Raw genomic sequence first — 114,770 nt, forward strand, 5'->3', positions numbered from 1 at the left:
TCAGTTAGAAGCGGGTGGATTGTGAGTCAGGTGCCTTTTGCTATCAGCCAAATGAACCAATGAGCGCGAGGCAGGAACAAGCTCGCCAGAGGCGCACAGAACGCGCGCACTAAACGCTTGGAGGGCGTTTAAAACTAATGCTGCCTTCACGTGCTATATTCCCACTTCTGAAGACGTTATTACGAGCTCATTGCATTCAACTTTCGAAATTTCGTTTATGTGCATTTTTTTTTTTTACCTAGGAAACTCGTAAGGCAGCATAAGTTACAGGTTGATTCTGACTGACACGATCTGTTTTTCAGGAGAAACTTGTATTTCTTCTAGTACCATGAATGTGGCACATCATTTTGGCTAACAGATTTCGGTAGTCTTCACATAGCCTATGCCTTTGACTTTTGTTTAACCTAAATGTTGCGTTACTAACAGGGAAAGAAATAGGCTATGAGTTTAAAGCCGACAATATCATATTTGATACGTTTTTCTAAGGCCAAATGATCGACATGATCAAAACTTAGCAGAAAAATCTGCTGTAGCCAACAAAATCCACTACATAATCCACTTTTTAACAAGTACAGTTTTTAGTATAATTCATGGTACACAGGTCGTGGTACACGTGCATTTTATGTATAAGTAGTTTGCTATATTGTTATAAAGATCTTGATTTACATTACAAGGTATCAGAATGTCATCGTACATTTTGGGCATATAAATAACAGCATATTTTTTGCTGTTTGGGCCTTTGTAGCTATTAAACTTTTTTTTTTTTTTCCTCGAGTGTGAGTGAGCTCCAAATTCATATCATACTATATGAGCCATAAGTATGGTGTCAAATATGAAACAAAACAAACCACATTTGCTAGCTTTTTTTATTTTATTTTTAAATATTTTCGTCTAAAAGTTCAATAAATAAATCAAAAATATATCTACTGACAGAAACCTCATCCAGAAGCCACAAGGTATTAAGACAAATAATAAATGCTATGCTACGTTGGCATTTTTTACTTTTTAGTACCTAAGAACAGCAATGTTTACTCAGAAATATTTCCTTGTGTCGGCGCAACTGGTAGGTCACGTGACCTGCCACGCCTGCCTCCAACTGGCAGCAGCTGTTGAATCCTGGCAAGATTTACCTCACTGCTGCATTTCAGTTTAAATTATTCTCATTTTAACTTTCAATTATTCAAATTTTAATACTTTATTAATATAAATAAAGAAAATGTTAATAAACAAACAATACTTTCGAATAAACTCTCACATTTACTGCCGCTATTTGAGGTAAATCAGACAGGATGGAAGGAGTATTTATGGGAAAACCCGGCACTAAAATTAAAGGGTTAGTTCGCTCAAAAATGAAAATTCTGTCATTTCTACTCACCCTCATGCCGTCACACACTTGTAAGACCTTCATTAGCCTAATCTTCGGTACACAAATTAAGATATTTTTGTTTAAATCCGATGCCTCAGTGAGGCCAATGACATTTCCTCTCTCAAGATCCATTAATGTACTAAAAAACATAGTTCATGCGAGTAAAGTGGTTCAATATTAATATTATAAAGCGACGAGAATATTTTAGTGATGGCCGATTTCAAAACACTGCTTCAGGAAGCTTCGGGGCGTTATGAGTCGCGCGTCGAATCATGATTCGGATCGCGCGCCAAACAGCTAACACGTGACTTTGGCGCTCCGAACAGCTGATTCGACACACTGATTCATAACGCTCTGAAACAGTGTTTTTAAATAGGCCATTACTATATAAGTCGTTTTTTTATTTATTTTTTTGGCGCACCAAAAATATTCTTGTCACTTTATAATATTAATATTGAACCACTGTACTCACATGAACTGATATAAATATGTTTCTAGTACCTTTATGGATCTTGAGAGAGGAAATGTCATTGCTGGCTATGCAGGCCTCACGGAGCTATCGGATTTCAACTAAAATATCTTAATTTGTGTTCCGAATGACAGAAATTTCATTTTTGGGTGAACTAACCCTTTAATAGTCAAATTACTGAATAAGTGTTTACAATTTTTCAAGAATAGGCCAAATGATTTTTGTTTCTTTTTGTTATTATTTGGAAAGTATAGGTCTACAACAAACAGCATCTCCAAGTGTATTTTTTTTACTAATCATCTTAATACAAGAAAAGTTTCAAAGACTTTTTTTTTATTATTTAACTGTAAAATAAAAGTAAATAAAGTACGATTATCCATTAGCATTCTCATGCCAGTGATGTGCATTTATCTCTGGACATTACTCTCTCATGACAACAGCACTAACAAATCTGAAAAACAAATAATGAGAACTTAAAATGATAATGTGAAATATTACAAACTACATTGAATACACAGAAAAATATACCGTTCTCTGGCACTTGTAGATCCTTCAGACAGAAACTCAGTGTGCGTGTACAGTACAATTGATACAAACAAGAATCAGTCACCTCATGGACAGAAAAAAAAAAAAGTGGGATTTTAAGGTTGAATTGCTTTTCAACATCAAGTTTTACTGCATAGGGGCTTAATAGTTCTTTCCATCTCACACTTAGATATCACTTTCAAAATTACAAAAGTGTTAAATATAAATAAATAAACATTTCAATTATCATTTACAGCATCATTTCAAAAACATCAAGAAAATAATGAACACCCAAAGTGAGGAAATGTAGAGAGCTCTGCAGTAAATACATTTAGTGACACACTAAAACCGCAAAAAAGGGGCTTTTGGTTTTTGTAACAACTGCGACATTCGCTTTGATATATTTAAACATTCAATTAATCTTGTTCTGTTGGCAACCAGTAGTGGGCGATAACTGCTGGACAGAAGGCACCATAGACAGATAGAGAGGAAACCATTTCTGTCTGCATTTACAAAGGGATTGTGGTGGAGAAAGGGAGCTGGAGGCTAAACGAAATATACAGCAGTTCCTAAATTCAGGAGGTGTACTCAAAAGTAGAAATATGTGAGCTGGGCTCATACGGCACGAGCTGAAAATCGTATATACACAAGGAGCAAACAGTCCTAACATGCACTGAATACTGAGATTATTACTGAATGCCCTGCAAAAGCACAGACACCCCCCTCCTAAAAGAGGCGATTATGGTACAGTCCATAGTCTGTGCGCAGACCACCGTTCAGACACCAGATGGCGTAGACTTAGGTCTAGCTAAAAGTATAGTTATCATAGTGTGCGTGCAGAAGCTTAGTGTGATATAATAGGCAGAGTTCACAGTATCCTTCTGAATAAGAGATGATCCACATTAATCGCCCCATGCGGCCACTACGTTCATCCGTATTTAAATAATAGACCAATTAACCAGTCTGTGTACTCTAAACCCCTTCTTTTGCCCTCCAACAGCACACATCTAGGTCAGGTTCCTTGGTTTCACTCTTTCATTCGGAGATGTGGCCCAAACTTGTTATCTCCGCTCCAGTCTGTGCCATCAACGTCACATGACTCAGCAATATCAGCACGCATCACTCCGTCTCTGCTTCGCTGTCCTTCCTGGTCATACCTGCAAAGGTAAGAGAGCAGATAATATGTAAACATAAGGTCTCTTTTTCGTTGCAGTACTGCTTATAACCACTAGTAGGCAGCTCATGACCATGCATCTTCAACCAGGGCTGCTCTGAGATCTGCCTTCCTGCCAAATTTACTTCCAACGTCCTTGATTTGCAGGTTCAGAGTGTTTTATATAAGTTGAAACTTGACTCTGCAGCAGGTTCAGAAATTAATTTTTCCATTAAAGGGATAGTTCACTCAAAAATGAAAATTCTGTCTTTAATTACTCGCTCTCATGTCGTTCCAAACCTACAGGAGTCATCTTCAAAACACAAATGAAGATTTATTTTGTCCCTCAACTGAACGTCTATTCACCCAAAACCGACGGGAAAAGAAATCAATATGAATTTAGCGGTTAAACCCAAGTCCTCTGAAGAGACATGATCTCTTTATACAATAAACATATTTAATTTAGGCTTTTATTCACATATAGCACTCAAATATGAGAATGAACCTCATTGGTTCTCATGCATCAAGCAAGCACGTATGAACTTCCGTTTACCATTCATGGTAGTTGTAATAAATTTAGTTAAATTGTTCGTTGCCCCCTTATCTTGAATTTAGGGAGCCTCAAGCTTCTGTTCATTTCCAACCCTTATTTGCAGGAAGGTCCATCTCCAGGAACAGGACTGTACCACTTTTGATCTATGCATACTATTTGCAATATTAGCAGCATCACATCTGCTACTTAGGATTCATAACACTTCACAGCAGCAATTAATATTCAGTGTTATAAATTCACAGCCAACAAGGCAGGCACCCAGCACAAAGTGACCTCTCAAAAGGAAATTCAGAAAGTTTTATCTTTCTGCCCAAATTGAGGGAAGCGTATTATATCCCACCATCTGATTTTGATTTAGAAGTCTGTCATACCTAGACTCCATTGGTTATACAGTTCTGCTCATAAGTTTACATACCCCTTGCAAATTATAAAATAAGAGGGATCATAAAAATGGTTAACTTTAAACACTGATCAGCGAATGTACAGTGGGCTGTTTACATTAATCTTGCATCATAAAAGCATTCTGAGGTGCAAGTACATTCTCAGATTCAGCCGAATGCACAGCCGCATTTCTTTGTGAGCATTTGAGCATGCAGTTAGACACTAGCCTGTAGCGCCATCTGCTGTTAAAAAAATAAGCTCAGAATCAATTTGAGAGAGAACTGCGATGCATTCGGAAACTCAGAATCGATCCACGAAATCGCGATGCATCGGTATATTGTCCCAGCCCTAATGAGGTTCATTTTCACATTGCACCAGCACGTTTGAGCTTCCTCAACAACCAATGAGGTTGGTTCTCACACATACTGGTTCTTTACCATATTTGAGTGATCTATGCATGTTCACTGATCAATTTTGATATGCGAAGAAAAGCCTAAATGAAATCTGTTCATCATATAAAGCGATCATGTCTTCAGAGGACTTGGATTAAACAGTTAAGATTCATGTGGATTTCTTTTACTATCCCTTTGTGAACATTTTGAAGCACCAGATTTTTGGGTGAATAGACTTTCAGTGGAGGGAAAGAAACCTCTCTCTCAAAATCTCTCATTAAAAATATCTTCGTTTTCCAATAATTAACGAATGTCTTATGGGTTTGGAACAACATGAGGGTGAGTAAATGATGACAGTATTTTCATTTTTGGGTGAACTATGTCATGCAGTCATGCAGAGAAGACCAACGGCCAAGGTCAAGAATTTTGTTAAATAATACATTACATTTCAGTTCGTTTTTCACCAAATCCTACTGTATACCCCCAGAACACTTGGAATATATGGCATTGGATCATTCTGTGATACTTTTTTAAAAAGGTTAATGCTGGTTGCTAGTCACTGCCATGTTTTTTTGTTCTTTTTTTATTCTCCTTTTGTGGCCCATAAAAGAAAGAAGGCTATACTTCATTAAAGCAACAAGGGTGAATTATCCCTTTAACATGTTGCGCATTCTTCAACGGGTATGTAAACTTATAAGCAGAACTATATAGTGATTGTACCGGAATGACCTACGACATTATGTGTGTGTGCATGTGCTGAAAGGACAGAGTGTGTGGTTGATATACTCCAGGACAATATCCATCAGCAGATGGGAGCCCTGCAGTGAGAGAGGCTCTGATGTACTGCATGTGTCATTAATCAAAATCATATGCGGTGAAATGTGGGCGTGCACACACACACAGGCCATCTTTTGCCATTTGCCCTCTGGAATCAAAGCCAATCATGTTCTGTGGTGAAAACAGAAAGTATAAGTTAGCACATGCCATTCTCGCACACATCACGAGCCAGGCAGCGGTCATGCATCGTTTTTGTGACCCCAGCAGCGGCAGCAGTGGCGGTGTGTCAGGCAACCTGTGTGTGTAGTACCTGTGGCTCGGGCGAGAGAGGTTGGGAGGAGGAAGGTCCTGGTGGAAATGAGCTTTAGGAATGCTGAGCATTTATACCTGCGGGGTTAAGAACGAGCGCCTGGAGGATGTCTGACAGAGAGACGATGCCCACGATGCTGCCGTTCTCATCCACCACCACCAGCCTGTGCACCTGATTGAGAAGAGAGAGACATGAGCATCTAGATCAGCCCTAGAGTATCTAGGACACCGAAAAGATCTAGAATATCCCATCTGTAGTAACCTAGAGTAGCTCTAAAATAAACTTATAAATGAACAATAAATTTGATTTGCCTATGAAGAGCTAGAGGAAATTTTGAAAATCTGCAAAAACTAGAGCATCTGCATATCTATTACCAAGATCTGCTCTAGAAAACATTACCAAGAGCAAGGGCAACTGTTGAATTTCTGTTTGCAAGAGAAGCTATATAATATCTTGTAACCAAGAGCGACTCTAGAACTAACTATTATAGAACTAACGATTTTTTGGTCATAATATCAATGTTGCAGATATATGAAGACTGTAGGAAAGCTCACCTCAGCCTTGACTATCCGATCCACTATAGTTTCCAGTGTCTCTAATCTGTTGCATTTCATGACCCCTTCAAAGTACTGTGACCTGTGCATCAGAGCCTGTGTCACACTAATGTCCAGGTTGTTGTACGTCTTTTCAGCAGCAAGATTCTACAAACACACAAAGATAATGAATGTCTGGTATATAGGTCAATCGTTTTTGCACAGTTAAGAAAATAAATACATTATATACTTACAATGACATCAAATTTGGAATAAATATCTACAACTTTTCCTGAAAGTAAAAAAAAAAAACAAAGAAAAAAGTCATTAAGTTTTAAATGAGTCAGTTTCATGAGTGTAAGAGTATAGAGTGCAACAGTTGGGTTCCTGAAGTAAAAACTTGATTCATTTTCTCCATAGGGAAACTGATTTATATATATTATATATATATATATATATATATATATATATTGAAACTTATAAACAATTTAAAATAATCATGCTTAACGGTGGAATTTGTGGTGAAAAACTGCATTATCCATGATGATGTATGAAAAATTACATAGTAGTTAAAGACACCTAATATAAAGAGGGACTAAAAAAATTCCTCTGCCTACTCCCATAAAACAATTCAAATTATGTAATTGAATTATGCAATCAAATTATGCAGTCTCCCTATGATCTTAAAATACGTAAATAATTGTATATGTATGCAGATTTTGCAAAAAAAACTAAAATATATTGTTTTTATATATATAACCAACATTTTTAAATGCATAGTTTTCTATTTCTCCATCGTTTTTAATTTGATTATGCTGTTCGCAATGCTTCATGGGATTGTAGTTCTTTCCCTCACTAAAGTACTTGTACCTTCACATTTTTGTCAATTTTCAAATACTTTTTTAAAATCTCTGTGGGAGAAATAAATGGAAAAGATACTTCCAGAACCAATGCTTTCACTGTTGCCATCTATTCAAATACACAATATCAGGCATTTTTCTTTTGAATTATACCTGACTCATCCACCACAGGCAGTGCTGACACTCTCCTCTCCACAAAGATGCTGAGTGCTTTGATGATTGGCGTGTCGGGGTGAATGAAGGCGATGTTGCTGTAGGTCCCGATGCTCAGCTCCTCCAGTGTCTGCTTCATAAAGGCGGGCTTTGGCATCTCACATACCTGAGACAAACAAATAAAAGCTACTGTGTCTGTTTTTGTATATTTCATAATTCACACTACATGAAAATGTATAGTAATTATATTGGCTGTCTGCACAGCCTTTGTCAATCAAAAAACAGAATTCTTAGTACATAAAGTGCATTTTATTTTTCCTTGCAGTGCAACATAAAAGCTGTATTGCTCAGACATCATAGTCTTTCTTTCAAAGGCTTTATGTGACATTTTCCTGAGAATGGAAGCAGTTTATTCTGTTGAGGTGTATAAAAGGCCATGGAATTGTGATTAGATAGATTACAAAAATTTAGAGACTGTTCTCTCTCCTCTTCATCTGTTCTACCCCTCCCTTCCTCTGCGCTTTTTCATCCTATTCATTCAGTTCCTTCCTCATTCACTCTAGAGGAAATGACTGGGCACTTTATTACAGCATCGGTTAAACCCCAAACACCACCAAAAAAAACAGCCAACAGAAATCTTACTAAATGCACAAAATATATACAAAGATATTGATAAACTTACAAACAGCTGAAGGAATTTCAGGATCCTTTTGTGCGTCAAAATGTAAAGTGCATTTCCACTGACGGGATCAATGACGGGCAACCGATGGATCTTGTTTTTGATCAGTGAATACACAGCATCAAATATGCTGAAAAACACATGATATAGAGACAGAGAAAGTCAATTTCACTGCAGTGACCTGAGGAACAGAAGGGCGACTTCAGAGAACCCTGATGAAATTCAGAATTTTGTTCTTCCAAGATGACGTGCGCTGAATAATTTATTACACTGAAAATATGAGCAAACAGCACAATTCTTACAGGAAAGGGCAATATATGAGAAGAAAAGGGTTTGTGGTTTACTAAAGGACCTCTAGCGGTTAACTACACTAATGTACTGTCAAAAGCTGCAGGGGAAAGATACAAATCCTCTACAGACTTCCCATTGAAAGGCAAAGAATAACATGCATGTTAACACAGAAATTAACTGCTCTTACCTTGCATCTGGAGATATGTTTACTAAAGGCTTAAATGTTTCTTGTAGATAAAGCTCTGTTGTAAACAAAAAATAAAAAATGTTAATAAAAAATAAATAAAACATTTAAAAAACAAACCAAAAAAAAAAACCCTCTGAAAATTTCTTACCTCTCCACGTCTCAATTTTATGCTCCTCAAGCTCATAGATTTGTACCTGAACCAAAAAAAAAAAGACTTATTACTCAAATTACATTCACATTATAATAAAATTCTCATAGTATAATAAAATCATAAATGTATCACAGTATAAAAAAATCATAAATGTATCAATTGAAAAATATGTATTATTGTATTTAAATATTTTTTATTACATAACATTATTATAATATGGTATACAATTATTAAAATGCATATATAAATTATAAGTTACATATAATAGCAACTGTTAATACATATTTATAAAAATAATAATAATAATAATAATAATAATATGACAGGAATCATATTTAAGTATTATTATTCCATAAAATTATTATAAATGATTAGTATACAATTATTAAATAGTATATATTTAAATTATATGTTAAATACAATAGCAATATGTAAATGTTAATACATATTATAACAATAATAGTAATTATTATCATTATTATTATTATATTTATCATTAATCATTTTATGTATTAATATTTAGTTATAATAATAATAATAATAATAATAACAACATTTATTTGAATTTTAATACATTTTATATCTATCTCAGGGGCGTTTCCAAGGGAGGCAAGGCCTCCTCAAAAAATAAATAAATAAATAAAATAAGATGAGAAAATAAGCCAAATAACAAATAAAACAACACAAATATTACAAATTATGACATTAAAAAGAGCACAAGTCACTAGTATTTCTTAAGGAACACTGCCCAACAGCGACACCTACAGGTAAAGTTACACAAAGGAGTCATGCCTCCCTTTGCTCTCATAGAAAACCATAGAAAATCATTAGACATAATCATAAACAGATATTACCACTTTATGTCACGCCAAAATCAAACTTGAAATGGACTGAAAGCGTGATGACTGCTGGGTTTTTTAGTGCAATCAGCTTGGTGAAATTAAAAATACATCTTCGTGTCAGTGACAGACGGTGTTTACGGAGCATAACTGATGATTCTAAATAGCCTAAGTTGACTATTAAAAAGAAAAACATCAATACACAAATAAAATATATTGTTTAAATTATTATTGCCTTTAGTTATTATTTTGGAATGAATGTAATTTAACATTTTGCTAAATGTAATAGCAAAATGTAACTTAATACGCATTTCTAATAGAAAATATTATCATTATGTAGATGAGCATGTTTTATAATAAATAATGGTAACACTACAATAAGGTCTCATTTGTTAACATTAGTAAAGTATTATCTAACAATGAGCAATACATTTGTATTTATTAGTATGTATCAGCATTAATTAATCTTTGTTAATTTTAGTTAAAAATACAGTTGTTCATTGTTTGATCTGGTTAGTTCACAGTGCATTAACTAATGTTAACAAATTCAACTTTTGATTTTAATAATGTATTAGTAAATGCTGAAATTATCATTAACTAAGATAATAAATGCTGTAGAAGTATTGTTCATTTTTAGTTCATGTTGACTAAACAAGTTAACTAATGTTATCTAAAGAAACCTCACTGTAAAGTGTTACCTAGGGCTGCACAACGATTAATCGTGATTAATCGTTTGCAAAATAAAAGTCTACGCTATGGAATATATGTGTGTGTTCTGTGAATAATAATTATGTATATATAAATACAAGCACATGCATGTATACATTTAAGAAATATATACATGTATAAATAAATATACATAGTTATATATATATATTTTATATTACATATAAATATAAATATTTTATATATAAATATAAAAAAAAAAATCATAGAGTCTATTTGAGATTATTGTCAGTATGTAGCATATGCACATGAAGATAAATAATTAAGCCACAGCTGTGCTTTCCCTCCAAGCGCAGGAAGAAGCTTTACAGCATTCTCAACTACTTCCTGTCTCTGTAGAATAGAACTGATGGGGCGTTTCGTTTCCGAATAATTGAGAGAGGATGTTGCTTTTATTCAAAGTGATTAGTGGTTTCTTTGCTGTTGAATAAATTCACAAGACTCTATATATGAATACTGATGAGCAGGAAGAGAGGTTGTACAGCGGCTGTGAATTATATTGTAAGCAACTCTTTGCATGAGCAATTATTGGCACAAAAGACAGCAACAAACACTGAGGTGTTTCTGGAATGACAGACTCTGCCATGTCTGTGTTCAGGATCACACTGAGCTCAGGAGTCAGCAAAATGTATAAAAAAATTAATTAATGAATGGTTGAATAACTAAAAATAATATGGTATTTCTTATCACAATGGAGTCTGAAATTGAGAGTATGTTTCAAGTCTAAGAGTTCAGCTTTTCTGCTAAAAACTAGAAATAAAGTAACATAAGAAAGAGTGCATTACGTACCATGGGTGATTTGTAGTATCTGTGAAGTATGTTGATGAAGTCTGTGATGGTTAGCATGCCTGCAAAGAAACAAGAAAGACATTAAAACACCCATAAACACTAAAAAGAGATTGTACGAGAGCATGGGGTCTCTGATATCAGTTTCACTTCACCAAGTATAATGGAGTTCAGTGAGAAGGGAAGTACTCCATGGGCATTATGCCAGCCATGAGCTAAAAAAAAAAATAAAAATAAAAAAAAAAATGTCATATAGCACCTAAACACTATTCATCCACACAGATGAACATGACACCGGAGGAGACAGTAGGTCAACATCAGTGTGCTGTGTCCTAGAGAAGAGTCACATATGAGGGATGACTGTTAACTGAGAGGACAGTATTTACATTACATAAACCCTGGCAGCAGACTGCTGGAGATTGTGGCTAAATCAGTGCCGGAGGAAAGCAGAGAGAGTTTCTGAGACGCTCACAACGCCAATGTAATCAGTCTGTTGATTAAAAGGTGATGAAGGGCGTATTTTTATCTGCTCATGTCAAGCCGACCCACATTGTGGCCTCAGTCTAAATCAGCAAGAGAAGAAATGAGGGATTGTGGCGCTTCAGGACTTGAGCAGTGGTAGAGACCCGGCGGAAGTAGAAGGTCATCCGGGGACATTTTTCCTACTGTTTTCGGACATACTACTTTGTTGGCATATTGTTCTTCGCATACTATATAGCAGTGAAGTATTCGATTTCGGACACAGTGCTGGTCTAGATGGTGTCAGTCCAATAAATGTACTTTATATTCTAATCCCTAGAGTTGGTAGATCTGATTTTATTTTTGTGAACTGGAGCGTTTAGACTGTTTGATTAAATACATAAGTTCACAGTACTGATTAACAGTACTGATTTGTTTCAGTCATCATTCAAGTGCTTGCAGAAAACCATATGCAGCATTGTTTGGTTTGTGAACAAATTGTTATTAATTTCTTTGAATGGGTCAAATCAATATGCAAAGCATTTGTTAAACACTTGTAAGATCTTTCAGAGTAAAAGTGTGAGGTAGTAAAAAAAAAAAAAAAAAGCTGGAATCAAATAAATAATATATTTATAAAAAAAATTCTATGTACATATATTAAGAACAATATTTAAAATATCTGAGTAAATATTTATTTACTTAGCTTTTTAAATATTGTTTATATATATATATATATATATATATATTAATTATATATATATATATATATATATATATATATATATATATATATATATATATATATATATATATATATATATTATATATATATATTATATATATTATATATATATAAAAAAAATTTTTTTTATAAATATATTATATTTTCATAGTTAGGTTTTATATATGAATATATAGATATTTAGTCTGCTAAATGATTAAATGTAAATGTAGTTAAATAAATATATATATATATATATATATATATATAATTTAAAAATTAAATCTGATTTAATTTATAGACTATAAAAACTGCATAAAATGAAGTTCCTAAATGATAGAATGTTTCAAATATTGTTTATGATTCACCCACCTTAATTTTATACAGTTCATAATGCATTTAAAAAAAAAATTGTGCAGAATTGAAAAGTGTTAAATAAATAATGTTTATTTATCTTATTTAATGTTATTATTTTTATTATTTTTGTATTATTATTTGAAAATAATGTAATTAATAAAACACATACGTTAATTTAATTATTTTATTGCATTTATAAAAAAAAGTTCAGTTAAGTTTCTATATAGGTTTCTATCCATCTTACAGTTTCATACTATTTTTATGAGTGATTCACAAACACTGCAAATCAGTTTGACTTAATAAAGAAATAATGTATATGTTATTTATCCATTTAACTCTCAAACAAACGTTTATACTGTCAAGTGATTCACAAACGTTTAGTGAATCAGTTCGACCGAATCAAAACCGGTTCACAAGAACAATCAGCACACAAATCTGACATCACTAGTTCATTAAGTCTCATAAAGGAAGTGCACAGTACTCAACTGACAGTGTAGATTTACAGAACAGCACTATATTCCATTGATTGTCATGCAAATTATTCATTTTTCAGCTGAAGAGGTTTTTATAAGCAGGTGCTGGACCCGTAGTGATGATTGAGTTAAGACAGAGAGTCCTAAAGGAGCTCTAAGAGGTGAGAGGTTTCAAAACCCGGCTAATTAATATCAGAGCGAGTAGATGGTGACAGAATTTCATTTTTATGTGAACTATCTCTTTAATAAATACTGTATTTGTGCCGGAGCCTGCAGTAAGGTAAGTGACTCAGCACTTCAGACACACTCAAACGGCCCTTTATCAACACTGAGGGGCTTATGGTAGACCAGCACAGATCAGCAGCCTGGGGAGAACAAGCAAATCTAGCGAAACAGCAACAGCTGGCCACATATAGCAGGAAGTATGAGGCTTTATGAGGTTGAGATTCAATTTATAAATGCATCATATTTATCAGATATCTGACACAGAGGCTTGTTATAGACTGTAGTACGGGGTTTTGGTGAGATGTATCCTGCAGGCTGTCTGTTATGATTGTATTATCTCTCTAGAGAGAACAGATACTGTCCCTAAATACCTCAGAGGACGTCTATTTACAGTTATATATTTGATATTCAGATGGAGACAGTCACATGGTATGCTGTGGATCAGTCTGAGTTTCCTCTCCGGTGACTCATTCATTCTCTGTGGTTGGTGTTCAGAGGGTATCCCAGCATGACTCCTTCATAATAAAAGGACAAAATTTATAAGGCAAAGGCACTTAAACTTATAGAGATTTTTTAGATCAGTACTAAATGATTTTACCACCCCTGCTGATGTAATCAAGGACTCGTCTCTCTCTTCTTTTTTTTTTTGATTTATTCAGTCTCTCTTAAAGGATTAGTTCACTTTAAAATGAAAATTACCCCAAGCTTTCCTCACCCTCAAGCCATCCTAGGTGACTTTCTTCTTTCTGATGAACACAATCGGAGAAACATTAATAAAAATCCTGATGCGTTCCAGCTTTACAATAGCAGAGAACGGGACCAAAGAGTATGAAGCTGAAGAAAGTGCATCCATCCATCATAAACGTACTCCACACAGCTCTGGGGGTTTATAAAGGCCTTCTGAAGTGAAGCGATGCATTTGTGTAAGAAAAATATCCATATTTAACAAGTTATAAAGTAAAATATCTAGCCTCCATTTTCCATATTTAACTTACTTTGCGTCAGTTTTTTCGTAAGTTGAATACGTAGTGTAAGTGTTTTAAACTGCGAGAGTCGTTACACTTTCTTCTTAAGTTGAATACGGAAGGCGGTCTGGCGGAAACTAGATATTTTAAGACAACAGGGCTGGGTTTCCCGATAACGTTGTCTCTTAGCGCGCTACGAAGACTCTAAAGGTAGACCTTAACTGAAGATGTACCGTTTCTAGGCATGATCCCCGGACTATACCTTATGAGGTTGCTTAAGTGTGCGTTCACACTTGTCATGTTTGGTTCGATTAAAACGAACCCTGGTGCGATTGCTCGGTTAACACGGTTCATTTGAACATATGTGAACGCTGCCATCCGAACCCTGGTGCGCACCAAACAAACAAGCGGACCGAGACCGCTGAAAAGATGGGTCTCGGTCCGCTTCCAAACGAACTCTGGTGCGGTTCGAATGATATATGAACGCAACACGGACCAAAGACATGTAAACGAACCAAAAACAGGAAGACGAGACGCTAAAAAGGACAGAATCCTCACGCATGTCAGTTTTTCTCGTCATAGTCGCAAGTTTGCTCATCGCAGGCATCAGACGCGAGTCTCCACGCAGCAGATCGTTTGTGTGTGTGACTGAGGGATTCCCGCCGGTATTTTGACTATTTTACACATTTTATAAGCTCTTCACAAGTTCCCAGCTGGCCAAAATACCATCACATACAGGCTACGCACACACAACGAGCGCATTTACCTCAGAAAACAGCATTGTTTTGGAAGTTCCATCTCAAAATAGGCAATACGTCATAAAATCCGACCAATCACATTGTGAATGTATCCCTATTCCTGAAGGTTCGGTATCTTTTGGTTCGGTGATAAAATTGCCAATCTGAACGCTAATCGGACCAGGACTAAATGTTTTTTTTTTTTTTTTCTTTGGTCTGGACCAAATGAACCAAACGAACCGAACTACAAGTGTGAACGCACCCTAAGGTATATCTTCTTAAGTGCGACGTTACCAGGTGCTGTCCATGGTGTTGGTGCTGAATTGGTTGATATCGATGGCTCGAGAATCGATAATTCCCTCTATACAGGGGATGCTTCACTACATTATGAGAGAAATCAGTGTTCTTTATAAAAAGAAGCACTTCAGAATTAGAAATTGCATTTATCAGGACTCAAGGGATGTTATAAAAAGTAATCCAAATTGCAAACTAAATCTGTATTGTAATTTATATATATTCTGCGTGAGTCCAGCGTGAGTTTAAGGTGACCGTTATTTAGAACAAAGTTTTAATTCCTTGGAGAAGCGTCATGCAGCTGACAGACAGGTAGGTTTCACGTTTATATCTTTTTATTTTTTATTTTATGATATATTCCGATTGTAAAATATGTGGAAGTAAATATGTTTTGTTGCGCGATGAGTTTGCACGGCAGTTAGAGCTGTTGGATATACGAAATCTTCCCCGAAATACATAAAAGTATGTGGCCGGTGAACTGGGAGAAGAATAGAGTAAACTTTATTGTTTCTTAAACAATGTGTATCTGATATGAATAAAACACTTCGTCAAATTATAATTGAAAGGGTTATTGTTGCAGCTTCCGTAGACATCAGTGTAATTTGAATTTAACAAACTATAAATGTCTTTTTTTATGCAGTAGCCTACTTAATTCAAATGTGTATTTAAATGTCTGAAACCTAAAATAAAGCACGATAGCGAATAGTTGTGATAACGTTACATGACAAGCGCAGAGCGTGCATCTGTCTCTGGTTCACATTTGAATTTAGCAGTGAATTTTTTGCATTTTATTCTTTGCCATAATCGTAATCGAACATTGGGTGTATTACAGCTTCAGAATTATATTCGTATAGACTGTCAACAGTGATAAATGTATAGCTTAAGAGTGCTCCAGACCAACCTTACGAAAGTATGACTTACAGAAGGTATACTTAACTAAGAACGTTTTGGGAAACACGTATTAACGTTAATGTACAGCTTAAGGTATAATTTAAGAATGACAGTGTTAAGAAGGTTTTTTTTTTTTTACATATTCTGCAAGGATGCAGTAAACCAAAAGTGACAGTAAAGACTATTATACATTATTTAAAAAAATTAAATAAATAAATTAAATTAAAATAATCCTAAAAAAAATTATCATCGTATCATAAAAGAATATGAAGCAGCACAACTGTTTTCAACATTAATAATAAGAAATATTTCTTGAGCAGCAAATCAGCATATTTGAATGATTTCTGAAGGATCATGTGACACTGAAGACTGGAGTAATGATGCTGAAAATTCAGCTTTGCATCACAGGAATAAATTACATTTTAAAATATACTAAAATAGAAATTAGCTACTTCAAATTGTAATAATATTTTGCAATATTACTGTTTTTACTGTATTTTTGATCAAATAAATGCAGCCTTGGTAAGCAGAAGAGACGTATTTCAAAAACATTAAAAAACCTTACCGACCCCAACATTTGCCGAACAGTATTTTTAAATTTAAGAAAATACCGAGTGTGTCATTTCCATCACGTTATTTCTTCGAAAGCTCTGAATGTTTCTTCCTGACTGCAAATTCTGCTTAACTCATAGAAACCATTATTTCACTTCTAGTGGAGCCGGAGGCAAATGCTGAGACTCTGGTCAGCACACGCTTCTATTTTGAGCGGGTTTTGTCATGGTAACAGATAAGACTCTAAATCAGAGGACTGCTGCGTGCTGTGGAGGGTGACAGAAAGGATCATCTCCAGTCTGAATCTCTTCTAGGGCCACAGAGATCTGGATGTATATGTTACACTACCTTAGAGAGTCTGCCAAAGAGCAGCTCCACTTACAACCCTCGTTTTAAGAAGCCATAGATAAGGAAAACGCTCTTGGAAACTGATAAGATGACAGTAACCAAAGGGTACTAAGAATTTCAATACCTTTAAGAGCATTTACCATCAAAGATCAGGAGCTTGTTCTTTCAAAAGCGGTCCCTGTCACTCTTATCTAAATGTGGCGGTTTTTGTACTCATTATCATAACATACTCACCCACAAAACTTTGTTTCTTGGTCTCCCACAGAGGGGCTGCTCGGACCCCATTGGCCACCAAGGCAAAAAAGGCCTTTTTAACCTAAACAGAAGAGGACAAAAACATATTTTATGTTACTTCTCAAATCAATTTTTTTCCACACCAATAAGCAGTGACAGGCAGAGGGCGCTCCAAGCTCCAAGCATAAATATTCTTTACCTCCAAAGGTGTGTCCAAGTATGCAGTATGCACACAAGTATGGAGTCTAATCACACCTTTGAAGACCCTTCACAGATACACAGTGGATTTCAACCAAGCATGTTCATTCCTGTCTAAGCATTCAGCCACAGGCAAAAAAAAAAAAAAAAAAAAGGGAAAGTTCACCCAAAAATGAAAATTCTGCCATCACTTGTTCACCCTCAAGTTGTTCCAAACATGAATGAATTTCTTTCTGCTGAACACAAAAGAATATATTTTGAAGATGAAGAATGTTGGTAACCAGTTTATGGGCCCCATTGACTTCCATAGTATTTTTTTTCCCCTCAAACGGTACTATGGAAGTCGATGGGGCCCATCAACTGTTTAGTTGCCAACATTATTTTAAATATCTTCTTTTGTGTTCAGCAGAAGAAAGAAATTCATAAAGTTTTGAAACATCTGGGTGAGTAAATGATGACAATTTTAAAATTTTTTTTTTTATTCATTTATTTCTACTTTTTGACACAATATCATCATATGCATTGTGAGTAGTTTAATAATAGTGTTAAATCAAAATACTACAAATAATAATACACAATAGCAATAGTAATAATACTACTATTAATTCTACTACCAATTGTTATTTTAACACATATAATAATTTCATATAATAATACACATACAATAATTTCATATAATAATAATAATAATAATAACCGTAAGGCCGTGTGTCCACCTAAACGTTTTTTCCAGCTGCTAGCGTACTTTTTCAATTGTTTTCAATGGGAACGCCGCGTTTTTAAAACGCCGAGAGCGAAACGAGGCGCTGAGCGTCTTTTTCACGCTCAAGCGCTGAGAGCTGGGCGTTTTTTACTGGTCGCCTCGAGTTGAAGAATGTTCAACTTTGAGTAAAACGCTGCGCTCATCACTGTCACTTTTTAGCCAGCCGTCCAATCAGAGTGGAGGAGGGGCGGTACAAATACAACTCCAACCAACTGTCACATTCTTGCTGTACAGCGACATCAACAAACAGAAACAAAATGGATGAGAAATTAATATTGCTGGTCTCCGAACATACATAGCAAGTAATTCCATCTTGTGTAAACATTTTTAGCCTGAAACAAATTACCTGCAAAATCAGTTATAAGTAACAGTGACGCGGATATTCCGTATCATAGCAACAAAGCGTCTCAACGGAAAAAAACGCTGCGCAGCAGAAGCGCTCGCAAGCGCTCAAAGACGGGCGTTTTAAGCAGAGCACCTAGCGTTTTCAGCTGGCTAAAAACGCTCTGGTGGACACACGGCCTAATGCATTTAACAATATTACTAGTAATAATTTGAATAATAGCAATAATATTAATACTATTAATATTACTACTACAGCAATTATTAATATTATTAAAATTCCAATAATACATATAATGATGATGATGATGAAATTATTATTATTATTATTATTAAGAAGAAGAATTTAAAATATCCACAATGCATTTAACAATATTACTACTACTATTAATAATAATAGCAATAATATTAATACTATTATTGATACTACTACTACAGCAATTATTAATATTATTAAAATGCCAATAATACATATAATTATGATGATGATGATATTATTATTATTATTATTATTAAGAAGAAGAATAAGAAGAAGAATTTAAAATATCCACAATGCATGTAACAATATTACTACTACTATTAATAATAATAATAATAATAATAATAATAATAATAATCTTTCACCACAAATTCACTTATTTTAATTTTTGTTTTGGGTTAATATTAATTGATATACCTATTATTTAAAAATGTAATTATCTAAATTAAATAAATTTACTTAATATACTAATATGAAAATCTAAAAAAAAAAAAAAAAAAAAAAAAAAAATTTTTACAGATATTCAATTAATTGTAAGTAAATTGTAAGTAAATTAATTTATTCGTTATTTAGATCATTACATTTTTTAATTTTTTAGATTTTGAATTATATATATATATATATATATATATATATATATAAAAATTCAAACCAATTATCTCAAAGCATCTAAATTCTGAAGCTATTTTTTAATGATATATACACAAGTCTTGGCACGCAAAGAAGGGGCCACATTTTGATGCATGAATTCTTCCCTTATCTTTAAGCATGCATATCTCCTCGCCATGGACGCTCCATTGCATGGTAAGATAACTTGCTCAACACAGGCGCATGACCTGAGGTGAGCGACCAGGCCTGTATGAACCTGTAGAGTGAATATTTCATTCCAAGCCCTTAACAAAACTCTGTTCTACACTTTGGCTGGCATGCCATTGATTACAACAGGCATACATCCAAATCCTAAATGACCAGAAACCACATGTAATCCTGTGGAATTCTTCTACCAAAAATGTTGTAATTATTAGTACCAGCTAAAGCATCTGCAAAGCCTTTCACGTCTTGGAATAAATTCCACCAAGGAGGATTTGGGCGGGCCGATCCGTTCAAACACTGTCGATACTGCCATGAAGCTAAACAAAGCATTAATCATGGCGTCTCACAGGCGTTCTTAAATAAATCATGTGAGCCTCTTTTCTCCCTCCTTGGGTGATGTTCCAGCCCAATCTGAGATTATTAAACATTAATCAAGTCATGGCAAGGAACATAATGAGCCGTTCCCCAAGGCTGGCCCTTCTGATGCGTGGAAACTGTTCTGAACTGGGTGGTAGGGGTTGATGGCTAGTATATCACTGCTATGAATCAATGATCAAGAACATAGGCTTGGATCTTCTGACCAAAACAATCCCACTGCTGCCGGCAGTGCGAAGACCATTCATCTAGGATTCATCATCAAATATTTACACATATTGACGTATTGACCTTGTGGGTCCCTGCACCTCTACTGAACATTACAAGCAGACCGCACTGATGCTGATGGAGGGGTTTATGACAGCATGTGCAATACTGGATAAGACTGGAAACATATGTGCTGATCACACAGTATGTGATTAGTGTAAAGCGCTGTGTGCACTCTACTGGGAGAACAGCAGACAAAAACATCAATATGGTATAACAAACCACTGGGGAAAGAAACAAGACAGATCAACATAGAAAGACAGACAGTTAGGCCCTGTTTACACCTGGTGTTACGATGTGTTTGGATGATCGGATCACAAGTGGACGAGAGAGACATGTGTTTACACCTGGTGTTTTAATCCATATCTTTTGTCCACTTTCAAGCACTTCTGTCCTGATTTCTTCGAGGAGGGTCTATGGACAGGTAAACGTATAGGTTTTTTCAGATCTTTTGATCTAATGGACAAAATAAGCTCACGCAATTTACATATGAACACCAAGAGACAACGGAAAAACATATGGAGAGCGTCAGCTTTCGTTTCTGCTCTGATAGCCACGAGACGACACTGAACGCTGGGTGTGTTAGAAATCAGGAATGCTGAGAGAACATTGTGCTTGGTACATTTTTTATCTTCAAACCAAACTTGGGTCTTCAGACGACAAAGTTTAAATCCTGTATGTCTAGTGCGCTTCCCATAATGCAAACACAAATGATCGCTTTGTACGTGCTTCCGCTTTCCGTATTCTTCAAAAAGCTTGCGCTGTATGTCCTACGCCTTTCCTATTCAACTTACGGAACGAACGCAGCGCCAGTTAATTTTTTTTCCATAAGTAGAATAGGGAAGGCGTAGGACATACAGCGTAAACTTTTTGAAGAATACGGAAATCGGAAGCACGTATAAGGCGATTATTTGTGTTTATAAAGCATTTACAGTTGTATTTTTTTCGAAAATGACTGATCGTTTCGCTAGATAAGACCCTTATTCCTTGTCTGGTATCATTTAGAGCACTTTGAAGCTGCACTGAAACTGTAATTTTGACCTTCAACTGTTTGTAGTCCATTGAAGTCCACTATAAGGAGAATAATCCTGGAATGTTTTCATCAAAAACCTTAATTTCTTTTCGACTGAAGAAAGAAAAACATGAACATCTTGGATGACATGGGGGTGAGTAAATTATCAGGAAAATTTTAGTTGAAAGTGGACTAATCCTTTAATACCAGGTGTAAACAAGTCCTTAGAGACAAACGGTGCTAAAAGTAATTCCTTTATTCAATCTAAACGAATGACTAAAGAATTATTTGACATGATTCTAATGAGTGTGTTTTTAACAAGAATAGTGAGATGAGGGAAAAAAATTGTGAAGATTATTTTGTAATGTTTTTCATCAACTTTGAGGAATGAGTATTCTGTAAGTCATGGATAACATATCTGACAAATTTCTTATTTGTAACAAACATCTAGAGCACTTACCTGCAGCGTTGTGTCAAAGACCACTAGCTTGGAGCTGGTTGGGACGATGTCATAGCACTTATGCAACTTCATAAAACGCATGTAAATGTCGCTCTCGGATTGTTCAACAGCTGTAAAGACACCAATAAATGAAAACACAGTCAATCTGAGAGCAAAGTGAGAAGTATGTATATGTCAATAAGTTGTTGTTAAGCACTAACATTCTCCTAGAAGGCTGAGTAATTGATGCATTCATAATGAAAGTGTTTTATTATTAAAATCAATTAATAAACATTAAGCTGCACAAACTTTGAAATACCAATATTCCTTATTCAGTGCACAAAGAGAAAAGATTGCTCAATATAGCTGTTGTGATAAAATGCATGAAATTAAACAACAATTTCCTACACATTTTAAAAGATCTCACATTCAAAGTTTTATCATCTGGCAATTTTCTGATCACTTTTACACTGCAGGTCTTGATGCCCAATTCTGATCTGTGGAATATATCTGGGGTTTTTTGATGACCATCTTCTTTTAAAAGTGACCCATATCCGATATCTGCATTTACACTTGGCAAAACAACCCAAGATAGACATATTGACCCGGAAAAGCATAGGCCGAAAAGGAAGTTAAAACAGCACAATCTGCAATGAACACAGACAAAATGATAATACAAGCTTTTGAGAGAAAAAAAGCAGAGAGCCCTTTGTTGCAGCCTGGGCATTGAAAAGAGTCATGTGATCGAGGTTGGTGTCCACATGAGTTGTCCAACATTACTTTTTCAATGGCGTACGACGCACATTGACGGGAATATCCAATCTGTCCTCTTACGTGGCAAACGCAAATGCGTGTATCTGATTCATATCAGATTTATTTCGGCCAATGAATGTGGCCTAAAGCCGATCTGAGAATATCGGAATTTACGTGCTTTTTTCCTGCTTACACGTTTGTGGGTCATATCCGATCTGTGCCACATGGGAGGAAGAAATTTCTAATTGGGTCACTTGAACCATGTAAGAGCCTTAGAACAGGGGTTTTTACTTTGTGATGTCAAGGGCCCAACAGGATCCACTTATTAGGGGCACCTTTCCTAAAATATAAATGGCTTCTATATAATTTAATGTAATTAAATGTAAAACTTTAATGCAAAATTTAATGTAAAACTCACTTATAATATATAGTGTCAATATTAAGTGTCATATTAAAAAGATAACATGTGCATTAAATATAATGTACAAAGAAATGTAATAATAATAGTAATAATAAAAATATATTATTGTTGTTATAAGTGTCATATAAAGACAACGTGTTTGTTAAATAAAATAATAATAAATAATATTAATATAATAATGCGAATAATAATCATTTATTACTATTATTGTTGTATTTAATGTAGCTATAAGTAATATAATACTTCATTTATACTATAAAGAAAATATTAAAGTTTCATTAAAAAGATAAAGTACATTAATTAGGGCATTAATTAAATTGCATACAAAATAAAAGTTTGAGTTTGCATAATATATGTGTGAGTACTGTGTGTAATATATATATATATATATATATATATATATATATATATATATATATATATATATATATATATATTACACACAGTACTCACACATATATTATGCAAACTCAAACTTTTATTTTATATATATATATATATATATATATATATTTAAGAGAAATATGTTATTTATGTACAAAATATATTTATATATAATATGAATTATATAAAAATATAAATAAATACATATTCTTGCAAATATTTCTTAAAAATATACATGAATGTGTTTGTATTTAATTACACACATATATTAGGCAAACTCAAACTTTTATTTTGTATGCGATTAATCACAATTAATTGTTTGACAGCCCTAACATTAATTAATAATAATAATTATTATTTAAATGTATTTATTTATTTTTATTTTGCTAAATTATTCAAATATTATCTGGAGAATCCCTAGCATACACCACACACACACACACACACACACAAGCACACAAAAGACTAGTAGATCTGGCGGGCATGGCACAAATGGGTGACATGAACTCACTGAACTGTGGACTCTGATGTCTCTCTCTTGTTGTTCCTTTTAGCAGCATCCGGCCTAATGTTGCCAGTTGCCATGGTAATTCTTACAGTAGTATTCTTAGACACTGAACTGTTTTCTTCAGCAGCTGTCTAGACTAAAAACAACACTGAAAGCTTTTGTCACAAGTCTGTAGTTTCAGTCTAAGATTTCTCAGGGCGTTTCAACAAACATTAATCAAAAAGCCTAGGAGAGAAAGCAGCTCTTATTGAGAGTAACGTCATCTGCTTTGTGTTCATAAACAATTAATTGACAGTTTCCACCTACAATCTGCTTTTAGAGAGTTAATATATGATCCACATCCCTGTCCAGCTATGGTGTATTTTCAGTAAGTGTTCGACCTCAACAGTTCTTTTACTATGCAGAGCCACAAAAAGCAGACAGTACAATGCATGTTGACTCACTCATGTGGTGAAGTTATAATAAAAGGTGTTTAAACTATTTCTCACCATCGCTTCAGCTCAGCGCAGTTTAACACTACTGGCTACTGTCAAAGAAGCTAGCATTAGCTCATGGAAACAATTAAAATAGAACAGACCAGCTGCTGCTGCTCTGGAGGAAACTTTACTGAGCGGATTTGAGAATATAGAAGATAAAAGCAGAAAAGGTTGCCGCTGAGAGAATGTGTACTTTTTGATATTTTTAATATTCTAAGACAACATGAAGTGAACTACGCAAAAAAAAAAAAAAAAAACCTCTTTGAGCATCCAGACCAGTCTGACATGTCTTTGTTAAAAGGTTAGGTTGGTGATCTGGGAAATGCTAATGTTAGCCAGCTAGCATTAAAGCGCATAATCCCACCCTCCCTTCAAATCGCTGTCCAAAGCCACGCCGCCTCCAAAACACATGAACGCGCACACACACAGCTGCTCTCGGGCAAAGCATCACAAGAGACGGCATAAAACTAACTCATGTCTCAAAGCACATAACAATACAATAATAATGAATGTAAACAACTTAGAGAGTTTGTAACTGACTGCTGCAGATTAATTTCTGTGTTGATACTGTTGACATGCATAAATCCGATTTTAAGGACATGAACAGCTCTGGTTAGAACGTCACGGGTTGCCGTTTCTTAATTACGGTAGTTATGGCGTGAACGCAGCTTAAGCTCATTGTTTTGATTTGGTAGGAACTGTAAAAGGTGGCTGCTATTTGTTTGCGGTGCTCCGTGACTGACGTCTGTCTACTCAGAAACTCTGCATAGCATGAAACATGCTGATGACGAATGATGTCTGCACAAGGGTATGTAAAAACATATTATATTATTTCGTATTATTTCATTCGGACCGAATATAATAATTGGATGAACATTTTATGGAACCTTCTGGAACCTGACTGTTGCACACTATTTGCCTGACCAATAGCAAGTATGGGCAATTATTTTTTCTTTATACTTCATTATGAGATCAGCAATACACCCATTTTAGTGCACCAATTTGTGATAATAATAATTTATACAAAAAAAAAAAAAAACCTTAAAAAAATTTAATTATCCACAAATAAGCCCAAACAAATGACAAAAGAAAAGCTACTCAGAAAGCCTGAGTGTTTGGTCTACCACAACCAGAGGCATGACACTTTGGCTGATGTCCACCGTGGCTATTCAACTGAATTACTGCAGAATGAATCTTTTGTTTGATGAAAACATTCTAGTTTTCACATGCTATTAGAGCAGCCACACTGGAACGCTCCATAACCGCATACTCCAAACCAATGCCTTCAGACATCATTTAATGAAGCCGCTTCGAAAACGAGCACATGCTATTAATACTTCAAAAAACATGCTGCTCTGTGCATGTCTTCACATGGCATTAGATAGGCTGCAAATTCTAGGATATTATTCATTATTACATTAGCCTGCAAAGCAGAGTTTTAAAACATGATTTTAAAGGACTATTTTTGTGTAATAGAGTGCGCATTGGTTGCGGAAGTAATTTTTCCATTCATTTCTCCCATAGAGATTTAAAAAGTCAGTGCCCCAGTACAGAATAGTGCACACCAACACATATTCATCTAGAAACTAATCTAAAAATCTAATCAACACAAACTAATCTAAAAACACCAGACTGAGGTTTTACAGTACTGAGATAGATATCTGTTTGCATGGTGACAAGAAGTTTTAAAGAACTTCATTGTCACCGGTGGTGCCTTGGTTAAAACCCTCAAACCTCAGCATGAGAGTGCAGATCTGCAGCTTGCCCAACCTGCTCTTCTGGAAGGAGTCTGCTCTGTTTTCACTAAAAGGTACAACAGCTGAAAGAACAGCAGCAAAAGCCTTTATAAATAATGGCAAGACCAATGCCAGATCAGTGTGGTATGCTCGCCTCATATCGGTGGGAAAACCTTGCCGGAGGCGAAAGCACTTCAGAGGAAAATGTCCGCTCTGAAAACAGTTTCAGGCCAGTTCATAGCCTTTGCACAGCATTCCTTGTTAAGTCTAGTTATGATTATGGGATTGATTCCTTATAAAAACTGCAGCCATAAGTGACTTAAAAAATGTTCCAATCAGGTATCACATTAATAAAAACATTTTTCATTAAGCAGCACAAAAATAATCATATATATATATATATATATATATTAGTGCTGTCAAATCAATTAATCACCCTCTAACATAAAAGTTTGTTTACATGATATGTATGTGTGTATATTATTAAATTTATATATTTGCATGGATGCGCGTGGATGTTATATACTAGGGGTCGACCGTTAAGTGTTTTTCAGGGCCTATGCGATACCAACTATTACAGATCAAGTAGACCGATAACCGATATTTTGAACCGAGATATATGTCTGGTGTAAAAATGAAAATTAATGTCAAAACTAAGAATAACAAGGGCTCTGACAAAAACTTTCTTTAAATGCTTTTAAATATATCTTTAATTCTGAGAACTGTTAATAGTAACATTAATATTAATAATAATAATAATAACATTAAAAAGTGCAGGGAGCATCCAGCAGCATTCCTAAACATTTTGTAAAACTTAAAGAAGTAAACAACAAGCAACAAATGAGTTCCGACAGAAGTGGCTGCATCAGAGCCACCATAAAAATGTTTAATATCAGCGCCGATATACGGCCAGGCCGATAATCGGTCTACCCCTAGTATACTGTATACACACAGACATTATATATATATATATATATATAAAAATTTAAACAAATTTTTATGTTAGATATAAATATTTACATTAAACTCTTACAAAACATTTCTATTTCAAATAAATGTTGTTCTTTTTAACTTTCAATTCATCAAATAATTCTGAAAAAAAAAAAAAAAAAAATGTCACGGTTTCCACAAAAATCTTTCTATTATTAACATTGAAAATAATAAGAAATTTTTTGAGCAGCAAATCAGCATATTAGAATGAGTATTGAAAGGTCATGTGACACTGAAGACTGGAGTAATGATGCTGAAAATTCAGCTTTGCCATCACAGGAATAAATTAAAATATATTCCAATAGAAAGCAATTATTTTAAACTGCAATAATATAAATTACTGTATTTTTGATAAAGCAATGCAGACTTGAGGTGAGCTTTCAAAAAAATAAAATAAATAAAAATGAAAACATACTTTATATAATTTTTTTTAATTAAAAATATAGTTTTTTATTTCAATATACATATAAAACTACAGAACTAATATATATATATATATATATATATATATATATATATATATGACCAGTGGCTGGTGAGCAAAAAAAGCATAATTTCTTCTCCTACATCAGATTAAAAGGTTGTGCTTGTGCATAATTAAAGACTGCCTGGGTTTCCCTACTTCAAACATTGACATGGTTTAAGTGATCAATATCTGTAACTGCAAAAGGAATAAACATAACTGGGCATTAGCCTCACCCCTGAGGGAGTCCTTGACGTGGGTGAGACGTCTCCAGCCAATAGCATCATCTGACGCATCTACACCCAACAGGTTAGAAATGACGAATGGGGATCCCGATACATTATTGGGATCTCCAGTGATTCCTACTACCAAGCAGCTGGACTTGAAATCGACACCTTGTATAAAAACACCATATTCCACTAATGCGCCATAAATGACCAGGTGGCGAAAGGCAAATCAGCATCGCTTGATTATACTAGATTAAAATAGACTATCCCTCTAAGTGCGAGGAATACATAAGTCAGCAAAGAACATCACAATGTCAAGACAAGCGAGGCTGCTGAGCCAGCCGGTTCTGAAAACGAAACAATCACGACGCGAGAGGCGTATATTTCCCAAAGAGGCTTACCTTCATCTTCGAGGTCGAGTTTCTCCAGCATGTCTTCAGATAAACCGTGGACCTGAGGACAGAGTGACAAAGTCAAGAACAGACGAGGCGATCTCAGGCTGCCCTCCCGTCGCGCCGTCCACACACACACACAAACACACACACTGGCAGACAGACGGTGAGGAGACCGGTGAGATCGGAAGTTGGCTATCAGAGTTTAATAGAGATACAGTAGATAATAAACGGCTGCAACGCAAACCGAACTGGTTCGGGGGGAACTACACTAGGTGCTCATGTTTTCGGATCCATCGGTCCTTGTAGGGACAGTCGGTGTTTGCAGGCGTGCTCCGATTGTGTACCCGTACATGCAATGTGAAGTCAGTGATGAGAGACCCTCCCCCTCCGGCTTTCTGCAAATGGACTGTTCCAGTTTGCGGCAGACTGCAGTCGCGAGCCGCCAACGGTCTGACATGGAGTGTTTTAATTCAACTATTACTCATTTCTATTACTCATTTCTTGTTGTGAGCAGTAGACAATGTGCGAATATAAATGGGAGTGGAGCCAGGCTGTCCAAACTGGCTGGTGGGTGGGGATTTTGATTCATCCAAGTGAATTGATTCGTTTGAATCTGTTCACCAAAAAGATTCATACCGTGATTCTTTCTGCAGGTTCATTTAAATGTTATGCCAAAGGTCTCAAAACACTGATTTGTTCAGGAAAGGAGGTGTATTTGTTCAGTATGTTCAACCAATGAAATGCTCCGCAACAGCCCACTCTTAAAAGCTATTTGTTCGTGATATGAATCAGTGCATAGAAGACGATTCACTGAACTAAAAGATACGTTTAAAAGGTTAGTTCACCCAAAAATGAAAATAATGTCATTTATTACTCACCCTCATGTCGTTCCACACTCGTAAGGCCTTCATTCATCTTCAGAATACAAATTAATATATTTTTTTATTAAATCCGATGGCCTGCATTCACAGCAATTCAGTTCATGCTTCGGAGCTTCACGAATCGTATCAGTGACTCGATCTCCTATCAAACGGCTAAACTGATGAAATCACGTGACTTTGGCGCTCGGAGTCACTGATTCGATTCGCAAAGCTCCGAAGCAGTGTTTTGAAATCGGCCCGTCACTATATTGTTGAAAAGTCGTTATTTTGTTTTTTTGGCACACAAAAAGTATTCTTGTCGCTTTATAATATTAAGGTAGAACTACTGGACTCGAATGAACTGTTTTAAATATGTTTTTAGTACCTTTATGGATCTTGAGAGAGGAAATGCCATTGCTTTAAATGCAGGTCTCACTGAGCCATCGGATTTAATCAAAAATATCTTAATTTGTGTTCTGAAAATGAACAAAGGCCTTACGACATGAGGGTGAGTAATAAATTACATTATTTTCATTTTTGGGTGAACTAACCCTTTAACAGCATTGATTTGTTCATGAACTAAACTCTAGTTGTTTAAAGGGTTAGTTCACCCAAAACTGAAATTTCTGTTATTAATTACTCAACATCATGTCATTCTACACCCGTAAGACCTTTGTTCATCTTTGGAACACAAATTAAGATATTTTTGATGAAATCCGAGAGGTATCTGACTCCTCCATTTATTAACAACAATTTAACCACCACTTTCAAAGTCCAGAAACAGGTACTAAAGTCATCGACAAAATAGTTGACATGACTACATGGTTCAACCTTAATGTTGAAGCCACGAGAATACTTTTTGTGTGCCAAAACAAAACAAAAATAACAACTTTATGCAACAATATCTTCTCTTCTGTGTCATTCTCATACGCGGACCTTGAAAGTAGCCTAGTGGTTAAATTGCTGTCAATGGAGGATTCCGATACCATCAAAAATATCTTAATTTGTGTTCCGAAGATGAACAAAGGTCTTATGGGTGTGAGGGTGAGTAATTAATGACAGATTTTTCATTTGAATCAAAACATTCAAATAATCTGTAAAAATACACAGTATGTTCATGAGGAAGGGAAGTAAATAATAACTTATTTTAAAGAAACATTAATATATTAAGTTTTCCTCACCACCACTTTCCACAAATCATATTAGGGAATTCCCCTTCTAATGGGCATGAAAAGGAACTTGTCTTGTCTATGTGACCAAATTGAAATTAGCACCATCTGCAATGCACAGAATGATTGTCCATGCAAATAATGCGTTTAGTGCAGGACTACTTGTGTCATGCCCATCTGGCCGTGACATTGTTCTTGACCTCTTGCATCTTTTTGTTACCTTAAAAGCCCTTCCTTGGATAAATAGAATGGAACCAATTTAACATACATACTATAAACCTATTGAGGAGGTCTAGCTCCATTACTAGATATTTTACACAACTGGTTTTGGCCTTTTCTAGAGCGACATCTGGCATGGAGGGTAATTAAACTGTGCCCAAATTCCTGCCAGATGAATCAGTGGGTGTGTCTGAATGAACTTAAGCCCTTGTGAGAAAAACAACCTCCCCATGAATATACAACAGAAGTAAACAAACACATAATGGCCATGAGAAAAATGTTAGTTCACAAATCTGGGGAATTACAAGTAATGGGAAAGTTTTCAAAAAAAAAAAAAAAAAAAAAGTAGCTTAAAGTGTTAGACCTTGACAGAGAGTGAGACGTTTATTTAACAGAACACTGAAGGTGTCTGACCAGCACTGATTACCTATATGAGACCCACACTCATCACATGGCAATGGATCAATGGTACGCAGTGTGAGAATCACTGAGAGTGGATCTTCATGGGTTGTTAAAAGATAAACAGACATTAATGCACTGTAATATACGTTTTTTTTTTTTAACTAATTCACAAAACTGTTGCGCCATTAAATTAAGTCATTATTATTTACTATCATCCATCTTTTCAGCTCAAACAAGCCTCCTTTCAATGTAAATTTGGCTCAAATCATTATATCTCCATGAAAACAGTGGTTTTACACACAGATACACATGTATGTACAGTAAGTGAATGTGACCCAAAGTGTGAGAGGAGTAAAGGCAACGCACATTCAAAGATACAGTTGATTTCACATCTGCGGAGTGCAGCCTTGGACCTCTGCTTAGATTAGCAGGCAGGAGGCAAGGACAACAGCATTGCAGATGGTGACTGTTGTATTGATTTTGGCTTGTGAACGTGATAAATGGTCAGTGGGTTGAGTCGTAAAAATCAGATTAGATCCATCGACAAGAACTGGTGAGTTGTGAAAGTGTTGTGCAGCTGCTATAAGGAATCTTGTAGATTCATAAATATTGACTATATACAGTGTATATATATATTTTTTAGTCAAGGTATTTGGTATTTGACAATTTTTTTAATAAATTTAATGGCTGTCCAAGCTGGCTGGTGGGTGAGGATTTTGATTTATCCCAGTGAATTGAATCTTTTGAATCTGTTCACCAAAAAGATTCATTCACTGATTAATACAGCAAATCTTTCTGTAGGTTAATTTAAAGTTTACACCAAAGGTCTCAAAACACTGATTTGTTCAATAAAGGAGCTGTATTTATTCAGTATGTTCAACCAATGAAATGCTCCGCCACAGCCCGCTCTAAAAAGCTATTTGTTCGTTATATGAATCAGTGCATAGATGACGATTCACCGAACTAAAAGATTTGTTCAACAGCATAGATTTTTTCATAAACGAAACACTAGTTGTTTAAACCTGCTGGGAATTTGTAAGTACTTCACATAATAGACAATAAATGATTCTCAAATGAGTCTTTAAAGGGTTAGTTCACCCAAAAATGAAAATAATGTAATTTATTACTCACCCTCATGTCGTTCCACACACTTAAGACCTTCGTTCATTTTCAGAATGAATATTACGATATTTTTGTTGAAATCCTATGCCTCAGTGAGGTCTGCATAGCCAGCAATAACACTTCCTCTCTCATGATCCATTAATGTACTAAAAACATATTTAAATCAGTTCATGTGAATACAGTGGTTCAATATTAATATTATAAAGCGACGAGAATATTTTTGGTGCACTATAAAATAACGACTTATATAGTGATGGGCGATTTCAAAGCACTGCTTCATTAAGCTTCGGAGCGTTATGAATCTTTTGTGTCGAATCATGATTCGGATCGCATGTCAAAGCGCAAAACTGTTGAAATCATGTGACTTTGGCGCTCCGAACCGCTGATTCATAACGCTCCGAAGCTTCATGAAGCAGTGTTTTGAAATCGGCCATCACTATATAAGTCATTTATTTTTTTTTTTTTTGGCGCACCCAAAATATTATCGTCGCTTTATAATATTAATATTGAACCACTGTACTCGCATGAACTGATTTAAATATGTTTTTAGTACATTTATGGATCTTGAGAGAGGAAATGTCATGGCCTCACTGAGTCATCGGATTTCATCAAAAATATCTTAATTTACATTCCGAAGATTAACGAAGGTCTTAAAGGTGTGGAATGGCATGAGGGTGAGTAATAAATTACATTATTTTCATCATTTTTGGGTGAACTAACCCTTTAATGTCTAATGACATTAAAGATTCATCAGGTTTTATAGTTCATTCATTTGCATAATCTGAATGCATTCTTTTAAATGCCATTTTCAAAGAGCAAGAGCTTTATATGATCCTATTCTTGTAAAAAAAAAAAATGTCAGGCAGAGTTAGGCTTTGCCTTTAATGTTATTTGTGCTTGTATTTGGGAATTAAAACATCTATATCCATGATCACTTAAAATGAATCACTCCACATTCTTATAATGAATGATGCAGAAAAGTACTCAGCATCAATGTCAGATCACTCACCGCGCGTGAGGTAGATATGTGTGCTGAGCACGGACTGGGCGGTGGTTTTGCAGTAGGCGGGCTGTGGTGCTGTCCGGTGTCGACGGGGGAGGAGGAGGAACGGTGCACGGTGTCATTCTGACTGACTTCCAGAAGAAACGCAGTCTGCTTGGTCAGTTGTGTTGGAGTGGTGGGTGATGAGGAGATCCCAGAGGCTGTACAAACAGAAGATAAGACATCAGAAATCTATCTGGAATTCAATTTGATGTTGCTATAATATCGCAGAAATTACACACTGCACCTTTAAGCTATTATGGCTGATACTATGTATTCTGCTACAGTGTGTCACTGTATCCCATTCCCTGCCTACGAACGATGATTTAGATCCACCTGTCACTTAAAGGTTAGGCTGTACCTGTCGTAAATTCTGCTCTGTGCCTGCAGAAACAGAAGGGGCTATAAGGTCTGAACCACAGGCAGTGTGGAGAGCAGAGTTTTATCACCTCATTTTACACTTCATCTGCTGTTGCAGACTGCAGATTTCATGCTGTGATTCTTTCAGGCTCTGCCCTCCATACTGCAGTCAGATCACAGAAAACGCTTCTCAAAGAAATGACCGGTATAAACAACACCACATGCGAGTCTGGATGTATTTATACATTTACTGTGGCTATACAATTATTCCAATACATGGCAAAGTCCTAAAACATGACACATTTGTCAAGTTTCCCACAAGTGTTTGTCAAGCCAATCGCCTGAGTAATTGGCTCGTCTGTTTTGGATACATGCCGTGCGTTCATTGGCCGTTAAATGATAAAATCAATCTCATTCTGAGCCCTGTAATTGCATTTTTGTGATTGCTTCAGCTCCCTGTTGTTTGAATGTGACCCAGTTCTGCATGCAACCCTCTCCCATGGTTGGATTCGGTTGCAGAGCCTTAAAAAAGAAGCTTGTCCTCACAGAGTGGTGTGTGGAGGAAACTTATTGAGTTTCTGCTTTGATGAGTTGATAAGAGGAGAGTGAAATGTAGCACTGCCTGCAGAGTCCAAGATACCATCAGCAAGCCAATGAGGTAAGAATATATTTCCCACCAGAGAACAGCCAAGATTACATCTATTTCTGTCTATCTATCTATCTATCTATCTATCTATCTATCTATCTATCTATCTATCTATCTATCTATCTATCTATCTATCTATCTATCTATCTATCTATCTATCTATCTATCTATCTATCTATCTATCTATCTTTACTGTCTGTCTATCTATACCTGTCTGTCTCTATCTGTCGATATATCTATAAATCTATCTTTACTGTCTGTCTCGCTACCTGTATGTCTGTCTGTCTGTCTATCCTGTCAGTCTGTCTATCTGTCTATCTATCTATCTTTACTCTTTCCATCTGTCTGTCTGTCTATCTATCTATCTTTACTGTCTGTCTTTCTACCTGTCTGTCTGTCTGTCTCTCTACCTATAAATCTATCTATCTATCTATCTATCTATCTATCTATCTATCTATCTATCTATCTATCTATCTATCTATCTATCTATCTATACATACCTGTCTGTCTCTGTATCTGTCGTACTATCTAAAAAACTATCTAGTTCAGTCTATCTAGTTCAGTCTATCTATACCTGTCTGTCTCTCTATCTGTCTATCTATCTATCTATCTATACATGTCTCTATCTATCTATCTATACATACCTGTCTGTCTCTGTATCTGTTGAACTATCTATAAATTTATCTAGTTCTGTCTGTCTGTCTATCTATCTTTACTGTCTGTCTTTCTACCTGTTTATCTATCTTTTTTCTATATTTCTATCTTTACTGTCTGTCTGTCTGTCTGTCTATCTATTTATCTGTACCTGTCTGTCTGTCTCTATCTGTCGATCTATCTATAAATCTATCTAGTTATCTATCTTTACTGTCTGTCTCTTTACCTGTCTGTCTGTCTATCTATCTATCTATTTATCTATACCTGTCTGTCTCTATCTATCTATCTATCTATCTATCTATCTATCTATCTATCTATCTATCTATCTATCTATCTATCTATCTATCTATCTATCTTTACTGTCTGTCTATCTATACCTGTCTGTCTCTATCTGTCGATATATCTATAAATCTATCTTTACTGTCTGTCTCGCTACCTGTATGTCTGTCTGTCTGTCTGTCTGTCTGTCTGTCTATCTATCTATCTATCTATCTATCTATCTATCTATCTATCTATCTATCTATCTATCTATCTATCTATCTATCTATCTATCTATCTATCTATCTATCTATCTATCCTGTCAGTCTGTCTATCTGTCTATCTATCTATCTTTACTCTTTCCATCTGTCTGTCTGTCTATCTATCTATCTTTACTGTCTGTCTTTCTACCTGTCTGTCTGTCTGTCTGTCTGTCTCTCTACCTATAAATCTATCTAGTTCTGTCTATCTATCTGTCTATCTATACCTGTATCTATCTATCTATCTATCTATACATACCTGTCTGTCTCTGTATCTGTCGTACTATCTATAAATCTATCTAGTTCAGTCTATCTATACCTGTCTGTCTCTCTATCTGTCTCTCTATCTGTTGATCTATCTATCTATCTGTCTCTCTATCTGTTGATCTATCTGTCTCTCTATCTGTTGATCTATCTATCTATCTATCTTTCTATACATGTCTCTATCTATCTATCTATCTATCTATCTATCTATCTATCTATCTATCTATCTATCTATCTATCTATCTATCTATCTATCTATCTATCTATACATACCTGTCTGTCTCTGTATCTGTTGAACTATCTATACATTTATCTAGTTCTGTCTGTCTATCTATCTTTACTGTCTGTCTTTCTACCTGTTTATCTATCTTTATCTATTTCTATATTTCTATCTATCTTTACTGTCTGTCTGTCTGTCTATCTATTTATCTGTACCTGTCTGTCTGTCTCTATCTGTCGATCTATCTATAAATCTATCTAGTTATCTATCTTTACTGTCTGTCTCTTTACCTGTCTGTCTGTCTATCTATCTATCTATCTATTTATCTATACCTGTCTGTCTCTGTCTATCTATCTATCTATCTATCTATCTATCTATCTATCTATCTATCTATCTATCAATCTATCTATATATATATATATATATATATATATATATATATATATATATATATATATATATACCTGTCTGTCTCTGTATCTGTCGAACTATCTATAAATTTATCAAGTTCTAGCTATCTCTCCTGTCTGCATCTACCTGTTGATCTATATATCTAAATATCTATCTAGTTCTGTCTGTCTGTCTCTCTACCTGTCGCTCTATCTATCAATCTATCTATTGTGGGTGCAAAAGTGCCAAACAAAGTTGACTGATGAGCATATTTGGAAAAAAAAGATATGCATTTATTAAGCGTGAAAGAACGATCAAGGAATCCATTATAGATGTGCAATGAGAAATGATTAACAAGCCACCCTGACTACCTCAAGTCACTGCACCAAGCCATTATCTTCCCTCAGCCGAGACCACATGGCCATGGCTGTTGAATGAGTAAAGAGCTTATTTTATAGCAGTCAGGCATCAGCCCAGTAAACACATAATACACATAATAGGAAATAGACAGAAGGGGTGGGGGAACGTAGAGGGAGCTAAAAAGCAAGTCTCTGCAATGATGTCATAAGGATAGCAATAGCCCCTCGCCCCACCCAAATGCATCCACAGGGATTTAATATTCCCATTTTCTACACAAATTCACAGAGATCATTTACCATCAGGACCACAGAGTCACATGATCACTGCAGCAGAAAGTGTGCTTGATGTGAATGATGGGTGTTGCACAGCCAACGTAGATCCAGAGCTGAACAGAACACACCCAAAGGCCATACTTACAGGGCTAATCCAATTAAGCTCTCCTCATGAGCAATACAAGTGGCATATTTATGAAGCCATACTGCTATCAAATCATTTTAATATAATTATGGATAATAATCAAATCAAAATAAGGCTGGAGACAGGCCTAGTACAAAGGTTCCTTGATATTGTGTTATGCAAGATATACAAAACCTTGTTGTGTTCAATTCAAATGCATTTTAAGCAGATAAATACCAAGGTGATTTACCTCAAACATAATTGCTCATTCTAGAAGCATTGTCTCCATTGCATCATTAAGCTGACGTGCGCTTTTCATAAATTACCTTGACTGCGAATCACATTTAAAGCCTCTGAGGCCAATTTAATGGCTGAACTGAGGAAGAAATTTGAGCTTATTTAGCAGAATCTCAACCATTTATCACCCTACAAATCATGTTTCTGTTCATCTTATCAAATATGACATTATATTACAAGTCCACAGATAAAAATACGAAGAAAAAGGGACAATTGCATGCAGATGTTGAGAGAAACTTTTAGATACAGAGACACCAGAGGTCTTTTTTCTTTTTAAAGTTTTTTTATTTTTTATTATTTGGAATAATGTGCACTGATGAATGATTAGACTCAGAATGTCTATTAAAAAAGTAAACTGTCCATTTTGATTTGACTATAGGATGTGAACTTCACTCTGTAAAGATGGCACAATCCTGCACACACACTGCTATCTGCTATTTGATGTTTACCCTGCAGACAGAGGGTAACAACATTCACCCTCGGTGACCCGATGACCCTTGACCCAGTGTCAGATAAGTTAACCCAGCATTGCATACTTATAACCCCGCTCACGGGCAGAACACTTATTCAGTGAGCCATGACAAGTAAATCAATATTCCCGACACAAATCTTAAACTGCACTTGACCCTTTTTATTTTTTAGCATAATGTACCTGCGTTTAGATTTTGTCATATACTAAGCTTCAGACAAGTATTATATAGTATATAATATTTAAAACATGCTATATATTAATAATATTATATTATTAATTCACACAGCATTGGTTTTTAACAGGTGATACAAGTAATACAACACTCACTACACACTCACAAAGGCCTGATCACAGTCAGATCAACCAGCACTGACCTCTTCATTTGCCTTTTCTGCCTGACTGTCTTTCTCTTGCTTGGAATGAACTAGAACCAAAGTCTTTTACATATATCAGCTGAGTCAACACATGTGCATTATGTGCTTTTTGGAATTGATGTGCTTCTAATGTCACACAACTAGATGAAAGGTTTCATAGCTAGGTCATGCTAAGCATTTTCCATTGTTGAGTTCACATGTGGGTAAAGATTGTAAGATATCATCAGACATGCATGGGAACAAGCACATTTTCTCAAGATAAAAACAGTTTTAAGTCCTGTGCAGAAATGATAGCAAAGATGTCTTGAAGACATAATACAGACAAAGATGTGGATCTTATCAAATTTTCAAGGGCAGTTCTGGATCAATAAGGACTCAGTAAGCCGAGCAGCGCCCCCTAAAGCTATTTATGCAGAACTGCACATGGTAAAAACTGGGACAGCTGAACGGCTAGATATGAATATAACAGCAGTCTGTTTTCTAACCCTTTTAGCAAGCCATTAAGTTTTTTTTTTTCTGCCTTTAGAGCTGTGTTACTATGCTATATTTTGATGTTCTCTTTCCAGTGTGACATTTACAAGAATCAATATCACATGTGATTATTTGATTAGAATGCATTTTACATTAAAAAAAAAATAAAAAAGGTAAAATTTTATTATTTTATTAATTTATTATTTTAATTAATTTTTATTAAATCTAAAAAAATTTAAAATAAAATTTTACTTAATGAATTAAAATTTTTATTAGTATTAATGAAATAAATGAGAATTAATGCACATGAGATAGTTTGAAACTATGTAAAAACATTATATCAAAGATTATTCATTAAAATATATTAAAAATAAATAAATATAAAACAGAATCCATATATACTACAGTATCCAGTACACATGCAGTACTCTAGTATTTGCTTCCGAACATAGCTAGTGTGTCCTGTGAATCAAAGTGCGTGTTCAGAGTTAAAATACGACGATGAGGATGCAGCTGAAAGCTGCTGGGATTGTCTCTCGGCCTGATGACATTCATCCATGTGTCACAAAGTCCGGCTGTTCTCCCAGCAGGCACCATCTACATGTCATAGTGACGCCTGTCAAAATCCATTAAACTGACCAATAGGATTGCAATTTCTCATGCGGTGTGTGACATTCACAACACGTGAGAGTTAGCGCTTGCTGTTCTCATTTTCAGCACACGGCCGCTTTTAAAGCAAAACTCAGATTTATTTTTAGAGCCTAGTCTTTATATTTGGATTCTAGTCCAGAAGCTGCAATTTAAAGGGTGCAGAGGTGATTCACAGTTCCTTCATCACACTCGCAAAGGGGCAGTTTTTTTATAGCAGTACCATGTAGGTTAAAAGAAAAATAAATGAAAGAAACCAGACTTGCTCTAAATAAAATATGATTGCCAGGGTGTTACAGGTGTTTGGATTGTACAAACCAGATTCCAAGAAAGTTGGGACACTGTACAAATTCTGAATAAAAAACAGAATACAATGATGTGGAAGTTTCAAATTTCAATATTTTATTCAGAATACAACATAGATGACATATCAAATGTTTAAACTGAGAAAATGTATCATTTTAAGGGAAAAATAAGTTTATTTTAAATTTCATCTCAAAAAAGTTGGGACAAGGCCATGTTTACCACTGTGTGGCGTCGCCTCTTCTTTTTATAACAGTCTGCAAACGTCTGGGGACTGAGGAGACAAGTTGCTCAAGTTCAGGAATAGGAATGTTGTCCCATTCTTGTCTAATACAGGCTTCTAGTTGCTCAACTGTCTTAGGTCATCTTGGTCGCATCTTCCTCTTTATGATGCACCAAATGTTTTCTATGGGTGAAAGATCTGGACTGCAGGCTGGCCATTTCAGTACCCGGATCCTTCTTCTACGCAGCCATGATGTTGTAATTGATGCAGTATGTGGTCTGGCATTGTCATGTTGGAAAATGCAAGGTCTTCCCTGAAAGAGATGATGTCTGCATGGGAGCATATGTTGTTCTAGAACTTGGATATACCTTTCAGCATTGATGGTGCCTTTCCAGATGTGTAAGCTGCCCATGCCACACGCACTCATGCAACCCCATACCATCAGAGATGCAGGCTTCTGAACTGAGCGCTGATAACAACTTGGGTTGTCCTTGTCCTCTTTAGTCTGGATGACATGACGTCCCAGTTTTCCAAAAAGAACTTCAAATTTTGATTCGTCTGACCACAGAACAGTTTTCCACTTTGCCACAGTCCATTTTAAATGAGCCTTGGCCCAGAGAAAACGCCTGCGCTTCTGGATCATGTTTAGATATGGCTTCTTTTTTGACCTATATAGTTTTAGCCGGCAACGTCGAATGGCATGGTGGATTGTGTTCACTGACAATGTTATCTGGAAGTATTCCTGAGCCCATGTTGTGATTTCCATTACAGTAGCATTCCTGTATGTGATGCAGTGCCGTCTAAGGGCCTGAAGATCACGGGCATCCAGTATGGTTTTCCGGCCTTGACCCTTACGCACAGAGATTGTTCCAGATTCTCTGAATCTTTGGATGATATTATGCACTGTAGATGATGATAACTTCAAACTCTTTGCAATTTTTCTCTGAGAAACTCCTTTCTGATATTGCTCCACTATTTTTCGCTGCAGCATTGGGGGAATTGGTGATCTTCTGCCCATCTTGACTTCTGAGAGACACTGCCACTCTGAGAGGCTCTTTTTATACCCAATAATGTTGCCAATTGACCTAATAAGTTGCAAATTGGTCCTTCAGCTGTTCCTTATATGTACATTTAACTTTTCCGGCCTCTTATTGCTACCTGTCCCAACTTTTTTGGAATGTGTAGCTCTCATGAGCTCTCAATGAGCCAATATTTGGCATGACATTTCAAAATGTCTCATTTTCAACATTTGATATGTTATCTATATTCTATTGTGAATAAAATATAAGTTTATGAGATTTGTAAATTATTGCATTCCTTTTTTATTCACAATTTGTACAGTGTCCCAACTTTTTTGGAATCGGTTTGTATTTGCCATGTTGCTGTGTGGTTGCTATGTCATTACTAGGGTGTTGCTGTGCTGTTTTACCGAAAAAAATAGAATGATAATGCGATGCCATTATTCATGAGATGACAAAGTTGAATTTTCAGCATCATTACTCCAGTCCTCAGGGTCACATAATCCTTCAGAAATCAATCTAATATGCTGATTTGCTGCTTAAGAGACATTTATTATTATTATCAGTGTTGAAAACAGTTGAGTGGCCTAACACTTTTGTTGTGACTGCGATACATATTTTATGAATAGAAAGAATTTATTTGAAATAGAATTTTTTTGTAACATTATAAATGTCTTTACTGTCGCTTTTGACCCATTTAATGCATCCTTGCTGAATAAAAATATTAATTTCTTTAAAAAAAAAAAGACTGACCCCCAAGTTTTTGAAAGTAAGTGTAATTCTTGTCTTAAAATCCCCCTGTAGTCATTCATTTTATTCCTTAAAATACCAAAATGACATATTTAAACATTTTTTCCTATGAAAAATGTTTCTTCATGCCTGCTTGAATGTAACTCTACACCCTTGCCTCATTTAATATACACGGATTAATGAATATGCAAATTAGCCCCACCTCAGAGATCCACTCGGTCAACTTACTGAGGTAAACGCTGCTCAATGGTATCACTCTTTACAACATCAAACACATAACGGTAATAATATGATTAGCTTTTTGCTTGACTACGTTATCAAACAGCTAATAATGTGTTGCTAATGCTACACAAACCATGTTCCCTTTCGCCGTTTCAGAGTCAGACAGCTGCCTTCTAACAATCAGTATCCTTACAAACGCTTTAAAAAACTCAGAACGTCAGTGGAGAAAGGCTTATAGTTAGTTCATCATAACATCGTAACATACATCATACACCCACCATTTAGCTAAATCTACACGATTTTTCATATCAACAGAATGTTAATGTTAATGATATGCTAAAGCCCTCCGGCATGTTGACGTGATTGGTTACAAGGTAGATTGTGACGTCACAGACACCATTTTTTTGTTTGAGACTGTCCTTTTTCACTGCAGTTTTAAGAAGAAAATACTCAGCAATGGTGTACACATATGCATTTGCACATGGTTTGTCCTAAAGCATATTAAAAAAAACACATAGGCATACAAACAACATTAAAAACTTGACTTTCACCACAGGGGGTCTTTAAACATGCACCATATTGTTATGCTGTAACTGTCTGTCAAGTGATGTGTGAGTGTATTGTTTTTCTCACCATTTTTTAACACTTATTTATTATGGACATTGAAATAGGAAAAAAAAAAGAATGAATGGGTGTGTAACATGTCTCAGATCAGTGAGGGACATCCTCCAATTGGCATTTGCACTACGTCCTGACATTTTCAGCCGCTAACTGCTAATTTGTGTCTCTCTATCATCCATCAGTCTGTCAGCTTTTCAATATCACTCCAACATCCAGCCCTGCTCACAGAGGGCAAGTATGATCCACTCTTCCCCTTCTTTTGCTCTCTCCCTTTCCTTTCTGTCAATTGTTTTTCCATCCCCTGACTGTTAGATAAAGAGTGAAACGTGATCTGTTGGTTAATGTAGATAAGTGGCTGGTTGTAGTGGATACACTCGGATACAGCAGCATCTGTCTCACTAAGAAGCAAAAAGGCTGCATTTCTATGCTATACACTGCCATTCAAACGTTAAAAATGTTTTTGAAATAGGTCTCTTATGTGTAGAAGCTTGTTTCTGCAATGGAATAAAACAATTTAAAAGATAATAGTGACTTTTTGTCTCACGATTGTGAGTTTATATCTCGCAATTCTGATTTTTTCCCAGAATTGCAAGATGTAAACTTGCAATTGCAAGAAATAAAGTCAGAATTGTAAGATATAAACTCAAAAGTCTGGCTTTTTTCTCGCAATTCTCACTTTCTCGCTTTTCTGACAATTCTGTCAGAATTTCATGATATAATTGCAATTGTGTTATAAAGTCAGAATTGCGAGATGTAAACTCACAATTGTGAGAAAAAAGTCAGAATTGTGAGATAAAAAGTTGCAATTACCTTTTTTATGTTTTATTCAGCAGCTGATTATTTTTTCAGTATCATTACTCCAGTCTTTAGTCACATGATCCTTTTAAAATCATGCTAATTTGGTGCTCAAGAAACATTTATTATTATCAATTTTAAAAACAGTTGTGCTGCTTAATTATAATTTTAAATGTCTTTACTGTCACTTTTCATCAGTTTAATGCATCCTTGCTAAATAAAAGTATACTTTCTTTAAAAAAAAAAAGAAAAAAAAAAAAAAACTTTCTTCAAACTTGAAATTACGGAAGAGGATTAGGGCCAAGCAATAATAAAAAAATAAAACCATCTCAAGATTAAAGTTGTAAAATTTCAAGAAAAAAAGTCGAGATAAAATGTTGAGAATAAACTCGTTAAATTACGAGAAAAAAACTTGTTAAATTTCGAGAAAAAAGTCGAGATAAAATGTTGAGAATAAAGTCATTAAATTACGAGAAAAAAGTCGTTAAATTACGAGAACAAATTTGTTAAATTATGAGAAAAATGTCGTTAAATTTCGAGAAAAAAGTCGAGATAAAATGTTGAGAATAAAGTCATTAAATTACAAGAAAAAAGTCGTTAAATTACGAGAACAAATTTGTTAAATTATGAGAAAAATGTCATTAAATTTGGAGAAAAAAGTCAAGATAAAATGTTGAAAATAAAGTCATTAAATTACGAGAAAAAAGTCGTTAAATTACAAGAACAAATTCGTTAAATTATGAGAAAAATGTTGTTAAATTTGGAGAAAAAAGTCGAGATAAAATGTTGAGAATAAAGTCATTAAATTACGAGAAAAAAGTCGCTAAATTACGAGAACAAATTCGTTAAATTATGAGAAAAATTTCGTTAAATTTTGAGAAAAAAGTCGAGAAAATGTTGAGAATAAAGTCATTAAATTATGAGAAAAAAGTTCTTAAATTTAATGACTTTTTTCTCGTAATTTAACGAGTTTATTCTCAACATTTTATCTCGACTTTTTTCTTGAAATTTAACAACTTTAATCTCGAGATGGTTTTATTTTTTTATTATTGCTTGGCCCTAATCCTCTTCCGTATGAAATGGTAGTGTATAATGTGAGACAGTATAAATGCGTGAATCGATTCATACAATAGTAGTTGTATTTGTATAAAACATACTGTTATATAAGAATGTGGTCATACCACCCACTAACACCAGCCTTCCTCACTAACAGGTAACAACACAATTTCATTAAGTCTCTATAATTAGGTATAATTAAATGTGGGTGGCCCAACGTTTTATCGTTTTGACATCCCTTAATTATTTCCTCTAAAGCAGAGATGGGATAATGCATGTCATGCTCTCATAAAACACAGGAAGTAAACAAAGTCACACACATATTAAAGTGAATATGATGAAAAGACTAAAGGAAGCCAGTTTCCACCTATATAAAAATGTCATTTCAACATTATATGTCACAATATCTCCCTGTGTGACTTTATATCCCACAATTTGACTAACAGTTTCTTATTTTAAACTCTTTTAAACTCATAATTACCTTTTTTCTCAGGGGATGAAATAGGCTTCATATATACTGGTCTGTGACGCACATTGACATTCCCAAACACCGTATATAAACAAAACACAACACCACATGGCAGATGTTCATTCTAGCAAACACCGCTTAGACAGGCTGTTTGAGGTAAAAACGCAAATAAAGAATAAATGTCATTTAATGTGTATGTTTTGTGTGTGTGAGACCCAATTTGCAGTGGCAAACCGCTGTTAGCCCTTGTTATTTCCTCTCAGCACCATGTCATTTTTATATTTTAATGAGTCCCACTGAAACTCACTCTCAGCAGACTGTAAATAACAACTCCCATTATTAATATCAGGATTAGCCCTTCACAATCATTAAACCTGAAGAAGACAGAACATCCGATTTAGAAAAGTCACACAAATCTTAACAGCTTTAATGGCTTTGTTGATCCACATTGCAGACATGCTTAATTTTTGGAACTTGGCACATTCTGAATGAATTCACCCTATTTTGAAACATTACAAAATACATATTTTAAGAAAGTCTAGGGCTCTGGTAATCATCTTGCAAGAGGTTTAATTGACAGATTGCACTGAGAGATGAGGTCTAGAGGCTTCTTGACATAAAATTCACAGGTAAAGGCTTCTGCTCGCTCTTATTGTGCAAATCCATCGACACACAAGGGAAATGAGACTCTTCAAGTTCTGAGATCTGAATTGGCCTACTTATGGTGTAGCGTGAATATAAGACTGAAAGTTCAAGAAAGGTTTTTGTAATTTCATACAGACTTTTCGCTTTTCACTTCTCAAAAAGAAAGAAGATTTGAAATGCAGTGGCCTTAGACACCTAAAAAAAATTGTTGCATTAGATAACAAAATATCAAACTAAGTGTTTATGCAAAAAAAAAAAAAAAAAAACATTTCTCATCCATTTTTGTAACTATTTTTTAACTTAGTGGTGATTTTTAGTGGACATATGAAGTCAGTTTTCCTCAAGTTCCTAGTTCATCATACCAACTATGAACATGTTCCACTAATGTTTGACAACCATATCCAAATACTTTTTGTCTTCCCTTCGAGAATTATTTGTTTTACAATAAGCATTTCAATGTCAAACCTGATTTAATGTTTTGTTCACTGTTCATTGTATCAATATTTTATATATATATATATATATATGTATATATATATATATATTCAAACGTTTTAGATTGCTAAGATTTTTAAAATGTTTTTTAATGCCTTTTCTGCTCTTAAAGCTGCATTTATTGGATTAAAAAGTAATATTGTGAAATATTTTTACAATAAAAATAAGCTGTTTTCTATTTGAATATATTTTAAAATGTAATTTATTCCTGTGATGCAAAGCTGAATTTTCAGCATCATTACTCCAGTCTTCAGTGTCACATGATCCTTCACAAATCATTCATATGCTGATTTGCTCCTCAATGAACATTTATTATTATTATCAATGTTGAAAACATTGATAATTTTTATTGTTATGAACAATAGAAAGTTCAAAAGAACAGCATTTATCTGAAAGACAAAACTTTTGTAACATTATAAATGTCTTTTTAATCAATTTATTGCATCCTTGCTGAATAAAATTATTAACAGTCTATGGAAGCCCATTTCCACCTTCATAAAAAAGTAATTGCAAACTTGTATTTCACAATCTGAAAATGTAACTTATTTTGTGTCTTGTATATATTACATTTTAATATTTTTCTTTACAAAAAATAGTCACATGGAAAAATGCATGTAAAAATAATTAAAAACTATGCAGCAAAATAAGTCTTAACTGCCATCTTACTGGTTCCCAGAAGGCCGTGGGGCTCTGACTGCCGTCTCCCTGTCCGCCCCTCTTGGTCCTTGCGCTTTTTGATCCCTCTCAGGCTGCTAAATCGTTTCATGGATGGTGAGGGAGTGAGGAGAGACTGTGGACAGTGCAATAGGTCATGCCGTACTCATAGACAGCGCTGGATCTCTTCAGTTACCTCCGGGCCTTGGATCAGTATCACCCAATCTTCGTGCCAGTGACAGGTGCTCTTCAAGGATTATTCCATACTCTTCATCCAAAGTCCTTCCTTCAGAGTTCTTCAACTTCTTTTTCTTTCCGCTTTCTCTCTGACAGACTCTTGCTTCTGTTTCAGTTCTGAATCAGTGGTCGGGCGGCTGCAGATTGTCAAGTGCAGCTGTGTGTATGCCAGCATGTGCGTGCGTGTGTGTGTGTGTGTGTGTGTGTGTGTGTGTGTGTGTGTGTGAATGCATGCCTTCAAAACAGCATGTGTAACAAGGAGACTGTAAAACGAAACCGACCCATGCTTGGTTAGGAATTGCTGGTGATTGGCCAAACAGTGGTAAACCACACCCACTCATGAATATTTAATTTCCTTTCATTTATATTAAGTGTTGTGGATCTGCATGAGTGAACTGTTCTGTGTTTTAATGGATTTATATTATAAGACTAAGAAAATGAGAATGAAAATGACCATCCAGTGAGGCAACTTAACTTTCTTAAAATGAAAGAAGCTTTTACTTTAATGTGGTCGCTGACTTCCTCTGATTTGGGGTCAGTTGATTTTAATAAAATCACATTAAGGTGAAAACAAAAGTCAGGGGACCATAAAATAGGATTTAACCTTTCCAAATACTTTGCCAAACTGAAATTAATTCAGCACCGTGGGAGAACATTCCTGTTTAATGCAAGGTCAAGTCTTATTTCTTTGCTCATTAGTGCTGCAACCTAAGGTTTAAGGTAGTACAGAGTAATACATAGATTTATACAGAAAATAAGTCAATATTATATTATATATATATATATATATATATATATATATATATATATATATATATATATATATATATATATATATATATTAGAAATTAGAATGATTTCTGATGGATTATGTATTTATATATGTGACCCGTGCTGACGAAACAAGTCGAAATGCGTACAGGCTAATTTCAAGCTATACGCAAAACCAGTCAAAAATTTTGTGCGAATTTGAGGTTTTCACAAAAATGAGTTCATAAAGCTCTCATCTAGCAATCCCAATGCTTCAAATAGTAATTAAACATCTAAAAGTATCCTTATTTATGAGTACTTTTCCTTTGTCCATGAAAAATGCCATTTTTCTCTGCTCGCTTCACTCGCGCTTCCCCTCAGCAACTTCCTCATTAGTCCAAGTTTGGTATTGTTTTAAATCACAGCATTCCAACTTTGAGAATATTCTTAGAGAATTCTTGATAGCATGAGTCTGAACCAATGAAATGTGATTTTTAAACTCATGCTGATGTAAACAAATCCATTTTAATCGTTCCGAAGTGCGCGCACAAAGACGCCTCAGACAGCGTGCAATCCCAATATACACATATAAATAGAATTACAGTACTTAATATTGAAGTAAAATATTGAAAAAAAAAAAAAAAAAAGTGATATTAACAGGGATTTTAAGGTATGGTTGCTTGGTGATTTTGTTTTGGAACCTTCAGAAAACTTTAACTCAAATTTTTCTCAAAATTGACTTTGCTGACTCTATTGACTTCAAACAAGTGTAGCTCAGTCATTTATTATCGGATTCCAACAAATCATACAGTACACTCCCCCTCAAAAGGTTGGAAACGCCCTAGAAAAGTGGGGTTTTGGACAATATTGGCATGAATCCTTTTTAATTTGTGATAATTTTGCACTGATAAGGGACAACACAAACTACAAAAACATATTTTATCACATAAACAGTTTATACACAGAAAAAACTTAAATTTTTGATTCATCAAAATATCCACCATTAGCAGCTATCTGACCTAAAGTGGGTTCAAATTGGTTCATTGTATTCTAAACTTAATTGGCAATCGATTGTTGAAGCTATTAAGGTTTGCTGACCCAAAAATCTTTTACAAACCTGGGCCAAGTTAACAGTAACCAGGCATCACAGCTGGCAAAGGGGCATGTCTGACTTTGACATGTATATATTGCCATTATTATGTAATCAAAATGAAAATTATTATTGCTGGTCTTCAATGATAATGTCAAGTTACTTTAATCTATTTGCACCAAAAATTGATACAGATTTATGCTGATATTGTCCAAAAACACACTTTGCTAGGGGTGTTTTCCCTAAAAAAAAAAATTGTATTTTTGCTAATTGCGACTCATTTTGCCAGCACGGGTCATATATATATTTATATATACATGCAAATCTTTTTAATCATTAATGGCACACTGTTGCTGGCACTTACACTTGTAAGTAATGAAACTTCATTAAGCTTTAAAAGTGTTCCTGTATTATTTATTGGTACCGTACACTTGTCTGCTCTACTCTGACTGTAATGTAAACTGACCTTTACTTAAAATAGGTGCAGAAAATAACAGAGCAAATCTGTATCTTGCCCTGTAAAATAGCAAATCTGGAAGTCTCCAAAATAATACCCTGGTGAAATCCAATATCTGGGTCAAGAAGGGTGTCCCATTCAAGGAGGAAAAACAATCTCAGTGACAGTCACTTTAGCTAATGAATTCATGTCCCCGGTGATAATTGCCGTCAACATCTGATCACCCCCTTCTTCCTGTACCATCATAAACAAATCATTCTCTGTCAGTGCACTCAAGACACCAAATTAATCATCTAATAGTGGGTAAAGTCACACTGCCAGGCTTGATGCCAAGAGATACTTGCGTAAGCAGAATTAGATGGGCTTTGAGTAATCACCTCTCATTTTCCAAACTCTCTGCTGGTGTTTCTTGTCAGGGGCACTTAGGGGACTGCTAAGCACTTCTAAAGATGCTCATTTGGGCCCAAAAAGTGACTTTGGTGAGAACTGAACAGCTAATTCCTTCAAAATCCACTGTGTTTTGACGTCTTCAAAGTCCCAGGGTCAACAGGACACTAGAAAGAACAGGGTAAAAAATGCAGTCAGTATTTTAAAAGCTGCATCTCCTGTGCACTCTAGACCCACTACAGACAGCAGATCTGTTCATAATCTAGTGAGGTGCCTATGTGACTGGTCCTACTTGCACCAAGCAGGATTCGAACCAGCCATACCAGCATGGGAGGTTGGCACGTTAACAAGAATGCCAAAGACTGCAGCCTCTATCATTAGTCACTAGTGCCAAAGACTTTATATACAGAATGACTTTTCACTCCTATTACTTATGAATGGGATGAATTTCAACGCACAATATAGCGGAATAATCCCGTCTTCAAAAGAAATGAGCCAATTGCCAACTGGTAAATTCATCGCATCACTGCAGCTGCCGTTAGAAGCTCCAGTTCCTATAGAAACGGTCAGTGTTTTGAGATGAGCGTTTAGGACTGTGTAGCTTGGTCCAGCCTGAAAAATGCAGTTTGTGTCATGATTCAAGCGTTTAGAAACAAAATTTATGAGACAGTTGTTTACAGATTTCACTGGTGATTTCAAATATGAAATTAATTCGTAAGCTTGGCTATCAGCTTTGGAGAATTTGATGTTCCCTTTCCAAAGAGATAGGAGCTGCACTTGCATGCTGAGAGACGTTTCAAAGATGGCCGCCGAGTGAAATGACTTGTCTTAAAGGGACTTTGCTAGTGCGCCTCTTGAGGCCAGGGGAGTGAGGTTTACATACACAGCTCTTTACTAGCTGGCCTCTGTTACACCTACTTAGACAACATTATAAGGCTGTTCCAAAAGGTAGCTGGCAACATTATGTTGGTTGGGGCTCCTTTTGTCTGAATTACTGCAGCAATGCGACGTGGCATGGGGTCAATCAGTCTGTGGCACTGCTCAGGTGTTATGAGAGCCCAGGTTGCTCTGATAGTGGCCTTCAGCTCTTCTGCATTGTTGGGTCTGGCATATCGCATCTTCCTCTTCACAATACCCCATAGATGTTCTATGGGGTTAAGGTCAGGCGAGTTTGCTGGCCAATTAAGAACAGGGATACCATGGTCCTTAAACCAGGTACTGGTAGCTTTGGCACTGTGTGCAGGTGCCAAGTCCTGTTGGAAAATGAAATCTGCATCTCCATAAAGTTGGTCAGCAGCAGGAAGCATGACGTGCTCTAAAACTTCCTGGTATACGGCTGCGTTGACCTTGGACCTCAGAAAACACAGTGGACCATCACCAGCAGATGACATGGCACCCCAAACCATCACTGACTGTGGAAATTCTACACTGGACCTCAAGCAACGTGGATTGTGTGCCTCTCCTCTCTTCCTCCAGACTCTGGGACCCTGATTTCCAAAGGAAATGCAAAATTTACTTTCATCAGAGAACATAACTTTGGACCACTTAGCAGCAGTCCAGTCCTTTTTGTTTTTAGCCCAGGCGAGACGCTTCTGACGCTGTCTGTTGTTCAAGAGTGGCTTGACACAAGGAATGCGACAGCTGAAACCCATGTCTTGCATACGTCTGTGCGTAGTGGTTCTTGAAGCACTGACTCCAGCTGCAGTCCACTCTTTGTGAATCTCCCCCACATTTTTGAATGGGTTTTGTTTCACAATCCTCTCCAGGGTGCAGTTATCACTATTGCTTGTACACTTTTTTTCTACCACATCTTTTCCTTCCCTTCGCCTCTCTATTAATGTGCTTGGACACAGAGCTCTGTGAACAGCCAGCCTCTTTTGCAATGACATTTTGTGTCTTGCCCTCCTTGTGCAAGGTGTGCAAGGTCGTCTTTTGGATAACTGTCAAGTCAGCAGTCTTCCCCATGATTGTGTAGCCTACAGAACTAGACTGAGAGACCATTTAAAGGCTTTTGCAGGTGTTTTGAGTTAATTAGCTGATTAGAGTGTGGCACCAGGTGACTTCGATATTGAACCTTTTCAAAATATTCTAATTTTCTGAGATACTGAATTTGGGATTTTCCTTAGTTGTCAGTTATAATCATCAAAATGAAAAGAAATAAACATTTGAAATATATCAGTCTGTGTGTAATGAATGAATATAATATACAAGTTTCACTTTTTGAATGGAATTAGTGAAATAAATCAACTTTTTGATGATATTCTAATTATATGACCAGCACCTGTACAATACTCTTCAAAAGTTTGGAGGCAGTTTTTTTTTTCTTTTTTTTTTTCTCGGTTGAAGAATCTTTTATTCTCACCTAGGCTGGATTTATTTGATCAATATTTTCCTGTGATGGAAAATCAGAATTTTCTTTGAGTAGAAAGTTCTAAAGAACAGTTTATTTGAAATAGAAATCTGTAACATTATAAATGTCTTCCGTTACTTTTGATCAATTTGACCTGTTCTTGCTGAACAAAATGATTAACTTCTTTTTTAAAAAAAATTGTACTGATTCCAAACTGTAATGTTAGCATGTTTGAACCTACAGTATAGAAATTTGTATTTGCTTTACATATTTCATTATATTTAATAAATTAACTTTTGTGGACTTTGAGGGGATTTGAATGACTTCGGTAACTCCTCCTCCTATCATTCCAGTTCAACTTCCTGTGGAGTGTGGCTAATTCTATTTCACACTCATGAACTGAAAGGGAGCCAGTTCTTCAGTTCGGAACTCTGCCCATTGTAGCTTAGCAACACGCTAACATCAAACTCCAATCCACTCTCAGTTGTATCTCTCGGGTGGTGTGGATTGCGGGCCAGTATGTAAAGCGTTCCAAATCAGTCACTTATGAGGTTCTGTTTCAGTTGGCACAGGCTGCCTGTGCAGACAACAAGACTGTTCACAAGAGCGACTGTGTCCACAACCAAGTACTGACCTGCTCTTATATGGTGTCAGTGCTGGAAAAGCCTTCCTATTCCATTTGCCTGATTTAATAAGCTTTCATGTGAGAGTGAGCGATGCCAAGTCACTGGAAATATAAGAATGGAGCTGTTTTCTACTGTAGGTCACCTTGTACTTCTGGAGTCAAGCCAGATTAACTTTTCCAGTCAGTTTCTTAAGGCCGTGAAACACCAAGCCAATGTCAAAGAACCAGCGGCGGTGAAAGCTGACTGTGTCCAAAAAGCTGTGCTTGAGCACACCAAAAGGACTAAAGGCGACTGTCAATGAGCAAGTGCGTTCTGCGCCTGCGTGTAAGGAAATAACTGTTTATATTAGCAGGTAGCAAGTCTATATTTGTCATTCAAAAAGGGAAACTGAAATTGCAGATATACAAATGTAAATAAAGCAGCTTGCTTACCAATTTGAATCTTAATCATGCTGATCACTTTCTTCATTCGAGGTGGCTCATGTTGTTATGAAAATATTCACGCATTGGAATGATGTCGCCAAGGCCGACGGACACCGATTCAACAGTCGGCCAAAAACCCCAGCGGGGTCCAACTACCACAAAAGGGCCGGTCGACACTCAACGATGGCCAACCATCAGCTTGGTTTGAAGGTCATACAGGTTTGGAATGACATGTCAGTGAGGTATTGATGGCAGAATGAACAACATTTTTTTGCTGAACTGTTCCTTTAAGTTCTCAGAGGTCAGAGGTGCATGTTTCTGTCAGTGAGAAACATTCTAGAAAGATCACCACAACAGAAAAGCCATGTGAACAGCCAGTCTGTGGACTCTTCCCTAATAAGGACATGCCCACGCTATATCTTTTGACAGGAAATTATGTGCAAACATGGCTGTTTTCTGTAAATACACAGGGGCTCTTTGCATCCTCTGATCCAGGGATGAACAGTATTCCCAGATAAGGCCTGAATGAGGGTGAGGAATTCACTGGCACAATGACAGCACTGACACATTCCTCAAACATTATCTAGATGTTATCCAGATGTTTGGTTACATGTTAGTAGTTGAAAATGGCACAATAATGAAAACATTGTGGAGTTATTTTGACCACAATAATTAGACTTTTTTTATCAGCCTTTAATTTAAAATGTATGTAATGTAGTACTTTTTATTTAATTAAATACAGTTGTAAGTTTTTTTTATTAATTAAGGCTATAAATAAATTAATTTCTATGCCATATATATATATATATATATATATATATATATATATATATATATATATATATATATATATATATATATATATATCAGTCAAACCACAGTCAAACCAAAATTTATTCAGACACCTTGAACATTTCATTCATTAATAAAGTTTAATAAACTATTATTATAGTTTTAAAAACATAGTAACAAAATATGACAAGATCTCAGAGTTAAACTGTGTCAGAAAAAATTAATCTTAATTATGTCAAATGCCACTTAAGCAAAACATGGTCAGGTCAAAGTGTCTGAATAGTTTTTGGGTATAATATGTCACAGTTTACTTTATTACTTTATTTATATGTAAAACATGTCAGAATAATTTTTGGTTTATATATATTTCTTTTTTTTGTGATTTATTAAAATTAATTTACATTTGACAGAGTGAAAAAAGTGATTTCTACTTTTAATAATTTCATAAAGAATTAGTTTAGTGAGAAATAATTCTAAAATAATGAAATTAATAAAAATATGAAAAATCTTAAATTATGTCAAATACCACTTAAGCAAAACATGGTCAGGTCAAAGTGTCTGAATAATTTTTGGGTATAATATGTCACAGTTTACTTTATTTTACTTTATCTATATATATAAAATGTCAGAATATTTTTTGGTATATATTATATATATATATATATATATATATATATATATATATATATATATATATATATATATATATATATATATATATATATTATTATTATTTTTTTTTAATGATTGATTTATTAAAATTTATTTACATTTGAAAAAGTGAAAAAAAGTGATTTCTACTTTTAATAATTTCATAAAGAATTTGTTTAGTGAGAAATAATTCTAAAATAATGAAATTAATAAAAATAAAATTAATTAAATCTATTTTAAAGTCTTAATTAAATTAAATTAATTTGCATGTGAATAAAAAAGTGATTAATTATTTCAGGACACATTTACTTAGCTAGAAAGAAATCTAAAATATATAATAAAATAAAATATAAAATTCTAAAACCACACACATACATATTATATATATATATATATATATATATATATATAGATATATATATATATATATATATATAATATAGAAGACCTGCGTGACAATTGGCAGGTCAAGCTCTCACTAATACTACCCGCACCTCTCAAAAACAAATATGCATTTTCCCAGGGAGATTGTCTGTGTGTGTAGATGGAAAAAAGAGACGCAAAGGCAAGAGCCTGAATATTTCATCAGGGTCAGATGATTCGTAAAGGGTTCTTATCACTCTCTCTGCACTGACAGGAACAAACCCAACACTCTACACATCCCGGCCTAAAATTAACTCTTGTCTCTTGCAGACCGGATTACTGCAGCGCCGGCATCAGCTCACTGCATTCATATCATCATAGGACTGTGCTGCTGAAATCTTTGGGTTATGCTCCCTAAAGGCCCATTCACACCAAGGACAATAACTATAATGATAAAGATATAGTTATAAAAATCATTCTAAATATAGAGCCACAGCTATAATGACAACGGCGCAGAGAAACTATATAGATTTTTAACATTAAAACAATTGACAGCCAATCAGAGTAGGGTGAATTCAGGGTGATTGGGACACTTTTTGCCATTGAGATGACTTGGAAAAAGTGTCCCAGTCAACCACTACCATGGTATATGTCCAAAAAAAAAAAAAATCAGGCCATGGTGGAATAAGTGTCCTGTCTATTTTCCATTAGTATACCAATTGAAACCAATTATAACTTCACCAATTATAATTATAACATGTAGGCTACTCCCTCTTTTTACCCATAGATGGTGGTAAAAGAGGAAAAAATGCCTTATTTGGTCAGTACAGAGGGCATCGTGTCACACAGATGAACTCGGACAAGTGTGTGACAGTCCACTGCTGAGATAAGGCTGCTGCGACTCGGTTCATCGCAGTCATCTGTCAGCTGCTCCTCGCCACACGCTGTTTATTTAACTGTTGCCTGGCGACAAGTGCTGTGAGTCATTGTGAATAAGCGCTCCAGGGACTCAGAGCTCCCGCAGTCAACTGAGTGAGGATGTGTGACAGGTAGAAAAGAGCCCACCGACTCGCTTTAGCTCTTCTCTCATGTGCTTGAATGCCAGATATCGTTCTCTCTCTCTCTTTTGCTCATTGTCTTAATCCTTTTTCTCACTCTCACTCTTCTGGGAACACATGGGTGTCTGTGGCCCTGATGCTGAGCACACACATATACATGTGTGTGTGTGTGTGTGTGTGTGTGTGTGTGTGTGTGTGTGTGTGTGTGTGTGTGTGTGTGTGTGTGATTTAAATTTATGTGATGATCAAGGTAATAGCAATATTTTTATATATATATTTAATAATTTGTTTGTGAAACATTTCTAATACTGTTCTGGGTCGCAATCTGCTGCAAAGAGATCCACTGGAAATTGAAGAAAGACTACGATCTTGCAATAATTGTGTTTACTTTGTCTCCATCTAGTGGTCGCACAGGTACATGACATAAAAAGCCACTAACCCTTTCTATTCATTTTATATATACACTAACGTTGAAAAGTCTGGAGACAGTAAGAATTTAGTTTAATTTTCATTTTTCATTTTGGAAATTAAGACTACTATACAGAAAGGATACATTAAATTGATCAAAAGCAACAGTAAAGACATTTATCATGTTACCAAAGATTTCTACTTCAAATAAACGCTGTTTTTTTGAACTTTCTATTCATCAATCATGACCAAAAAAAGTATCACGGTTTCCAAAAAAAAAAAAAAAAAAAAAAGCAGCACAACTGTTTTCGTGAGAAATGTTACTTGAGCACCAGATCAGCATATTACAATGATTTCTGAAGGATCATGTGACTGAAGACTGGAGTAATGATGCTGAAAATTCAGCTTTGCATCACAGGAATAAACTGCATTATTAAATAATTAAAACAGAAAACCGTTATTGTAAAATGCAATAATATAATATAATATAATATAATTAATATAATATAATATAATATAATATAATATAATATAATATAATATAATATAATATAATATAATATAATATAATATAATATAATATAATATAATATAATATAATATAATCTTGACTAAAGGCATACCAAGAATGCAACATTTACATTTTGTCCAGTAGGTGGCGATACAACCAATCAATCAGATTGTGGCACACACCAGCATCAGTGTTTTGAGGATGACACAGCATCACAGTCCTTCCTAATCATGTTTCATTTAGGTAAAATCTGAATTGTTATCATATTAGAGAAATCAATTAGGACATCCTCATCTCCAACTGTCTGTAATAAGGCGCTCTGAGAACGTCTTAGAGACCAGGATTAATTTCACTTAATATAATTTGTATGAAAGCAACCGTGATTGAATTATGGGCTTTCTGCATTCTGATGTCACTGTCTGGGTGCAACCCAATTCCCGGATATAATAGGATTTTGAATTTCTCTGGAAAGAGTGTCATTTCCTGAATGGCAAACACTGCTTGATCAGAAGCTGCTGTCCATCGGTGTTCACCGGCACATACACATCCTTCTCAGCTTAAAACACACCTGTCCAGAAAGACACAACTAGCCCTGAGATAACCAGGATTTTATATTATTCATATTCCATATCTGGATGCACTTCTAGAGAAACATGTGTTTGTGTAAATGCAGCAGATGCACTTAGCAGATAAAAACCTCATTATACAGATCAATATAATCAAGTAATAAAAACGTAGCGCAGAAACACATCTTCCTTTTCTATCTCGAGTGCCTCTAATGTTTTAATACTCTCCCTTGATGTGTTTTAATCTGGCCAGCTCTGCCTCACAATCAGACAGAGGCATCCAGCATCGCTCCAACTCAGTATTGAATTATAAATCAATACTGTTGTTTTCGGCCGACAGGAAAGTCTGCCAGCCAGAGAAACTAATGGCTCGACGGAGAAGCATAGTAATGCTGTTATATAAATGTGTATGTGTAGAAAGAAAATACTCCCATTTCCCAACTGTGTGTGTTGACCTGTGTGTGTTTCATCTACACACATACTCGCCCACACACTGCAAAATACACATTTGCACTGTATCACTGTATTTTGTTTCCACTACATTAATATTTGAACTTTTTTCCAATCTTAAATCACTTGTTACTATAAAGCTGCATGAAAGAGTGTCCTGATATTTAATTTTTATGTTAATTAAACAATTTACAATTAAGATTTTTATAATATGAACCAAAATATATTTTTTATATATTTATAAATTAATTATTTCAAAAAATATTATATATATATATATATATATATATATATATATATATATATATATATATATATATATATATATATATAAAAAAAATATTTTTGAAAGAAAATATATATCATGTAAACTTAAATATATGATATATATATATATATATATATATATATATATATATATATATATATATATATATATATACAGCTATGGAAAAAATTAAGAAACCACTTCAAGTTCAGAAATCAATGTTAAGTGGTCTCTTAATTTTTTCCATAGCTGTATATATATATATATATATATATATATATATATATATATATATTATTAAATTATTATTTCAAAAAATATTTTATATATATATATATATATATATATATATATATATAGAAAATACTTTTTGAAAGAAAATATATATATAAACTTCTATATTTTAAAATGATTTATATATATATATATATATATATATATATATATATATATATATAAATCATTTTAAAATATATAATATACATATTTATGTATATATTTCAAAATTATATTTCAAAAATTATTTTCAATATCATGTAAACTTAAATATTATATATATATATATATATATATATATATATATATATATATATATATATATATATATATATATATAAAATCTAAACTAAAATTAATATACATATATATATATATATATATATATATATATATATATATATTTTATAAATTAAATAATTATTTCAAACATTATTTTCAATATCATGTAAACTTAAATATATTATATATAAATTATATATATATATATATATATATATATATATATATATATATACACACACACACATAAAATACATATACAGTACATATAATACAATTTAAAAATTAAAAACAAATAAATTACATTATGCATTTTATTTTTAAATATAAGACCCATGGCGTAACCTACTTTAACTACTTTACCGCAGTACTACAGACCAGTTCTACCTAACATTCAAACTCAGAAAATCACTTAATCACTCTTAATCATCTAATTATAGGTCACTCCATTCTCATACTTCTTCCAAGACAAGCTTTAATTTTATAATTACTGATTACACTTTCAGTTTGTGGGAACGAAGTAAATTTCGGCTGATTAATCTTCTCCTTGTTAAACAGACTACCCAAAGACAACAGCAAAATACTACGTACCAACAATGTTTTTGTGTGCTTTTAAATAACAGTCATTTGAAATGTCACCTCACATGGATAGTTTAAAGCACAGTTGCAGTGAAATAACTGCATGCTTTCTAAAAATGATCTTCACTACACTTCAACATATTCGTCTCTTGATGCCATTTTAACCACAACCAACAATATAAACATTGTCAGGAGCCCAGAAAACACAGTCTTTAGTCACCAAGGATAACACACCTGCATTTGAGTAACACATCATTTAATCTAGAGCTTTGACCACAAACGGACAGCAACTTAACTTTATATCATAACCGTATATATCATAATACAATTACTAACAAATGTTAAGTAAGCTCTTCAAATAGTATAAACTAAACTACTGAAAAACAGCCATTTATGTATTATGCTCTCCCTCCTCTTGGTTGTGATCATTAAATCAGACTCACGTGGATAACATATGTGACAGCTGAATTCATTATCGGGGTCTTATGCATTTAGAAACACCCACGCCTCCATTAAATCAGCACACAGCGCAATTATCTGAATCATTGCACACCCCGGGCTGAGCTGGACCCAGACAACCTGTGAAAGGTTTCACTAAATGCTGACTCACACCACACACTGATGTGATAATGGCATTCATAGCATCTCATTTCACCAATCCCAATAAATATTTGGATCTTTTATTACATATTTTATCTATATTTCTATATATCTTAATTATTGTTAAAGGTGCCATCGAATTGAAAATTGAATTTACCTCGGCATAGTTAAATAACAAGAGTTCAGTACATGGAAATGACATACAGTGAGTCTCAAACTCAATTGTTTCCTCCTCCTTATATAAATCTCATTTGTTTAAAAGACCTCCGAAAAACAGGCGAATCTCAACATAACACCGACTGTTACGTAACAGTCGGGATCATTAATATGTATGACTCCAATATTTTCATATGCCAGCCCATGTTCAAGGCATTAGACAAGAGCAGCCAGTATTAACGTCTGGATCTGTGCACAGCTGAATCATCAGACTAGGTAAGCAAGCAAGAACAATAGCGAAAAATGGCAGATGGAGCAATAATAACTGACATGATCCATGATAACATGATTGTTACATGTACGGTGTCCTGTGACCTAGTCTTTCCCCAGTCTGTCTTATTAGTTCATTTGATCCACCTGTGTGTCGTTCATTATCCCATCACCTTGTTTAGTTCCTTTGTTAGTCTCTTGTATTTATATCCTGTGTTTGCCCTCACTCATTGTCCGTTCTCGTTTGTATCAACACGTGTGTATGCTGTCTCACTCTGTTTGGAATTAAAGTATTGTTATATTTGTCATCTTCATCGTCGTTGTGCTTGTCCCTACAACCACACGTAACAGAAGAACGGACCAAAACATTTTTTTTTGCTGCGTTTTGCTCCAGTTTTTATTTTTGTTTATCCTTCATGGCTCTACCCGCAGTCCAGCTCCTCTGCCTGGAGCAGGGAGACCGCTCGCTGGAACAGCACAGCAGTGACTTTCTCCAGCTTGCGTGCCTGACTCACTTCCCGGACCGCTCGCTCTGTATTTACTATCGTACCGGCCTGAGCGAGCGGTCCAAGGCACGCATTCCAGCGGGCGGTCCAACGGAAGACTTCGCCGCATACATGGAGTGGGTGCTGGTGAACAACAACTCCCAGTTCACCATCGGCCCCGCTGAGGACGACACCAGCACCACTCCACATCCAGAGACCAACCATCCGCCATCGACTACGTGCACGATGGAGAAACGAGAGCCCACCGCAGACCGCGGAGATCAACCTGCCGGGACGATTGAGACCGAACCTGAAGAGAGGACGGAAGGAGTCGTCACCCCGGGATGTGAACCGCTAGGTGTGTCTGACCAGGTGCGTGAGTCCGCTACATCGTGTGCTGTCGAGGGAGTGTTAGTGGAGTTCGAGGGCTGGGAAGAGAGCCCCGACCACAACATCAACACGGCGGATGGCATCGTCATGTCTACAGAAACTTTTCTGGATTTATTGGATGTGTTTGAGGAGGTAAATTTCCCTTGTCTTGTGTCCCCGCTGGTCCCGTCCAGCTCAGAACTGTCTGTCTCCCCGCTGGTCCCGTCCAGCTCAGAACTGTCTGTCTCCCCGCTGGTCCCGTCCAGCTCAGAACTGTTTGTGTCCCCGCTGGTCCCGTCCAGCTCAGAACTGTCCGTGCCCCTGCTGGTTCTGTCCAGCCCTGTGTTCCCTCCCAACCTCCCTCTCCCGCCTCCTCAAACCATCTCATCTCTGCTTCCCCTGGTACCCTTCAGCCTCTCATCAACTCCATCACGTAAACGCATGGATCCGACTCGACGCTTCAGGCCACCAGTGTCACCGTGGACTGTTCTCCTGGCTCCGCCTCCAGCCTTCGAGTCCAACACTCCACCGCGGCCTGTCGACGCTTAGCCTTCGCCGTGGCTCCTCCCTCCCTTGGCTCCACCGGATACCCTCAGCCTCAAGACTCCACCGGGCTCCCTCGTCCCACAGGCTCCGACTTGGTCAGACATCGTCCAGCCTACACCTACGGTTTCGCCTGGCTCCTCCTTCCCCCCGTCTCCTCCTTCGTCCTCGGTCGCACCGCCTCCATTTCAGTCTTCAGGTTCCCAGATTCCACCTCGGATGCTCGTCGTCCCGGCTCCAGCTTGGTCTCCAGATCCAGCAGTGTCGGTTGGGCTCTCCGGCATTCCAACTCCACCTGGATCACCATCATCGGTGGCTTCTCCATCGGCCGTCCCCAGGGTGGCGCCTCTCATCTCCCCACGATGGTTCTTCCTGTCCTCGACTCCACCCTGGGGCCTCATCATGGTTGGTCTCTGGACCAACATCTGGCTCCTCCTGCTCCAGGCTTCCCCTTGGCTCCTCCCACCCTCCACTCCCCCTTGGACTATTTTTGTTTTCTGTGGACTTGTTTTTTTTTCATCTGCCCTTCGCCCTCCTCCAGAGCCCCCACCCTTCCCTCCTCTGAACTCCATACGGCGCGAGGCCGCGCCTACCCGGAGGGGGGCGATATGTTACATGTACGGTGTCCTGTGACCTAGTCTTTCCCCAGTCTGTCTTATTAGTTCATTTGATCCACCTGTGTCTTGTTAATTATCCCATCACCTTGTTTAGTTCCTTTGTTAGTCTCTTGTATTTATATCCTGTGTTTGCCCTCACTCATCGTCCGTTCTCGTTTGTATCAACACGTGTGTATGCTGTCTCACTCTGTTTGGAATTAAAGTATTGTTATATTTGTCATCTTCATCGTCGTTGTGCTTGTCCCTACAACCACACGTAACAATGATATTTTTAGTGATATTTGTAAATTGTCTTTCTAAATGTTTTGTTAGCATGTTGCTAATGTAGTGTTAAATGTGGTTAAAGTTACCATCATTTCTTACTGTATTCATGGAGACAAGACTGTTGTTATTCTCATTTTTAAACACTTGCAGTCTGTATAATTCATAAACACAACTTCATTCTTTATAAATCTCTCCAACAGTGTGTAATGTTAGCTTTAGCTACGGAGCACCATCAAACTCATTCAGAATCAAAAGTAAACATCCAAATAAATACTATACTTACGCGATTAGACATGTTGCATGACGAACACTTTGTAAAGATCCATTTTGAGGGTTATATTAGCTGTGTGAACTTTGTTTATGCAATGATAGAGTCGAGGGCTATTTTGAGCTGAAACTTCATAGACACATTCAGGGGACACCTTAGACTTATATTACATCTTGTAAAAAAACGTTCGATGGCACCTTTAATATGTAATTCATTATTTCCAGGAGCTCATTGTTTCTTCCTTCAATTAAACTGCTAATAGTTATTGTAAATTAAATTGCCTAAATTATTACATTGTTTGCTAACTGCATTCTCTAAATTGAAATGTTGACATGCATTCTCTGTAAAGCTGCTTTGAAACGATATGTATCGTGAAAAGCGCTATACAAATAAATGTGAATTGAATGGATATGGATGCTGGTATCTGGATACTGGTATAATAATTCACATTAAACAATCGTTTTGTCTGGATGAATGTTACATTCATAATCCAATTAGGGGTTAAATGTGAGTCAAGTCAGCTCATAGAATTATCAGCTGAATTTTCAGTATCATTACTCCAGTCTTCAGTGTCACATGATCCTTCAGAAATCATTCTAATATGCTGATTTGCTGCATATTTTTGAACGGTAGTGTGATTCCAATGGTCTTGGTGGACTATTTTCAAGCTACAAAAGTCAGACTGTTTACATGTTACAACAAAAGTATATTTTTACAAAGAGGAAGGGATGTGTGATTTGTCATCATACGACCATTTTAAATGTTGAGTTTTTCTGCTTTTTCAGATCTTAAGCATTCTGCCTGCTGTTTTAGGGTCATTGATGAATACAATTTTTAAAAGTGTAAAAAAAACATAACTGAGATATAATTAATTTTGAAGTTTTATTAAGTGTTATCAATGAGATTATGTGTTTTTTTATAATCAGTTAACACTGCTTTTGTCATGTATTACAAGATGGACAAAATTTGTCACCAAAAAACTCCAAAATTATGGTTTTACCGAATGATAGTTTTGGTTATACCGAATGACGATATTTTCAAACAATGCTAGCGGGCTGATATCTAGCTAGCTAACAAAAGGACAATCAAACATTTTATATTTAGTACAAGTTTTTAAAAAATTAAAACATTTTCGGGACAAGTGTACGAGCAAGTGAAAACATGACATTTTCAAATGTTCGTTTTTCAAAAGTTAGTTGTCAGAATAAAAAATATAAACATTTATTACATTTTAAGATATTTTAATCACAAATTAACTGGCTGTATTGGCCTTTGGATGGTTAAACCAAATGACCTTTTGACACTTCAAAATCTTTAAAATACCTTTATATGTAGCAAAATATAATTAAAACATTTTGGATTCAATAAAAGAGATCTAGTTGTGCTACCTTACATACTTTGGATGTCATATCTTTGTTTTTTATTATTATTAAGGTCTTTGGACACAAAAAAAAAAAGTGACCCATCACGTCATTGACCCTTTAAGAGATGGACAAGACATGTGTCTTACCTTTTCTGGCCCGAGAGAAGAGTTTGATGCTGACAGGAGATGTAGAGGGATTTGTGGACTCTTTAGAGGACGAACGGAAGATTCCGGTGAAGCTGCGGCGACGTGAACACTTGGGCGAGGAGTCGTTGTTGGAGGAGTAGGGAAAGATGGTTTTGGGAGATCCAGGGCTGTTTCTGGACCGGGGTGGTGCAGACATGGGGCTAGAGGGCCGGCTAAAAGGACCCCGACTGAAGAAGGTTTTGGTCGGGCTGGCTGAACGGCAGCTAGGCTCCCCCTGGAGAATAAATGAAAATACAATCACACACAATATTATGACAGGATAATCCAGATAACGTAGATTCCCAGCTAACAAAAGTTCTAAAAACGTTTTGCAAATGTTCCCATTCAGTTATGATTTCTAAGTTTTTTCTAGTTTTTTCTTGGAAAACATTCCATTTTATCGTTTTGCAAACATTACGGAAACATTACTTTTGAATGTTCTCTATTGTAGTGACAAACATCCAACAGTCCATGAATGATGCATAAATAATGTTTTTGTGCTAACATTTTGACCAGATAACTTTGAATGAACGTTTTATTAACCTTACTGGAAAAAAGTTTGTTCATAATTTTGAGAGAACCTTGCCAGAATGTTATCTAAAATTCTCAGAACATTCCCTGTTAGCTGGGTTTTTACATTAGCTGAAGAAAATATGTCATATGCACAATTTTATGATGAAACAATACACTTTTAAACCTTGAGATTGACTTGTGAGTTTTTTTTTCATCAAAAAACAATGACACAAATGTTCAATTATTAGTTTTATGCATTCAGGGATAGACAAAAAATCGACAACTAATGGCATTCTCTTACAGACTTAGCATATTTCCTGTTTAAAGTCATACTGTGACGTTAAGCTGACCATTGACAGCACGTTTGAAGGACAGACATTGAAATACTTAATGAAGAGACGTCATAACATTCATATACATTGTGAGTCCTTGATGTTTCCACCGATCATTCACATGGGAATTTCACACAGCAAAACAGCCAGACAAAGCCAGTGAAAACTGTTTAGACAGCCAAAAGAACAAATGGCCTTGTTTTGTCAAGAGGCTTTTGTTAAATCAGAGAGGCTCACACAGTGGCATAAATACCTCACTGTAGTGTATGGGTCACCTAAACGCACTACATAACTACACCCCCCACACACACTCACTCTAAGAATACTACAAAGTGGGATTTGTAATTGACATCTGCAAAGTTAAAGGGACAGTCCACTCAAAATGAACATTCTGTCGCCATTTAATTGCACTCATGCAGTATTGTTGTCATTACCGAAAACTATTAAATAAAACTGAAATAAAATAAAATCTAAATATTAGATGAAAAACTTGGCAGCTAACTGAAATAGGTTTAAAATGAAGTACTAAAATTACTAACTGAAATAAAAGTAAAACAAAAATAATAAAATGATTTAGAAATATGCTTTAAAAAAACACAAAAATTACTAAAAATATAACTAGAATTTTATGTTTTTCCAAACCTGTATGACTTTATTTCTTCTATGAAACACAAAAGGAGAATTTCTTTTTTCTTTAGAAAGCTAACGAGGACTGGTGGTGTCAAGCAAAAAAAAAAAAAAAAAAAAAAAAAACACAATTTAAGTATCATAAAAGTATCATCTTGAACTATTCGAACACTGCAGCCAAAATCGTGTACTGAGTAGGTACCGTACTACAGTCAAATTTGAATTTACTTTGCGACTGTTAAAAAAAGAACACTCTAAATAGTATGAATATGGGAAGTATGAATGAAATTCAGACATACTACATCCGCCATTTTGTGACTGTCACGTGACCTACCAGCGTCAGTTGCGTCACTTCACTGGCATTCATAAATCCTCTCCTGTGACCTGAGTTAAGTGTCCATCGATTCCACACTTCAGAATCTCGCTGGAAGTAGTAGGTCATCCAGGGACTTTTCACCTTCTTTACAAATATACTGTATGTATTCAGACATACTACTCTTTTGGCGTACTGTTTTTCGCATACTATATAGCAAAGTCCCTTTAAGACAAGTCATTTCACTCGGCGGCCATCTTTGAAACGCCTCTCGGGCATCCTGGGCATCATGCAATCTCTTTGAATGGGGAAACATCAAATTCTCCAAAACTGTTCGCCAACCTTACAATTACATTTCATATTTGAAATCACCAATGAAATCTAACAACAACCGGCTCATAAATTTAGTTTCTAAACGCTCGAATCATGACAGAAAACTGTATTTTTCAGGCTGGATCAAGCTAATGCGCATGCGCAGACCTAAATGCGCGTCTCTTCGGAGGCGCGCGTCTGACTGTTTCTATAGAAACCGGTGATTCTAACGGCTGCTGCAGTGACTCGATGACTTTACCAGTCGGCGATTGGCTCTTATTTAGAAGGCGGGACTTATTCCGCCATATTGCGCGTTACAGTTTCTCCCATTCAAAACTATGCGAGTGACACATCTTGTGTTATTCTATAGTCTTTGTATATAGTAGGGAAGTATTCAATTTTGGACACAGCGCAAGTCTTCTGAAATCATACAATATCTTTCTGAAAGGAAAAAAAATAAAACTGAAGTTGTTTTTCACTGAAAACCTTGAGATCCGCACTAGTCATTCATGAGAAAAAGTAGCAATGTGAATGAATCATTCTTTTGAGTCAGATCATTTCAATGAATCGTTTAGTCAGTTCACAACTCTGGTATAAATTATTCATTTGTGAATCAGACTGATCTGGTTCCTGAGTTCAACTCACTGACTCAATGATTCACAGAAGGAATGATTATCAGTGAATAACAACTTAATATAGAACACAATTCAAAACATATAGTTCATTATTTAAAATGTCTTGTTTTGTGTTCCACACACATCAGTTTGGAATTATATGAAGGTGAGAAAAACGAAATCATTTTTATTTGAACTATCCCTTTAAAAGTCTGTTACTGAAGACCATGAAAGACTAAGATGAAAGAAAAACTTTGCTTTGTACACTTAACAAAAGATGACAATTTTTTTGTATTATTCAGAGACCCTCGGTTGTCATGGAAACATTTGACTGCCGATGGAAAAAAAGTCTTCACTGACATTGAGTTTTCATGGTCCTGAACCTTTGATCATGAGATAAGTGAAACATACTGACGCAGCAATTTACTACCTTTCAATTCGCACTACTCTTATTTTGGCTCTGATCCAGATTCTAAGGCATTCTTGTGGCAAACGTTTGAAATACACTATGCATTTCATTTGCACACAAATGTTCGACCACACCGGCAATTCTGCATTGACCTTGCCGAGGGTTAAACAAACATCTGTTCAACAAGGAGAAATATTAGCTAATGTCCTGAGTGCTTACAACAAAAAACATTGTTGAAGCAGTGAAGTGGAGCAGATTATATTCGATTACAAAATGTGTACTTCAAACCCTCCTAAAGCTTCAAAAGAGCCCTTCAGATTCAGTGACTCCAACTCACCTTCAACAACAGAGCGGAGAGAATGAACAAAAAAAAAAAACACGCTGAGATCTGTCAGGTGATTTATCTCCTCTCGCTGGCCTCTATGGGTGATTGACTGTCAGATATGATGATTTCCCAGAATTTCTTGGGAATGTTTACAAATGTAACAGCTGAAGGGCAGATCCGGAGTTACTCACCAAAATGAGTTAAGCTTAATGACTACAATTACCAAAACGTATTTGGATTATAAGCTACACACTTAAACTACAGACAGTAAGCTAGTTTTAATTTCTGAATGTCTTTGTATGATAGAACAACATATCCATTCATATAGCATCTGCAAACAATTATGCTAGGGTTTTGGGTGATTTTTTTTTTTCAAAGAAATGTAAACTTTTATTCAACAAGGAGGATGCATTAAATAGATCAAAAGTGTCAGTAAAGACATTTACAATGTTGCAAAATATTTCTTTTTCAAAAAAATATCAAGGTTTCCACAAAAATATTAAGCAGTACAACTAATACCAAATGTTTCTTGAGCACCAAATCAGAATATTAATGATTTGTGAAGGATCATGTGACACTGGAGACCGGAGTACTGATTCTGAAAATTCAGCTTTGCATCACAGGAATAAATTGCTTTTTAAAGGTGCCATCAAACTTTTTTTTTTACAAGATGTAATATAAGTCTAAGGTGTCCCCTGAATGTGTCTGTGAAGTTTCAGTTCAAAATACCCATAGATTTTTTTTTTTAATACATTTTTTTAACTGCCTATTTTGGGGCATAATTAGAAATGCGCCGATTCAGGCTGCGGCCCCTTTAATTGCTCACGCTCTCCGCCCCCTCCCGAGCTCTTGACTCTCTCATTGCATAAACAAAGTTCACACAGTTCATTTAACCCTCAAAATGGATCTTTACAAAGTGTTCGTCATTCATGCTGCATGCATACATCAGATTATGTGAGTATAGTATTTATTTGGATGATTACATTTGATTCTGAATGAGTTTGAGGCTGTGATCCGTGGCTAACGGCTAATGCTACACTGTTGGAGAGATTTATAAAGAATGAAGTTGTGTTTATGCATTATACAGACTGCAAGTGTTTAAAAATGAGAATAACAACAGTCTTGTCTCCGATGGTGAAACAATGGTAACTTTAACCACATTTAACAGTACATTAGCAACATGCTAATGAAACATTTATAAAGACAATTTACAATTATCACTAAAAATATCATGTTATCATGGATCATGTCAGTTATTATTGCTCCATCTGCCATTTTTCGCTATTGTTCTTGCTTGCTTACCTAGTCTGATGATTCAGCTGTGCACAGATCCAGATGTTAATATTGGCTGCCCTTGTCTAATGCCTTGAACATGAGCTGGCATATGCAAATATTGCAGGCGTACATATTAATGATCCCGACTGTTACGTAACAGTCGGTGTTATGTTGAGATTCGCCTGTTCTTCGGAGGTCTTTTAAACAACTGAGATTTATATAAGAAGGAGGAAACAATGGAGTTTGAGACTCACTGTATGTCATTTCCATGTACTGAACTCTTGTTATTTAACTATGCTAAGGTAAATTAAATTTTTAATTCTAGGGCACCTTTAAAATATAATAAAATAGTAAACAGTTATTTTAAATTGTAATAATATTCATAATATTACAGTTTTTTACTGTATAAGCCTTGGTGAGCATAAGGGACTTCTAAATACTTTCTGGGGCTTGTAAACTTACATTGTGGTTGCTTATTTATTCAAATCAAGCATCCAGTAAATGCTCCATGTACATTGCTAGATTGTGAATTCAATGAGAGGTCACTACAGGCAAAAGTACCATGGTAGACATAATTACAAATCAGGTTATCAGAGCAGACTCATATCCCATCAGAGTGACAGCAGAGATTGAGGACACTGAGGATACAGCGGCTTTCAGACAGCCAACACAAATGGAATGAATCATCATTTTTAATCACGTTGCATTTCAACAACCTTTCCACTTTGAATTACCAGATCATACACAGCTCACTACAATACTGATCTACAAAGGCAAAAGATGAAAACTTTGATTTGATATCAGTTTTCACACTACACTTTCTCTGAATTGAAGCAGTTGAGCCAAAGTTCCCTGTTATAGGAAAGATTATAGTCTAAGAGACCGGATTTCAGTCATAACTAAATTTTAACTATGTGTAGCATTTTGCCTTTGAGGGGCAGAATACACAGGGCATCAGTGATGACTAAGTAAATTGCATAATTAAAACAAAGCAAATGTGCGATACACGTGTGTGCAATATGTCAACAGTCTTTTAAATGACTTTGGAATAATTTCTTGCTCGTTTAAATCATAACACAATATTGGAGAACTCAGTCTCTGGGATAACGCATTACAATGCATGCACGATTACTTTTTTGATGTAAAGTTACGTCTTACTTTATACATGTACACATTAGTATTTGAGTTACTTTATATAGTAATGCACATTAGTGTTGCAAAAAAGTACTTAAGTACCAAGTCGGTTCTTAAATTTAAAAAAATTTGATGTTTTGAGCACTGTTGAGCGGATTCGTAAACACCTCTGATTGGCCATTGTGTTCACATGCTCATCAGATATATCTGTGATTGGCTACAATGATCAACGCTTTAAAAACATGTTGTAAATGGACATAAGTCTTCACCGAGCACTTACACAGATACACACGGCATAAAGTGATGCACATTAGTGTTGCAAAAAAGTACTTAAGTACCAAGTCGGTACTTAAATTTAAAAAATTTGTTATGTTTTGAGCACTGTTGAGCGTATTCGTAAACACCTCTGATTGGCCATTGTGTTCACGCTCATCAGATATATCTGTGATTGGCTACAATGATCAACGCTTTAAAAACATGTTGTACATGGACATAATTCTTCACCGAGCACTTGCACAGATACACACGGGCGCGTTTGAAAGCAGCTCCCGCTTTCAAACACTTCCGCGTGCTTTCAAACGCTCCCATGCGTTGATCATTGGAACCAATCACAGATATATCTGATGAGCACGTGAACACAATGGCCAATCGGAGGTGTTTACGAATCCGCTCAACAGCGCTCAAAACATCACATTTTTAAAAAGTCGGTGCTTTTGACAACACTAATGCACATTACTTTTCAGTTTAATTACTTTGCTTAAACATTTATTAAACTACTAAAGTAAAAGTCTCTCTTCTCAAGAACGTATAGTGACTTAGACATTCGCACTCATGCATGGGCGGAACAAGACAAAAAGTACAAATGTAACAAAACATTACTTTCAACTTTCAGTTGTACAGCAGGTAATATAACCTGTAACATTAAAAGGTTGGTGATGGCATATCTTTGATAAACACTAGGAAAAAAGAAACAAAAGGCCTGGAAGAGAGTGAGCCTCAGCTAGGTGAGAAAAAGTCATGCAAAATTAACGTAGCATATTAGTTTCCGTAAAAAATAATGGTTACACTTTATTTTAAGCTGACATTGTTACATTGAATTTACACAAATAAGTAATACTAATTAACTACATGTACTTACTATTGAGTTATGGTTAGGGTTTGGTTTAGGGGTTAGTTACTTGTAATTATGCATAATTTATTGTTATTACTATAGTAAGTACATGTAGTAACTACGTCACCTTAAAATAAAGTGTTAAAGTAACTAAGTGACGTAATTAGTTATTTTTTTAGGGAGTAACGCATTGTAACGTAATTGTAACGCATTACTTTTATTTATTTATTTTTATTTTTATTTTTTTTTATTGACAGACAGACAGATGTACAGACTATAATAGTGCAGTGACCAACAATCTAATAATTCCATAATTCCAGAAGTGTAATAAAAATGTGTAAATGTATAAGTGTGTGCGTGTGTGTGTGTGTATATGCCCATTTATTACTATTGTCATCACCACTACCACCACTCACCCACCATCACCTATGTTGCATTAGTTCTTTTTTTTTTTTTTTTTTACGCATTACTTTTAAAAGAATATTTCCCCAACTCTGCTGAAACCAATAATTTAGCTATAATACTAATAAACACACACACACACACACACATACATTAAAAAACGCTTTTCACAATAGTGATTGATTTCAAAACTGAACAAAACTGTGTTGACTGTTGGCTCAGCCTTGTGAGTGTTTTGGTTGTGTTACCTTGCGCACGCCGTCCTTCACATGTTCCGCATCTCCTTCCAGGAACGGCATGGCAAAGGAGCTCAAGTCCTGAGGAGTACAAACAAACATAATGATTGAGCTCTTTAAAAATCGCTTTCATGACTGTGGCATCTCTCATTCACTCCATAAAAATAGACATAATGAACAAATCACTAATCTACTGTTGCTTACTAACTAGATCAAAGGTTAAGCTCTGCAGTACCCAAAAATCACAAGGAATTATACAAATAACAGGCCGAGAGGAAAGAGAATAAACAGTTTAGACAGTTTAACAGAAGCACATCATATGACAGATGGACACTCGGTGGGTGATCCATCTAACCTGTACAAAACCCCACATGCCCAACCAGAAATACAAGAACAGTTTGGAAGAAGAACTCACAGCGGATCCAAAACGTCTCCACTGTCCTCCTTCTCAAAAATCCACCGACTTTTATAATCAACATCAATCAATGTAGCATTGTGCGTACTTCTTTCGGACATCACCGCTATGTAATGACAGCAGTGGTGGAAAACATCTACACAGCCTCTGTCATTTAAACCGGTTTTTAAAGTAACATGATCTCATGTGACCGCCCTGCAATTTTTTCCCGGTCTGTGCGAATGTATGTGTAACCTGTAATGCACAGATTAAATCAGGTATCACTTAACCCTGGAGATCGGACAGTGTTTTCCAAGAAACTCCAATGGGATCAACAAATTTTTGTTCTATGAAACAAATAGTTTTACCAGGCCAGCTATAAGAACAAAGTTAAAATAAGATAATTGTGGTCTACAACCAGAATAATTCTAGAACAACATTTGCACAGCTAAACGAAGAAATTAAGCACAGCAGTTTGCAAACTTACACACGGGTTCTTCAGTTCTTCGTCCATTTCGCAGCTGTAGAATCTTGCACCTAGTACCTAAAACTCACTTTGGCAGTAACCTAAAGCTTATTAAATTCTCAGAATTCTCTGTAAATGCAACGCAGTGACATTTCAAACAACAGCAGAGGCCTTACACAAACCACAGAGTCACTGAAGTGCATTAACTTCATCCTCATTACACAAGCCGCTATTGTACTGTAGCCACACAGAAGACGCAATTGTTTGGCAGCCACTCTGTATATTTGAGGTACCATGCAGTTTTAAATCCCTTCACTAGCCTGACTTGTAACCCATTACACACAGAATTACTGTAACTGATCACACATTTTTTTTTTTTTTTAAAGTTAGTGAAATTTTTATAATGCACTTTTCTTACAGTACATCCATTTACTTACAGAAAACAATACTGTTATAAAGCATTAGTGGTTGACTGATATGGTGTTTTCTATGGTTAATTACCTAAAAAGAAGGCAAATAAAGGGCAATTAATGACTTTTTTGCTATCTAGGGATAGTTCGACCAAAAATTAAAATTCTGTCATCATTTACTCACCCTCAAGTTGTTCCAAACCTGTATGAATTTCTTTCTTCTGCTGACCACAAAACATATTTTGAAGAATATGGGTAACCAAATAGTTGACGGGCCTCACTGACTTCCATAGTACTGGAAAAAATACTACGGAAGTCAATGGAGCCCATCAACGGTTTGATTACCGATATTCTTCAAAATATCTTCTCTTGTGTTCAGCAGAAGAAAGAAACTCATACAGGTTTGGAACAACAAATAATGACAGAATTTTAATTTTTGGGTGAACTATCCCTTTAAATATAATCGACATTATAATGTTACGATGCATAAATTCACATGTAGCATTTAGGTCAAAATCAGCCAACGACACCTTGAACCTTTCATGTTTCTCAGTACAAGTTCTACTTTTAATCTCATTGTTATTTAATTTTTTCCTCAAAATTTTAAAATGTCAAAACTGGCTAATCCTTCCCCCGTCTCCTTCATTAAAACCATCCATTACGGCTTGAGTCATGTTTCTCCTCAACATGCAAATCTTCTCTTGTCTCACAACGGGTCAGTCATATCCATGGTAACAAGACTGACTTTCAAAGCCTGAGACAGCATTTCCACTCCCAGCTGATAGAAATGTGAGTGAAAGCCAAGAAAAAAAATCAAACCCATGAGTTAGAATTCACATGAACGTCCTAGAAAATGTTTCACAATTACTTGAATGGTTTGATTTCAACTTCTGATGAAGTTGGCCAGATGTATTGTTAAATGCCACATGTCATTTACCTTATCTCCCAATGTGCAAACCAATCAACACTAAAAACACATCATCCTTCTTACAGATAGATCCGAGTCAGTTTCCTTCTAGAAAAGAAGGACCACAGCCAAAGTAGAAAAGCCATCTGTCCTGTAGACGGGGAGCTCAAGGCACCCCGCCTCCATATCCTTGGAGCCCAAGACCCGATTACAAGCCCATATTTGCAGGCTAAAGATCAGGACAAAATATTACCTCTGCAAACAAGCACTGGAAAGTGATCAAATAAATCACACCCCCTCAGATTCACAGAGTTACAGCTGTAGCGATCTTGTATCGAGATGCAAGCACTCGGAAATCCCGTTAGGCGAATGCAGGATTACTCCAAGGAGCAAGGACAGTCATAACTCACTGATATGATACAGCACCTCCCCTCAGTTACATGGAGGTCAGTGGGACAGGTCTGGGGATGTGTGTGTTTATACCTAAATATACTTAAATACAGGAAGGTAACAAGGCTGGCTTGCAACTCAGTCTGTTTGTGTATGGATAAACAGAGAAAAATACAGCGCAGGTAATGACTAAGGGAGAGCTGCAGAAAACCATTTTAAAACATGACAAATCATAAAAAGTGCATCAGGCAAGTCCAAGGCTGCATCTCACGGTTGCCATGAGTCAAAAATGACAAATATTTAACACCATATGTGAATATAGAAATTATCATAGATACAAAATACAAGCGCTTGTGATGCCTCTTTTAGTTTGTTAGTGTTTAAAGAACAATATTTGAGACTTGTCACTTCCGAAAAACACTCATTTTAATTTTGTGGGGTTTTTTTTGCTTGTTTGTTTGTTTGTTTTTTAGATCTGGGGCCCTGCAAATGTCAAAAGGTATAGCATAAAATCATAAAAATCACAAAAATGGTCTCAGAAGACATCAAAAACATGGGAACCCTTATGAAAAAGAAGTACACCTTTTAAAAGAGCACTTATTATGGAAATAATATACTTTCTTATAATATGTATAAAGGGTTAGTTCAGCCAAAAATGAAAATTATGTCATTAATTACACAGCAAAATCCCCAGAGTTAAATCAACTCTGCTCAGATTACATATGGTCCCTCTTTAAATAGTGTTAAAATAACACTCAAGCAGAGTTAAATTTAGTTAGATAATTATGCAATTAATTAAGTAATGATTGCGCAGTAGTGATGAACAGCTGCTGTTAACAAGCAGAATCACTGAAGAAATAAAAAACACAAGAACTACAAGTGACTTAAGTCACAGCCTTATTCATTTCTTAATTATCTCCATAACTTTAACTCTGCTTCAGTGTTACTTTAACACTATTTAGAGAGGGACCATATGCACTCTGAGCAGAGTTGATTTAACTCTGGGGATTTTGCTGTGTACTCACCCTCATGTCATTCCAAACCTGTAAGACTTTCGTTCATCTTCGGAACACAAATAAAGATCTTTTTGATGAAATCTTAGAGTTTTCTCTCCCTCCATAGCAGATACTGAAATTTTGACGCTTCATAAAGTTCATAAAAAGATCGTAAAACTAATCCATATGAATTTGAGTTTAGTCCAGATTTTCTGAAGAGACACTGATCGCTTTATATGATGAACAGATTTAATTTATGCTTTTATTCACATATAAACGTTCATCAATGCACGCATCAGTTGTGGTAAACGGAAGCTCAAGCATGTTTGTTTGACATGCGAGAACCAATGAGGTTCATTTTCGTGTGTGTTTGTTCTCACGCATCAAGCAGGTTCGGCTGAGCTTCTGTTTATGTTCGCTGATCAATATTTATATCTGGATAAAAGCCTAAATTAAATATTTTCATCATTATAAAGCGATCGTGTCTCTTCAATAAATTTGGACTAAACCGCTCAATTCATATGGATTAGATTTATAATCTCTTTATGAACATCAAAGTTTCAGTAGCTGTATGGAGGGACAGAAAGCTCTTAGATTTCATCAAAAAGATCTTCATTTGCATTCCAAAGATGAACGAAAGTCTTACAGTTTGGAACGACATAAGGGTGAGTAATTAATGACATAATTTTAATTTTTGGATGAACTAACCCTTTAAGTTTGAACTGAATGTAATGTTTTCAGACACTTAATTGCATGTTATTTACAATTAAATAAAAATGTGTGATAGTTTAAATTGATATTAAATGCAATTAGAGATTAAGAGTTTTTTGACCCACTTAAGTAGGACTATGTCTTTATAAGTAATTTCATAATTACTTTTATTGTCTTTGAAATATGAAGTGAACTGTGGAATATTTCGACAAGCATTTATAGTAAACTAAAACATACTTTAATGTACTTTAATTTTTTTTAATATATCTAGTTCAGTCATGAAACTATAGAGGGCGCATGCTGATAGGTCCTTTACATGCAATCTGCAAGCAATCACATCATTACCACATGGCACACTCTGATTTGCATCTGCTGATCCTGCAGCCAATGAGATAGCTTTCTTAACATTTGAATAATCAGGTTCATTGTTTGCTATAAGCTAGTCCTGCAGCACGCCATCTGAGTTCCTCTGAACCCCTCCACCTTCCCCAGCTCCACCTGCCTAGATCTGCTATAGGATTTATGCATGTCTATTTATGCAGCAGCAGCATACCTTACATGCTCACAGCAGTGTGTCTGTGGATCTATTAGCATTAACAAGTCCGTACTTGCTCTGCAGCAGCAATAATCAACAGCAGCGTAGCAGATCTAGTCCACCAAGACCAAATACATCGCTATATTCAATAACATGCTAAAACTATATACCCTTTTCACAGACTATATTGTAAATCCTGCAAAGTATTTTACATTTTCATTTTTTTTTTAAAAACGTATGTACATTTATAAAACACTATACTTAGTATTATATTACATTTGCATCAAAAACTAGTCAACTACATCATGAACTACATTTACAAAAAAACGCTGCTGTGAGGGTGTTTCTAATACAGCAGCAATGGAAGTGATGGTAAAAATTACATCTTTCTCTCTTCTGACTGCCATTATTAATCGCTCTCTATTTTTTTTCCTCTTTTTGAAAGTTGTGAAAACACTATTGTGGAGTTTTTCTTTTGCTATTTGAACAAATGGAAACACAAAAAATATATTTAATGTATTCGCTCATTCACCGCTATAGAATTTTACCCAACTATGACGACTTCCGCTTCTGAGAAACCCGGAAATGTGAAAAGGGTCTATTCTAAGTTGTCATGATTAAAATACTTTTAAGATTTGAAGTACGCCACAAGTGCACATTCAATACAAATAAGTGCACTTCTTTTTCACATAGTAGTATGACATTTTAAGAATCTCATTACTACACTATTGCTAAGGAACACTGAAAAAGCAAACATAAACAGCAATCAGAAAGACATATGTGTCTATTTTTGTGTTAATTCAGAATGTAGGGAAATCACTGAACCTATTCCTTATGTACACAAAAGTGCATGCGGGTTTATCCGGGTTGATTACGTCCAAAAGTATGCGTGTACGTAATAACAATGCTGGCTTTGTGACCTTTAGTTCAGTCATTTATTTACAGACATTTATTAAGAGTAGTAAATGTGGTTAAATATACCCTAATAGTTCACCAATTCAAACTTGAATGACTATAAATGTCATATTTCAATATTTCAGGGTTTATATTGGACATTTTATGAGTAATAAGAACAGTCTCAGCCCAGATTTTCATATTAAACCTTGATACAAAATAGATAAAAACCTTACAAAAAGTCACTATAAAGAGGTTTATCAGCATATTACATCTCTACATCACACGGCTCAAGATTGTGTACTTAATAAAATATGGCTGCAGCGGAAACCATGGCACATATTTCACATATACCTGTTACAAGGTCAGGAAACTGACAAAAATGCCACGATGCAACAAATTATGCAGTGATGACAGAACCTGCTGATAAATATTGTTTATATATTCATGGGATTATTCAGTAATGACACTGATCTGATAATGACACTAAACAGCTAATTAGCAGGTGATTACTGTTAGTGGCTCCAGCAGTGACTTACGGTTTCATCACAGCTTGAGCTGACTAAACCAAAACACTGATTATTGTGCAGGGATTTCTTTTTAATCTAATAATTACACTTACTTCTTATGCTATGCTATTATTTTATTTGCAAAATAATACACTGGAACCCTGACATAGTGTAAACTTTCACACCTGTCATCTGTTTCTATACAGGATCAACACTGATCAGTATTAGTTCATAAAAAGCCTGTGTATTTCCATGAACATTTGTTCAGAAAAACCACAACTTGTGGTTCTTTAAGCCATTAGAAATGACGACTCCATGTTTAACTCAGTCAGGTGTGGTCAATTGAAATATGGTCGACCTGGTCAAAACATATTCAGTGCTATTTATGTGAATGTGGTTGATTTGAATATGAGTATGCTGTTTAGGACAGATAGCATGATATTAATTCTCAGCCATCTCAGATATGTCAGATATGTACAGACAAATACTGTCAAAAATAAATAAAAATGGTATACTATATAACAGAAAAGACAAACAGCCTGTTTAAATATGAATATATTCAGTAAACACTTTTGAAATAACCTTTTGAAAAGTCAAATCAATGTTGCAGCTCATTTCACAATGTCATTGCAAAACCTTTGCGAGTAGAGAGAATATGAATTAAATTTATATTGTGTTTGTATCATGCTCCACAACTTTTGGCTTTAAATCTGTGGTAGAAGAAAATCAGTATCGTCAGATAAGAACTTACAGGCATGTGTATCCGAAGCGATCTTCTTTTTCTGGTATCTTTCTTCTCATCTTTCTTAGAATCCATTGCGGTGCTGCCCATTTCCCAAAATAACGTTTTTGTTCTTTGGCAAAGGCTTATTTAACTCTGGCAAGGATAATAAAATCCATCGCTCCTTCTTATGAGAGCAACAAAATAATAATTATCAGTAATTATTAAAATTTCGATTTTATCAGCATCTCGTACGAAATGACACTAGGGTCATTTCTTTCGGTTTCTGAAAACTAACACTTGCACCTTCGTTGAAAAAAAAAAAAAAACTTGCACGCGAGAGATCTGAAAAGGTGAAGAGGATAAGATGCTCCCGGTTCTCTGTGTGGAAGCATCAGTGCGCGTGTGTATCAAGCATGATGAAAACCGCGCCGCATCTACCTGTCAGTCAAATGACGTAGCGCACAGGGGGCTGGGCTACAACGCATATTTATTTAGTTACTACGGTTACAAGCGCGGATGCTGCAGTGAGAAGTAGGTTTATTTCGAAGGTAGGGAGAAACAAGACAGGTTTATTTTTGAGTCTTTGCTACAAAAAAATAGTGACTGAACATATTCGCTGGAAAAATATATGTAGCGAGGCATAGGGGCAAATTGTAAATTGTCACATTGTAGGCTAATAATAGAACCTGCAATTAAAGGGTTAACATTAGTTCACGCAAAAATGAAAATTATGTCGTTAATTACTCACCCTCATGTCATTCCACACCCATAAGACCTTTGTTCATCTTCAGAACTAAAAAAAATTGATATTTTTTGATCAAATCCGATGGCTCAGTGAGGCCTCCATTGCCAGCAAGATAATTAACACTTTCAGACACCCGGAAAGCTACTAAAGACATATTTAAAACAGTTCATGTGACGACAGTGGTTCAATCTTAATGTTATGAAGCGACAAGAATACTTTTTGTGTGCCAAAAAAACAAAATAACGACTTTATTCAACAATATCTAGTGACTGGCGATTTCAAAACACTGCTTCATGACGCTTTGAAGCTTTACGAATCTTTTGTTTCGAATCAGTGGTTCGGAGAGTGTATCAAAATGCCAAAGTCACATGAACCATTTAAATTTCTTAACACTTATGATGTAACACGTTTACTGAAATCACGTGACTTTGGCAGTTTGATACACACTCCGAACCCTGAAAACAAAAACTTTAAAGGGATAGTTCACCCAAAAATTGAAATTTGATGTTTATCTGCTTACCCCCAGGGCATCCAAGATGTAGGTGACTTTGTTTCTTCAGTAGAACACAAATGATGATTTTTAACTCCAACCGTTGCAGTCTGTCATTCGTATAATGCATGGCAATGGGAACTTCATCTATAAGAGTAAAAAAAAAAAACACATGCACAGACAAATCCAAATGAAACCCTGCGGCTCGTGACGACACATTGATGTCCTAAGACATGAAACGTTCGGTTTGTGCGAGAAACCGAACAGTATTTATATAATGTTTTACCTCTAAAACACCACTATGTCCAACTGCCTTCCACATCCGGTTGGTGAGGTCAGAAAACGCGCTCTGGTGACGGAAGTGATCTCTCTCGCTTTGCTTCAATGAGTACTAGACATCACTTCCGGCGTCAGGGTGCATTCAGACCTCACTAACCGGATGCTGAATGCAGTAGGACCAAAGTCCCTTTAAGACAAGTCATTTCACTCTGCGGCCATCTTTGAAACGCCTTTCGGGCATCCTGGGCATCATGCAATCTCTTTGAATGGGGAAACATCAAATTCTGCAAAGCTGTTCGCCAACCTTACGATTAAATTTCATATTTGAAATCACCAATGAAATCTAACAACAACCGGATCATAAATTTAGTTTCTAAACGCTCGAATCATGACAACAAACTGTATTTTTCAGGCTGGCTCAAGCTAATGCGCATGCGCAGACCTGAATGCACCCTCTTCGGAGGCGCGCGTCTGACTGTTTCTGCATTATACGACTGACAGACGGCAACGGTTGGAGTTAAAAATCATCATTTGTGTTCTACTGTAGAAACAAAGTCACCTACATCTTGGATGCCCTGGGGGTAAGCAGATAAACATCAAATTTTCATTTTTGGGTGAACTATCCCTTTAAGTCAAAATGTACCTTCATGTGTGATAACTAGCCCCAGTCACATAAAATATATCTTTCTATATTTATCAATATAGATATAATAAAAGATCTGAAACACCTTAAACAACAAATGTTGGGTTGAATATTAACATCTATAAATAAATTCGAAATTTAATAAGACATGATTTATTTTATTTGAAGTATGCAAAAGTCAAAACACTCCATGATCTATCTATCTCTCCTCTACTATTAAAGTCTTATCTAAATAACAAGCAGGTGAGCAGAACTCAAACATAGTACACTACTGATGTTACACTGCCATCTAGTGATGATAACTAGTTATGCAATGAAAGAAAATTACTCCAGAAGAATTTTTTCTATTCACACTGAACTAAAGTTATTTAAAGGCCAAGTATTAGCACATATAGCCTCTCATTTTTACCATTCAACACCTGTCTAGACAGACAGACAAGACAGATAGATAGATAGATAGATAGATAGATAGATAGATAGATAGATAGATAGATAGATAGATAGATAGATAGATAGATAGATAGATAGACAGACAGACAGTAAAGATAGATAGAACTAGATACATTTATAGATAGATCAACAGATAGATAGATAGATAGATAGATAGATAGATAGATAGATAGATAGATAGATAGATAGATAGATAGATAGATAGATAGATAGATAGACAGACAGACAGTAAAGATAGATAGAACTAGATAAATTTATAGATAGATCAACAGATAGATAGATAGATAGATAGATAGATAGATAGATAGATAGATAGATAGATAGATAGATAGATAGATAGATAGATAGAGACAGAGAACTAGTTAGATTTATAGATAGACAGGTAGACAGACAGTAAAGATAGATAGATAGATAGATAGATAGATAGATAGATAGATAGATAGATAGATAGATAGATAGATAGATAGATAGATAGATAGACAGACAGTAAAGATAGATAGAAATAGATAAATTTATAGATAGATAGATAGATAGATAGATAGATAGATAGATAGATAGACAGACAGAGAACTAGTTAGATTTATAGATAGACAGGTAGACAGACAGTAAAGATAGATAGATAGATAGATAGATAGATAGATAGATAGATAGATAGATAGATAGATAGATAGATAGATAGATAGATAGATAGATAGATAGATAGATAGATAGATAGACAGACAGTAAAGATAGATAGAACTAGATAAATTTATAGATAGATAGATAGATAGATAGATAGATAGATAGATAGATAGATAGACAGACAGAGAACTAGTTAGATTTATAGATAGACAGGTAGACAGACAGTAAAGATAGATAGATAGATAGATAGATAGATAGATAGATAGATAGATAGATAGATAGATAGATAGATAGATAGATAGATAGATAGATAGATAGATAGATAGATAGATAGATAGATAGATAGATAGATAGATAGAGACAGAGAACTAGTTAGATTTATAGATAGACAGGTAGACAGACAGTAAAGATAGATAGAACTAGATAAATTTATAGATAGATCAACAGATAGATAGATAGATAGATAGATAGATAGATAGATAGATAGATAGATAGATAGATAGATAGATAGATAGATAGAGACAGAGAACTAGTTAGATTTATAGATAGACAGGTAGACAGACAGTAAAGATAGATAGATAGATAGATAGATAGATAGATAGATAGATAGATAGATAGATAGATAGATAGATAGATAGATAGATAGATAGATAGATAGATAGATAGATAGATAGATAGACAGACAGTAAAGATAGATAGAACTAGATAAATTTATAGATAGATCAACAGATAGATAGATAGATAGATAGATAGATAGATAGATAGATAGATAGATAGATAGATAGATAGATAGATAGATAGATAGATAGATAGATAGATAGATAGATAGATAGATAGATAGATAGAGACAGAGAACTAGTTAGATTTATAGATAGACAGGTAGACAGACAGTAAAGATAGATAGATAGATAGATAGATAGATAGATAGATAGATAGATAGATAGATAGATAGATAGATAGATAGATAGATAGATAGATAGACAGACAGTAAAGATAGATAGAACTAGATAAATTTATAGATAGATCAACAGATAGATAGATAGATAGATAGATAGATAGATAGATAGATAGATAGATAGATAGATAGATAGATAGATAGATAGATAGATAGAGACAGAGAACTAGTTAGATTTATAGATAGACAGGTAGACAGACAGTAAAGATAGATAGATAGATAGATAGATAGATAGATAGATAGATAGATAGATAGATAGATAGATAGATAGATAGATAGATAGATAGATAGATAGATAGAAAGACAGACAGTAAAGATAGATAGAACTAGATAAATTTATAGATAGATCAACAGATAGATAGATAGATAGATAGATAGATAGATAGATAGATAGATAGATAGATAGATAGATAGATAGATAGATAGATAGATAGATAGATAGATAGAGACAGAGAACTAGTTAGATTTATAGATAGACAGGTAGACAGACAGTAAAGATAGATAGATAGATAGATAGATAGATAGATAGATAGATAGATAGATAGATAGATAGATAGATAGATAGATAGATAGATAGATAGATAGATAGATAGACAGACAGTAAAGATAGATAGAACTAGATAAATTTATAGATAGATAGATAGATAGATAGATAGATAGATAGATAGATAGATAGATAGATAGATAGATAGATAGATAGATAGATAGATAGACAGACAGAGAACTAGTTAGATTTATAGATAGACAGGTAGACAGACAGTAAAGATAGATAGATAGATAGATAGATAGATAGATATATAGATAGATAGATAGATAGATAGATAGATAGATAGATAGATAGATAGATAGATAGATAGATAGATAGACAGACAGTAAAGATAGATAGAACTAGATAAATTTATAGATAGATCAACAGATAGATAGATAGATAGATAGATAGATAGATAGATAGATAGATAGATAGATAGATAGATAGATAGATAGATAGACAGACAGACAGTAAAGATAGATAGAACTAGATACATTTATAGATAGATCAACAGATAGATAGATAGATAGATAGATAGATAGATAGATAGATAGATAGATAGATAGATAGATAGATAGATAGATAGAGACAGAGAACTAGTTAGATTTATAGATAGACAGGTAGACAGACAGTAAAGATAGATAGATAGATAGATAGATAGATAGATAGATAGATAGATAGATAGATAGATAGATAGATAGATAGATAGATAGATAGATAGATAGATAGATAGAAAGACAGACAGTAAAGATAGATAGAACTAGATAAATTTATAGATAGATCAACAGATAGATAGATAGATAGATAGATAGATAGATAGATAGATAGATAGATAGATAGATAGATAGATAGATAGATAGATAGATAGATAGATAGATAGATAGATAGATAGATAGATAGATAGAGACAGAGAACTAGTTAGATTTATAGATAGACAGGTAGACAGACAGTAAAGATAGATAGATAGATAGACAGACAGTAAAGATAGATAGAACTAGATAAATTTATAGATAGATCAACAGATAGATAGATAGATAGATAGATAGATAGATAGATAGATAGATAGATAGATAGATAGATAGATAGATAGATAGATAGACAGACAGTAAAGATAGATAGAACTAGATAAATTTATAGATAGATCAACAGATAGATAGATAGATAGATAGATAGATAGATAGATAGATAGATAGATAGATAGATAGAGACAGAGAACTAGTTAGATTTATAGATAGACAGGTAGACAGACAGTAAAGATAGATAGATAGATAGATAGATAGATAGATTGAGAGATAGATAGATAGATAGATAGATAGATAGATAGATAGATAGATAGATACAGAGAACTAGTTAGATTTATAGATAGACAGGTAGACAGACAGTAAAGATAGATAGATAGATAGATAGATAGATAGATAGATAGATAGATAGATAGATAGATAGATAGATAGATAGATAGATAGATAGATAGATAGATAGATAGATAGATAGACAGACAGTAAAGATAGATAGAACTAGATAGATAGATAGATAGATAGATAGATAGATAGATAGATAGATAGATAGATAGATAGATAGATAGATAGATAGATAGAGACAGAGAACTAGTTAGATTTATAGATAGACAGGTAGACAGACAGTAAAGATAGATAGATAGATAGACAGACAGTAAAGATAGATAGAACTAGATAAATTTATAGATAGATCAACAGATAGATAGATAGATAGATAGATAGATAGATAGATAGATAGATAGATAGATAGATAGATAGACAGACAGTAAAGATAGATAGAACTAGATAAATTTATAGATAGATCAACAGATAGATAGATAGATAGATAGATAGATAGATAGATAGATAGATAGATAGATAGATAGATAGATAGATAGATAGATAGAGACAGAGAACTAGTTAGATTTATAGATAGACAGGTAGACAGACAGTAAAGATAGATAGATAGATAGATAGATAGATAGATAGATAGATAGATAGATAGATAGATAGATAGATAGATAGATAGATAGATAGATAGATAGATAGATAGATAGAGACAGAGAACTAGTTAGATTTATAGATAGACAGGTAGACAGACAGTAAAGATAGATAGATAGATAGATAGATAGATAGATAGATAGATAGATAGATAGATAGATAGACAGACAGACAGTAAAGATAGATAGAACTAGATAGATAGATAGATAGATAGATAGATAGATAGATAGATAGATAGATAGATAGATAGATAGATAGATAGATAGATAGATAGATAGATAGATAGATAGATAGATACTAACCTCTTGGTCTCAACTTTTTTTGTCCCGTAGAGGGCGCTATACACACATAAATACATTGAGTTACACACATCCTGATTAAAGTTTAACTAACTAGAGAAGAGTAAAGAGCACAGCATGACAGATTCACATGTGAAAACACTAAAGTCCCAAACATGGTCCAAACCTGAAGCAACAAAGACTGGCCCAGTATGACTGGGCCTTAAAACAAAAATATCACAATCTCTGAGCTACGCGACACAATATATATTGCTGAAAATGCTTCTGTTAAAGTCTATAACGCGTTCTGGAGTGTATGATGAAGGTGGTGTACCCACACGGTTATACCGGTTATATCTGGAGGTCCAGGTCCGGTTCTGTGCTCTCAGTAATCAGATCTGTGGGTGGTTCTTCCTCTTCTCCGGCTGTTGCTTCAGTCATACTTTCACAAAAATCCGGCCGTTGTAATAAAGACTAACATTGATGTCAAAACGTTTATTTACACCTTCTCTCTTTTAATAAATAGTTTTATATTGAAAAGTTAAAGATGGATTTTAACGTGAAAAGACTGGCAGCGGACGCTGGTACTTTATTCAGTCGGGCGGTGCAAGTAAGTGAAGATTCAGATTCGCTGTAAAGATGCTAAAAGTTTTTATTTAAGTTTTATTTCAACACTTTAATCCTAAACATGTGCATTTTGGGCATTAAAGTGCTTTCCAATATTTATCACGCTGCATTTCTGTGTCTTTCTTTCTCTTTCTCACTTATTGGGCCTCTCTTTCTCTCTCTGTCGTGCTGTAAATCGGGTTTGTTAATATACAATGTCGTCGTTAATGTCTTAGTTCTTGATTTAACTGCAAAAGCAGACATTAAAGGCTCTGTTTTGTCGATTAGATATGCATACTTTAATATATGGCCAAAATACACACTGACATTTTACATTTTGTCCAGATTCAGTTTGTGAGGCTAACGCTAACGGGCTAAAGTAGAGTTTAATCCGGCAGAGCTCAGCATTTACACACAAAGGCTGTGTCTTAAAATCTACTGAGCTGTCTAGACACACAGTATTTTTATCCTTCATCATAGAGACGGTCATATATGCTGATGATGCGGAAAAATACTCTTCAATGATGTCCCAAAACGCTGCCTTGGTCGGCTTATACTTACTAGGATGTGAGAAAGTTTGTTTGAGCATAAGCTTAGAAACAGAAAATATAATTGGCATTTTCGCGAATGTCAAACTTATTACAAGTATAAAACTAAGTTAGCCGCTGAAATACAGCTGCTCTGCATAAACAAATACCTAAGTGTGTTTATCAAGTGTCAAACACTATCTGCCTGTTATTAGAATTATAATTTTTAATTAGATAAACGTTTAGACATTTCCTTTGATTTAAATCTGTCATGAATACTTTTATGTATTTTAGATACTTTAATTTTGTTTTTATACACACACACATTCATATTTGATGTATTTTTAGAAATATATTATATATACACACACACCTGATGTATTTTTATATGTTGAACATTAGAAGGTGTTACACGTGTTTAACCCCTGGTTTCACAGACCAGGCTTAAACTAGTCTCAGACTAAAAATGCATGTTTGAGCTGTTTTAACTGAACGCTACTTGTACTGACATATCAAATATGTCAGTGCCATTGTTTTGTCTCAAGATGCACACCAGTAATGTTTTTTCCTTAGTGAACGTTTATAAAATCTACTTGAATGTCCTAATTGATCTAAGGCCTAATCCTGGCTTAAGCTAAGCCCTGTCTGTGAAACCAGGCCTATATTTGTTTGAATTTACCTAGTTTTAAATATTTGTGGCAGTGATATGGGCAAATGTTTGATCCTCTCTCTCTCTCTCTCTCTCTCTCTCTCTTTCTTCTTCTTCTTCTTTTTTAAAATATTGTCTTCTCATGCAGTTCACGGAAGAAAAATTTGGCCAGGCTGAGAAGACCGAGTTGGATGCACATTTGGAGAATCTCCTCACCAGAGCTGAGTGCACTAAACACTGGACAGAGAAGATTCTGAAGCAGACCGAAGTGTTACTGCAACCAAACCCAAGTAAAATCCGTTCAGTGATTAGATGATTCATTAGCTTTGACATGTGCATCTAATTAGCTGTTAAATATTTTAGCCCATGTAAAATTTTTGAGGACCTACTAGTGTTTGTTATATGTATGTGTTATGACCTTTACATCCTTCTGTACATCATCCTCATCTTAGAAGATTCCTCTTCTCTGGAAACCATCCATTTTTATTCTTTCCTCAAAGTGTTCAAATCGCACAGAAACGTCAGAAAGTCTGTTTAACTACAGCTGTTTAGAGCCTCACTATGGTGCTACACCACTTTCAAAAATCAGCAAGACAGAAAAACACTTGCAAAACAGGAAGAATAAACAGCTGATCAAAACAGATCTAGCATGCACACCTGTCTACTCAATCACATCTAAAAAACCACATTCATTTAATCTTCTTTTTTTGTATTTAGAGATTGCTTTGCAAGGATGCAACCAAGATGCTGTAGTATTTAATTATGAAATGATTTTAATTTTTACTTTTTAAATGTAATTTATTATTATTAGTCATGTCATACCCTGGAAAAAACTGGTAAAACATTACAATAAGGTCCCATTAGTTACAGTATTTATTAATCTTTGTTAATGTTAGTTATTAAAAATACAACTGTTCATTGTTCATGTTAGCTCAGGTCCATTAAATAGTTTTGATTTTAGTAAAACCTTTGATTTTAATAATGTTGAAAAAGGTTAATAAATGCTTTAGAAGGATTTTTCATTGTTAGGTCATGCTAACCAGGGTTGTTAGATTTTCACAACAAAACTTTCCCAATTGCTACTCACAACTAGCCCAAAACTAGCCCAGTCGCATTTCACGGGTGTCCCTCAGTAAAAAATCACATCCCGTGGAGTAAAATCCACGTTTTTTGGTGGGATTCCTGTGGTAAAATTAGCATTACAGGGGATAAATATCATGTTATTGGGGTCGCTTCAACCCGCGGACATGAAAAACAACCTACAGCAATAGTGTCAAAGTAGCCGCAAAAACACAGACTTGGCAACACTGATGTTAAAGGTGATAGAGAGGATTTTTTCGTCGACTGAGAATCCAAAGACTGTTACATAGTTTTTGAAAGGAACGCCTCCCAAAACTCCTGCACGAGTATTGGAACACGAGTGTTTACCACCGGCATCTAAATGAAGGCAAAATATTATTGAGCGGCACTTAATCTACCTAAATACATTAGGTTACATCAATAAAATTAAATTTCTGTTTGAACAGGTAATAGATCCATAAGGTAACAGTTTACCACATTTTTTCCATGTACTCTTAAGTTTTTAAATGAGTCTTCATATATAAACAAAATTTATGAATTATAGAATTTTATGTGGCATTGATGCATAGTATGGATTTAATATGTAACAAAGGTTTTTGTATTGTAATGTTATTGATCTGCATTTTCAGATGTCAGAATAGAAGAATTCTTTTATGAAAAACTAGACAAGAAGGCCCCAACACGGTTGAACAACCATGAGCTTCTGGGTCAATCCATGATCGACTCTGGGACTGAATTCGGGCCTGGAACAGCCTACGGTAATCACCAAACACAAAGGCTGCATAGTGCCCTAATTACCCATAGTACCTCATTCAATAATAGTAGCCCATTGATAGTACCCCATTTCCCCTAGCTTAAATGTAAATGCCTACTAAAATGCTTGTAGACTGTAAGCTAGTTGAGAATGGCCTCTAGACATCCCACAATATTGATAAAATATTTCCTCTTTTGATTGAATTGATCTTGATGATATTCAATGAGAAAAATGTACAGTTGATTTGGTCCGTTTCTGTCCTCAGGAAACGCTTTGATAAAGTGCGGCGAGACTGAGAAGCAGATCGGAGGAGCGGAGCGAGAGTTCATCCAGAGCTCAGCCATCAATTTCCTCACGCCTTTCCGCAACTTTCTAGAAGGGGACTTCAAGACTATATTGGTAAGATTAGGCAACTATTACAACTGAAACACGGATTTCTGAAACATATCCACCTTATTTTTCACATAAGAGCAGGTGCGGCCATTTGTAAATTGAATGTGTCTGGCTTCCGGTTTAATCCGCTTCCGGTTATTTTTAGCTGTGCAAAACAGCTCGTTATACTGATTGATATTGCAAACTGGGATTTCTTACCATATTATTTTAAAGGGGTCCTTGATTATGATTTCACTTTTGTAGCTTTAGTTAGTGTTGCTGTTTGATCTTAAACAACGTCTGCAAAGTTGCGATGCTCAAAGTTCAATGCAAAGGGAGATATTTTCTTTTACAGAAATTGTTTTTTAAGGACTACAACAAATGTCTGGTAGGGACTACAGCAAACTTCTTCCCGGGTTGGTGTCATCACAAACCCCAAAATTTACATAAATCCTGCTCGTAACAAAGTATGTTGGGCTGCTTTAGAGAAGAGGAACAGTTGTTGTAGTAGAGTGTTGTTACCATGCCGTCATTTTATGCCAGACTGCTTCAGAAACAAGGGTCAGTTCAACACTGGATTTGCACTAAAGATTAACATGACGCCAAATGAATTGATTTAACTCCACAAATTTATCCATTAAACATTCAGAAACGTCCATTTTCATTCTAAAAGTTGTAACTTCTTCCTGAGCACCTTTTTTTTTTTTTTTTTTTTGGCCATTTACTGCACTTTGTTACTCTTGTTATTTCCCCATAGCAGTGAATGAATTGGTAGTCTCGCACATTCACAGAAAATGGCTTACTTCAGCCTTGAACATTGCTACATATTTCTCCATTCAAAAGTTTGAAAATCCTGAAAAAAACGTGTAATGTTTTCACCAAAATATTAAGCAACAGTTTCGAACAGTTTTCAACAGTTTTCAACAGTGATGATAATTAGAAATGTTTATTAAGCACCAAATCAGTATATTAGAATGATTTCTGAGATTATGTGACACTGAAGACTGGAGTAATGATCTTTTTTTTTTTCCCTGTTTGAGAAGTCATTTCTTTCAGATATATACACTACCATTCAAAAGTTTGGGATCACTAAGATTTTTAAAGTTTTTAAAAGAAGTTTCGTCTGCTCACCAAGGCTGCATTTATTGAATACAGTAAAAACAGGAATATTGTGAAATATTATTACAATTCAAAATAACTGTTTTCAATTTGAATATATTTTACAAAGTAAATCATTCTTATGTTGGCAAAGCTGAATTTTCAGCATCATTACTCCAGTCTTCAGTGTCACATGATCCTTCAGAAATCATTCTAATATGCTGATCTGCTGCTCAAGAAACATTTATTGTGCACAGATGTACAAAATATTTGTGTACAATATTTTTTTTTCAGGATTATTTGATGAATAGAAAGTTCAAAAGAACAGTGTTTATTTGAAATCTAATCTTTTGTAACCTTATAAATGTCTTTACTGCCACTTTTGATCGATTTAATGCATCCTTGCTGAATAAAAGTATTAATTTCTTTAATTTCTTTAAAAAAAAATAAAAATAAAAATTCTTACTGACCCCAAACTTTTGAACGGTAGTGTATAATGCTACACAAGCTTTGTATTTCAGATAAATGCTGTTCTTTTGAACTTTCTATTCATCAAGGAATCCTGAAAAAAAAAAAAAAAAAAAAAAAGTACTGTTTTCAACATTGATAATAATCGTAAATGTTTCTTGAGCAGCAAATCAGCATATTAGAATGATTTCTGAAGGATCATGTGACACTGAAGACTGGAGTAATGATGCTGAAAATTCAGCTTTGCCATCACAGGAATAAATTACTTTGTAAAATGTATTCAAATTGAAAACAGTTATTTTAAATTGTAATAATTTCACAATATTCCTGTATTTACTGTATTTTTAATTAAATAAATGTGGCCTTGGTGAGCAGACGAAACTTCTTTTAAAGACATTAAAAATCTTACAGATCCCAAACTTTTGAACGGTAGTGTACATCACAAAAGGGAAAAAAAGACGATCCCAATTTTCGTTTCATGCCGACTTTAACAAAACAAACTCTTCTGCTCCTTTACAGAAAGAGCGTAAACTGCTTCAGACCAAACGACTGGACCTTGATGCTGCAAAGACCAAGCTAAAGAAAGCCAAAATGGCTGATGCCAGAGCTTTGGTAAGTTATTATTGCTTCTACATGAGTTAAAATGGAATTTCCATCAAATATGATGTAATTTCCTACTGGAAACTCTTTACAAATATAAGCTACAGCCTAGAAACTAGTAATCAGAGATGGCACTTGCCATCTTTCCTAAATGGAGCTCTTTACTGTCTCTTGTTTTTGTGTCACACACGGAAGCCTCTCAGCTCTACCCCTCCACCAGGGGACGCTGGCTATGTTGCCAATGTCTCCTTCATGGTGAATTTTCTCCATGTGAAGTGGCTGAAGGTTGGTCTGCGTGTTTCACTCCAGTGCCGAGTTCCACTCTGCTTTAGAAGAGCCACCTTTAAGACATACCAGTTCCTCTTTAAGCTGTTGATTAAGCTCTTTTGTCCCGGATATTAGCAGCATGTGTGTTTCCAGGTTCCTTTTTTGTTGTGTATATAGAGATGGAAAGAGGATATCCACGTTTGCTCAACATCGTGATGACATTTCAAAACTGCTCTTGGCCCTTGGCCTCAGTTTCACAAGAGAAGTAAAGAAGTGCTTCAAGATTGTCTCCTCATGACCAGCACTCAACCTACACAAATATATATATATATATATCTATATACACCCACATACACACGTTAGGACCCAAACAAACAGCTGCCCTGTTCCAAAATGGGACGTGCTTAGTTTGCATCGATACAGTGAAGTGAGCAAGTAATTCTTACTCAATTGCTGCAAATAGTCCATGTTCCCTTGCAACTGCAGTGATTTGTGTTGAATCCTTAATCATGCTAACCATAGTTTTTGACAAAATACCATATTATGATTGTTACTACAATAAAACTTAACTTTGGTATTAGCATCACTTTAATCAAAATTAAAAATTAAAATTACTCTGAAATTGTCTATTTGAAATATATGACATTATTTATGTATGTATGTATGTATTTTGTTTTAGTCACAATAACATGGTTACTATGGTATTTTGGTGGAAACTTGGGTTACCATGTTAAATTTTCCTCAGTGATGCTAGCTGCTACTGTTGTGGCTGTAGTCTATGTAGATGTTTAAGTGTTAATCAGTGTCAGTTTTATCTCTAAATATATTATCACTGTTTTCAAATGCTGTGCAGATGTGGGCAGAGGAAGTGACAAAGGTAAGGAGAATGTTCTGCCATTTTGGATAATCTGTGAATCTTGGCGCTAATGTGAGAACTGCAATCTGTGTCATGATGAGTTTCTCTCTTCAGTGAAAAACTGGAAATTTTTGACCAGTTAGACAGCATGTTTACAAAGCTTTTTCTGCGCCTGTAATTTCCAACATATTTTTATTATGATTATTGCAAGATTTCTCAATGCTTGATCAAAAACAAATCAAAATATCCTGTTCTGGCTAATCAAAAGAGCTTTTCTTAAAAGTTAGCAATATGCTAAGCTAGTCGGCTAACCTGTTAGCTTGCTAACTGAAAACACAGTAGATACCACACACAGGATTTTGGCTGAAACTATATTTAATTATTTATATACTGTTATATTATTTATTCATATTTTGAATTAGCTTTTATTTGTATATTTCAAGTTTTAATTTTAAGATCACATTATCAACACACAGGTGTGAAGCACTATTTTTGTAATTTTTTTTTGCCATTTACTGCACTTTGTTACTCTTGTTATTTCCCCATAGCAGTGAATGAATTGGTAGTCTCGCACATTTACAGAAAATAGCTTACTTAAACCTTGAACATTGCTACATATTTCTCCATTCAAAAGTTTGAAAATCCTGAAAAAAACGTATAATGTTTCCACCAAAATATTAAGCAACAGTTTCGAACAGTTTAACAGTGATGATAATTAGAAACGTTTATTAAGCACCAAATCAGTATATTAGAATGATTTCTGAATAATTATGTGACACTGAAGACTGCAGTAATGATCATTTTTTTCCCTGTTCGAGAAGTCATTTCTCTCAGATATATACAAAAGGGAAAAAAGACGATCCCAATTTCCGTTTCATGCCGACTTTAATGTGATATATATGAAACTATAATTAATTTGTACTATTATTTATATACTGTTATATTATTTATTCATATTTTCAATTAGCTTTTATTTGTATATTTCAAGTTTTAATTTTAAGATCATTTTGTGCTTTTGTCATGTTTATTTATTTACTTACTTTATGTACCATTTCAGTTTTAGTCTTTTTAGTACTTAAACCTAAACATTTTAACTTAAAATCTTTGATTTCCATATAATGTCAGCTTTTTTTCAAATACTAAACTATTTTAATAACTGGGCAATAGTGCATCTAAATTCACTTATTATTAGAATGCCATCCAGGTATTTTGCACCTACTGTTTTATATATTTTTAAAAAAATCATATGTGTACAATACTCATTTTCACAGTGCTTTTCACATACTAAAGAAGTACACGTTTGGACACAAGGTTAGCAATACAATTTCTCTAAGTGGGTTTTATTTATTATACGTATGTGTGTGTGTGTGTGTGTGTACATATATATAAACCTGTCAACAATATCTATGTATGAAAATGCACTGGCTATGTTTTCAGCTTTGTTCCCTTTGAATAATGTGATTCTGATTAATCTTATTTTTTATGGAATATTGCAGTATTTATTATAAATGGATTATCTGTGTGCACATCTTTTTTTTTTTTTTTTTTTTTTTTTTTTAATCCATGTACCCTCATAGTCTTTCATTTAAAAATAACTTCCCTCCCTCTTGCAGCAACATCTCTTCTGTTTACTATTTTTTATTTTATTTTTTTTGGCGTGAGGGAGGTACAACCTGTCACTCACATGAGATTACAGCAAAAGCAAACCACTATGATCCAAGATTTCCTACTGGACAAAATCAAGTCGCGTCCTACTTTTTTTTTTTTTTGTTCGAGAAGCCACTCGTACGGAAGAGGATTAGGGCCAAGCAATAATAAAAAAATAAAGCCATCTCGAGATTAAAGTTGTTAAATTTAGAGAAAAAAAGTCCAAATAAAATGTTGAGAAAAAACTTGTTAAATTACGAGAAAGTCGAGATAAAATGTTTGTTCTCGTAATTTAACGACTTTTTTCTCATAATTTAATGACTTTATTCTCAACATTTTATCTCGACTTTTTTCTCGAAATTTAACGAGTTTTCTCATAATTTAACGAATTTGTTCTCGTAATTGAATGACTTTTTTCTCATAATTTAACGAGTTTATTCTCAACATTTTATCTCGACTTTTTTCTCGAAATTTAACACGTTTTTTCTCGTAATTTAATGAGTTTATTCTCACCATTTAATCTCGACTTTTTTCTCGAAATTTAACAACTTTAATCTCAAGATGGTTTTATTTTTTTATTATTGCTTGGCCCTAATCCTCTTCTGTACACTCGGATATATGTCACAATAGGGAAGAAAAGACTATCACAACTTCCGTTTCAGGCCAACTTTAAGCTGTGTAAGTGAAACATTCCTATTTCTATCTCTCTCTCTCTCTTTCAGGCCGAGCAGGATCTAAAGATGACACAGAGTGAGTTTGACAGACAGGCAGAAATCACCAGGCTTCTTCTAGAAGGAATCAGCAGTACACATGTGAGCTCTCATCTGAAAACCTGCCGCCCACTGGGCCGCCTGCCAATCCACATCTCACAACCCTTCAGTTTTACTCAACGTCTGACCTGTAACAAACCATATCATCTCTCTCCCAACCTTCTCACTATCCCAGGCCCATCATCTCCGCTGTCTAAATGACTTTGTGGAGGCACAGATGACGTATTACGCCCAGTGTTACCAGTACATGGTCGACCTCCAAAAGCAGCTGGGAAAGTAAGTCATAATCAGTATATATTTAGATTATTTTAATCATTATTGAACTAATCTGAACTTTTTTTTCCCCCCTCCAGCTTCCCTTCGGCTTTCTCTTCCAACAACAACCAGTCGACGGCCAGCGGTGGGGCCAGTGTCTCCGTACCCATCCTGCCACTATCAGCCCCTCTTACTTCCACCACAGGAAATGCGTCTTCAGGTTTCACCGAGTTGCAAAACTTCAGCGGGAGCCGTAAAGCGCGAGTGCTGTACGATTACGACGCCGCAGGCAGCAACGAGCTCTCCTTATTGGCCGATGAGGTAGGCGGGCCATTTGTGTGTCGCTGATTTTGAATAACACTTTCTTGGTTTGAATTCTTAGGAGCATAGCATGTCCCCTTTTCTTATAGGTGATCATGGTAAGCAGCGTCCCAGGCATGGACTCTGATTGGCTGATGGGGGAACGTGGGAATCAGAAGGGAAAAGTGCCTATTACCTACTTGGAGCTGCTAAATTAAAAGAAAACGAGTGTTGTTGGAACCAAAACAGTGTAATCCAGCTGTGCTGTGTAACGTATATGCAAACTTGACGTCTTTTGCTGCTCACATGCAACAGTATTTAATTGGATGTGACGTCTTGCATTCCCAGTATGGGAAGAGGTTCTAACCGGAAGACTGTTTACAAATTAATTAATGCAGAATATTTTTTTTTTTTAAATGCTTTTGATGTGACATGATTACTGCCAACATGCCTTGTTATACAAAAACTGCAAGAGTGAGTATTTACATGCGTTTACAACAAGAGAGTATTAAGACTGATTGTCATTTTTATGAATTTTAAAGTGGCTTCCATTATGTACATGAACTCAAATTAGGTTCTAGAACTTTTCAAAGCAATTCCTGTAGAGGTGGAGTGAATGTGAATATGCCATAATTTATTTTCAGGGTTATACAGCCCCTTCGTAGCTGACATGTGCCTCAACTATTATCTTCTGCGGTTTACATTTCTCTTTATTGTGTTAAAAATTTGAGCACACAAAGAAAATGCTTTATTTGCACGCAACAGCCTTTCCTGTTATGTATTATGAAACAGTGTCCTTTTTATATACATGCCGTTTTTAAAAAACGCATGGTAAGGATACATCCAGTTATGATCCAGCTATGATAAAAACAAAATCTCTTTACTGATAACTGTACTTTTTTTATACCCATGTGCCTTACATTCATCTTGAGGTTGATGTTTTTAAATTGTTTAAAGCAAAAAAGGAAAAAGATGAGTGCTAATTTTACACATTTATGCCACCCTATCTAATAAAAGCACAATTTATTTTGTTGTTGTTACATTTATAACTACAAAAGCACAGGTTATCTAACTGCTTACTACCATAGATTTATAAACAGTGTTTTCATTACATAATAAACAAAATGTGTAGACTTTTTATCCTTCTCAGTTTTGATTCTGAATTATTGTCTTGTCTTATTTCTTCAGTATACTTGACTTGCAAATTTCCTGTATGCACAATATGCAGTATCCTACAATGCAGTGCACTTTACTTAACCATGTATAAGTGAAACAGAAGTAATATCAGATGTGATTTTAAATTTTTTACCTTACACTGTGAAGTTTAAGAGATTCAATTAAGAAACGCACAATAAAATTGGATTTTATGCGCAAAATAGCAGTTTTTATTTCAAAGATGACAACTGGACGCCATTTGCTGACTTAAACCTGAGGTAATTCCAAAACAATAGCATTTTATGGTTTCATAATACTGTTTCCCATACTATTTTCAAGAAAAAAAATATGAAGTATTATGATATTTCGCACACAACATTGTTGAAATATGAATGGCTGTTCTCTCAAATGTCAGTAGAGGTCAGGCTTTTCACTCGGTAATCATTTTGGGTTTCTAAATTAGCCTAACCTTTTTGAATCGGAAAGTACCTTAAAGTTACACATGAAGTCGTTATTTTTCATGAATTCATACATTGATATTTCCAAATGTACCTGTTTGCCTGTGTAGGTGTTTTTTTAACGTACTTCTCTTCGTTAAACAGAGTAAAAGGAGTCAAAGAGTCACTACCTCATTGTTCAATAAAACCACTCGTCATTATATATAACATTGCTGTTGTTTATGACTTGATGTATGATGAAGATGACAGTGTTGGTGTTGCTCTTGTGTAAACAGTACGTGGATGGTCAGCGAGGGGAGGGTTAAGAGGAAGTTGTGCTAAACAGGCTGTTGACTTCCTGTGCTGTTGTGGCTCAGCAGGCGTTTATTCTTGCTGTCCGTTACTCAGCCTCACATGCCGAGAGGGCATACTCAGTTCCTTCCCGAAAACAGCAATGTGAGAACCGACCTGTGAAGTGCTCCTTTCTGCTTCTGCATAAAACTCAAGTCACCATGAAATCAAAAGGGACAGTTCTTATTCTTTTTTTTAACGGAATATTGCTAAAATTCATGTGCTCTCGCAATCTTTAAAGGGTTAGTTCATCCAAAAATGAAAATAATGTCATTTATTCATCTCCGGAACACAATTAAGATATTTTTGTTGGCTCAGTGAGAACTGTATAGCCAGCAATGACATTTCCTCTCTCAAGATCCATTAATGTACTAAAAACAGTTAATGTGTTCATGATTCAGATCGCGTGTCAAACTGCTGAAATCACGTGACTTTGGCGCTCCGAACCGCTGATTCGACACAAAAGATTCATAACGCTCCGAAGCTTCATGATGCAGTGTTTTGAAATCGGCCATCATTATAGAATTCGTTATTTTGTTTTTTTGGCGCACCAAAAATATTCTTGTCGCTTTATGATATTAATATTGAGCCACTGTACTCACATGAACTGATTAAAATATGTTTTTAGTACCTTAATGGATCTTGAGAGAGGAAATTTCATTGCTGGCTATGCAGGCCTCACGGAGCCATTGGATTTAAACAAAAATATCTTAATTTGCATTCCGAAGATGAACAAAGGTCTCACAGGTGTGGAACGACATAAGGGTGAGTAAAGGACATTATTTTCATTTTTGGGTGAACTAACCCTTTTAAATAAAATAACTTACCCTCCCTCTTGCAGAAACATCTCTTTTCCCTGATGACGTGTTTGCTGCCGTGAGGGCGGGGCAACCTGTCACTCACATAAGATCGACCAATAGCAAACCACAATGATCCAACAATCCAATCAATAGAGTGCCCCAGGGATGACGCGTTTTTGTAGGCAAAACCCGGAAGCGAGTTAGCATTTTAGGACTTCCGGTTCCAACGCCGTAAAGTCTATAGGTTTTTTGAATGGGTTTTTGGTAAATCGCCTGAAATAAGGTCTGTGGTTAACAAAGCCTCTAAATACTTTCACGTTTTGATCTATGACATAAAACACACCAGTTATAACCCACTTGTGATTTTTTAAACTTTTACTGTGTCTTCAAATCGGCGGTTGCTAACAAATTGCTAAAAGGGACTACTTCCTTTGGCGGGGACTTTAGACGTCATCATTAAAAACGGGACATTTGGACAGCATTTCTCATGAAAAAGTGGATAAGTATTCATACACAGCGCAGATCATAATCAGTGAGCATGTTTTTAAATAGAGTTATTTTCTAAATAAAGTTTGAGGACGCTTGGTGGTGACGACGTTGATCCGCGACCATGGTGTGCTGTAGTCAGTTTATAGCCTACTGTTAGCCTGTTATATCTGACGACTTTATTTAGGCTTCAAAATCTATAAATGTTGTGTTAACTTGTAAAGATTATCTTGATAGACAAAACATGTAAGTGTCATAACCCTTTGTTAAACACAGAGCTTATTTTCTGCGATTTTCCAAAAGTCTATGGGAAAAATGAATAGGCTTTCAGTCGAGGGAACCCGTGCGACGCTAACTTCCGGGTTGGCCTACAAAAACGCGTCATCCCTGGGGCACTCTATAGAGTTATCATCACACTGGTTCCCCCAACAAAAACCCAATAGGACTTTTCCAGAGGCTTTTGAATTGTCGCAACAAAATCAACAAAAGTTTATGATAATGATAATAGTGTATAAATTTTGAAGCCTAAATACAATCACCAGTAATAAAAAAGATAACCTATTAAAGAACTACACACGGTCACTCGACATGGGGATGATTAGGAGGCCATGATGGACAGAGGCCAATAGGCAAATTTGGCCAGGATGTCCTTTTTCGAAGGACATCCTGGGATTTTTAATGACCACAGAGAGTCAGGACCTTGGTTTAACATCTCATCCGAAGGTCTAACGCCTTACCCCAAGCTTTACTCACCCTCAAGCCATACTAGGTATATATTACTTTCTTCTTTCTGAACGCACTCATTGTGGATCCAGGGGGTTAATAAAGGCCTTCTGAATCGAAGCAATGCGTTTATGTAAGAAAAATATCCATGTTTAACAAGTTATAAAGTAAAATATCTTGCTTCTACCAGACCGCCTTCCGTATTCTACTGACATCAGCGTCAGTTGAGCTTTTTTCGTAATTTGAATAGGGAAGGCGTAGGACGTAGCATGACTGTTTTGAACTGTGAGAGTTTTACACTTTCTAAATTGGATATGGAAGGCGGTCTGGCAGAAGCTAGATATTTTATTTTAGAACTTGTTATATATGGATAAACGCATCACTTCGCTTCAGAAGGCCTTTATTAACCCCCAGAGCCATGTGGAGTATGTATATGATATAGATGGATGCACTTTCTTGAGCTTCATACTCGTTGGTCCCGTTCACTGTCATTATAAAGCTTGGATGCATCAGGATAATTATTAATATAACTCCAATTGTGTTTATCAGAAAGAAGAAAGTCATATACACCTAGGATGGCTTGAGGGTGAGTAAAGCTTGAGGTAATTTTTATTTAAAAGTGAACTAATCCTTTAAGTCCCGCCCAACATTTTTTCTTGTTCGAGAAGCCGTTTCACTCAGATATACACTATATTGCAAAAAGTTTTGGGACGCCTGCCTTTACATGCACATGAACTTTAATGACATCCCATTCTTATTCTGTAGGGTTTAATATGGAGTTGGCCCACCCTTTGCAGCTATAACAGCCTCAACTCTTCTGGGAAGGCTTTCCACAAGGTTTAGGAGTGTGTTTATGGGAATTTTTGACCATTCTTCTAGAAGCACATTTGTGAGGTCAGGCAGTGATGTTGGCGAGAAGGCCTGACTCACAGTCTCCGCTCTAATTCATCCCAAAGGTGTTCTATCGGGTTCAGGTCAGGACTCTGTACAGGCCAGTCAAGTTCCTCCACACCAAACTCGCTCATCCATGTCTTTATGGACCTTACTTTGTGGACTGCTGCGCAGTCATGTTGGAACAGGAAGGGGCCATCCCCAAACTGTTCCCACAAAGTTGGGAGCATGAAATTGTCCAAAATGTCTTGGTATGCTGAAGCATTAAGAGTTCCTTTCACTGGAACTAAGGGGCCAAGCCCAACCCCTGAAAAACAACCCCACACCATAATCCCCCCTCCACCAAACTTTACACTTGGCACAATGCAGTCAGGCCAAGTACCGTTCTCCTGACAACCGCCAAACCCAGACTCGTCCATCGGATTGCCAGACAGAGAAGTGTGATTCGTCACTCCAGAGAACACGTCTCCACTGCTCTAGAGTCTAGTGGTGGCGTGCTTTACACCACTGCATCCGACGCTTTGCATTGCACTTGGTGATAAGGCTTGGATGCAGCTGCTCGGCCATGGAAACCCATTTCATGAAGCTCTCTACGCACTGTTCTTGAGCTAATCTGAAGGCCACAAGAAGTTTGGAGGTCTGTAGCTATTGACTCTGCAGAAAGTTGGCGACTTCTGCGCACTGTGTGCCTCAGCACGTGCTGACCCCGCTCTGTGATTTTACATGGCCTACCACTTTGTGGCTGAGTTGCTGTTGTTCCCAATTGCTTCCACTTTGTTTTGATACCACTAACAGTTGACCGTGGAATATTTAGTAGTGAGAAAATTTCACGAATGGACTTATTGCACAAGTGGCAACCTATCACGGTACCACACTTGAATTCACTGAGCTCCTGAGAGCGACCCATTCTTTCACAAATGTTTACAGAAGCAGTCTGCATGCATAGGTGCTTGATTTTATACAATTTATACACTGGCCATGGAAGTGATTGGAACACCTGAATTCAATGATTTGGAGGGGTGTCCCAATACTATTGGCAATATAGTGTATGTCACAACCTCTGTTAATGTATTTGCTATTTTTAGATTTTTATTTTAACAAGTCTTTACAAGTTAAAATTTTTTTGATCTTTAGGCTTAAAACGTTTACAAAAATGATTGTGGCTTTACCAGGGTATGATATTTAGATGTTATTACTCCAACATAATTTAAATAATATCATGGTTTCTGCCCAAAAAAAGCCATACAGAGAGATCTTTTTTTTTTTTTATAATGAAACATCCCAATTAACCCTTTATCATTATTTTATTATTGCTCGCCATGGTGACAAATACACTGGTATCTGAAAGTGGACTTGAAAGTGAAAAAAAATCTTGTATATTTTAATCAATCTAGTTCCTCATTCATATATCAAATCACCCTAGGTTCATTGAGTGTTGGTTTTAAATGGATATACATCACCACACCACATTCAACCAAATCACGAGATTTCACTCTGGTAAAAATAAAATGATTCAAAATGAAAATGAAACACAAAAGCATTGCCACCATATGCTGACAATGTAAAATGAGGCAGGAACATCCTTTTGCATACTACCATTTGCTTTCTTATACCAAACTTTGATAGTTTCAGATTCTCTTAGAGGAAAACCATTGGCTGAAACTAAGATTATGGTTAAACATAATCCAGTTTGAAGTGTTTCTAAAAGAGCAATTCCTCTTTGGTGAATATTTTGACAACAATTCAACTTTTATCCTCACTTTCAAAGAATGAAGTCTTACCCACAAGACTCCTACTTCCCCCAACCCGTTTTAAGTTCAGTTTTCAAGACTGAATTGGATCCAAACTATGGCAGATGTGCCTTTGAGCCCATGCCTGTAACTATTCTCCATAGTTTCTCTTTTTCTCTCTCTTTCTCTGTTCAAACCACCATGACCTAGAGAAACACCACAGCGGTATTCTGGTTACACTCTGGTTTAACATGCACATGGCGCTCAGCGTTATACAACACACACACTTACGCTCACTCGCTCACACACACTGCCAGGTTCCCATGTCTCTCTGACATTTTAACTTTCCTTTTGTCTTCTTGTCACACAGTTTGTGCCACAAAATCATGAGAAATCCCACGTAGGCTGATGTGCTAGTCAGCGTGGTTTAGGTTTAGTGGTCTAACCCTGATGATCCCTGCAATGAGAAGTCTGCCAATAAATCCTTGCAATGGTCAGTGTGGAGACTCACTGTGGCCAAAGGATCACCTTTTGTTATTACTTTAGCACGTGTTTCAGTTATACCATATTGTATGTTGTGCACTTTGAATATATATATATATATATATATATATATATATATATATATATATAATTACTAATGTTTTAAAATAATACATTGTCAAATTATAAAAAAAAAAAAACGTTATATTATTAATATTTGTATATTTTACATATACTATACACATTATAAAGGAATCTATTTGCATAAATGACGGTGAACTGCTTGGGTAATATTTCAGATGAATATGATAACAGTCCTTTCCTGCTGAAACTGCCTCTGAGAACTCAGCATGGAGCAAAACCACACCACCGCCACCCCCCTCTATGATACCGAGAGCTGGGCAGTTGCTACAGGTCTTAGCAAAACAGGAAATTTCATGTTTCCTTTGCTACTTTTAGCAACTGTACTTAACGTGCAACTTCTGTGAATCTACATACATGCACTCTTGCAAATCTGTCTTGGACTTACTGTATATCAACCAAAAAAAGTGCCAAATTTCAAGTAAATTTCAAGCAGGCTGTTGGCTGTATGTTGTAAGCATAGTGTAAGAAATTGAGGATTATTTTCTAATTGTTATAATAGCTAACATAATGTTGATTTAATTTAAAGTTAAGATGAAAACTTATAAACTAATATGCCTTTTGTTTATAACGAAGTGATATACAGCGTGCAGCTTCGCATTTGCGCGTTCTTTTGAAGAGTGCGCACAAAGTATAACTTCTGACAAGACAGGAAGATCCAATCAAAACGCTCTTGCGACCCACCAGTTGAGAAACACTGGAGTACACTATCAAAATAACGAGAACAAAGCTTTCAAATGGCTTTATACAAGCTGTGACTTGAAATATAACCATATATAATGTGTTAAATTCATAGCTGTAGTCGTGTATGGTCCTTTTTGAGGCATGTTTTGTAAAAGGTTTATGTATTTGAAACAAGGACGTAAGAAATATTCAATATCCAGGGTAACCATATGTAAACATTTGATAATTTGGCACTGAAAAACCCATATTGAACAATGTCTGTCGTGTTTACAGACCTGATTTGAAATTTAACCCTTGCACATCAATATTTGATCGAGGAACTTGTTTTATCAAATAATATATTCAATATAAAAAGCTTTGGCACAAGCCATCAAATGCTAGAAGTTAATTTGGATCAATCTTTTGCCAAATTAATAAATGCAAATATAAAACAATGACTGACAGTTTAAAGGAACACTCCACTTTTTTGAAAATAGGCTAATTTTCCAACTCTCCTAGAGTTAAACAGTTGAGTTTTACCGTTTTCGGATCCATTCAGCCACTCTCTGGGTCTGGCGGTACCACTTTTAGCATAGCTTAGCATAGTTCATTGAATCTGATTAGACTGTTAACATCTTGCTCAAAAATAACCAAAGAGTTTTGATATTTTTTCTATTTAAAACTTGACTCTTCTGTAGCATAATAATCAAGGAACTTTGCTGCCGTACCATGGGCGCAGCAGGCGCAATGATATTACGGTCATTGGTCATTTTTGAGTGAGATGCTAACGGTCTAATCAGATTCAATGAACTATGCTAAGCTATGCTAAATGTGGTACCGCCAAACCTGGAGATCATCTGAATGGATTCGAAAACAGTAAAACTCAACTGTTTAACTCTAGGGGAGTTGGAAAATGAGCCTATTTTCAAAAAAGTGGAGTGTTCCTTTAAGCAACACCATGGAACTTTTGGCACTCTAGCAGTTGATAAACAGAACTGCATGCATCTTGTGCACTGTAGCCGGAGCTACAGCAGTGCCGACCCGACCAGTCTGAAATAGTCAGAATATAAATACTTATAACAGGTGTACCGTAGTGATGCAGGATAAGACAAAAACACAGTTTGGAAAATGGATTCATGATATACTTGCTCATTATATAAATTTTGAACACAAAAAAGTTACACGGTAAGTTTTGTTTAAAAAAGGAACATCTTTCACATTTACAAACCATTCAGCAGCCAGATATTTTCACGCATTTAATTGTCGATAAAATGAAATACATTCACATTCTTAAAGACCAATATGGCCTAATTTTTTTTTCTGTTATGTTATGTCCAGTTGTCTGAGCATATTTGCATGTTAGCCCCTTATTTTACAGACATTCGTTAGTTTTACAACATTTCTCAATAAGGACTCGGCCGCCAGCATCTCTTTTTAATAGCGCGAGGCAACATTCTTGGCTTAAAGGTGAGCATGTAAATGACAGATATACCCATGATTGAAATACTGACTGTTAAAAAGAGAAGGATGTACCACACAGCAGACTCCTCATTACCCAAACCACCACAGTGGACAACGTCCAAAAGGACGATCTTGTGATGCCTGTGGTTCGTGTCCAAACAAGTAATCTCGGAGAGATCTACAACATTAATGTCTTTATTCTTCCTGAAGGTCCTGTACCAGTCTAAATGGCAACAGTTAAATGCATTTCCATTCATATAAACACTCTGCAGTCTTTGAGCTAACATGCTAGCATGTTGGGACTGAATGGTTGTCAACATGTTATCCCTCAAGTCCAGAAGTTTCAGGTTTAATGCCATTAGAGATTCGGGAATCTCTAGTAGTGAGTTTCTACAGATGTTTAAAGACTTCAAATTGCTGTATGGAGAAAAGTCGAAGTCTTGAAGACCGGTATTGCCAAGTCCCAAGTGCTGTAAAGTGTTTGCGAGACCTTCCAGAGATTTCTGTTTGAGGTGTAGGTCTGGATTGCTGGAAAGTTCAAGGTGGGTTAGTGGAGTGCCCTTGAACACTGAAGATGGTATGTTTTGAATGCTACAGCCGGAAAGATAAAGCTGTTTTAGGGAAACCATGTTGGACAACACAACACATCCTGAGAAACTTGTGTAGTTTGGCAAGTAACACACGTCCACTGCATTGTCACTGAGATCTAGTGTGCTAAGATTTGGTAGACTAGTAAATATCCTAGATGGAAGGTTCTGAAGGTCATTTGTACTCAGATTCAGATGTGTGAGATTATTTAGCTCACTAATAGAGCGTTGGCTTGCTTTTAGCTCAGTTAACCTGTTTCGGCTCACGTCCAGTTCGTAGAGGGTGACTGGCAGATCTTCAGGCGTCAAACTAATGGACTGCAAACAGTTACTTCTCAGCCTCAGCCAGTAAAGATGCGGCATCTGTTGAATGAATCCATGGGGGAAGTAGTTTACCATGTTTTCACTCAGGTCCAGTAGCTCCACCGAGGAAAGATCACCGTGAAGGTTCTCATTCCAGATCTCCATTGTGATGTTGCTCACATTTTGCCCCAAGTTGTAGTACTCAACCCTAGTGGTCCAGTTTGAAGATGTGTCATTTGCAAAGTGTTGGTAAAAACCAACTCGATTATTTGACAACAGCAAAGTTCTTATTCGGTTGTATGTTGGAAGGAATGGGAAGAACAGCAAATGGTTGTCGGATAGATCCAATGTCTCCAGCTGAAAAGTCTCATTAAGAGATTGGTTGGTTATGAACCATTCGATTGAATTGTGGCTGGCGTTTAGGACCAGTAGTTGAGTCATTTCAAAGTTGACCAAACATGGCAAGCAGTTGAAGGCCAGGTTCAACCTCTGGAGTTTTTTCATGTGATCAAATGCTCCACTGATCTCAAACAACAAATTTCTCTCGACATTCAGCTCCTTAAGCTGATGAAGGCTTCTGAATGTTGACTCATCCAGCCTCAGCATGGAATTCCGGGACAAGTATAGAGTCTCAAGCGAGGACAGATTCTGTACCAGCACAGACACCATGTCCGCTGAGAGACCATTACCAGAAAGATCAAGTGTCTTTAGTTTGGACAGATAGCTGAAGGACTTGGCCACCTGCTTGTGTCCATAATGAAGCTCATTGTCGGCTAAATTGAGGTTTTCTAATAGAGGCGATTCAGAGAACACACTCTCTTCCACCGTCATTAGCCGATTGTTGGCACAGCTCAGCATCCGTAAAAAAGGATACCTAGAGAGACAGCCATCTTGAAGATTTAACATAAGGTTCTTATCTAAGAAGATCTCCTCAATTTGATGTGGTAAATGTTTTGGTATGGTGGAGAGCTGACAGCTGTTGCACAGAGCCGTGCCTTGGATCTGGAAATGTGGAGAGAGACAAAAGAGAAGGAAAGACTGATTTAGATTCTCATTAAACAATGGAAAAAATTTAAATAGTAGCATGATGATGTGACTTAATATTTCCGCTACAGTTAATTTGGCTTATTTGAATCTTTTCACTTGCTAAGCACATGGGGAACATCAAAAATAGATGAAAATTTAGCCCACTTGTGGTTTGCTGTTTAGCCTATATATGGTAAAATGTTTAGTCAAGTAACCTAAAAATGTCCTTCATGTGGTAATATCTAAATTCAAGTCAAAAATAATTAAAATGTCTAAATCAAACTGAATACATTTCAAGTTACAAATCATTTTGAAGGGTCATATTTTCTGTGTTGTAACCACTATGTAATATGTTTAAGCAATATGGCCATTTCCTTTCCAGTGAACCAACATGTGCATCAGTGTTCATCTAGGAGTATTTGTACAGTCTTCCTTTTTCTCACGTACCAGTCTGCAGGGGAAAGTCTGCGGATGTCCTGAGGCTGAAAGCAGGACCAGCAGCAGTGGCACCACAGCGTGACAGACCACGATGGACAAGCAATCGAACACCGGCATCTTAACATGATCACTGTGATGAAAGTGGAATAGATTGTTAAAGTATCATGAGTACAAGAGTAAATTCTACAACTGTAAATATTTATCTAAAAGATAAAACACACACACATAGTCAAACCAAAAATCATTCAGACATTTTTTATATTTTTGATATATTTTTACTAGTGGGTGCAGGACACTATAGTTCATTTATGTAAGTGAGGATGGCAAAATAAAGTACACTGTGATATTATATCCAAAACTTCTTCATACAGTGGACTACCAGTACAATTGATAAAAATTTGGAACCAAACATTTTTCAGACACTTTGACCTGAGCATGTTTTGCTTAAGTGTTATCTGACATAATTAAGATTATTTTTTTTCTGACAGTTTAACTGTGAGATCTTGTCATATTTTATTACCATTTTTTTTTTAACTATATTGAATAAACTGTATTAATGAAATGTTCAAGGTGTCTGAATAAATTTTGGTTTGACTATATATATACAGTGATGTCCATCCTAGGAAAATTGACATCTTCACACTTTATTCAAATATTATAAAAGATGTATTAAACGTTTTTAAGCATATTTTATAGTTATGCTTCGACTTTTATTTGTGATTTTTGGCCATGCTGTCATAAAAAGTAATTATCAACACATGCAAAAACATAAGAGAACCAATGAAATATTAATAACTGCTTATGTTCAATGTATGGCTTCCTGTGAGATTTTTGTTTTTCTATACTTTTTTTCATAGTAAACTAAAACCTGTAGCAAAATTTTTGGTGCTTTTTTTTTTTTTTTTTTGCCAAATAGTCTTGTGTTTTGATCACTACGGAAGAGGATAAGGGTCAAGCAATAATAAAAAAAATAAAACCATCTTGAGATTAAAGTTGTTAAATTTCGAGAAAAAAAAAAAAAAAAAAAAAAAAAAAAAAAAAAAATCGAGATAAAATGTTGAGAATAAAGTCATTAAATTACGAGAAAAAAGTTAAATTACGAGAACAAATTTGTTAAATTATGACATTTTTCTCATAATTTAACGAATTTGTTCTCGTAATTTAACGATTTTTTTCTTGTAATTTAACAAGTTTATTCTCAACATTTTATTTCGACTTTTTTCTCGAAATTGAATGAGTTTTTTCTCAAAATTTAACAACTTTAATCTCGAGATGGTTTTATTTTTTTATTATTGCTTGGCCCTAATCCTCTTCCATAGATCTCCCTCATATTTAAAATATTAAATAAATATAATATTTTTTGTCATATTTTGATGGTTTAATCAAACTTGTAGGGTCATTTAAAAAAAAAAAAAAAAAAAAAACCCTCCTGACATCACTTTTGGCCACATATTTTTGTTGAAACTGTGATATTTTCCCCCCAGGATTCTTTGATGAACAGAAAGTTTGACTTAGAAAACTTTCGTGATATAAATGTCTTTACTGTCACTTTTGATCACACACACATACATAAACAGGAAAAATATATTATTATAAAAAAGAGAAATTAAGATATGAGACAGTAGTCAAATGCAAAATCTTTCACATGGAAAAACGTCAAGATGCATCGGAAGAGTCTTAATGGCTGGACATTTTCTGATCACACTTTACATTGTTCATGTAACAGTGTATTTACATAAATAAACGTACTTATGTCTAATGAACAGATTCACAAAACACTTATTGTGTCCATCTGCTTGAAATTATGCATTTACAATGCTAATGAATTTAAACAACACAACACAGATACTATAATGTTAATCTCAAAATCTTTTAAACACTAAAATTGTTTCTTCAGACAATCCACTTTCAAATTATATTTCAAAAAAAAAAAAAAAAAAAAAAAAAAAAAAGGTGTAAAGGACTTTTACACCTAGTGGTCTACGCGTGGACAACAGAAACTCATGGCTACAGTTGACGTCAATCTACTGCCAAATGTGATATACAGTCAAACCAAAAATGATTCAGACACCTTGAACATTTCATTCATTAATACAGTTTATTCAATATAGTTTAAAAAAAAATGGTAATAAAATATGACAAGATCTCGGAGTTAAACTGTGTCAGAAAACAATAATCTTAATTATGTCAGATAACACTTAAGCAAAACATGGTCAGATCAAAGTGTCTGAATAATTTTTGGTTCCAAATTTTTATCAGTTATACTGGTAGTCCACTGTATGAAGAATTTTTGGGTATAATATGTCAGAGTTTGCTTTATTTTGCTATTCTCACTTACATAAATGAACTATAGTGTCCTGCACCCACTAGTAAAAATATATCAAAAATATCTGAATAATGTTTGGTTTGACTGTAGGTTATAAATCACATCGGTTAAGTATTCAAAACCTTTTCAAAGTTTATATTTGACCCTGGACCACAAAACCAGTCATAAAGGTCAATTTTTTGAAAATGAGCTTTGAAGTATGGTTTGTTAGGATAGGTCAATATTTAGCCGAGATGCAACTATTTGAAAATCTGGAATCTGAGGGTGCAAAAAAAAAAAAAATCTAAATATTGAAAAAAATCACCTTTAGAGTCCAAATGAAGTCTTTAGCAATGCATATCCACTCACAAAAATACATTTTTGATATATTTACAGTAGGAAATTTACAAAATATCTTCATGGAACATGATCTTTACTTAATATCCTAATGATTTTTGGCATAAAAGAAAAATTGATAATTTTGACCCATTCAATGCATTGTTGGCTATTGCTACAAGGGCCCAGGGTCATATATATATTATATATATTATATATGTACCATATATGGTATCCAAAACTAAGATAAAAAATTATTTTGACACTTTCTGACACTGTAGTAGTTAGCCTAATGTTATTATCAACTGTTCTTACTTTGAAGGACACAGTGTGAATGATACTATTGACATTAAACATACACTAAAATGACCTTGGAATCATTAGGTTAAAGTTATTGCAAAAATGACACATAAGTTCCTTCTGAGACCTCTAAAAGGTCATCATTTGAGATATCTAAAAAGTCATTTGTTTGTATATGCCAGTTGGTTTGATATTTTATTATCGACTTGACCTTTTATGTGTGATATACGAGTACAAATACTTTTGGAGAATACTTTTATCCTGCAAACAGTTCGACTACCACAAAAACTGTTATATTGCGCGCTTGAAAGATACAACAGGTCACTTTGGGTGACTATCCCTGTAATAAGAGTATACTGACAGTCATGTTGAATCAAAGCGGTGACCAAATCGCTATTAAACATTTAGTCTGGCTGTTTTAAATTTACACACACTCTCACGTGGGTATAATGTGCACACTTACCCCAGCGGCCAGGATCGCGCCCTCCGCTCCTGTGTGAAGTTCACAGAAGACCATTACATCGGTTTGCGGGGAGGTTCTGTTGGCTTGGTCTCTTCGGAGATGCAAAGTGCTTGACATCTGCATCTCTGCAGTGTCTTTAGTAATTGCGGAAGCAAGCAAGCAACGGAAACGCAGTCACATGAAAACAGCCAAGATCATAATTTCACACAGACACACACACACACTGCAGGATCAGAAATATGCATGTTATATATATTTGTGTGTGTAAAAATCGACCACATCCCACAACAGTAAAAGTTTTTCAGTTTCAGTAGACTAATGGAGCAAGAGGGGCGCGTGAAATATATATTTAATGCTGCTAACATAAAAAACATGAGGAAAAGTTACTGAAGTGATAAATATGGCGCGTGAGGTGCAAATTCACATGTAAACTATAAGATGCACAAACATTTCACCTTATTTCAGTAGACCACAAAACCTACCAAGAGAACACACCCAAAGCACCCACTACTGGTTTCACTCATCAGATACTACTCAAGAGGAAACCACCAAGAGCTCACACCCTTCCTGCTTAGAAAGATGCAGGCCCATCACTTCTGCGCATTGAAACTGTCTCAGGCATGCTGTTTGTCACAAGTTATACTATTGTGAAAATGTGTGAAAACGTTGACACGTCACATTGCTTCATTTTCAAATAGGCATCTGCTATCTGCATCTGCCATCTACTTAAAATCAATTCAGTTTTACACATCATACACACAAAGATTTTCATAACAGTAATGTTCCTGACCACATCCCATTTTAAACTCCCAACACTGCATAGCGAAAAGAAAGACGTATCAAACTGTAAAACAATGCAGTGGTTCAATCTTCTAAATGCAGATTGAATGTGACCAGTTTGTACAAGTAAACAAACCTGGTGATTTAAAATGCAGCTGCATGTACGAATATCGTACGTAGTTTCATGTCAACTTGTCTATGAGCTTGCTCGTGGAAAACTCACCTCCGCGATGTCAGCGTGTTGTGTGGTGCCCAGGCCATTACTAGTGGTTGTTGCTTGCTAAGCGGTTTATAGTGCATTGCAGTTGCTAGGGTGTCGAGTTTTGTGTATGTGTGTGTGTTTTTTTTTTTTTTTTTTTTTTTTTTTTTAAGTGCAGTGCAGTTTTTTATGTATACGTAACGATACGTAAATGCACATCCAACTGCTCCAAACGCGTCAGCGCGCCCGCCATCTTGAGTGAGCGTGTTGTCACTCACAGGCTGTGATATGGTCAAGATTTAAATTCCCGAAGAAATTAGATAACTTTTCACAGGTGAGAATGTTTTGGTTTGTGTTTTTATATATTAGGCCTACACATTTTTACTTAAGGCACTTTCTTGAGTCTCAAAGGGATAGTTCACCCAAAAATTAAAATTCTATTTTACTCACCCTCAAGTTGTTCCAAACCTGTTTGAGTGTCTTTCTTCTGTTGAACAAAGGAAGATATTAAGAAAGTTTGTAACCAGGCTGCTTTGGAGCACCACTGACTTCCATAGTAGAAACAAAATACTCAATGGTGCCCCAGAACTGTTCAGTTTCCCTTAATCTTTAAAATATCTTCCTTTATGTTCATCAGAAGAAAGAAATGTATACAGGTTTGGAACAACTTGAGGCTGAGTAAATGATGACAGAATTTCAATTTTTGGGTGAACTATCCCTTTAACTTCTAACATTACTATGATAACTTTTTAAAGGTGCCCTCGAATTTATCTTGGCATAGTCAAATAACAAGAGTTCAGTACATGGAAATGACATACAGTGAGTCTCAAACTCCATTGTTTCCTCCTTCTTATATAAATCTCATTTGTTTAAAAGGCCTCCGAAGAACAGGCGAATCTCAACATAACACCGACTGTTACGTAACAATCGAGGTGTACGCTGCAATATTGGCATATGCCAGCCCATGTTCCCAACATTATGAAAGGCATTAGACAAGGGCAGGCAGTAACGTCTGGATGTGCACAGCTGAATCATCAGACTAGGTAAGCAAGCAAGAACAATAGCGAAAAATGGCAGATGGAGCAATAATAACTGACATGATAACATGATATTTTTAGTGATATTTGTAAATTGTCTTTCTAAATGTTTCGTTAGCATGTTGCTAATGTACTGTTAAATGTGGTTAACGTTACCATTGTTTCTTACTGTATTCACGGAGACAAGAGCCGTCGCTAATTTCATTTTTAAACACTTGCAGTCTGTATAATTCATAAACACAACTTCATTCTTTATAAATCTCTCCAACAGTGTAGCATTAGCCGTTAGCCACGGAGCACAGCCTCAAACTCATTCAGAATCAATGTAAACAATATAACAGTATACTCACATAATCCGACGCATACATGCCACATGCATGACGAACACTTTGTAAAGATCCATTTGAGGGTTATATTAGCTGTGTAAACTGTTTAGGCACTGTTCAAGGCAAGCACGAGCTCTGTGGGCGTGGAGCACGAAAATTAAAGGGCACCTATTATGCCCCTTTTTACAATATGTAATATTGGTCTTGGGTGTCACCAGAATGTATTTGTGAAGTTTCAGCACAAAATACCCCACAGTTAATTTATTATAACCATTTGAAAATGTAATTTTTGGGGCCTGTTTTAAAAAGAGCTGTTTTGGTGTGTACCACCTTAAATATAAATGAGCTGCATATCCCCGCCCTGCCTTTGGATGAGGGCGTAACTTGCATACATATGTCAATAAACAGTCGGTAGAAGCAGAATGGCTGAGAGTGAGAGACCCGCTGTTTTGTATGGCATTCAGCCGTACATGTTTGAACCGGAATCAGAACCAGATGATGAAGAGACTCCGGCAGAAGAAACACAATTGAGAACGTAAATACATTTATGTACTTATACAGTTTTAATCGCGTCCCCTTTGCAGTTATGGATGTGCAACACACACACACACGCAGTGATAACGTTCGCGCAATTTTTTGAAACTACAAACACAAATATTGTGATAACGTTTGCTAAGTACGTTAGATACACACTATACAAACAAGGTTTAAATTATACACACAGACATTCTACGACGACGACAACAACTTTAGACGCATTTGTTATTGAATTGGCTGACATCGACTGAAATGACTATTTGCTCAAAAAACATTAAATACACTTACTTCTTCTGGAGGTGACGTTGGATCGCGAACAGTAGGCAACGATCCACACTTGAGGATTAACTTTGAGCAAGACCTGCTTTGAATTGACCCTCGTTCTCAAAACAGTCAGTCAAAAAATGATTCGCGCAAACATAAACGTATTTTGGAATTTTGAGTGGCTCTGATGTTGGAAGTAAGTGAAAACTACTATGTTCATTATTACAACCCACAACAGAACACTTATGTTTCTTAGGAGACATTACTGGCTGTCGTTGAAACAATGGAGGATGGTTGACAGATCACCGACGGCGGGGTCTATGCCAAAACCAGATTGTCAATCAAACCACGTGGGTGGGGCTTAACGCAATTCTACGTCACAGTGAGAGCAATCTTAGAACAGGGTGTTCTGAGACAGTGCTTATGAATGATTGAGATTGTAAAAAAAACACTGGGTGGATTTTTCTCATTCTAGGGTGGTTTTGCTCACACACTGCCAACACACATTTATGGTCAAACACCATGTAAAAGTGAATTTTGCATAATAGGTGCCCTTTAAAGGGCCAGTAGCCCTGAATCGGCTCATTTATAATGATGCCCCAAAATAGGCAGTTAAAAAAATTAATTTAAAAAAATCTATGGGGTATTTTGAGCTGAAACTTCACAGACACATTCAGGGGACACCTTAGACTTATATTACTTTTTTTTTTTAAATGTTCTCGGGCACCTTTAAGGTTGAACCACTGTAGTCACATGGACTATTTTAACAATGTCTTTATTACCTTTCTA

General features: G+C 35.4%; 4 protein-coding genes across 13 annotated transcripts in view; 1 reads left to right on the top strand and 3 right to left on the bottom strand.

The window, feature by feature from the left end:
* cox4i1l (cytochrome c oxidase subunit 4I1, like) overlaps positions 1–80 on the bottom strand; it is an 11,683-nt gene extending 11,603 nt beyond the window's left edge. Inside the window, exon 1 of the mRNA XM_067377416.1 lies at positions 1–80. This exon is cut by the window's left edge and continues 68 nt beyond it. The gene's annotated coding sequence lies outside the window, so the exon portion shown is untranslated.
* Positions 81–1,972: 1,892 nt separating this feature from the next.
* Positions 1,973–79,300, bottom strand: prkag2a (protein kinase, AMP-activated, gamma 2 non-catalytic subunit a). Of its 7 annotated transcripts, none has more exons than XR_010893746.1 (16): positions 78,554–78,687; positions 71,604–71,672; positions 63,950–64,223; positions 32,990–33,183; positions 28,215–28,266; positions 21,877–21,986; positions 17,388–17,469; positions 11,135–11,193; positions 8,778–8,823; positions 8,630–8,684; positions 8,155–8,281; positions 7,473–7,638; positions 6,714–6,751; positions 6,481–6,627; positions 5,927–6,097; positions 1,973–3,517 (listed from the first exon to the last, which is right to left on the bottom strand). XR_010893746.1 is itself a non-coding variant. In XM_067377472.1 (16 exons), the coding sequence occupies exons 1-16, from the start codon at positions 78,632–78,634 to the stop codon at positions 3,480–3,482; spliced, it is 1,632 nt and encodes a 543-aa protein (XP_067233573.1). In that variant the 5' UTR covers positions 78,635–78,686; the 3' UTR covers positions 1,975–3,479. The 7 variants fall into 7 exon arrangements, 6 of the variants coding, with proteins under 6 accessions (XP_067233573.1, XP_067233574.1, XP_067233577.1 ...); XM_067377472.1 differs by having other exon boundaries at positions 1,975–3,517; positions 6,004–6,097; positions 78,554–78,686; XM_067377473.1 differs by lacking the exon at positions 78,554–78,687 and adding an exon at positions 79,275–79,300 and having other exon boundaries at positions 1,976–3,517; positions 6,004–6,097.
* A 6,374-nt stretch (positions 79,301–85,674) lies between these two features.
* On the top strand, positions 85,675–97,135 carry sh3glb1a (SH3-domain GRB2-like endophilin B1a). Of its 2 annotated transcripts, XM_067378153.1 has the most exons (10): positions 85,675–86,120; positions 87,441–87,582; positions 89,002–89,130; positions 89,392–89,525; positions 91,584–91,676; positions 91,860–91,949; positions 95,157–95,246; positions 95,380–95,480; positions 95,558–95,780; positions 95,870–97,135. In XM_067378153.1, the coding sequence occupies exons 1-10, from the start codon at positions 86,058–86,060 to the stop codon at positions 95,975–95,977; spliced, it is 1,173 nt and encodes a 390-aa protein (XP_067234254.1). In that variant the 5' UTR covers positions 85,675–86,057; the 3' UTR covers positions 95,978–97,135. The 2 variants fall into 2 exon arrangements, with proteins under 2 accessions (XP_067234254.1, XP_067234253.1); XM_067378152.1 differs by lacking the exon at positions 91,860–91,949 and having other exon boundaries at positions 85,678–86,120; positions 95,870–97,134.
* Positions 97,136–104,739: 7,604 nt separating this feature from the next.
* Positions 104,740–111,945, bottom strand: nrros (negative regulator of reactive oxygen species). Of its 3 annotated transcripts, none has more exons than XM_067377470.1 (4): positions 111,842–111,945; positions 110,839–110,972; positions 107,444–107,564; positions 104,740–106,972 (listed from the first exon to the last, which is right to left on the bottom strand). In XM_067377470.1, exons 3-4 carry the CDS (start codon positions 107,549–107,551, stop codon positions 105,023–105,025), a joined length of 2,058 nt encoding a protein of 685 aa, XP_067233571.1. In that variant the 5' UTR covers positions 107,552–107,564; positions 110,839–110,972; positions 111,842–111,945; the 3' UTR covers positions 104,740–105,022. The 3 variants fall into 3 exon arrangements, with proteins under 3 accessions (XP_067233571.1, XP_067233572.1, XP_067233569.1); XM_067377471.1 differs by lacking the exon at positions 111,842–111,945 and adding an exon at positions 111,321–111,807; XM_067377468.1 differs by lacking the exon at positions 111,842–111,945 and having other exon boundaries at positions 110,839–111,807.
* Positions 111,946–114,770: the final 2,825 nt, after the last annotated feature.

The sequence above is a fragment of the Chanodichthys erythropterus genome, chromosome 23 (assembly GCF_024489055.1).
Source record: "Chanodichthys erythropterus isolate Z2021 chromosome 23, ASM2448905v1, whole genome shotgun sequence".
Lineage (NCBI taxonomy): Eukaryota > Metazoa > Chordata > Actinopteri > Cypriniformes > Xenocyprididae > Chanodichthys > Chanodichthys erythropterus.

Excerpts from the sequence above, each read along its gene's own strand:
- nrros (XM_067377470.1), bottom strand. The coding sequence starts at position 107,551 with ATGCCGGTGTTCGATTGCTTGTCCATCGTGGTCTGTCACGCTGTGGTG. Across the intron at positions 106,973-107,443 it reads AGACTTTCCCCTGCAGACTG|ATCCAAGGCACGGCTCTGTG; the intron begins GTACGTGAGAAA and ends CCACATTTCCAG.
- sh3glb1a (XM_067378153.1), top strand. The coding sequence starts at position 86,058 with ATGGATTTTAACGTGAAAAGACTGGCAGCGGACGCTGGTACTTTATTC. Across the intron at positions 86,121-87,440 it reads TATTCAGTCGGGCGGTGCAA|TTCACGGAAGAAAAATTTGG; the intron begins GTAAGTGAAGAT and ends CTTCTCATGCAG. Across the intron at positions 87,583-89,001 it reads GTTACTGCAACCAAACCCAA|ATGTCAGAATAGAAGAATTC; the intron begins GTAAAATCCGTT and ends CTGCATTTTCAG.
- prkag2a (XM_067377472.1), bottom strand. The coding sequence starts at position 78,634 with ATGGGCAGCACCGCAATGGATTCTAAGAAAGATGAGAAGAAAGATACC. Across the intron at positions 8,685-8,777 it reads TAAAATTGAGACGTGGAGAG|AGCTTTATCTACAAGAAACA; the intron begins GTAAGAAATTTT and ends TGTTTACAACAG. Across the intron at positions 7,639-8,154 it reads TGAAATTCCTTCAGCTGTTT|GTATGTGAGATGCCAAAGCC; the intron begins GTAAGTTTATCA and ends TGTTTGTCTCAG.